Below are 143,369 nucleotides of genomic sequence, written 5' to 3' on the forward strand. Positions count from 1 at the left end.
AAGCGATGTAGAACTTAAGGCTGAGCCTGCCCAATGAGTGATACAAAATCAATCTCTGGGCTGTGATTTCTTTTGGGCCAAATAAAATATTTTTTAGGTTTACATATTTCTCAAATTATAAGCAGATTTTTTTTGTGTGCAAATATTCATCTCTCGAGCATATATAAAAGATAATTGGAATTTACAAGTCACTCAGTCAAGCTCGTCCGAACGTATGAAATATATCAAACCCTGAGTTCCATGCAATCGTTGTGTTATTGGCTTCTGCTGAGTGTAATTGGAAATGCAGTCACTGCTTTGGTTGTATAAATGTAAAGATTGTGCTTTACGTCTAACAGTGGTTTACAAAATAGTTATTCCCTTGTAATACTACGAGTGTTTTTACTGTATGTATTAGTAACCTAAAATAAAAGGAGGCAACTGTGAATTGCACGAAAAGTATTCTCAGAAATATTTGACACGCGCGTGTCACGCACTGGTTTTTACAATACGCGTTTAACATTTCGGACGAATACAACAAATAAAATGGCTAAAATAAATGCACATTGTTTAATTTTGGAAAGGGATGAAGACTTTGACAAATCATTGCGAATTAATGTCGCCTCTGACGTAAACGCCAAGTCTCACTTGCATCAACATCCCTGCCTGGGGGCCCTGCTTCCAGGAACAGAGAGCCAGCGTGCAGGAGCGAAACACACTTCCAAGTGCAAACGCACATTCATGTTCCTTGGCTTCCCACTCTTCTGTGAGTTATTAAGTTGCTGCTTCGGTGAACGTTCACGTAGAGTAACCGGTTAATTAAAATGATAAGAGCATTTGTTTTCAACGGTCAACTGACTGGCCTTTAGGAGTTATGTGGATCGTGTAACTGAATTATAATGAGTTAATTCATTGTAGATTTGAAGTTTTCGTGACTGTAGGGATCCATACTCTTTGGTTCTTTCGGTAAAGTCACGTAGGTATAAAATAAAATAAATAAAATCACGACGTTTCGATTGCAACACAAGCAATCATCATTGATGATTGATGCAGGAGCGATTGATGATTGCTTGTGTTGCAATCGAAACGTCGTGATAAAAAAACAAAGTATTAATTAATTGTGTTAAAAGCCATTTTAGGGGGTTTAACTGTTGGCCCAATGCGATTTTTAAAACGAGGGCTGTCAATGCAAACCGGCCCTTTGACTTCCTGCCTCCGTTCAAGTCCAGACACAAGACCTTCCATTTCCCCTCTCTACCTATGATTGCATCCTTCTATACAATAAATATTATCACTGTTTCTGTACAGCGTCTTGAGATTAAGTTGCCTTTAAACGCACCATAAATCCACATTGTAATGTATTAATGGACTGCATTTGTTCTACACGGCATCACATCCCATTGAGTCCATCACCTGACATTTTAGTGGGCATTGATCCACACACTCAGGGGCAGCAGTAATTCGCCACCGACGATACCAGAGAGAGACAGAGCGATGTTCGTCACATGGCAGTCAAACTGATATGTTTAATACTCAGAACCGGAACATATCCAAACGAAGAGCGAAGCCACGTTTAGTGTGAACGTTTATTGTGCAGTCATTGGTGACGAGGCTGGGACAATGATCTCACTACACTTGCAAACCCCGTTTAATAACATGCGGCTGCCTGGATTTCTAGCACGGGATCTGAACAGGGGCAGCTCAGCCCTCTGAGCCCACGTGCACCTCGGTTAAATGTGTCTTTACAGAAGGTGAATATAACATACACAGGCGGGCCGCGGTGAGTCGCAACGACTGGAGTAAGTTAAACTGTCACCTAGACTGTCCCATCTCCTGCGGTATTTTTGTACGCAATGATTTTAGACTAGAGGGAGCGGGGGGTGGGTCCTGTACATGCAGTGGCGTGTGTAACGAACGTTGTTGTTTTGGGGCCTTCGTTCTAGAATGTCACGTTATTCATATCAAGGCCGGCGTGACAGCTGTCCCTCGGGAGTTTAATGCACGACAGCTTTCCAAGCTTTGGATCAGTGTTAACGATGTATTAACATTTTAAACAGCGAGCAATGCCAGCCATGCACATACGACACGGTACAAATATACTGCAGCTATATACAAGAGATATTTGTGTACAACGCGCCGAGTCTCAAGACGCGAATTTCACGAGGGTCCTTCCTGCTCGCGATGTTCGGACACTTGTTGTTTCCGGGTATTTTTTGGGTGCGGGATGGACCCAGGCGTATCTGTTAAAAAAAACTAATCTGCGCACGAGCCCAGGCTGTACATTCTGTACAAAGAATGTAGGTCGGAGACCTACTCGCTACACTGTCTACACCAGGAGGAGGTACAACACTTAGGTGGCCACCATAACAGTGTAAGACAAAAAAAGTGTTCCTGGGTAGTAAGTGTTAATTCCTAATTGCTTATGCCTCAACAGTACAGAAAATGGCTGTTATTCCCCACAAACTTTGCTTTCGTGACGAGGACACAAAAAGAAAGTTGATAATCCACTCCATTAATAACACTGTGTAACACATTTATTTATTTTTTGTTCCTGGGTAGTGATATTTCCTAATTTCTTATGCCTCAAAAGTACAGAAAATGTCTATTATTCCCCCCCAAACTTTGCTTTTATGACCAGGACAGTGATATGTTAAAATTGACCTATGTTCAATGAGAAAACTTGTGCATTTGTGTCATTCCTTCACATAAAGTCCTGGTCACAAAAGCAAAGTTTGTGGGGATTAATAGCCATTTTGTATACTGTTTAGGCATACGCAATTAAAAAATAACACTCACTACCCAGGGACAAAAACCGTGTCACATCGTGTAATCAATTCACTGCTAGCTCCAGTTTAACACGTCGCCTTTCGCGACCAATATTATTCATAATCAAGGTTTTTGGGTTACATCGCGTAAGTATACATGTGTCGTAACCCTCCACCACCAGACACAGACAATTAGTAAGAGATGTCACGTAAACAAAACGCCAATTAGTTACTACTTCAGCCCACCGGTGTGCTGGAGAATACATCCACACATTTACAATTTAAGTAGTCCGACGTTTCGCTGGTAACTACCTCCAGCATCCAGCGCACATGGCACCGTGGTATTCATCCCCACCGACTCCCTGAAGCAGGTGACACATCTTAAGGGTTAAGAATAAAGGTAAGCTGCGGAAAAATGAACAGCTAACCATCTCGGGTGCATCATCAAGTGTTCCTGTTCACCACAGCCAAGCTCACGCCTCTTTATTATCGACGCCTGGGACATTTCACGAGCACCTTCCTGTCGCCGCTTTAAACAAAGGACGCAGCAAGCGTCGAATTGCAAAGTTCCAATGCCTCGCACGTCGACTCAATGGGTGACAAAGCGACGAGAACACTCCTGCTTCCAGCACACAAGAGCCATTACCGCGCGGAAGCACGATGTTTTAATATGCAAAGCAGCACCGCCGGTGAAAGGCGCGCCTCCAATCAACCCTCTTGAGCACTCGCTCGGGCTGGCCTCACAAAAGGCCCTCCCCTCCTCCTCCTCCCTTTGGCTTTCAAACTCGCGCGCAGACACAAAAGGTGGCAACACTCCCCAGTGTCGAACGCCACTCGCGCCCGCTCTCTGAATCGTAGCTTTAAATAGACGCCAGTGGCAGTGGGTTGGTTTTTTTGTTTAGAAAAAAAAACAACTTCATTTTGACTTCAAGTTGTGCTAAGGCTTACTTTTTTGCTCTTCCAGTTACAATACATTCAATTGAGGAAAGATTATATGGCATAAACTAATAACTTTGCGAGTATAATTAATTGTGCAACCCCCGCCACTCACATGACTTCATCCCATCTGCAAGCCAAATCCACTCGTAAGTTTTTCCTTATACAAACCACCACATTCACAACGCCTGGCTGCTCATGTTGTGGAAAAAAAATGTATGCCCGGCTAAATTAATTAACACGCAGATAAGACAGATGTGTCCGAGATTAAGAGTTGAGAAAGAACGCAAGAGGTATCGTCTGACAAAGACAGATGAACAATTTTGGACTAGGCTACTAGTCTCAAGACAAATTGCACTGACGATTACTTTCTTGTGAAGTCTTATATCCAACATTGTACCTGGAATATTTTTACACTTCTCATAGCCTATACTGCATGTTAAGCGTCTGTTGTAAGCACTTCTGGTGAAGAATGGTGACTAACATTTTACGGAAAGTGTCGACAAAGGAATGAGACAGAGGTGGCACTTTAATGTCCACTTTTGTGTCTGGCAATCATCCAAAGCCATCATAACCAAGCACCATATTTGAACAAAGTAACACATAAATACGTGAATAAATTCATTTGTAAAAAAACAACTGTGGTGTTTGATCGTTCCATTAAACTTGCTGTCAGTGCCAAGGTTTTCGTTAAACAGGGTCTCGTAAAACCCGTCAGAGTTGTCGAAACGAAAGTGACGTGCAACAATTTCAGAACGCGAAAATTTGCCCAACTTCGAGCAATCACAGCCTCTCTTATTGCAGTGTCGCGCATCCAGCGGGGCCCCGAACTCGCGCTTCATCAACGTACGGCGCTCTCGCGTCTCTCGTGCCGTCCCGCAATTATTTTTGCTTTCGTACGCCGCGGGTCTCTCACACGCAGGTTGCATAAAAGTACAGCAACCAGTCGGGTAAAAATAAATTGGGGTTACAGCTTTAATAAAACAAAACAATACGTTTGCATGTACAGTACATAACAATCCAGTCATATGAACCAACGCTCCTTTGCTTTGCTGTTTTTGGTGCATTTGAAATTTCAAAACAATCCTGGGACAGTGAAAAAAAAAAGGGCAGTAATTTGTTTTTCCCCATATTTTTTTCTTTGCCCCTGTAGGACCAAGCACACTTTTAGGGTTAATTATATATATTTTAACAAATGTGACTTAATGATATTTAATAAACTTAAAGACAGGATCAGACAAAATCAATCAATGACGCAGCGTGTTAGGGCAACCTTGGAGCTGCTGAAACATCCGAGTCACCATCCCAACTCAATCAAACGCAATGCACTCAAACGGGAGTCCAATTTTTCTGCTTATTTTGTAATATGTGGTTAAACATCACCCCACCCGCTCTAAACGTTAGTCCAAGCCGACATCTGCATCGGCAGCCAAGAATTGTGTGGAGAAAGCTGGCAGGAAGGGTGGGGAGAGGGAGAGGTGAAGGCAGGGGGGGGGACTGCCATTGCGGGCAGCACGAAAGGCTAGCGAGGAGCTCGGTGTTGGGAGGTGCAGGGGCAGGAGGGCGGGATGGAGAGAGTCCCTCCTGGTCAGTCGCCAGCACGAGGTGGACTCTGCTTCCCTTTCCCCCCCAAAAAGCCCTCTTGCAGACGTGCGTGCGTGCGGATGGGCGGGATGGCTGGCGGGCAGACGGGCGGGCGGGGGGTGGGGAGGGGGGGTGCGGGTGGTGAGGGGCTAGGGGCAGGCAGGCCCCGGCGTTCCCCCGACCCCGGTAGGTAACTGCATCGCTGAGCGTCACCGCCCCGTTTTCGCGTCGTTTGTCGCTCAGTTCTCCAGAAAGGAGACGTAGTCCGTTAGCCTCCCCAGCTGCTGGTCGCTGGGCACTGACGGGGCCGGCGGGGGCTCTATCAGAGGGGAGCACGCGCCAAGCATTGAACGGTTAGCTTTTATCCACATTTCTCAAAATAAACGATTGCCGCATAAGTGCAAAAGTAACCATTTATGTACTTTTAATCACAAATTCACCCTTTTCAGTATCAGTGTCCCACAAGGGTAACTCTAAACTTGTTCCAGGCAAGGTCACGGACAATGCAGCCACTGTGAATGAGCTGGTCAGGGATGGCCATCGAGGGAGAAATCCGGAGCTTCAAGCTTAATTTCAGCGGCAAAGTCCGACAATGGAGGAAACTACCACAGAAGCACTTCGGCACCACGGGGAACATCTGAGAGCAGCATCACTGCTCGTTCCGTTGTTTTGTTTTACATCGCTTTTACACTCCAGGGTGTGGCATCCACCAGTCCAGTTGGAAAAGTCACTCGCTGCCTCCGAGCGATTTGCCTTTCTTTAGGAAAAAAATGAATGTACATCACGGGAGTATGTTTGTTCGCGTAGCCGACAACAATTGTAACAAGACAGCGGAGAGCTGCTGCATCGAGATAAATCGCCACGGCACTCTGCCTTGTTCGCTCTGGGGCAAGGACACAGCCACTTCTCCTTACTGGGGAGCAATCACCCTGTATTATGTTTATGTTAAATATTACATTTCTTTTAGTAACAACTATGGACACAATTTTCAAAGTCATTTCACTGGAAGTGAAGGTTACAGAAATTATGCATTTCCATATATTTCTGAAGGCCAACTCCTGCGGGCATGGATTCTTTTTAACTGCCATCTGTATTTACATGCTCTGGCACACTATAAAATGAATTCGCACTGAAAGGCAGTGTACCTGCAGGTCTTGAAACAGCTGCGGGATAAATTTAAGACTCAACGGCAACACTACGTTGTCATAACCTCACTCCTTGCACGTGTCGGCTGAAATGGATGCGAAACGACTGACTGCAGCAGAGGCGTCTGCAACGGACGGTGCTTGGATTTTATGACCAATTGCTGAGGTAATTGTGCTGTACCCTTGAGCAGAATGCATGCAGATGACTGCCTGAAATCACATTGAGCCAATTTCCTATGGAGCAATGACAAGAAATCATAAAAAGAGCAAGCCCAAGCAATGAGGAAACCGTTTCACCCAAGAGGTAATAGAAATTATCTTTTGAGACAAAGCATCACACAAGATAACCATTTTTTTTTTTTACAAAAGCCCAATTAGGTATTGGCAACGGCAGGCCCTGCTGCAGCAGTCAAGGTGACCATAAACGTCATCACATGTTGTTAAAGAGTGCAGCGCTGTTTAATAACCGCAGACTTTCGCTCAATCGCTTCCACACCCCAAGGGGAAACGCTGCAGCGGCAGCGGGCGTGCAAAGTGGAGAAAGGCCGCCCCCACCTGGTTTCTTGGGCACTATCATCCTGGTGATGGAGTCTGCATTCCAGCCTTCTTCCGCTACCGCTGGAGAGGGCGACAATAACAAACTCATAAAGAGGTTAACACCAAGCAGCAGCGTCAAAACACAAACGACAACGAGCAACTACTGAGCAGATCCCCGATTCATGTTGGCGACTGTATCCTGCAGACCAGAGGTCAAATATAATTGTAATTTATATTCGAACTGAATTGCAACGTCAACATAATTGCAATGTCAGCTAACCGTGTGCTGTATTTATTATTATAAATAACCCCAGGTCTGGCGAGTGGTTCATTATCGATAGGTATGGAAGACTGCAAAAGTATACTCTTTGGTTCTTTTGGTAAAAAGTCACGTAGGTAGAAAAATAATAGATCACGACGTTTAGATCGCAACACAAGCAATCGTCATCAGGTGGGACAACCACAGCAAGAAAAAACTGCTAAAGTTTGCAGCAGTTTCTTCTTGCTGTCGTTGTCCCACCTGATGACGATTGCTTGCGTTGCCATCGAAACGTCGTGATCTATTATTTCTCTACCTACGTGACTTTTTACCAAAAGAACCAAGGAGTATGGATTCCTGCAGTCACGAAAGCTTCAAATCAACTACAAAAGTAGGCTACCAAACCGAGGATACAGCAGCTAACTGATTCTGGGACAAGAAAACCCTTACAATATACCCTTACTCTAAAGCTTCAAATCAAGATTGAATAGAACCGTATCCATGCGCGAAATGATTAATTTGCTAACTTTATGCAAAGCCTTCTTAAAGCAATATAATAATTGAATAAACATATTCCAGCACACACAATGTGCAGATGGCACATCCTCGTGTGCACCTCATGACTATGCGGGCAGGAGAGGCTGCTGGTTGGCTCAGTGGGATAATACCATTTAGAGCACTGAACCAATACTGCCAGGATCCTGGGTTTGAATCTGGGTAGCGACTTTGGTTCATCACAATCACAATCATCACAATCATCCATCATCAGCCATGCGAGGTGAGTTGATGGTCTCTCAGCCTGGTCTCCAATGACTTTGACGAAGCAAAAACACAACCTATTGTATTTGTTTTACTTAATTAAAATCTGAGGATTACTGATATGCGATAAACACTCTTTGCAGGAAATACGAAAAATACGTTCTGAGTGTGGATCAAAAAGCTGACTGAAGGGACTAATAATTCGGTGATATCTTCAGGGGCCATCCCGTAACATAGGGCGATTCACTGCTAAGAAGTTCTGATTGGCAACGTTTGTCTCGTAACAATGTGGCGGCATCAGCGCGAATGGAATTGCAGAATAAGGCAAACGAATACGAAAAACCATGCATATGCATGGATTCTACCATACTTTCCTACAAGCATGCATGCTCCGAAGTATTTAAATAGCGATAATACAATGCAAGCCACACAATGAGACAATCTATACGTTTCTATTCATATTGGTTTATCCTTACAATAATTATTGTGCCCTCCCCGCCCCCACCATAGATGATGGGCAGGGAAGGCACCACAGGGTAGCAGCATTCGGAACACGTGTACCTTTCACGGCGTCGGGCACCGCAAGCCCCACGAATGCCGCCAGGTCGTCAGCACTGATGGACGTGTACGCCTGCGCGACCAGCGAGAATGCCCTCTTCCTTGTCTCTTCTGTGAACGAGAGTTGGGGGGGGGGTTATGGATGTTGCCCGGCGTTAGCGCGTTTTTAGACGTTTCATGTTTTGAATCGAGCAGCCGATTTGGTGACGACCATAACAATACACGGTTGTCTGCTTCACAGTGGACATTAAAGATCACGTTACGTCATTCAAAAAAGTTGGCCACTGTGTGCCGGGGGTTTATAATCCAAATTAGAAAAATGACAAGAATAATACTCAAGGTGGATTACGCTTAGAAATCATCGCCCCCTTTCTCCTGCAAAACCTTGGCAGGACCTTCCTTAAAGAGAATCATGAGTCAGTGAAGCTTTCCTGGGGAGGAAAAAATTAATAAAAACAATTGAGTGCGAGCATTCCAAGAATGCATCTGGACAACAGGGTCCATCACAAAACCAACTGACTTGCCACTAGCGGTATTACAAATGTACAAATAGGTAACAATTCATCCCTTCCCCCTCCTTGTGTTTGTCACGATTCAGGGTAACCATTTAAAAACGAGAATCTACTTTCATTTCTTGTTTTATTGTCTCACAAATAAGTTCCATCTTTTAATGTTTTGATTATTCGACTGGAGTAATAGAAATAGTAAATGCAAGTCAAATATGATTACACTAGCAAGTTAATGTAAGTACTGTTAGCAGAACTATGTATTTTAATCAATCAGTGCCTGTCTATTTACTACAACAACAAAAAATATAAAAAAGTGGTTGGCTTAATTCACAATTGCTACATTCAAAAGTCAACATACAATGCATAAATAAGTTCATGTTCATTTGAATAGCTGGTCATTCAACATCAGCTGATGAGTTTAAACCTGGACACATTTGAAACAATCGTGCTGAATGTGGATGTTATGAGTAGCTGAGTCAGTAGTTGTATTTAAAGAGAAGACATGAATGTCACCCTTGTAAAATGCTCATAGGAATACACCAGCCCCAAGCTGTCAAAGTTTACATCCACAAAAAGGCAATTATCATACAAACACATACTTACACATATAAAAATTACATTTAATAGTTAGCGTATTTAAATATAAATCATTGTTGGACGATTTTTATTGATCAGTGTATATACAAACAGGCTCACCGTATTGCCAGTGACTCATTATCATTGAAGTGCTTCCAGTGTCACAATGTACAGTGGCATGAGTCATCCTTTGCTTGCTCATTTAAATGCCCAGTGAGACCAACAAATAAACCCATGCATTGTGAAAATCTGTGACTCAAACAGAACAAGCCATGAATCTTGACTTAAAGCTTTCGTGACTGCTGGAATGCATATTCTATGGGTCTTTCGGTAAAGCCACGTAGACAGAAAAATAATAAAATATCACGACGTTTCGATCACAACACAAGCAATTGTCTTCAGGTGAGAAGACGATTGCTTGTGTTGCGACCGAAACGTCGTGATTTTTTAAAGAATTTTTCAATCTACGTGGCTTTACCGAAAGACCAATAGAAAATCTTTCGGTAAAGTCACGTACATAGGTTCAAAGAAAATAACAAAAAACTACGACGTTTCGATCAGAACACAAGCAACTAACATCAGGATGTTAGTCATCAGGATGACGAACATTTTTGTTGCGATCGAAACGTCGTAGTTTTTTACTCTTTTCTTTGAACCTATCTATGTAACTTTACCGAAAGACCCAAAGAATAAGAACAAGCCATCTGAAAGTCACTGACTGAGGAGGCTATCTATGCCTTTATACAAAATTATATTTAGATTTACAGCCCTCTGTCAATCCACTGCCAGATGAGGGCCTACCCATTCCATGCCGGTCATGGGAGCGATTTGACCATATATCACCATGCTGATAAGTGAGGGTTAACAAAAGGCGAGGAAGGTCGACTTGAGAGCAGTGAAGTAGAGTACAACAGTTCAGTTTATTTTGAATTACCCTGTGAGCCAATAAGCTCTTAAAATCGGGTTTCGTAAACAAAAACAATGGCGTAGCCATGCATACTATAAAACCTGTTATGCGTGGTCACCAATTCCAGAATTACCCAGGTCCAAGCCTGCGTAGCTTCCAAGACCTGACAAGATCGGGTGCATTCCGCGTGATTTAGTCAAAAGCATTTTACAAAAAATAGAAATTAAATGTTATATTTCCATACAAATGAATGCCTTACTTGTAAATGTAAATTTAAATAATAAAAGTGTACCATTTTTGACATTAGTAACTTTAGGAAACAAAACTAAACTAAAAAACCCCAAATAAGGCTTTAAATTTGATTAAAAATATTTTTTAAAGCTATTAAAAGTGCTTACTTAGGTTCATTGTTTTTATGATGTACTACAACCGTCACATCTGGTACTTGGTGCTCATTTAAAACTTTATTTTTAAGCACACTGTTATGTTTCTTTCCTTAATAAAGTAAAGCTCTCCAAAAGCATTCCAACCTACCCTTATCTGCCTTGTTAATCATTTTCATCCAGATCCTAGGTATACATATTCTCAGTTGCATCCCTCCAATAGATATCTCCAACAAATAGTTGATTACTAAAAATAGTTGATATATTACACATACCAATGTAATGACAGTTATATATTTACCGACAGAACAGTTGATGTTACAAATTCAAACAATAAAATTAATCAGAACCAAAGTCACAAACAAAGCTGCATCAATTGCCAGCTGAAATAACACAAGGACTGGCTTTGCCATTATGTAACAGTAAGCAAAAAGATAGACAAGCACGCGTCCACAGATGCATTTGGGATTCCTGCAAACGCTACAGGAGATCACCGCTGCTCACCCCTGAGTGCGTGCAGGATTGGCTGGAGAGCCTCCGACCAGGTCTGTGCCCCGATGGAGCTGTAGACGCCTGGGAAATCGCGCTGCCACATCCGCTGCCCCACGCACCACACGGCCCCCAGCTCTGGGTTCGCCTGCTCACATCACGTCGCGTGCAGTCTGCATCACTTCCTTACAAACTACGGAATACCGGATGTTACACTTGTGAGTGCCAATCTACAATCAAAAATTCAAACTTCTATTCATGTTACATGTTGTCGGCAGAGGGCAATGCAGAAAAATCCGTTGTTGTGCTGTACTATGCTCCGAAGTCTACGTTTCCTGACTTCATAAACCCACAGTGATGAGCAAGGGGAAGTGGTCAAATTTCTATAATGTGCATGGTGTAGGCAGGCCTTCATCCAGCAGTGGATTGACAAAAAGGCTGTTCATTGCTATGATCTTGCTTCCTCCTCTCTCCCATGTGTCCCGGGCCTCACTCGTCTTCCTATTTCACCACCATTCTTAACGTTATGCCTCACTTAAAGCATCTTGCGGTTGCATTTAGAGGCTATATAAACACAAAGTGGCGTTAATGTGGCAAGAGATACCAGCTTCATTAGAGCTCAAATCGCATGCAATGGAAGACACAGACTTTGGAAACGTATTGCACAAGCTTCAACTTGGAATAAAACTGTGCATCCAAATGGTGCAATCACAAGGGGAAAGATAAACCAGGCATATGCTTAAAGCAGTGGACAGTCACAATAATCAGTCTAAAGTTGCATGCGCTGCTAACACACAAAATTGCAAGTCAATACAAGTAATTGCTCGTACTGTATACTGATAGTAACTTTGTTTAACTTTGTGCACTCCTGTCATGATAAACAAAACATATATTACAACTGTTGATTGTACTTACAGTTTTAATTGCCTGAGGGATTCTTTTCCACAGGTACCTTGCATTGTTCCTGAAGAAACAAACGATAATTTGGCAATAAAAAAAACGTCTTGCACATTGTACATCACTGCACATCAGAATGGGACGGCCTTTCATGGCTAGAGGCGACACAGTTATGGTCACAGTAACTTTAAGCAAGTGACCGATGTCTTATGTATTTTTGTTAATTTACTAACTTTGTCATGCTGGAGTGGACAGCCGAATGAGCGGGATTAATTGTAGGTCAAAACTTCAAACGATTCAAAACATTTCCGTCCATCATGAATTCATTTGGTGATTTATAAAACAAATACTTTGGCAAGACATTCAAGAACTGTCAAAGCACTTACACGTCGTTGTTTAAGAGATATAGTGCGAGCAGCTGTCCATACACCTGAGGAGAGGCCACGCCACCTGGAGACTGACGAAGCCAGACAACAACACCACCACCACGCACACAGTCAAAGGCTGCACACTCAGCTCGCGCAGACTGTTAAAGAGACTTAAACACATTTCAAGACACTCTTAGTTCTTTCGGTAAAGTCACGTAGGTAAAAAATTAAATTAAAATTAATAAAAAAGAAAAACAATTAAATCACGACGTTTCGGAGGCAACACAAGCCTCCGTCTTCAGGTGAAACTGTCACAGCAAAAAATCTGTATCACTTGATACAGATTTTTTGCTGTGACACCTGAAGACGCAGGCTTGTGTTGCCTCCGAAACGTCGTGATTTTATTGTTTTTATTTTTATTAATTTGTATTTCATTTTTTACCTACGTGACTTTACCGAAAGAACTAAGAGTATGAATCCTTGCAGTCACGAAAGCTTCAAATCTAGAACCTTTCAAGACCTGCAAGAACCACTTTGGGGTAGTGGGGCGAGCACCACGCCCAGACGATCTTTGTCTCCTTAGTTTACACATAGCACCAGAAACCAATTTACGCCCGAGTAGACCTAGGGAGGCCGCCTTGGCGAGTGTAAATATAAATTTCCACGAATGGTTTGCATGTCCAGAAATACACACGGGGAGCAAATATGCTCCCGATAGCCTTTAACAACAGACTTTCGGAAGAGTGAGGACATTAAGATCTGAACGGCGCCAAAGAACCACCAACAACCACGCTAAACCGCTGCTAACATCCGTGATAAGTGATATCAGAAATCGTCATGTGCCTTCCTTTGGCCGAGTCAGTCTTAACTGAACATGTGTGTTTGTACCAGTACAAACACACATGTTCACACACACGTCTTCTTTTGTATGTTGGAGTTGGGGTTAATTATATATGTTCGTGTCGATGTTAGGGAGCCCGTGGACGGATGCAAGAGAAGTCTGGTGAATTCATGAAATTTTGCCGGCGAATGATTTAAGCAGGCGGTATGTACTGTGGTCCACGGTTTGAGTTCCGTGAAAATATTCGCACCTGTGGGCTTGGTGTAGTATCGCCGCATCTATCATGCAACGTTGACACTGAGAGGCGGCTGGGTAACTAAAGCTTGCACCTATTAAGGCCGACACGGCGCACGAGGGGGGGGGGTGGATGTTTATACACCACACAATTCTAGATTTGAAGCTTTCGTGACTGCAAGGAATCATCTTCTTAGGTTTTTTAGGTAAAGTGACGTAGAAAGTAAAATAAAATAAAAACAAAAATCACGACGTTTCGGAGGCAACACAAGTCTCCCTGATAACGGAGACTTGTGTTGCCTCCGAAACGTCGTGATTTTTGTTTTTATTTTATTTTACTTTCTACACCACACAAGTTAACTCATTTTAGCACACGCTAGACACATAGGAGAGGCCTTTGATGTTGGTCATGTGCGAGAATCGAACTTGGACGGCCAGTTTGGTCGTGCAATCACGACCCCCCTCCCCCATCGTCGACATACCAACAAGCATTGCACACTCACTGCCACACTCCACCCGACACGCGAGCGAGCCCGTGAGAATGACTTGCTCCTCCCCATGCCCCTTCTCCCATTCAATCACCCGCGGCGCGTTCGACCGCACGCCACACCAACACATCGCACCCCCGCGCATCAACCCCCGTCTCTCCTCCATCCGCTAAGAAACTATCGACGTCTGCCCGCGATGCTCGCAGAACCATCCGCGTGCTGCAAAGGCAACGCCCGGGGTCGCGGCTCAGACCCGGGCCCCTCGGCTAGACCCCCCGGCGGAGTTCCGGCGCGACTCCACCCCGGCCAGTCGACTAGGAAAGACCGGTAACCTCGCCGCCTGAGGCCTCATCGGGCCTAGCCGTCAACTCCACCAAGCCCGGGTCGGCGCCGAGCGTCAGGCTCCGTCCGCTGCTGCCCTTCGACGACGACGACGGCGGCGAGGAGGAGGGCATCGCTCACCTCGAGCTCCTGGCTCTCGCACTGCTCCAGGAGTTTGTGGAAGCCGCCCGAGTTGCTCTCAGCCATCACGGCCACTGGCATGGCGGGCGAGGCTCCTCCTCTTCCGGTTCCGCTACAACGGCAAGTCTCGCGAGAGCTCGCGGAGAAGTCTTGCGAGAGTTCAAGGTGGCGGGATGGCGTGGGCGGGGTGGGTGCAAGCGGGGGGGGGGAGATGGTGGGGGGAGGCATCGGTGAGGGTCACGTGACGCCTGCGCGGCCGTGCGAGCACGTGCTCCTTGATGCGGTGGTTACAATCAAAGATTCGTTGCAGCAGCAGCTGGCCGGAGTTGAGCTCCGGAAAACACCCAACCCTGCCTTCCTCCCCGTTGTAGGGGAGGAGAATGGAGGAACTAAACTATAAAACGAAACAATTTTTTATTTTACGAGGTAAGGCCAACTGAGCTATAATAGCTCTTTTTTCAGAAGCGATCTGGCCACAAATGATAGCTCAACTAAGTGGCTTATCATGTGGAAATGTATAGCAGCTAAATAGTCTTAAGTGTACGTTGATAAATGTTAAGGGGAAAACCGGAGGACACGCGGCAACGGGGAGAACATGCATACCATAAGAGGGAGTTCACATCTCGCCACCGTGATCCCCCTACTACCAGAATTACCATCACAACTACCAACATTACCATCACCACCACCTCCACCACTACCATTGCATCCACTATCACCAATTAAGCATATAGACCTCCACTAGCAGCGCCATCACTACTTCCACTAGGAGGGTTATACCACGAAACATTTAAGCCCGCATACAATGATCACCAGCACGCATTATTTGGTGCTGCTGCTGCTGCGTTGGCAGTGGTACTACAGGAGCACAATAAAAACAAACTAAACACATTCCTCAATAAATGCTGCCTCCAAAGGATAATGTTAACAGTAATAGGCGCCGTTTCGAGCGATGTATATTCTTCATAGGACACATTCATGATATTAAAAAAAAGCTTCGTGGTGTGGCCGATCCACACCGCGCCTGCCCGTGAGCTCATCTCATCGCTCCATCTCCCCGGGGGACGTCTCAATCACGGACTGACTCCAATTGTATGAAGCCTACACGGTGCGTGCTTTACCATTTCACTCCTCCGTGTAGCACAGGTATGTAACGAGTTGATGAATTGTCTCTGTTGGATGGCTTCGATAGAAGAATCCGCACTTTTTGTGTTATTACTCGCGTTTGTATTCTCATTTATTCTGTTTCACTTGCCCCATGAGCTCAAGTGTAACATTTGAATGGTGACCATTTGCTTTTAAGGTGCATTTAATTTAACAATACTATACTTTTGTGATTAATGAGTCCTTAAGCATACCTGCAGTACTCCTACCTCTAACATTTGGTAACATAGCAACGTAATTCATGTTAAAGATTCAAGTTGATGTTGTTTAACCAGGTGATAACTCAAGAGAACAGGATAGTCTACGCGATATTCATATATATTATATTTACGTGATATAATAAACAAACAAAAAATGTTATTCAGTACAGCAATTTTGCTGTGGTGGTTCAACCTGAAGACGGAGGCTTGTGTTGCTTCCGAAACGTGATTTAATTGAGTTGCTTTCATTTTTATTTATTTTATTTTTTACCTAAGTGACTTTACCGAAAAAACCCCAAAAAGTATGGATCATTGCAGTCACAAAAACTTCTAATCTAGAAAGGCTAGTCTAATTTGTAGAAGTGACCTGGCTCACCAAAACGACCAAAGCAATAAAGTTAAAGCAAGCACAGCACATCAACAACAAAATAGAAATGAGATCAAATGTCGAAAAGTGCACAAATAAATATTCAACCAAATACGCGACGTCTAATAAAAGTTGGCTCAGATAAATTATTTCAAAAACCATTCATATTAGAATTACGTTATACAGACTTCAACATGTATTTACGATTATTATTGCACTAGTACGGAAACAGACGGGGATATATCAAATAAAATAACAAGTGAAGTTGTCATACAGAATTTACAGCGTAGCTGCGGAGGAGTAACCAAGATGTTTGAAGCAATGGAATGCGATTGTATGTGTCCGATGTGCAATGCACTACAATATTGTAGGGAATCTAAAATATCGAAAGTTTTGGTCGTAAATGAACACTTTGAATGGGTATGGGCTAAGTTATGTGTACGCATGTAAGATAAACTTGGCCTCGTGAGTCTCCCGCATAGTTGAGAGGGTAATAAGCCGTATTGAAGTAAAGATTAGTGATGAATGGAATAGTTTGGAAGATAAAGCACCTGGTGGAATGTAAGATAATATTTAATGAATCCAAATTAGTTTTTGAGGTTGTCAGCATAGTCTCGGATAAGCGTAAAATTTGGAGCTATCATATCTGTCCATACAGATGAGAAACAGGATTGATTTCAAAACAAAGTTTCCAACTTCATTCTTATTTTTTATTAAAAATTTCAATGGGGAAACATTTTCAAATGTTGAGCAGCGGAGAGGTCATAGACAAAGTGCAATGGCTTGGAGCTGTAGCAGAGTTGGGATTTATAAAAGTCACGATTTTGAATGTTGGCATTCAGGTGGAGTTTCAAAGCTATAAAGTGTATTTGTATTGGTTTTAAAGTAATCTTGAAAATATAATAGTACTGTGCATTGTCTATTGAAAATCCTGGGGTAAAAGATATGCATCTAACAGGCCTGACTGACAGGTTCGCTGAAGAAAATCCTGCTACGTGTTCCAGATTACGCATATGCCCAAGGCTTTTCAGCTGCGTGTCCAAAACCGCTACAAGGTTAATTTTCGCACTCGGCACACCACATTTAGTATACGACTAGAATTTCGGCGGCGTGCGACCATCCTGCGGGGGGTTTCTCCGTGCTTCGCCCCCACTGATGTTCTCTTCTTCCCCCTCTGCCCCCCATGTGTGCAGATACGCCTTACTCTATTGCATGTAGGGCGTGTAGGCATATATGCTTACAAAATAAATGTCTTTTTATAATTTAGTTGACGGACAAACGGAATGCCGGGCTTTTATAATCGAAGGCTATTGCTACTACTCATGTGCCTACTCGTCTATCAGCGACCCAAAAACTATTGATACATTTTGCTCTGCACAGGTTGATGTACTCAAAAAAGTGTTCCCCAAAAGTTTACCAAGATAGGAGTCTAAAGTTACGGTAATTCCATTGGTAGGCAATCGTTTTATTAATAATTTAGATGTGTTGCCATGCTGACATTTAAATAAATGCTTAATTTTGATTACAGTAATGTGTCGTTTTCATGCATAAAAATACAATTTTTTAAAAGTGTGCATCTATTTTAGCAATGCAACTTTTCGGTTCATGTATTTCATTTTTTTTGCGGAGAAACTGATCTATTTATTCCAGATTTGAAGCTTTCGTGACTGCAATGATTCATACTCTTAGTTTTTTCGGTAAAGGCACCTAGGTCAAAAATGAAATTAAAATTAATAAACATTTATTTATGATCTATGATCTAAAATTAATTCATGATCTATTTATGACCAATGAAAATGAGCAATGCGTTTATTTTAAGTGTAAGCTCTTGACGTTCAGGGCAACGATCCCTCTTTATCGCAGATGTCTCGTGTTCAGAGCATACATAAGGTTTATTGCCCCAAACAAAAAGAGTGATTTCCCGTTCAAACAAGAATCGAGGCGGTGATAATCTCATCTTTACAGCGCTGAGCCAGTTGGGTAAATTCCGCATTCCGATGGCGGGGGCGAATACATCGATAGGACACCCACTGTTGACTCCTCCGCAAAGTGGTACTTATTTAGTCGACCCCGTCGGGATGATGTGCTGAGTCAACCCCCGAATCAGAATTTGAATCTCGCAACCCTCCTCTTCCCTTTGATTGCGAGGTGCCCACCCCTGGCTCCGTGTGGCGTCGATTGCCAAAATCAGCGAGCTTCACTCATCCCGTGGGACCCCCCCCCACCACAAAAGCCATCAAAACGGGTTACAATTCAATAAATTAACAAACTCAAAAGGGCAATATATAAATTAATAAAATCACAATTTTGATTTCTCCTGGAGGAATCTGACGAGATGTAACGCTCGTTTTCACAGATGGTCCAGTAGATGTGATTTAGGAACGTAACAACGAAACAAAAACACGACAGGGGAGAGTGCAAAGTACGGGAAATAAAACCAAATCAACCCCCCCAAGAAAACATACCAATGAAACTAAAACCACCCTCATCCTTCGCAGGCAAAGTCCAGCGAGGTATTCAATAAAATACACACTGGTGTGCTGTTCTTGTAACAAATGTTCACGTTCTGTTTACGTGACAAACCTTACTAATTGGCTGTGTCGGGTGGTGGCGGTTTTAACGACATATTTACGCGATTTAACCCCAAAAAAAAGCCTGTATCATGGATATTGGTCGCGAAAGCCTTCTTACGTGTTAAACCAAAAACAAAATAACCCTCTGCTCAAAAAATAAATAACGAAGTGCGTTCATAACGGGACAAGCAAACAACAACACGCGGACGGGCGGGCGGGCAGCAGCAAGCAGCACCACCACCACGCGCCCGCATTTCCCACAGCGCATCAGCGGCGCCGCGCGCTCCCATTGGCCCACGCCGGGGGGAGGGGAGGGGGCGCCGGGGGAGGGGGCCCGGAGGCGCCGCCGCCGCTGCGGCAGGCGGAGTCCGCGCGACGCCTGCGGGGCGGGGGGGGAGGAGGCTCCTCCCCCCTGATTGGCGGGCGCCCTCCCCGGACTTGACCAATCGGCGGCCGCCGGCGCTTTCGCGTCCGCTGTGGGGAAGTTGTTGAAGCGGCGCGCGCGGCCGCTCCGCCATTGCCACCACCGCCCCCCCCTCCAATCCCCCCCCTCCAACCCCCCCACCACCAACCACCACCTCCTCCTCCTGCTGCGATCGTCGCTCTCCATGTCGCGGGAAAGATAAAAAAAAGGTAACAAAAAAAAGACGACTCGGCCGCGTGGTATCTTCTCTCGCTTCTCGTCAACCTTCAACCTCCCAGAATAGCGGCAGACGCGCGCCGATTTAGTTGGGGGTCGATTGGCCGAATCCCATCGTAGTTGTAGGGGGGAGGAGGGAGGGAGGGGGTGGTGGGGGGGGGCTTTGAGGGCTTCGTCCTGGCCCGGGGCTCGTGGCCTCTCGTCCGGCAGGGGGAACTAGCCGAGGCCGTGGTCTGACTAGGCCGCGTCAAGGTTCCTCGAACGATGTTCGCCCCGCGGCAGATTTGAGGCCCTGCGGCGTGTGCGTGCCGCTTGCGAGCTCGGTACGGCCTCGCTAAGCGCTGGGGGAGATGGGCAGACTGCCTCGGGTGGAGGTGGAGCGTGTGGAAGGAGCCTTGGACGTGGGAGATGAGGCACAATAGAGCGCTGTTGAAGCGTGCGCCTTCCCTTAATTAGCAGCAGACGGTACCACCGCTGCACACAATGCGTGGCCGTGGTAAAACAGTACACTGCAATACCACGGTGTTGTACCGCAATAGAATAACGCAGCATTAGTCTAGCATGCTCCAGTTGGAAAACAGCACCACGGCACAATAACATCGCAATGGGATGATGCCACAGTGCAAGACGACATCACAAAGCAAGAACTATCAATCGAAAATATCACGTTACTAAACCCGAACATATTAACGCCGTATTACCACGCTGCAATACCGCAGTACAATACAAAAAAAACACCCCAGTATATACAAAAAACACAGTACGGCATAAATTTTGTTTAACCTAAATTGTTGTTGAACACGAAGGGACATTGCAAATGATTCGTGTTAAGTGAGAGCGGATTAATCGCAATGGCGTGGGCAAGCCACCATCCAGCAGTGGATGAACAATGGCTAATTGCGGTACATCGTGGTGTGATGCATGCAAAGTCCTGGATGAATCGTTAGGGGTTGTTGGCCACGAAGGGTCCTGCTTCTTGGGGTATTTGTTCGAGTGGGAGCAGGAGAAATGTGTGGGATTGTAGTAATGATGGTCTCCGTATTGTTTACCGTGCAAAAATCCAGGGCCTGAGCAAGCGTAAGGATTTCAACGTCTAAATATAGGAAAACACGGTCTACGATATTGTGTGTACAATCGATATGAAAGTCGAGGAAATGTGTTAATTGAACAATTAATATTCAGCTGATTGTTGCAGATAGAAATGTGTAAACCTTATTATACGTACCTATTTAAAAAACACTAAAAACTTATCAGTGATATTTACACTTTGCGTTAAAACTCGCCGAACGTTCAAGCCGTCGACTGAGACAACCTCGTTTACTTACTATCAACTACACTACTTACTATCAACCACGCTACTATCAACCACACTACTATCGACCACGCTATTTGTCAGCGCGTACTGTACATCAACACGCGTGGTGCGTTTTGTGCTCGCGTTTGTTTACCACCTCCCCTCCCGCACAACGCTGGCAGCGGTGTTTCTCGTCCTTTCTCCACTCTAAATAAAGATTTATCCGATTGATTCGCGCACTGCCACGATACGCTTCGTCCCAAAGTTGCCTTTCCCCAAGTTCTCGTCCCTGAACCTGGCTTTGGTCTCCCACGAGTCCGTCCCAGTCTCGAGCACGTTGAGCGATGTCGCTTAATTGGAGATGCGGTAACAATGGCGACCTGCGTGGATCGATGCTCGCGATAGAAGAAGTCCTTTGTATGTAGTATTTACAATAACATTAATTGTGTTTTTTATTAAAACGTTACCATTGTTTTAGTAATATTCTTGCAAGGACACCGCTAAAGTTATTCATTTGTGCTGTATGATGGTAGATGTGCAACTTTAGCGTGTGTGTGTGATGTAGCTACTATTTGTGTGGTTGCGTTCGTTATAAGTAAATAGGATGTTTAAAACGCAGACTCGCGCAGTCATGTACACTTTCTGCAACATCCATTGGGCAGTAGATGCAACATGGTTATATGTATCCGTTGATTTCGTTTAAAGTGGGTAACATTGATTTCCAAAATGGTATTGATCTCTTTACGTGTCGTAGCTGATTATTTTTTTATTTAGGTAGCTTTTTTATAAACTTAATCGTACGGAATCCACCACGTCACTTGAACCTAGTCACTGCATATTAAATTAACTTATTTGTGAAAATATAAAGAACGCATATATGTGTATCCAATTAATAAATACGAAAGGTTTTTAGAACAATGCATAATGTTTATGCACTCTATACATTTTCCAAACCATTTACAATCAAATAGTACTTATGCAAACAAATACGTGGCTTGGAAACCTTTTCCCGTTCCGATGATCTACACGGAACCGGAAGAAAACCAGAGGTAAACTAAAATCAATAACTTTTTTCGGTAGCGAGGCTTCCACAAGGCCAATGCGGGAGGAAGTGTGGCACAGATTGGCGCCAGCTCCCATAGAGTGCGGTCGTGTCGCTACAGTTCTCTGCGTTGAGGACAATGTCTTTAAAAACAACGGCGCTATGCCTCTAGATAAAATTAACTCAACCTCTTGCACATTCCGAGATTCAGCAATGATGAACGGACCCACCCTGCAACTTGCAGACGTCTCTGAACGGAAAAGGGTTAAGTACGTACATCGCTATACAGGTAGTCTTCTACTTACAATGGAGATGCGTTACGACGACCCCATCATAAGTCGGAAATATCGTAAGTCGAAGATGGCCTAGCCTACCCAGGAGTCTTAAAGAATGGTGATAATTTAGCAAAACAGAGCAATTTACAATACCGTACTGTATAAACTATATACTGTATGTATTTATTCATTACAATACTGTATTGCACAGTAATATGTAAAGAAAAAAAAACCAAGGTCAATTCTTAGCCTACCTATATGAACTGCAATTTAATAGAAAGTTTTTTCAGGAAACAATCCTATCTGCTATAAAAAAAACTTTTAACATGCATTGAACGTATCGTATCTTGGTAACCTTAAAATGAAATCGCTAAAGCTACGTATCATACATGCATTGAACGTACCGTATCATATAGTACTGTACTCACCAAGATTCTGTCCGTCTGCATACTTGAACGATGTTAGGTTGTTGATGGCAATTTTGTCGTATCGCCATCGTAAGATCAAAATATCCTAAGTCAGACCATCGTCACTCGGAATACCTGTACCCTCCACACTTACCTCCCCAGCCATGGCAGACGACAAACGTGACTAACGAACTTGTGCTGTTGCAGGCGACACCGATGATGGCCGCCCTCACCACCGCCGTTGCAACCACCGCTGCCAGTCCTACGCAAAGCTGAATGAACCTGCGCCCTCCGCTACCTACCTACTACATACCTACCTCCTTTCTTCCCGCGTTACGAGACCGGGCCGCCAGCAAGCATGATGATGAGCAGTCCAGGCCAAGATCGCTACGTGCACGTGCTGTACAAGGCGGGCGATGGCAGTGGTGGTGCGGCTGCGGCGGCACACATGCACATGCACGGTCTGGGCGGTGCGGATGCCTGTGCGGGACCTGGGATGCAGGTTCCGGGTGGGGAGCGCATGCACATGTCGCTCACCCCTCGTCACAGGTGAGTGCTGCATCGTCTGGAGTGGCCGTAGTTAAACCATGGTCCTTGAAAAGGACCATGGACATTCAATACGACTGAATATAAATGGATCACCCTGTATGTGCTTGATCTGTTTTGAATATCAGAAGCTTAGTGGTATTAGGAGAGTCAAAGATTACCGGATGACCACATTTCTCTGAATGGTCAGATCTATAAGTTAGTACTTTGATGAGATAGTGACTGGTAATAGGAGGAGTTGTTGTAGGCTTGTGTGCTGCAAGGTATACGTTTGAACCGTGATGTAGGGTTTTCACCACCCACAATGCTTGCGATTTTCTTTGACTTGCAGGTTCGGCCGGATTGGCGGTGGCGGACCCTTTGCATTTGATGGCACCGAGGAGGATGACCACAATCCGACAGAGGACCTAACAGAGGGATGCCTCATTCTGCAGCACGAGCTCATGGTTCCAGATGACATGGTGCGAAGTGGGGAATGGGGACTACAGGGTCTTCTGGTAGCCTTATTAATGGTGGTGGTGGATCATGTAGAGGTGGATACATTGTATGACACGTCCACCTGCAGAGCAACAAGGTGTTGCCTGTAGGAGAGGGCACAGGAAGTCGGTTTCAGCATAACATGGTGATTGATGCAAGGGTTGGTGGATCATGCATATTGGTGAAATTTCCAACCCGCTAGGCTACAAGTTAGGCAGAAAATGGCAAAACAGTATTTTGGTTGCTGAACCCATTTGTGTACACCTTGGAGTGTTTTTACCTTTTTTGGTTTTTTTTTAATTGGGTACTGCAGTTTTTCATCGTTTATTCCAATTCACATTACGAGAATTGGTGTAATATCTCATACAGTACTCAACTGGAAAATGGTTTAAAGACTCAATGAGGCTTGCTTAGATAATGGTTATCATGACCCCATATGGTTGTGTGGATTTAGATTATTTTCCTGTATATATTTTCTCAGCACTCTACTTTTATCTCACACAGAAGTACTCAAAGCAGAAATTAGCAGAAGGTTAGAAAAATATATATTTTTTTGATATATGAGACATTCTTGAGTAGTTTACATGTGATGAGTGCAACGATTATGGATGTAAAACTGAAGTTTTCTTATAATCCCATTTGTGTCTAGGCACAGCACTCCATAGGTGACTTGAACATGTACAGCGACACAAGGGTGAAGGAGGAGAGGAAAAGGCAGGTTCCCAAGAAGAAGGCCAAACGGAAGCCACGAGCGTCGAAGGTGCTTGTTTTAAATTAAATATTTACTGTTTCATACATTTATTAGAGCGGGGTGGTTAGCGGAGTGGATAGCACACCGTGTTACGAACCCGACGACCTGAGTTCGATTGCCAGGCATGGCCAACCTTGGTGAATGAGTGATCTCTAAACAAGTCCTGGGCCCCATTTCTCACAGCATCCTGCGATAACCAGTGTGATTGATGTATGGTCAAAAATACAGTCACGACTTGCGTGGTGCATGAAAGATCCATCCGATACTGGATTGAAGAGGATTGTAAGAACTACTTTGTACAAATTTAACATTTCCTAATGATTCAGTTCATTGACTTGCTGAGGCTTAACTGGAAAATATTATAGTTACGGATTTTGACCGTGAATCACAGGAACAAATTTTTGAAGATCTCACCACTCTCATCATTATTGGTCCATGTGTTTTTTTTGCGCTCACGGTAATTGATGGTCAACAACTCTTTGTTTTCAGGGTTTGGCCGGAGAAGGAGGGGAGGATGAGATTGGAGTCCCAAAGGGCACGAAGAAGTTTGTGTGTGAGCGCTGTTGTGCCGCCTTTCGCACCAACTACCACCTGCAGCGTCATGTTCTCATTCACACGGGTAAGCCATCGGACTCAAAGAAAACTTTCAGGCTGACCTGGACACCCTATCTCGGGGTTTGGGAGCTTGCAAACGTGCAGTCTTGATGAAACCAGGTCTGTAGCTTTATTTCATACAGCTTGGGGACACATTCTGTCCTTCAACTTTGAAACTGGCCAAAAACAATATTTATAAAAGCATCGCTGCAAGCAACTTAGCTACATTAATCGAATACTAGAGGGGAATATCCTTTTTACTTGGCAACAACATTGTTTCAGTGTTTGTGTGCTCAATCAGTCACCACTGTCACTGCAAGAGCCTCTGGCAGTGGGGAAAGTAACTGAGGTGTGTGTTCATGTGTGGCCTGCATTAAGCATTTGAATTTATTCTTGGGCCCTCTGCAAAGAATTTTTTTTACAAGAATACCCTTATATCATGCTGGTCGTTTTTGGATGCACACTCGCTGTGAGTGGTAATTTGGGCGCTCTGTTTTCCTATGCAAAACAAAATACTCCTTAAATGGAATTGATCATATATATTTTTTTAAACATCCTGGAAAAAATCTTCACGCTCAAGATTTTTTGGATAAATAAAATACATGATTCTAAATGTAACAAGTTTGCGGTGTGGTATCAAATATGCCGCCCCTAGGAGTGAAGTATTTTTTTATGCTCGTGTGTAAACAATACCAAATTTGGACATGACCCAAGTGACTCGGTGCTGCAGACGATGCGGCTGTACTCTGCTAAGTGCTTCACTCGGGTCTTGATTGGTGCTGCTTTTAGGTACGAGTGGTACATAATACATTTTGCTGTCGTAATAATTATCCTCATTTCTAATTGCGTTTACATTTGGCTTTGTTTTTATTGTCACATGATGTACATTATGTAGGCAAAGATTAATGCCTCCCCAGAGAGCGACGTGATGAATTACTGTGCAACCTTGATCTAACATTCAGGGCACTGGAAAAAAAAAAACATTTGAGTCCAGGAATGCCATTTCCTGCCATAAAATCCATGCTGTCATTTTGTCTGGCTCTGCTTCTTTTTCTCACTCTCATTGCCTCTCCCATAATTCTCTCTTCAAAGCTTCTCTCCTCACTCTATACCTCTATTGCAGTGTCAGCTTGTCACTCCATATGTACTCTTTGGTTCTTTTGGTAAAGTCACGTAGGTATAAACGTTTCGGGCGCAACACAAGCATCCTTCATCAGGTGGGACAACCACAGAAAGAAACAATTCAGCAATTGTTTGTTGCTGTACTTTTTGGTTTTTTAAATTGCTGTGGTTGTCCCACCTGATGATGGACGTTTGTGTTGCGCCCGAAACGTTGTAATTTATTTTATTTTCTACCTACGTTACTTTACCGAAAGAACCAAAGAGTATGGATCCCTGCAGTCACGAAAACTTCAAATTCCAAATCACTCCATATGTCTTTGTGCCATGTCTCTCTCTGCTTCTCTTCATACATTTCCGTGCCATATCTTTCTCTTATCCATTTCACTCTGTCTCTGTGTGTCTGCTTTCTCTTCTTGCATACATTTCGTATATCTTCTCTTTCCAATACTCCACGCATTTCCTGTGCTGTGCCCATATTCGCCTTCACTCCCTACGTCCCTACAGTGTGCCTCCAGTTTTCTCTTCATGTGGCCCAGTGCTCACAAATGACGCCGCTACTCTTGACGCATCGTTAGCGAGTGTCGGGCCATGTGGGAGGGAGTTGGAGGCGATGAATTGTCACCTTCCAGTGAATTGTCACGATTCAGAGTTGGGATTTGTTTGAAGAATCGGTCCTTGTTTGTCCTCTTTTTACAATCATGTTTATAGTTTAAAAAATTCTGTACCTTGTGTACAGTTTAGTTCGTACCATTCGCCTACATGTAACAGCATATCAGTTGCATGTACATTTAATGAATGACAAACGCACATTTCAATGTGGTGTTGTAACAATTAATTTAAATAAATTATTTCTTGCCAAACGTGCGTATAGAACGTATCTTTGTTCATGGAATGTTTACCGCATCTCTCGGCGTTCTTTTTAAACTCCTCGCGGACAACTCGCTCGACTTTCATTCACTTTTATTTGTTAAACACCATCCGTCTCCTGTTGCACGTGTCCAGGTGAAAAAGCGTACCAGTGCAGCCAGTGCACCATGCGCTTCATTCAAAAGTACCTTCTGCAGAGACACGAGAAGATTCACAGTGGTAAGCCCTGCAACCCGTACCCCCATTGTTACTCCGAGCATTTGCCTTTAGCCCGTGCCCTTTGTGTTGCTGCATCAAAAAACATCCTGGCCTCCGAGCCGCTTCGGCCAGCTCTGCAAACCCAGAGAGGAGCCGCACCTACAACTCGGTGTTATAGTAGCGGTGTCGTAAATACGGAGGTAGTGGAATGAGTTTACGACCCTATTGCTCTTTGAAGCCAAACAACCAGGGGGTGGTGGCAGACTTGAGCAGGAAGAAGGGAGATTGCATGTGGGTACAACATTTTTTTGCAGTGCATGCCTGCGTCGTCGTAGCTTTACATGTTAGGCATTGGGCAGCACCATCCCATGAGCATCAATAAAGGTCACTGAAGGTCTGTACATTCGATAACCCTGCCTCAGTATATTTAGTGAGGTTATAGTTAAGTTTTAATACATTATAAACTGATTGGAGCATTTATGCAGTGATTGGCGCATTGCACTGTGAACCCAACGAGCTGAGTTTGATTACCGCTCACAGCTAACATCAGTCACAAATGATATCTGAATTGGTCCTGGCCCCGTGCCTTCCAACCCAGGCCGACCAGCAGGGTGAAGTATGGTCAAACAACCTCCATTGACCAACTCTTGTGTGGCAACGCCTTCATCTTGCGGGATTGATCAAAGGGCTGTTTGTTTATTTATTATCTAACTTAAACCCTAGAGTCGAGTGCACCAAAACAAAGCAACGGCTAAACTGAAGCGGAAATTCAATGCAAGTGAATGTAGCACGAAGGAGATGGGTCCCTAAATTTTGGCCCCCGTCCGTCGCGTGCAGGAGAGAAGCCGTTCACGTGCGAGCAGTGCGGGATGCGCTTCATCCAGAAGTACCACCTGGAGAGGCACAAGCGGACACACAGCGGAGAGAAGCCCTACGAGTGCGACTACTGCCACCAGGTACGCAAAAAACACTCGTGGGGTGGTATGGCGCAGAGGAGATGGGTTGGTAGTGGGTAGGTACGTTGCTTACCTGTTCGTACGGGATATTTAAATGTTTATCTGTTTGCATTTTCTCCAGTTTCCTTTCGTACGTCAGAATACAAAGGAATTGGCCAGGGTGAAGCGGTGACATTGCAATAAAAACCTGGTTACCTATTATGCCTATTTACCCGGGAGAACCCCACTGAGTTTCGTGACTTTTTCAGGAGAATCCTACCAATATTTCGCAATAGTTAGAGATGATTGCATATTCCAATTGAGTCAATTTGCAGGTCATTTTCAAATTTGGACCGTGACACCGGCACACAGTGGCTTACCATTGTGAGTGACGTTGCAGAATCTTTACAGGCCACCGAGAAGCAGACGACTTATATTTTCATTGTTAATACAACCGCAGTGTTAATTAGGACGGCACGCTGGATTCGAATCGTTAACCTCCGCAACAAGAGGGGAATCCGCTGCCGCTAGGCTCCGTTGCAGTGTCACTGGCCTGAGTTGGATTTCGAGCCATCGTTAGCATCTGTGGCAAGTGATGTCTGAACCAGTCCTTCACCTGTCCGCCCTGGCACCAGTCCTCACTGACCAGCATAGCAAAATGTTGAAATTACAACCCCCAACAGAAAGATGTGGGGAGGCCTTCATTCAGCAATTGATTAACAAATAGGTTTCAATTATAATTCAGGAATAGGCCAAATGAATCGATGCAGAATGCTGAGAATGGGTGATATGTTGCAGATAATTAAGGGGACTATCTGAATTGGTGAGGGACCAAAGATCTTCAAAATTTCAGATCAGGACTCACATTGGCTGGTATTTAATTGTGTTATCACGCTGCACTGTCTCACACCAGATAAAAAAAAAATCAAGTTATCTACATTATGATTACATGGGTATCAGATGGAGACGATCATGATGGCTGTCGTTTTTCTGTTACCGCTCTTGCGCAGTATTACTCTCGCACGGACCAGCTCGCCAAGCACAAGCGTATGTGCCACGAGGGGCCACTCGCTGGCAAGCATGACATGAATGCGGGAGACTTCACTGCCGGCATCAACGGCGGCATGGACGCATTGCAGGGGACCACCCAGGGCCCCCGGCGCTGGAAGAAGAGGGCGTCGGGCACCGTCGCGGCAGATGGTTCCGCCGGGCCACCGGCTTCGGGCCGTGGCAGCAAGAAGAAGAAGAACACCGCGGGTCTTCCCGGCGGTAGGTACACGGGCGAGAAGCGGCTCGTGAACGTGGAGTGCATCATCGAGATGGGCGGACAGCTGGAGGATGGCTCGCTGAACCTCGTCGACATTAGCGAGGATGCGCTGACGCCAAAGCTGGTGCCGAAGAAGGCGAATCGCGGGCGCCGGCGCCGGGCCTCTCCTGAGCTCAGCCGCACCGTGCCCATTGACGCGCTCGCGGTGATGCACCACGAGCAGCACAAGGGCGCGCTGCACGACGAGGATAAGCTGCTCGGAGACCCCGGTGCCATTGTCGCCACCGATGCCGATGGTGACAAGTCGTCGTCCGAGCCGGCGAACAAGCTGCAAGCACATGCTCAGCAACAGCAGCAGCAGCACGAGACGAGCGGAAACACCTATGGCGACGCGATGCAGTTCCTCAAGAAGCGGCGTTACCTGCAGGCGGCGAGCAACGGAAACTGCGGTGGCGGCGCGAGCGGCGTGAACGTCGGCGGCGTGAGCGTCCTTAGCATCAGCACTTCCCCGCGCGTCGCCCCCGAGCCCATCATGGTGGTGTCCAACCAGTCCATGATGGACGACGGCCACTTGCAGGTGGCCTCGATGGAGGTACCCAGCCTGATCTTGGACATCAAGGCAGACCCGGACAAGGTCGGCTCGGGTATTCCAGACGAGGTGCTGCAGACAATCCTCGACCACTACTCGGCCAAGGATGACTTCGGCATGGGCGACGGTCTCCACGAATCGGCGCACCGCGACGCGGCCGACGTCACGTCGCAGTCGGCGTCACCGGACAAGGCCGCGATGCTGCAGGAGTATTACAAGTACCTGCAGCAGGCTCTGGACCGCAGCAGTAAGAGCGACCATCAGGCGGCAACGACGGCCACCGCGTTGAGTTCCGGCGTCGGGGTTGGGGTCGGCGTGGGCATCCCGTTTGGGCAGCTCGTGTCGACGGGGCGGCACGCACACGGGGACGTGAGTGCCACCCCGGTGTACTTCAGTGCGCCGCATGAGCCCTTCATGTCGCACCACGTCCATCATCACCACCACCACCACAACTTTGGCTCCTCGCTATCGGGCGAACCGTCCTACCACACGGTGCCCGCCGCCAAGCTGCAGCCGTACGGCATGGGCGTAGGGCAGGGGTTCACGTTCGCCGAGTCGGCGCGCGACCTCACCACCCTCGCGCACGAGTTCCTTGAGCCGAGTGGCGATAAGAAGGGAGACGAGACCTCCGGGTACGGGCTGGAAGACCTGGAGCACGTGCTGCCATCGCCGTTCTCAGCAGTGCAGTCGAGCAAACAGACGTTTGGTCGCAAAACCAAACCTGCGAGCCCCACCATCCCGTTCTAGCGCAAGCCGCTTCAACCTGCTGGTCCCTTGCGACCTGGCCACATGGCACGAGACATGCCCAATCTGGTCGTGCGTTCAGAATTTGAAGTCGACACTTTGATGCCTTAACACTCAAAGCAGTTTTTATTACTTTAGCCGGTCTATTTTGCTGGTTCACACTACACCTGTGGGTTTACCGTATGCCACTGATGGGGAGCTCACAGATGTGCATTTTCTTGCCTTATTAACTGGGGGGGGGGGGGGATTACGTTTCTCCTGTTTGGAGTATAAGCAGCCTGTATTGCATCGGCAAGAGCGTCTTAGTTTTTGTACCCGATGGCTTTTGTAACTCATTTGAAGACACTGTAAATCGACATGAATGATATTTGAAGCATTCGGAACTGCAAAAATCGCCGTGCTGCAACGTATTGGAGAAGACTCAAGATATAGCAATATGGACATGTTTGTTTGTTATCATCACTTTATCATGTTTTAATACAACTGTGGTCTCCGGTTGCCACCTGTTCCCAGTGTTAGGCCCAAGATTTTTTTTATTTCCTGTGCGCGCTAATGTCCTGGGTTTGTGTCTGCTGCAGCAGACTATTTTACATGCTGCTCGTGTATAAATCAACGCAGTGGTCCAGATCACGCAGCCACCTGCTATTTCCTGATCAATGTGTCATCAAATTATAAACTAATCAGCCTGCTGTAAAGTGCATTTCATAGGCCCAGTGGCAACCCTGAGGGTAGCCGATTTTATACCAGTTATATAGCCTATATCCCAAATGTGAAAGCTTATACACAATAGGTGAAATTAATAGTAACCTCCCCTTGTATTATCACCTCTGTCTTTAGCAAAAATAGTTGCTTAATTCAGTCTCAGCTTGCTACATAAACGATAATTGGATTAATGCTTACTTATGATGTACATGTTTATATGGTCTGGCAGCATGCGCAGGGAGAAACAGAAAGTGGTCACGTGTTAGGGGCTTTAAGTGGCACAAAGGTGACAGCTTTAGAGTGACGAGTAGACTGGTCGAACATGATTAAACAAGGGTTGCTCACTTGCACAAATCCATCATTGTGGCGTGGGAAGTTGTCAACCTTTCCATATTGGTAGCTATCGGCCACTACCGATGGGGGGGAAACAATTTTTCGTACAATATAAAAAATATCATGCATCTTCGTACATTTAAACCATCGTGGCACCCGACAGGAAATTTTACATGGTTTGTTTGAATTTCATTAAGTATTCCCGTTGAGTTATATAAATAATCTACTTCAATATTCGTGTTTTATGCGCATATACTTTTGTTAATAATTTTACTACATAGCAGTGGAGCAGAGGATGAGTCGATGACACGGGGTGAAAATGGCGATGGGCGCCTTCTTGCCCTCTCTTTCCAAGCCCTTTGGGCAGCGCAACCCATCACGCGCGAGTCGCTGGAACCGATCTCGAAGCCTGGCAGTTGCTGCGTGTGGGAGGCACCAGCGGCACCGACGACCGAATACTGGACGCGTAGACCGACCTGCGTCTTGCCGCACGACCGTTGCCCAAGACCTAAATCTTGGGCCCTGTCGGGTTCAGGAGCGCTGGGATTCTGCACAGCTTTCCAGACGATCATTCTGAATATTCAGGGAACATGACGACGCCACAGGGGAGACGGGGTTGGTGAAAGAATGTTTGTTTTCTTTCCCCCCCTCTCCCTGCGGAGAGAAACCGTTTCGGAGTCGCCTCATCTGTCTGCTGTTCCCTCCCCCCAGTTACACAGTGCCTCTCTCGTCCTTTTGCAACTCGTATGCATAGCATTGGCTGGCAAAACTGGCCCATTCAGTGTTCCACAAATGAAGTTCTTAGCCGTCTGGAGTAATTCAAAAGTCAGAGTACTGTGATTATAAAACTGTCCTGGTTGGTGAACTTCCACAAGACAAACTTGCAGTGCCTTTGCGTTTCTGTTTGAGAAACTCGGCTGAATGTTTAACGCTATACGTAATCTTTTTTTTTTAATTTCTGTACTATTTTGCCCATTAATATTTTATAGTAATCTGCAACAGCTTCTGCAGAACTGTATCTGCGTGCGGAGACATTTTCAGAGTCTGTGAAAACGTCCCACAGAAGCTGTATTTGAGGAGTTGAGCGGGTGTGAGATGAGCGCGACGTGCGGCACGCACATTCAAAAGCCAAGCTGTGTTTGATGCGGCCATCTACCACAAGCGGCAGATGAATTGAAATGCTGTCCAGTGAGTGAAGCAAGCCACAAATTCATCGGTGTGGAGCCTTAAGTCGGGTCGCTGGCGTCCGTTTTCCCGTCGACATTGAACTAAACCGGCAGTTGCAAGGGACAAAGTGTGTAACGTGAAGTATTTTTCAGCGTGCGTACGGTCAGCAGCATTCAGGTTCCGGGGCGAATGTTTTTCTTAAACAAGGTAGTCGTAGACAGGATGTCGGATCAGCTGTGTAGTCATGTGCTCAATGTCTATGCAGTTCATTCAGTTGACCGTTGGCTGGTAGACTGTTAAATTGCAGTGTTTGAATAATGTTGTTCCTATGCAAGCTTATTATTTCGTTCTTATCTCATGGTACCTGATGACCGATGTAATGTATTACATTGTTAAATGTGGAGTCACTACACGCAGTTACACTATTGCTAGTGGGTCCGCGCTGTGTTTCGGTGAAGATAACTCGCGTGAGGAGAAGCAGATAAGTTATGGGCAGGTTTACTCAACGACGAGGACAGCCGGTGTTCGTCTTCACGGAGAGCTCGTGTGTGCGTTTTCGTTTTTATTTTAGTTTTGATATACAAAGTGGGGATGGGTAGCAATGGCTCGCGCACCTCCCTTCCAGTTCTCCTCCACAGCTCTGCTTGGCGCGTCTGAACAATTACCAGACGGCGGGTGCAATGCACATTTATCGAATTTGCCGAATCAGTTGACAAGTTGAGATCATATTTATGTTTCTGTTTATTTGTGGCAGGGAAACAAAAAAATCACTGAAGCAGCAGGATAACAGCCTCTGTCGTTTTTACTAATAATGTGTGGAAATCGTTTTTTCCCTCGCCATTCAAAATATGAATGAGTCCTGAATTTTGCAGGTAAATGGATGTAATTGGCAGATGCGCAAAGTTGAAAGGGTGCGAGTATCATCGGCAAGGGAGGAAGCAGCCACGGCTCCAAGCTATTTCATTTAACTGCGGCTGTTAAGGCTCAACCCCGGGTGTAAAAATAGCCCATGAGCAATGCGGTTATGTGGCATTCGCGTCTTGTGCGTAAAATGCTCCGCCTCTGAAACATCACCGTGGAAGGGGGGGGGTGGCCGATTTGGGTGGAGCGTCTGGTTTTATAAGTGACGAAGCCACGGTTTAAGTTGAAGCAAAGAAAAACAATCGACGTTTTGTGATTTTTTTTTTTCAAGTTACTCGGTAAATTTTTCCTCATTCAGCCAGTGTTTCATGTTCGTTGCTGCTAATTAATTTAATAAGCTCGCTGAGCGATTTGTTTTGTTTTGTTAGCGTGAGAAATCGGGTCTTCCATTTAGAGTTAAAAAAAATCGTGCCGCATTCTGTAGATTTGATCATGTCCATTTTGTCACATTTCCCACTGCGTGGTGTCATTTTGCAAGCATGAACAAAAGCAAATGTAATCGAAAAAATTGCGGGTGCGTTTTGTCATGCGCGTTCTTCATAGACTCATCACCATATCCACATTCCACCATTTTTGCACAGTCATTTTTACTTTTTTTGGTGAGGGGATGGGAGGGGGGACTTGTGTAAATGTATACCTTGTTGATGCTGATAAGAATGATCATTGAGGTAAGAAAAATAATCTCGGAAGAGTGGAGCCCAATGAACAGAACTGTGGATTCCAAGTCTTCCTCCGTGACCTTCCGTATGCCCATCAAATACTGTACATAGCAACACTGAACTCTATATGAAGCTATTTTATATGTTTGCAATTTGTATACAATGTTTTGAAGTAGATTTGTTTGACCTAATTCAGTCGGAACCTAAGTATTGTGAAATTAATCGTGTTATTTACTTTATTTTTACGTTTTATCTTCTCGTTAGTTTACCGTAGCGTTGTGTTTGTAAGTCATGCATTGCAGTATAAAATACGTCTCTTGCTTTAAGGCTCATTGTTCAGCAGACCAAAGTTATACGGAGATGTGAATAGACGTGGATGCATTACTGAAACGGTATGTGTACATTTAGTGAATTAAAATCGAAAACTTCAAGTGTTTTTGTGTTCATTTGTACGCATATGAATTGTATATGTGAACCTTTTTTTGTTGACACACTCAAACCATGTTCATAATTATTTCAGTTAATACTGCAGCAGCAATGTTCATAAGCAATCCAATGAAATTGAATGCACGAATTGGGTACATTTTGCTCGCTGCGGTCTACATAGAATAATGTAGGTAATCGAGAAGTAAGCATGTGCAGGGAGACAGGGATTTCAGTAATACTGCTGTGGTTGTCCCACCTGATGATGGACGCTTGTGTTGCGCCCGAAACGTCGTTATTTAATTTTTATTTTTTCACCGACGTGACTTTACCGAAAGAACCACAGAGTATGGATCCTTGCAGTCACGAAAACTTCAAATCTAGAACCTACTTATACGCTTCCGCTTATTACATTTTTAGTTCATTTAGTCAATGGATTATTAAAATGTTATGTATAATGTAATTACTTATATACCGAGTGCTGCTACTGTGTCTGTACAGAGATTTGAGATTTTACTTAATGAAAAGCCGCGACACAAGGGTGGTAATTATTATTTACACCGCAGAGGGTGGCTTGAAAGCACAAGTATTTTTAAGTTTATTTTGTTTAACAGGGTGAGAACTTGAGACGAGTCTCTCGTTTGCAAGCGTGACGTGGCTTACAAAAATGCCAAAAAGTACAATTTTTCTTTTTTTAAGTACAACCGTGGAGCGAATAGAAATCCGCGCGAAAGCAACCACGTGGCAAAAGCAATCGAGACTGAACACAGTAAGTCTAAAATAAATGTCCACTCACAAAAGTTAACTGACGTATTACTTTAAGAAATGATTTCTAATAAAGTAAAATTAGGTTGCAGAAACCCCAAAATAGGTGTTGACATTAAATGGTGATACTGCATTGGCAGTGGTGCCCAAGCACAGAATAACAACACTCTAACACTCGCCTGAAAAATAAAAAATATAACATTTGGCGACTGCTGGGAATGGCCCATATTGAAAGCGCAGGCCAGATGGTGGATAGAGGTTGCAGTCAGCACTTTATATACCATTGGGTCTGATAAGAATTAATACTATATAGTTTTTCCTGATGGACAGTTATTCATAATCTACATTGTGATGAAAACAATTGATGGTGATTATTGCGCGAATTACTATAGTATGTTGCATGTCAAATGCAACTTTCAAGTAAAGATATTGTAGGTAATCTACAACTTGGCAGAAACCGTGATTTAGATTGAAGATTAACAAAGGAGTGGATTGATTAAAGGATTTACATTGCAGTAAATTATAATAAAGACGAGCCGCTTACGTTTGGCATGGAGGAGAAGCACATCATCGCTACGTATCGCACGTTTGGGCCCTGCGACTGGAGTTGCATCGAGTCGCTGTGCACAGCGGTAGGGGGCAGTCTTTGGCCATCTGACCAAACCAACGCTGGGTCGCCTTCGATGGCAAAGACGAAAAATTAATTCCTCGGTCAGTACTTGGATGGATGGCCCACCAGTACACGCCGGATGTTGACCAGTAGATACTACAGCAATGGGTTCAGTCCACACATGGGTTCACTGGATTGGGTCTGTCTGGATCCTAGGATGGAATGGGCATTATAAATTCAGATGATTAAATTGTAATTTTTGCATAGAGTCTGTGCATTGACTCTATCTGAGCTTCGAGTGTCAACCCACTATCACAATGCCCCTTCACACAAAACCAAACACAGAAACACATTTTCCCAGACACTTCAATGACGAAGGACTCTCCAGAAAAAAATGCTTTTAGACTCCGTGATACATTCCTGAATCGTATATGAATTTTTTTTCATGTACATTCATATATTTTTTAAACCTCCCATCCACTGCTCGCTGGCTGGTGCGGCAGTGTGGAGGTGTCTACGCAGAGCCGCGTGGCTCGGGGCCGCGGGCTTCCGTGAGCCTCGCCCTTTCCGCTCCGTGAAAGTGGCCAAGATTTGTTTGGGGGAGGAAGGGATGGGGGCAGCACTGGGGTTGGGGATCACTCCACTACGCCACTCTCGCTCAGATGTCACCGACTCAACGCGGGTCAAGGCAGAGCTTAATGAAATAAAACATCCACCAGGCACAGACTTAGAACTGTCAGAAAAATAAATGCAATAAAATGTCAAAAGCTGTGTATTTTTCGTGTAAAGCGCCCTTTTGCATGTCAAGAAACATGAAAACCATAGTTTGGTCGAGAAGCAGGAAGCGAGCACGTGCCTGTCGGAATGTTGCATGAGGCCCTGGGTCAAGAAGCTAAGAGGTCACCACGACCAACGGGGTTGATGCCACTATGTCTTGATTAAAATTGATTGTTCATCTTTTATTCGGGTGTGGCGACGTGTGCGACTTGGTCGCGCAGTTGCTGCTCGAGTCAGCCTCCCTTTCCCCGATTCTCGCAGAGCACAACGGCAACCAACGACTTGGGAGTGGGCATGTAACACGATGGTGAATGTCACCAGTGCACGCCACTGTAGTGCTCCCCGATCGTGACTCGCTGATCAAGAGCCTCTTCCGCAGGGAAAATAGAGGCTCTGACCTGGATCATTTGGAACGGCGAAAACAATCACATGCCCCACTTGGCCCTCCGATACAATGGTGACAGCAAACGTTAGGTTGACCAGGCACTTATCACCAACATTTTAAATATAGAAAACATTTGAAACTTATAATTGCATTAAATTATCATATACTGTACAGCAAAAGTCCCACTCATAAAACTGGTCAACACTGGCATCGGTTTTTGTCCATCACATCAGGTTTTTGAGATATCAAATATTGCATTTTCAATAAAAACTGCAGAAGAAAAATATTAAATAAATGTGGATATCTACATAAAATGATATTATAAACACACTATCCTAAAAATACAGCGCCATATTTTAACACTAAAGCAGTCACTAACTCGCAACAACTTGCAATCATAAGTGACAGAGTTAATTTCGGGTAAAATCAATTAAAATGGGGTATGCCGATAGCATAAAATGAGATGTGATAGAGCAAATCTGAGATCAGATTTGGAATCAGCACCCTGAAATTAGTCTAAAACAGCTGCAAAAGTCCAGGCCAGAAATGTTTTTTTTTTTGTTGACCAGTGTAATTCGCCGTTTGCCTTTATGGTCTATACCAGGGGTCGGCAACCTGCGGCTCCGGAGCCGCATGCGGCTCTTTTGAACCTTGACCGCGGCTCCGGGGCGGATGCTAGCGAGGGGAGGAGGCGCACTGTGACACCTGCTCTGGCGTTGCCGCTGCTGACAGGTCGCCGCTCCGCTCCACACTGCCCGCCCGGTGACAGGCAATAACGTTGCCGTTGCTTTGTCACATGTTTGGAAGAAGTAAAAACCTTCCTGGGCAGCAAAGAGCTCACCTTTGCTGAGCTGGAACAGCCAGAGTGGCTGGAAAAATTACATTTTATGGTAGACATGACAGCACATCTAAACACGCTAAATACAACCCTTCAGGGGAAAGGAGGCACATCCCTGCACATGCTGGAGGAGGTTTTGGCATTCGAGCGCAAGTTGACAGTGTTTGTCAAAGATTTACAGAGAGGTACACTGTCTCACTTTCCCTCTTTGAGAGAGTTCAAACAAAGTCATGATACGATAAATTTGGAATATTTCAAGTCTGCAATCACCACAATGCAAAGTTCGTTTGGGAAACGATTCTGTGAGTTCAGAGAGGAAAAAACGACATTATCCTTCCCTGTCACTCCCCTGGCGATCGATCCATCCCTATTGAATATCAACCTGATCTTGAGATGGAACTGGCCGATATAGCCGACAAAGATATATGGGTGTCCAAGTTCAAATGCTTGACCGCTACTCTTGAGGATGTTGCCCGTCAGAAGGCCATTCTGGCTCAGAATCATAAATGGAGTGATATTGAAAACCTTCCCAAACAGGACAAACTTGTATTCGAAACATGGAATGCCATCCCCAACACTTATATAAACATGAAAAAGTATGCATTTGGAGTCCTGTCGATCTTCGGCTCCACATATGTATGTGAGCAGGTCTTCTCCAACATGAACTATATTAAAAACAAACATCGATCACGCCTCACAGATGACAGCTTGCAAGCCTGTGTGAAAATGAAGGTGACGTCTTACAGCCCTGATGTGCAGACACTGTGCACTGAGGTTCAGGAGCAAAAATCCCATTAACCAGGTAATTTAGCTATTAATTTGCAAAAATATATTTTACATTGTTAAGTGAAAAAGTCCTTTTTTTATTCAGATTGACAGCTGACTGCACGATCCTGTATATAGCAATAAGGTAAGAAACAATATATGCAGTGTTATATTTGTTTTAAATGTTGCAATGGTTTTGCGGCTCCCAGTTTATTTTTTCCTTCGGAAACGGGTCCAAGTGGCTCTTTATGTCTTAAAGGTTGCAGACCCCTGGTCTATACGGAGACCGGGTGGATCGTGAACGACTTAAGCAACGACTGGTGATAAAGTCACACACGCAGTTATACTCGAATAAAGTTGAAACATTTAAAATCGTGGTCTTGTGTACATTGTGTGACTGGTACCAACGAGGCCTCAGCAGTGGCTTTTAAGCAAAGCTGGGAAACCTTTTCATTATTCATGGCCGAACAGGACTTTCAAATACCTTTAACGGACAACCACACACTCGGTCACTTATGTCCCTGTAAGAGGCCCTTGCAGTGACAAGACTGACTGAGCTGCGCTAAAATTAGAAACGCATTGTTGCCAGATTGAACACATTAAATTAAGTTGGGGTTGCCACCTGCCTTGCTTATCTCAAGATCGTCCTATCTTTGAGGTAACTCAACTGGGAAATCTGTAATTCTTCCCGGAATATTAAAACCTCCCAGGTTGTTAGTTGCGTAATAATAATAATACTAATGATAATAATAATGCATGTGCGTGCTCTCTCTTCTTCTGGAAGTGTGATATATTCGTCTTATCAGAACCTATCCTGGGTTTTTGTTTACCTGAAAGGAAAACTCCAGTCATCCACGCTGCGGCTGTTGGCTAGCCATCGAACAAAGACGGTCACTGTATTCCGCGCTTTCAGATGCGCTTCTGCGGCCGTCTGGAACGCTCTTCACACCGATATTGGGAAGCCACTTGAGCTGTGCACGTTCAAATCTCGATAGACAAACCCACCTCGCACCTCTGATGAGCACGGTTGGCTACGTACGGTGCGCAAGAAGTTCAACGTACAGTACATACGGGCCATACGACCCCCCCACTGCTGCTTTACAGCGAGGTCAGGGGTCGTGTGGAGCAGGGTCGGGTCAACCGTGCGGGCAGCAGGGGGAGCGTGCAGGGAGAGAAAAAGGCGGTGCAGACTCAACTGGGGGCTGGCAAGAGGGGGGTTATGGGGGAGGGAGAACGGGAGGTGGAGGGGGGGTTTCACACGGGGTCATGTGCGTGACACGGGAAGCGTCCTGGCTGCTCTCCAGTCTCCGAGAACAGAGGCCCTCGTTCCATTTACCCCGAAGAATAGGCAGCGAGCCACGGCGAAATTAAACGGCAGAGTTAAATTTAGAGAGACAGCGAGAGCGATGTATCCTGGAGCCACAAGCCGATTACTGAATATACAGTGCGATGAGTTCGCCGTGCACATTGGCACTTGTGTGTGTACATTTTCACTCGAGCGATATGGCATTGGCAAAAGCGCTCCGGCCTGTTCTCATCCTCCTCTTGATTTCGCCCTTTTGATCTCGGTCCACCTTCAGGAGGTTGCCCGAGGTGTACTTGTTATGGAGTGTCGATAACGAAAATCAACATAGAGCAAAATGTCTGCAGAGGAACGCCTTTAGTCATTGTGTACTGCCCGCTGTGACGTACGTATCAGGGAAATGGACATCGACAACAGAAAAACATGGAATGAAAGCTGAACAATCGCACAAAATATACTTGGCGAGATTCGAGGTTGGAATTAAATTGCGGGACTGAGAGGGGAGCACGTGGCATCGAGAACACACGCAGGTTGAAGACATCGCGTGGACTTTGAAGAAAAGTAAAAGCGAGATTGGTCAGGACAGGTTGCTGGACGGGTTGGGCGATAATCACGGCTGAAAGTGCTGCCACAGGAGTGGAACATCCACCCTGGAGATGGAGCGATGAGCTCCAGCTTGTGAGCACGTGTTGGGCGGAACATCGATCACGACAGAACCGTGAGCGATGACCACGGGATTGGGGAGGTTTTCCATCCAGCAGTGGCTTGATCATGGCTGCTGATGATGATGATGACGACGATGATGATGTGGCTTTTCACAATAGCGCAATATAACTTCGGAAAAATGTACCTCAGCAAATCTTGGTAATCACGATGTATCTTAATATCGCAGTACGTATTATAATCACGGTAATCCTCAGTATGGGAGTAATGTTAGTTTCACGGTAAATCTCAGTCGAGTATGCAAGAGTTTCCCTCTAGGTAAAGCCCCACTGAGTCGTCGGTACTCTGTCGGGTTTAGAGCTCCCCTTGGGATGAGGGTAGCCACCCGTTCGCATTAAACCCGGGACAAGTCCTGGAGCTGGCATCTGTGGCAGGGTGTCTGATTTGTACCGAGATCTCCCACCAGGCATTGTGTTGAACTTTATCCCAGTCGACCGCACAGTTTTGATAACGGACGCCAGCGCCGCCGAATAAATATATCCTGGTTTTGGTCTACGGTGGGACGTCAATTCAAATTCCCGTGCCAATTAAATTGTTTTTGTTGAGCTGAAGCCGGTGGGGGGTTTACGGACAGTTTCTCAAAGTGTGGATTTACGTTGCTCACACGTCGGTGGCTGATTCACTTTTGTCTAATTAGACCCCTTTTCGTGTGATGTCTTTGTCTATTTACTTGCTCGAGGTGACCTGCTGGGCTCGTGCAGAATATCCATTAGTTTAAGTGAATGCCTTCCTGCCTAAAGATTCTCATTAGGTGAATGTGTCTTGCGTGTCATTTTAATGTAATTGATGTCTTATATAACTATACTGTATATATAAAATATAACAGGCTCGTGTGTTTGTGGATAGTGCCCTTTCTTTAGAGTGCAGAGAGAAAGAGAGAGCATAACGGTCGACTGACATAATTCTAGGTGACACTTTTCACCGTGATGCCGCGAAAACGTTAAAGAAACTTGACATGTGAACTGCTTTTGAATTGAGAATAGGGTTTCCCCTTTTTTTCTGGCAACAAAACAGGTGTTAAGATGTTAAAACACCAAACTGAAACCTTTTACAAGGAATCATGCCTGCATTAAAAAAGAAAAGGGGAAAACCTATTCTCATATTTTGGTACTGGCAAAGGAGGCCCCATGATGCTTTTGAATTTTCAAATCCACTGCTGGATGAGGGCCTCCTAACTTTTTCACGCCGATCAGTGCGGACTGGTATAGGCATTGAGCAATAGACGTGGGAGCTAGGAAGTACGGTGCTTGAATCTAATTTACAACGCTGCCTCCTGTTGCCAGCTTTGGAGCCCCGCAGACTGTAACAATCAGTTGTGTACGGCTGCGGTCGTTATCCAGGATTCAGCCCTTCTGAGCTTCTGAGATTTGCTGAGATCGAGTGCATTCTGTGTGATTTGATCACAGGCTTTGAATTGATGATGTATGAAGAGGATTTCCACGGACAGATGTTGAGTCACAAACAAACCCTTTCAGTGCAGTGAGTTTTGTGTTTTTGTTTATATTATGCTGATTCACAACTGCCAATGCAGTCCCTCCGTCCCTTACTTGAAGTGTAAAGTTCAATCTGGATTTGAAGCTTTCGTGACTGCAGGAATCCATAGTCTTTGGTTCTTTCGGTAAAGTCACGTAGGTATAAAACAAAATAAATCACGGCGTTTCGGGCGCAACACAAGCGTCCGTCATGAGGTTGGAAAGCATGGTCTGCTGCTGAGGCAGACTGTTTTAAAATGTTTGAAATGGGTGTAGCCCAAGGGTCATAAAGAAGTTCAACTCCACTGGAATCATCACGAGACACCTCACACATATTAACCAGCGTTGTGGGTCTTTAGTTATAAAAAAAAGACGTGTATACGGACGTATAAAAAAAACCCCGTCGAAATATTAATTGCAAACAGCTGGGCGATCAGCTGGTAGGGTAAAGCGTGGGTACTCCCACTTCTTCCAAGCGTATTCGCCGGCATGGAAGAGCAGGCCAACATTCTCTGCAGAGGAATCTCTCTTGCGGGTACTTTTCTGTCAGCAGTGATGTAACCCAAAAATTGCAGGGGTTGTACTTTTACCTATTAATTGACGTCGGCAGGAATCTAACTCAGACTGACTGTGCCATAGCCCCAGACTCTGACCACGACACATCTCAGGCCCACCCAAGGCTGGGCGTTGCCTGCTTGGGATCCGTGCTGCTTCTAGATTTGAAGCTTTCGTGACTGCAAGGATTCATATTCGTAGGTTTTTTCTGCTGCTGGCAATTCTTGTCTGCAGGTACCGCTGTGAAAATACGACATTTGCGGCGATGTTGAAAAGATAATCTGTGGATTTAATCTCCCGAGCAGTGGCCCGAGTTACGTTTGTTAAATAAATATCCTGCCGCTTTGTTAGCTCCAGAATCGGGCCCATTATACATGTGCAGAAGCTTTTCCTTCCTTTGTACAAGTCTCAGGCTCACCCTGGGGGGACGGCTCGGCCACTGCAGCAGCAGGGCCTGCGATTGTGAGATTTGGGAAGTCATCATCATCGTAACCGTCATCACCATCATCATGAAGCGGTGTGCCCGGTTGTGAATTCATTATCATCGCCATAATGATTGGCATCATCATCAGCAGCAGCAGCAGCAGCAAAAGCGTACAACAGGGCTTCGATTTGCGAGATTGTAAAATCATCATGATCAGCTATCATCACGATCATCATTAGTTCCTTCGATTGTGAATGAATCATCACAGTCCGTCGCGATTGTCGTCACCATCATAACAATCAACAGCAGCGACATTAGCTCCATCAGCATCGAGCAGGGCTTGCAGTTGTGAGATTGTGAATCCATCATCATCATCTTCACCAGCATCATCATCACCATTATCATCATCAAACATGGATTACATTTCTGAGATTGTGAATTCATCATCTATATTCTTTGGTTATTTCGGTAAAGTCATGTAGATAGAAAAATAAAGTGAATAAAACTATCACGACGTTTCGACCGCAACACAAGCCTCTAAAGGCAAACTGTTTATAAAGGTTTTTTAAAAAATATGTTTTTCTATCTACGTGACTTTACGGAAACAACCAAAGAATATGAATTCCTGCAGTCACGAAAGTTTAAAGTGAAAATTAATCATCTAATTCATTGCAAAATTATCCAATGTATTGCTGATGATCCCTGAGGTTAGAAACTATAGCCCAGCAATAGACATTTTTAATCTCTGCACATTGCATTCTTTTTTAATCTTGCAGAAATGAACGTTCTCCTCTCACGGTATCTTTTGTTACTCCACGGGCGGCTGTTTTAGGCGCGACCAAATTAACCCCACGTCCTGTGTCACGCTCCCTCTTCCTGCCTCGAGACTCAAAGAACATGCAGCCCTTCCCTGCAAGCGCAACCACTCCCCACTACACCACCACATCACGCACCACACACCACCACACTACACACCGCACCAACACACCACCACGCCACGCACCACACACCACCACTCTACACACCACCACACACCACACCACACACCACCACACTACACACCACCACACTACACACCGCACCACACACCACCACGCCACGCACCACACACCACCACGCCACACACCACACCACCACTCTAAACACCACCACACACCACCACACTACACACCACCACACACCACACCACCACACTACACACCACCACACTACACACCGCACCACACACCACCACGCCACGCACCACACACCACTATACCACGCACCACACACCACCACACCACACACCGCACAACCACGCCATGAACCACACACCACCACATTACACACCGCACCAGACACCGGCACACTACACTGTACCGCACATCACCACACTGCACACCACCGCAACGCACACCACCGCATCGAACCTCACCCCACACCACCACCACCACACTACCCCACACCTCCAATACACCACAACTCAATGCACCAGACGACATACCAACACGTACCACCACACGCCCCAATACACCACACCATACCTCAAAACTCCACGAAGTAACACTATACCAAACCACATACCAGCACACGCCACTATTCCCCGCTACATCCCACTACACCACACCACAGCCTCCACACCACACTACACCACACTACACGTGCTACGCCCTGCCAAACTACCACACAGCATTGCGTCACATCAAAGCACACTCGTGCGCGCCCACAATGCACCACAACTCACCGCACACTAAAACCACAGCAGCCACAGCACTGCACCGCACTCACCACGACACGCCGCATACCCATCACGACACCGTACCATCGAGCCAAACCCTTGCGCTACAGAGGCGGATCCAGACACTTCCATTTGGGGGGGGGGGGGTCCCGACTTTTAAAGCATGCTAAATAGGGCCCGACATTGATAGCAAAAAAATAAATCAATACCGGTACTTTATCTGGTAAATATCAATAAAATATACATGGATGCGCCACTGATCCACACGACGTGTGCGCCAGCTACACAGTGATCAGGGCGAGCACGTGAGGATGTGTGATGGTGATGGTGACATCAGGATGTGTGATGGTGATGGTGAGTGCAGGTTGTGTGATGGTGATGGTGAGTGCAGGTTGTGTGATGGTGATGGTGAGAGTAGGATGAGTGATGGTGATGGTGAGTGCAGGATGTGTGATGGTGATGGTGAGTGCAGGATGTGTGATGGTAATGGTGAGTGCAGGATGTGTGATGGTGATGGTGAGTGCAGGATGTGTGATGGTAATGGTGAGTGCAGGATGTGTGATGGTGATGGTGAGTGCAGGATGTGTGATGGTAATGGTGAGTGCAGGATGTGTGATGGTGATGGTGAGTGCAGGATGTGTGATGGTGATGGTGAGTGCAGGATGTGTGATGGTGATGGTGACAGCAGGTTGTGTGATGGTGATGGTGAGTGCAGGATGTGTGATGGTGATGGTGAGTGCAGGATGTGTTATGGTGAGTGCAGGATGTGTGATGCTGATGTTGACAGCAGGATGTGTGATGGTGATGGTGAGTGCAGGATGTGTGATGGTGATGGTGAGTGCAGGATGTGTGATGGTGATGGTGAGTGCAGGATGTGTGATGGTGATGGTGAGTGCAGGATGTGTGATGGTGATGGTGAGTGCAGGATGTGTGATGGTGATGGTGACAGCAGGTTGTGTGATGGTGATGGTAAGTGCAGGATGTGTGATGGTGATGGTGAGTGCAGGATGTGTGATGGTGAGTGCAGGATGTGTGATGCTGATGTTGACAGCAGGATGTGTGATGGTGATGGTGAGTGCAGGATGTGTGATGGTGATGGTGAGTGCAGGATGTGTGATGGTGATGTTGACAGTTTGATGTGTGATGGTGATGGTGAGTGCAGGATGAGTTATGGTGATGGTGAGTGCAGGATGTGTGATGGTGATGGTGAGTGCAGGATGTGTGATGGTGATGGTGAGTGCAGGATGTGTGATGGTGATGGTGAGTGCAGGATGTGTGATGGTGATGGTGAGTGCAGGTTGTGTTCTTAGGTACGCAACCAGTGGACTCGTCGCTTGCGAAAAGCTGAAGGATTTTTTTTTCCTTCTCACAAAAAATTATTTTTTTTTCTCACAAAATCTAACGTTGTTTTTTCTTCTATTGGCCTCCAATGGCCAGTTCGGTTGCAGGAAGAAGAAAAAAAATCCTTCGGCGACATTTCAGCTCGCACTCATTTACATTTCAAACCGACGGCCGTGATTGTATTCTTCGGATATGGCCATGTCGAGGCAGGGCTGGGACAGATCTAAAGTGCGTGGGGGGCCAGAGGGGGTGAGGGTGGTGGAGTGGGAGGGGGTGAGGGTGGTGGAGTGAGAGGGGGTGAGGGTGGTGGAGTGGGAGGGGGTGAGGGTGGTGGAGTGGGAGGGGGTGAGGGTGGTGGAGTGGGAGGGGGTGAGGGTGGTGGAGTGAGAGGGGGTGAGGGTGGTGGAGTGGGAGGGGGTGAGGGTGGTGGAGTGGGAGGGGGTGAGGGTGGTGGAGTGGGAGGGGGTGAGGGTGGTGGAGTGGGAGGGGGGTGCGGGCGGCATTCCGGCAGGCCTGGGCGGCAGTGTCCGTGGCGACGTGGAGGCCGGTTCCCAGGGTAAACTTGTCCGTGGTTACGCGGCCGGCTGGACACCAACCCTGGCAGCTGTCACCCCACCCCCACCCACCACGATTCATCACAGCCAGGGCAGCTGTCACTTATTCGCCAAATTCGTTCGCGCAAATCGAACTAAATTTGGCGTTTTTTTTCTTTCTTGAAGCCAGGAGGGCACCTATTGATTGAGACACGTTCTCTTTCGCAATGTTGAGAATAAGTGCAAGGCTGCCAACTGGGGTGGTTACAATGTATAAAGACGGTCAACTTTGCTGTGTTGTCGGTTCACAGAAAGCGAACGTACGGACGAGTTTCTTAAATCCCCTTTGGCCTCCGTCCACCCCAACGTGAACCCCGCGCGGCGTGTCGACCATCAGGTCGCGCGTATCTCGAGGTGAAAGTGCGTGGGTACTACCACCTAATTCCAAGACGTCTGGCCATCGTTAAAGAATCGACCTAAAGCACCCCTCTGAGACTGGAGGGGCTTTGGAGAGCTCCTTCGAGTGAAGACCCTTCCGCTGTTCGTGGCGTGAACAACCAATGCAGGGCTGCACCTTGACCACCTCATGATCATCGAGTGGCAGAGCCCATCACTCGGGGTTACGATGCCCGTTGCTCGGAGTAACGACGCCCATTACTCGGATTATGAACGGAAATCGACCGAGGCAAGAACAACGGTCTCTGGGAGACCCCTCAGACCAACCTCTGCACAGAGCTCCCTGGCACGCACCCCTTAACCCTGCCCCCTAGCCCACCCCGTCTCACGACGTGACACCAGAAAGCCCTTTAGCCCCTGACTCTGAGGCCGTTCCTCTTGGCACTCCATGAAGATGTCAGGGGTGTCCACTGAGGTGTGAATGCCGCTTTGCCCTGTGAGGAATTTTTGGCCTGTGTAAATGTATGCTTGGGTCTGTGTGTCTCTAAGGGTGTGGGTCTATGTGTCTTTGAGGGTGTGAGTCTGTGTGTCTCTGAGGATGTGGGTCTGTGTGTCTCTGAGAGTATATTTGTGGGCAAATCTATGTATTGGTGTCTGTGTTTCTGTGTTTGTATCTGTGTGTATGTCTTTGTGTCTTCTGAGAAGTTGAAATTCTGTACATGGGTTATTCAACTTTTGTAATTGTGCTAAAACTAAATTTAAACAAAACTTACATTTAAGAAATCTTTATTCGGTTTTATATCCCCTACTTGACCTTTACATTTACATAACCAACGTTGCTTTAAGTGATTCACAACTCTAAATAATTCAGAGCTGAGGAAACTGCGTTGAGATCTGAGATAGTTGCAAAGGCACAGGATCCATTACCACCATCATGATCATCATACGATTCCTAAGAATGATGTAACCAGTATTGTCCTTCTGCTGCTGTTTGAAATAACATGGTCACCAGTTTGACTCTTCTGAGTTGGTCGTCGAATTCAAGGCCCTCTGATGCATCATAGGCGCAGAATGGTGATTTCACGTGACATGCAATGCATCATGGGAGGACCGATCTTAATGGTCAAAATTACACATTTTGGTGTCAATAAACGTGAGCGTTTAGCCTTCTTTGCCCTTCTATGATTCCAACCTGCACGCAATTTTGCTTCTGATGAGTTCCTCATCGTTAATTTTACACAGTTTTCGAATTGGTCTAAAACAAACGTATTTTCAGCTTGCACAAACTCAGGCATAGCTTGACCCCACTCACACCTCCCCACAGATCGCAGTGCAAGTTGTGCGAACAACCTGGCCGAGCAATGAAACCTTCACGTGTTAATAGTTAGCTTTGTGGATGGGGTCTGGTTAGCAGTGGCAGCAGTAGCAGCCGCAGCAGCAGTAGTAACAGCAGTAGTAGCAGTAACAGCAGCAGTAGTAACAGCAGTAGTACCAGTAATAGCAGCAGTAGTAACAGCAGTAGTAGTAGCAGCAGCAGTAGTACCAGTAATAGCAGTAGTAGCAGTAACAGCAGTAGTAGCAGTAACAGCAGTAGTAGCAGCAGCAGTAGTAACAGCAGTAGTAGTAGCAGCAGCAGTAGCAGCTGCTGTCATGGGCAAACATTCTTCCGGAATTAACCCGCAGTAGTTAACCGTGCCTGATCGAGGGGGTGGAAACAACGCCCTTTGCTCAAGGTACGACGGAGTCGCAAAGGAGGACACGAGGCCAGGTGCCGGATGGTTTGTATCGCAGGTGGAGTTTGATTTCGACGTTTGGAGGGGGGGAGGGATGGGCAGGCGTTCGCTTTGTCCCTCACATTAGGAATCGCGGGTGCATACAAATTAGTGCATTTATTTCGATTTCCATCTTAATTGTAATCTACTGAAAATAATTTCAATTTTATTTGGGCGGGTCGTTGCCCCCCTCACGTGCCCCCCGTTGAACTTATTTCGCACCGTACGTCGCCAACCGTGCTAATCGGAGGTGTGCGGGGAGAGGGGGGGGGGTTACAACAAATTGAACACAAAAGAGCACGGATTTCTGTGCGTCGCGGGACCGTGAGAGGTGGTCAAGACAGCTTGGGGGGAGGCCGTCATCAGCCAGTGGATGAAGTCCTCCCACCCCCCCCATCCAAGACCACGCTCAAGGGCTCCCAGCTGGCGAGCTGCGAAGTTCTTCAAAGTAGCAGCGACTCGGTGCCACGTCTTGGTTGTCGCTGGCCCCGTGAGTATGGCCATAGCTTTGGGGGTGACTCTGAGTGAAACATTTAAACAAAAACCGTCTCTGATTTCTACTCTTAGTTATTTCGGTAAAGGCACGTGACAGTTTCACCTGAAGACGGAAGCTTGTGTTGCCTCCGAAACGTCGTGATTTTTATTGTTTTATTTTTATTAATTTTTATTTCATTTTTTTTTTACCTACGTGACTTTACCGAAAGAACTAAGAGTATGAATCATTGCAGTCACGAAAGCTTCAAATCTATAATTCGTCTCTGATTAAACGGTCAACCAAAACTAGGACGCATTGATCCGGATGACCAATGAGTCGATAGAGTAAAACGTTATATTATCTTTATTAACTAAACCTCTGAAATGATTGTGGGTGTTGCAAATATCTAGAATCGTCAAATCATATCAGCCATTCATCTCACGATACGCACACGTTGACTCATGCGGCGTGATTCAGGAATTCACATTTTCCCATTCTTATTTGTTTTACGCAACAGATCCACTGCGTGCACTAAAGAGGAGACAACGAGCTTGTACAGTGCAATTATTAGTAGTAATACGATTCTATTGTAATCACAAGATTGCCACTTCCTGTTGGAATGAAGCGAGTTCAAGAGCAGCGTTTGAATGCCGATGGAAGGCGACACGACACAATCTGCCCGCACGTGTCCTCTCGTCGATTGAACCTAATTATTGTATTTGGAGAGAGGGAGAAAGAGAGAAAGACATTCCACGCGAACGTTTGAGAAGCCACTCAACGCGTTATTTAATCAGGCTGCAGCTGCGGCCCTCACGGAGTAGCCACTTGATCTACTTCCCCACCCAGCCACCCCATCCCTCCCTTCAGCTGGAGTGGCTTACCGCAGAAGCAGCTTCTACAAGATGACGAACAGCAAACAAACCTCGCTACAGAAACAATACAAGTTGATTCAATTAAAAAAACACACTTATTGCTGTGTTTTGCTATAGCGTGCTGAACAACACGGGTGTACGCTCGTGCTAAAATGAGTGTCTATCCTGAGACTACGTGGACAACTTGGACTTGAAAAGCACATTTATGAATAAGAACGCGCAAGGGGCGATTCATCCGAGACACGTCGATGCCGAGTAGCAGCTCACCGGAGATGAAACACACCCGAGGGGTGGGTGGGGGGCACAAGGCAGACACTGTACACTCACCGGGAGCCCCCCCCCCCACCCGGCTTAAATATAGACCCCCGTTAGTCACAACACACGGGTGGTGCTGTCTTTAAAAATATCTACGCCTGCCACTCTGGACTAAGCGAGGGTGAATGCGATGGTAATGTCATGAGTTCACATGCCGGTTGATGGTCGTCAACTCGTTGGTAAATGAACCACGTGTGGAGTGAATTTCCACCTTTAGATTTGGAATGCATTTTGTTGCATAACCTGGAAACCCAGAAAGTGGCTGAGTGGCTCCGAGTTCAGAGTGTTGAGATCCCGGGTGCGCATCTATGGAATCTAGGCATCTGCCTGTGTTATGTCATAGTTTCACTGTGAGTGATATGGTCAGCATTCACGTCTTTAAGTTAAATGTTACATAAATACCAAAAACCCGATTGATGTGTGTGTTGGCAAACGTGTGCATTGGCAAATGTGGCATTTCCCAAACACCCATCCTGAATCGAGCAACTGAAGATACAGAGTGATGCGTTATTGTTGATTTAGCACTGTTCTTTCCATCTTCAATGTGCTGTATAAATGATTGGCTTCGTTTAAAACCAGCAATTCGAACTACACAAGATTTAATATGACAATATCTCAAGAGCACCAACAGGAAAATATACGACGTGTACTGAACACGTTTGAGAGAAGCTGTTTCTTCTCAAACAATTTTGCATCACTCTGCCCACAGCCTAGCTCATTCTGATGCATGTTCAGTACCCAAGATCAAGAGAGTACGGTAAATAATAAATGATAATTCTCAGCCCTGTGTTCATCCACTGCAAGGTGAAGGCCTCTGCACCCTGTGTTGGCCGTGACGACGGTTGCTTGAGCATATTTCACGAATCTTAGCCGTGGCTAAATCAGGTCACCGAATTCATAGCACGAACACAATCCACTGCTCTATCACTCCAACCCAAGAACATATCACGAGGTTTTTCAATAGTAATTGTTTTTATTTTCAATAGTAATTGTTTTTATTTTCAATAGTAATTGTTTTTTATTAAGTGTGGTTCATACACAGTGTGAGGTTGTGGCTCGGCTGTTTACGTCACGTGGTCGGCTCACAAACATAAACACGATAAGGGCGCTCGCAGGAAACCTGGGCCAGCCAGGACAGAGGAACGTTTCATTTTTATTTTTTGTCTTTCCCCAACTTTTATTCCGATGGTGCTCTAGTGCCACGACACGAAGTGCCCATTTGGACCTCTCGGAGCAGCCCTCGGAAGCACAGAGCTTCAAGTGACCTCTGGTCCACAAAGTATGGGACAATATTTCCCCACTGCAGGGATTCATCTTCTTGGTTATTTCGGTAAAGTCACGTAGAAGGTAAATAATAAAAAAATAAAACATAATAAAATAATTCTCACGACGTTTCGGCCACAACGCAAGCACCTGAGGACGGCTGCTTGCGTTGTGGCCGAAACGTCGTGAGAATTATTTTATTATGTTTTATTTTTATTATTTTATTACTTCCCTTCTACGTGACTTTACCGAAAGAACCAAGAAGATGAATACTTCCCCATTAAGCGTTCCCCCGCACTGCCGACTAGCACGGTTGGCTATGTACGGTGCGAAATAAGTTCAACATACATTTATATACATATCGTGTGACAGTCCAACCGATTTTTTTAAAAATTCTTAGTGCTGGAATGCATTCAAATTAAGTGTAGAACCAAATTTAATGCTACGGGTATATTTCGATTTAAATCTTTCGTGACTGCAGGGATTCATCTTCTTGCTGCTTGCGTTGTGGCCGAAACGTCGTGAGAATTATTTTTATTATGTTTTATTTTTATTATTTGCTACGGGTATATTTTATGCAATCAGCCTGGTGACCAGGCTGAGACCAACCACTCTCTACGCTCGGGAACCAAGTTTGATCGACCGGCAGCTGAGCCCTTTATTCGAACCCAGAATCTCAGAAGTGTCGGCCACAATTTCGCATCCCTTGCCATCTTTCATGGGCCGCCCACCAGAGCGGACGGCCGATATCACGGCAGCGTAGGGCACCGATGTGTGGGCAGCGCCGTGGCTTCTCCCTGTGCGACGAGGCACGTTGGCTGGCAGCCACGCTGGGTCTTTTGTCAAGGGCCAACTGTCACGAAGTTTAGCTCCACAATTCTAGATTTGAGGCTTTCGTGACTGCAAGGATTCATATACTTGGGTTTTTTCGGTAAAGTCACGTAGTTAAAAAATTAAAATTAACAAAAGTAAAATAAATTAAAAATCATGACGTTTCGGAGGCAACACAAGCGTCCGTCTTCAGGTGGAACCGTCACAGCACGCTTGCTGTATCAAGTAAATGAGAGATTCCAAGAGATACTACCCCGTATATATACTGGTTGAGGGGGGGGGATGGGCCAGGACAGGCCCCCTTTTTATTATTATATTTTAGCTCCACACTCTGGCTAAATCCTGCAGCCAGCCGGCCACCTGCTCTCCACAAGCGAGTTGCTCTCCCACCGCTGAGCCCTCGCTATCGTTCTGGGAGGCTCGCTTCTCTCGACAGCAATGGAAATTGGTCACCGAATACACGTCCAACTGTTCTTCATCAACGATCCGCTGTAAGCTATCCTTGGCTTGACGAAGGCCTCCCAAAGCCGTCGCGAATTCTCAGTCTTGCGAGGCAATACTCGATCTGTCGCCTGCACACGACACTGATTTCATCGCTCCATCTCTGCGGTGTGCATTCCCTCCTTTGTCCAATGTCCAACCCATTAGACCAGGCAAAACAAACATCATGAAAGAGACTAGAATATTGTCTTGACGAAGACCGGACCCGTAAAATGCTTTGTATGGGGTTTTAAAATCTTCTGATCAGTGAGATCTACAAACCACAAGCTGACTTTAGTTTTTCAAATAAACGCAACATCGGTCTACTTTTATGGCAGTTACTCTACGATGTACATAAGCCCGAATCCCTGACACAATTGAGCGCGGGTGCGAGCTGAGTTGTGACAGCAGCGTGAAGGATGGAGCCTGCGGGCGGCGTTGAAGCCTTCAGCCCCGCAGGCGAGAGCCAATAGCCGAGACAGCACGCGGCGCTTTACGATGGGGTCATCCTCCGCCTTCATGGTGGTGCGGCGTAATACATCGCCTCGTGGATGAAGAGGGAGAGAGAGCGGGCAAGGGGTGGCGTGAGAGCTCACACGAACAACAACACACACACAAAGTCACTGATCCTGTCCCAGGCCTCCAGGGCGTGTCTTTCCGACATACAATGAATCGCAAAGGGAAGCGTAAAAAGTTTTTTTTCTTTTAACAAACGTTATTTGTTAACGCTTTGTGCTCGAGAAACTTCGCTTGTGGGATGTTTGTCTCCAGCCGAGTTTGTTGTAGTCGGGTACATGTGTGTCTAACGAGGTCCACTTTTGCATTTCACGGCTTCTGTTAAGAGATGACACGATGCTTCCTTGCAGTGCTGAAAGTTGCGTTGCGGTTTGTGTGTTTGGGAAAAAATTCCGCTTACGCTTTTAAGTGCTCACCAGGGAGACATGAGAGAGTTGCAAGGGCGCTGTTGAGCTACAACTGCTCGCAAGCAGTCGTATTATTTTTGAAAGTGTAACGAATTTTACTTGTGCATTTTGTGCAGTAGTGACGCTTGTGCAAGAAGCAACAAGCCAAGCACAAGCGTATGCCCCAAGCAGCTGCAGGAGCCCTGGATTCATGTAAATAGAGGGATGCGTAAAATATCCAGCAGCTTGTACTCCCATTCCACATGGCAATCTCACACTTTAAACGTGTTTCATTGTAATAGGTATCTTCCCGAAATTGTTTCACTCGACTGAGATATAATTAAGCAACGTAGCTTGCCCAAGCGTAGAAGTTGTATCATCATGTGACGCACACAAAATTGACGCCTGCTTCGAGCCACCAACGAGTTGTCTGGCACCACCACAGATCTCGCGTTCCCACAGCACTGAGAACAATCGTGTATTTTAAAGTCCAGAGCTGTCATATGTTTCCTAAACTTTGAGGACAACAATGTAACATATGTGTAAATGTACATCCCTTTCGTCAATACACGGCTGGATAAGGGCCTCCCCACGCTGTACGCAAGGGTTGTGGGGTGGCAGTAATTTGGGCAAACTTCAACACCATGATCAGTGCGGGTTGCTGTGAAGGTAGGGCGCATAGACGGTGGATCATAGTACATTACAACATTGGAATTCGGTGCAGTGTCTTCGTGTAATGTATAGTAATACATCGTGTGCTTTACATAGGGGTGCAGCATTCACACGTGTCTCCTGTATACATCCAGACGTTGCATCGTCTGTGGTCCGCGTACTTGACTCCCGAGCAGAAGGTTGTATTTCAATTATGATTCAACTCCTGGACATTTGTTAAAAGAGCTTCACCGCTCAACGGATTCATCCAATTTAAATAAACATTCAGATTCAGAATTCTCAGTTGGGGAGGTCAACTGATCCTTGCAAGGTTAGGAAATTGCGTACCGTGGGAAGTCAACAGTGGGTGCTCAAATTGAAAAATGAATTTCTTGCCGTGGGAATGTGGAATTGCCAGGACCACGTACAGAGATGGTCATTGTCTCATTGCTTGATTTATCTTTGAAAATCACGGTTGCTGAGCACAGGCCCCAAGGTTCAAACCGCCAAGCGTCCAGTAACAAATAGCACTCTTGAGGGGTATCATCGATACAAGTTACCATGTTTTCCAGATTATAAAACGCACTTTTGTTTACCTCTGTATTTTGAAAGAAAAGTTGGGGTGCGTACAGTGCATTTGGTGTGCGTGACCAGATGCGTATATCTTTATTAACACCGATTCATACTTCATATTTGGGTGAGTCCACGACGTAATAATCATTGTGGCCTCGCCCACGAATCGGTTATTGGTTGTAAAATCCAACGCGTGAAGTTTCATGACATAGGCCCACAATACAAAGAGAAATCACGCATCCACACCTCTGGTGAACGCGGTATCATTAGTAAGGACGTTTTGCTTCGTGTTACTGTGTTTTGTCGCCGCAACGTGGCGCTGACGTTGGGAATTTCTCCTGCACGGTTTCCATGCCGCAGCCTGCGCGCCGCGCGTTGGTTTGACAACCGTTGCCCTGGGAAGACTTGGTAGGAAATTGCAGCGGTTCAAGGAGTGACCATGAATTTACACATTGCACGTTGCTTCTCTGCTCGGTAATTAATTGGCTCTGATTAAGAGGCCCAGTCGCCCCACAGATTCAAACGCACGCCTTTTAATTTCACACACCAACGAGCATTCAAAAAGCCTCTGCATGGAAATCAAAACCACGAATTCCTCCCGTGTTAAAAATTAGCGGTGGGTCACCACCGGAGGTCGGGCGTGTTTGTATGGACAACTACAATGTTGGAGGTTAGAACCGCCTTGCGGGTAATGGTTAGCGCACTTGACTTCAATCGCGAGATCGGCGTTTGATGCCAACTCCCAGCGCGGGGGTTGGAATATTGGGCGAGTTTCGTGGATCCCTCCACCTTTGTTCACTCAGCAGAGCACCACAGTGGCAGTCAATGTGCATGTCGTACGTGGTCGGGTGAGGCTTGGGTACTACCACCTCTTCAAAGACGTCTTGTCAGCGTGGAAGAGTAGGCCGCATAGCCTCGGTGTGAGGATCGCTAAGTTGAACTTATAACTTTTTTCGCACCGTACGTAGCCAACCGCGGCCCCTCTAGTGGATGCCCTTCTGCCAGCAGTGGCGTGAGAATGCAATTGCAGGGCTGCGCCTTCACCTGTTTTCTCCTCGTGCGATTCATTGCACAAACTACCGTATACAAATAATGCAGTCGTATGCCAATAATTCGCCTTTAATCATTGCAGAATCCCAGTCTTCAAGGCAGACATGTCTCTGCCTATCTAATGAAATGTCCTTTAATTAATCACAGATTTTGTTTATGAATGCCGCAGAATTAAAATGTATGAACATTAAACAACACGCATTGTGTGTGTGTGTGCCACAGTGGTACATATGCTGTCGAACATCCCTGTGACCTCTGGCAGATTCACGGTAATCCACACAAATTCGTGGTATGCAGGGAATCATTTAATGTGGGAGAGTGCAGAACGCTGTTCCGGGAATTATTTTGGCACTCCACATCCATCTCGCCTCATTTTGTCCTCATGACAGTGTGGTATGGCAGGATGATGGACATAATATTGTGTACCAGATAATACTGCATATGATTATGGATAGGCCTACCTTGTACTCTCGTGGTAGTGCCTTATGCCGATAATTCCATAACCAAAGCCTGCCGAGCAATCTTACAGAAAATATTATCGGAGCCATTAAGCCCTGGTGGTAAGTGGTATGTGAACCGGTCACGGGCCTCCCCTAGGTCGACTCAGCCTCAACTTAGTATCTGGTGCTGTGTGTAAACATCGCCACTAGGGAGACAAAGGTGACCGGGCGTGGTGCTGGCCACCCACCCCCTCGTGTGCCGTGCAGGCCTTCATACGGTGCACACAGACACACCTACACACACCACTTCAACGCCCTCTTTTATATTCTCGGCGCTTTTCCAACAACGACCTCATGCAATTGCAACTCTGGCACGATTTGGCAAGATTGCAGCTCACACACACACATGCATCGTCTCCGCCTGCATGCATACCTGCCTACGAGAATGTAGTGCTAGCAGTGAGTAAGCATCCATTCAGATCGGCAACAGCCACTTGATGTATGAGTGGCCATGCAACCACACACGCCACGCCTCGGCCGGCTTTGCCTGCCACGTGTCGATGTTGACTACCTCCGGTGAGATGCTGCATGACAAACACATAGCGGGGAGCGGTGGCGCAGTGGTTAGCGCGCTGCGTTATAAATCCCGAGGATCCATAGCGGTCATTGTTAACGGAACCTGCAGTGGGCTCCACCTCCCCCAACTGGCGTGACCTTGGGGATGCCTTCATCCGGCAGTGGATTTAAACAACAAAAAAAACTTGTACGGTATAAATGAGGCAAGTGCTGTTAGCAAGCATCTAGTTAGGCTTGTAGGGCGAGAATCACGCCGGGACGCCTTTGTCTTCCCACTGCTGATGTTTACACAGCGCATCGTGTACTCATTTAAGGCCGAGTCAACCTAGGGGAGACCCGAGGTCGATGTTAGCCTGCTGACCTACGAAGCACTCAATGGGTTAGCCTCTCAAGATTTACAACCAACTGCTCCATCCTTTGTCGAGTAACGAGTTCCCTGAGGTCTACGGATCACCTTCAAGGCTCGTTTCCCGGGGCGATGGGGGATGTTTGCCAGTGCAGCTCCTACTTTGGGACCCTTTGCGAGTAAGATAATCAGAATCGTCGGCTATGTTTAAGTCGATCTTGCAAACTCACCTCTTTAAACGGGCCTTTACCTCTGCCCGAGTTCTGGCTGTTTTCCCTGCAGGTTCTGTTCATTTCCTGGCTTTCCATACACGGAGCGCATTGGGATCTAGGGAAGAAATTCGCCTTACAAATGTAAATAATAATTTTCATGAACTCAGATCGCCGGGTTCGTAACGCAGTGCGCTAACCACTGCGCCACCGCTCCCCACCCACCCATCCATCCCAAGCACAGCGATTCGCAGTGATGGGTGTGCGTGCGTGTGTGCGTGATGCCGGGCTGTAATGATGGGTGACGTGATGATGATGATGGTGGTGGTGGGGAGGAGGAGGACGAGAGGGAGTAGGAGGAGGAGGAGCCACCAGGATTCCCTTCTCATCTCACTCGTGTGCCCTGCGCCGGCTGCGAAGGCACGGGATTATCGTCATCGGCAGCAGCAGCAGGAAGATTATCGGCAGCAGGAAAATCATCGGCAGCAGCAGCAGCAGCAAGATGATCGGCATTGTCGGCGTGCCAGCCCCGTCTCACCGCGCACTCGATGAAGGGAGGCGCTGTCGACTGCGCTCAGCGCGGATCTCCCGTGAATGATGTCACAGGTCGAAGGTGCGTTATTAACTCGGTTGAACAGTTCGCGTTCAATTGAATGAGTATTTATTTTGAGGCGTCGCGTATCGCGAAGACCGACATGTCTGCAATATTACGTTGATTTGTGATGTTTTCGTACGGACGGCGTTGATGTGGAGCGAGTGCATCAGATGGGACTGCTGCCGATGACGAATGCTGGCTGGGGGGAATATGCAGACCGATTGATCTATTTTGACATCGTGTTTACCCAGTCGCTATACGACACAAATGATGGAATGAACAACAACAACAACAGCAGCAACAATCCACAACAATAATAAAAGACGAAACCAACAACAACAAAGACAACAACACCATCAACAACAACAATAATAAAAGACGAAACCAACAACAACAAAGACAACAACACCATCAACAACAACAATAATACAAAGACGAAGGCAACAACAAAGACAACATCATCAACAACAACACCATCAACAACAACAACAACACCATCAACACCAACAACACCAACAACAAAACCATCAACAACAACACCATCATCAACAATATCATCAACAACAACAACAGCAGCTGAGCGACTCTTCGACAAGCCATTGATCACGTGTGCTTTTTTGTTGACACCGACTGAACCTCGCGTCGACAACAACCGCCGAGTTGACGCCAAAATCGATCGTCGGCTCTGGGAATGTTCGGGGGAAACCTTTAAAACGAGACACCTTTGACGTCGACCTAACGCTGGCTGACACGTGGCGGATTTGAAGTAGACGCCAACCAAAGTGGACAACAACAATAATCGGGCTGCGAGAGTCGCCGTTCGATTTGGGCAGCGGTTCGAGCCGTGAGCCCGGAGGGGGTCGAGGTGGAGCCGCGGTAGGAAAAGGGCTCGAACCGCCTCCGTTGTTCGAGTAGGAGTCGAGCACGGATTGACGAGCGCGTGCGTGCAGGTGGAGAGAGGTGTGCGTAGGCCGAGTTCACAAAGGGCGACAAAGTCAGCTGCTTGTGTGACGACGAAGGGCGTCGAGGTGGCCCTACATGCCGTGGTCGGGTTTCGCCGAGGTCACGACCTCCCCAGCCTCGTTGAGAAGTCGCTCGGCTCCACCAAAACCAATCCGGTGACCTCACCTGTACCCCCCCCCACCCCACTTTGTAATTTCCTCGACATCGGCCACTTTACCCTCATCTCCTGTCACCTGGCTCTATTGAAGAAATGTCGTCACTCTTTTTGAACGATTCTACTCGCTACTAGTGCCGTTTAGCGCTGTGTGCGTATTTTGACCTCTCTTGTCCATACCCATCGGTGCCGACTTCTGTCTATTACATTAAGAAGTGTCTGCGTCAGTACAGGTGTACAAGTCCACATTAGTACAGCTGTGTGTGTGTGTGTGTGGAGCTATTGTATTAGTCCCATCAGGTGCAATTGCTCGGGCAGGTGCACACGTTGATAAGAGACAGCTGCTTTTGTAGGCAGCACCTCGTGCTCGCACATCAGGCAGGAGAGGCATGTGACTGCAAGCTCGCTTCGGACAGGCGTGCGTGTCTGTCTTTGTGGAGGTGTATACACGTACAGCGAGGCTTTATTGGGGTGGACTGCACAACTTGGAGGCCAGATGGCTCTGCAAAACAAGCCGACTTTCCCAAGGATCCCCCTTCTCCTCGCATCCATCTCATGTCTCCTCGTGGCCCCAGGAGTTGTGAGTTCCGGCAATGGGACCTCTACCACCACCACCACCACCACCCCCCACAACACCTGGACAGGCAGCCAAGACCCAGGCAGTGAACAGCCCCTGTTGTTGTCCTCCTCAAGCTCGCCTTCCTTCTTTTCCTCGTCATCATCCTCCAATTCCACTTCCTTCACCGCGTCCACCGACGCCTCCTCCTCTACCGAGGACGGTCAGCTGCTGCTGAGTGCCGCTGGGACACGGGAAGAGACCCCTGGGACAACCAGGACAGAGCTGGAGGAACGAGGAACGCCATCCAGCACAGCAGGTACGGTTCACACCTCTCCACGCGAAAAGTCGAACAGTTTTCTCAAACCGTATTTATGTCTAAGGGGGCTGAGGTGAGCTAGCAGCAATGCTGAGATCCTGGTTGAGAATCCAGGTCTCAGAAGCTCAAACGTGGACGAATTTGATTCTCATGATTAGAAATGAATATAAATGTTATTCAGTCGAGTCATTGATGATTATTAACAAAAAAAAACTTAAATAAAATGCAATTTTTCACATGGATAATTCCAGCTCTGAGAATAAAAATGATCGGTTTGACTGTCATACCACAAACAACTACATTTTATCTCTATAACGTCTGGGATAGCGTCTCTTCTATGTGGATTAAAGAGGTCACTTTTAATCATATTTAGTTTTGAATAGTGTCGTTAATCGCGTGAATTTTATCTCACAATCGCTGAGGAACCACAGACAAGGTGCAGGGCAGGCAATGAATCGACGCCAACACATTCCCAAGCTCTGCATTCCTTTACATATTACGATGTTTTCAGGCAGTTACTGAGTGTTTATACTTGAAGGGCTCTCAGAAGTCGTTCTGTGACATTACCTTCAGCGGGCCGTTATCTCGCACTGCTCTGCGACGGTTACAACTGAACGCATCGTCCCGTGAGGAACACACCGGTAGCTCAGTGGAAATAACATCGGGAGTCTGGATCGATGTTGAACTTCCTTCGCACCGTACGTAGCTAACCGTGATAATCGGAGGTGCGGGGGAAGGACAACCAACAAAACACAAAATCAGTTCTAAAGAAATTAGATAAGAAAACGTATAATGTATATAACCATTATATTTATCCAGAAAAGCCTCATTTCGTTTCAAATGAAGACTCGTTTAGTTTGTTTGGCACGTGGAAAGAAACCCGAGGACCTGGAGAAAATCCACCATCACCCGACAATCCGTACAGATAGGCTCTATCGGATGGTCGAATCCATTTCCACGTGTTATATTTATTTGTATGTCTTTTATTAACTTTGCCTGCAATTATACATTACTATAGTGTGCGATCATAATTGGTTTGGTATGCTGATTGATCAACGCCATCTTTCCAGGACCACCTTGGAAGTGATTTGTGAATCTGAAGGCTTTAATCGGGTTACATAACGACAATGTGTGCTAAATGAATAGTAGCACTCCGTGGCGGTCATGGGGTGTGATTTACTACACTTCACCGTGACGGTCAGTGTGGGGTTCGTGAAGGGAAGGCCCATGATGGCTTCAAATGTCACTCGCCACTGATGTTGGCCGTGGCCAGGAATCAAATTCAGTTTCACTGTGCTCATCAGCGGATGAAGCTAACTACTGCGCCACCACTCCACCCTGGTTACACAGAGGAAACTAAGTATAAGTGTTAACTATGTTCAGATGTGGTACTGCACATGTGACTGTTTTCTACACAAGTGGGAAAATGTTATCTTGGTCTGATCTTGAGCCCCACATGGTCAGCTCAGCCAAAACAAAAATTTAGTTTCAAGCAAAATTTTTGTTTAACCAGATGCAGAGTCTCAAGACACTAGTAAAGTCTCCTTTGCAGGAGTGAATTGGGTCGCGACATTTCCAAAAGCAAAACAAACAATATAACGTGCAGCAATGAAGCAAACAGACATCGGCACAACAACTAAGAGATCTGTGTCCCATGAGAAACCAAAATCATTGCACAAATCAATGCCAAATACTAAACTCGATGCAGCGCAAGTTGGCTTTTTTATCCCTACATGGATCATAGTACAATTACAAACTAGGTTATAGAATTATCAAACAGAAACAGGGTTAGCATTGTACAAACAAACAAGGATATATAATTAATTTGAGAGGTTTTTGGGTTAGATCACCTAAATATAAATGTGTCGTAAACCCACCGCCACCCGACACAGCCAATTAGTAAGGTTTGTCACGTGGTTACTACGTCAACACGTCGGTGTGATGGCGAGTAAACCCACGAAATTTACAATTGAGTACGACGTTTAGCTGGTGATTACAAGGATATACACCAAATGCAACTGCAAGTAAAGTTATTAGGAAGACAGATGATGGGTCGGGGACGTGGGTGCAGCGTGAGTGTTGAGTAACATGTGGCCGAGCGTGCAGAATGTTGGCCTCAACACTCCCTTGTGCGCTGCCCTCAACAGGTGCTCGCTAACAGCGCTTGTCCCATTCGTCTACAAGGCTAAATTTGGGACCTCTGCGTGTACGTGTCCGTGTGTATATGAAAGTATTTGTGCGCGTGTGTGTATTTGAAAGCGCGTGTGCGTGTGTGTGTGTATAGCGTTGAGCACACTGCGCTCCGAACGGACAACAGCGGTGACGATTGTCTGAACCGGTCATGGGTCTCCCCGAGGTTGACTCGGCCTCAAATGAGTACCTGGTGCGATGTGTAAACATCACCGCTGGGGAGACGAAGGCGGCCGGGCGTGGTGTTGGCCCCCACCCCCTCGTCTGCCATGCTGGCCTTCATAGGTGCTTGCTAACAGCACTTTCCCCAACAGTCTGTTAAGGCTACACGGGGGTCTTTGTCTTTGTGTGTGCGTGCGCGGTGTAACGGTAGTGCAGTGGGTAGTGCACGCATTGGCCAAACATTCCAATGCGAATAAAATATATATACGTGCAAATTATTCAATTAGGATACACATCGCAACATCGCCCCTACTGTGAACACTTGGCAGGACTCCCCTGTAAGAGAATTGAGGCTTTCCTAGGTACACACGAATAATAACAATCATGACGTCAACAACAACAACAACATCCGGTTGGGCCGATTCTACACGAACTCTACGTAACAGATTCAGATGCGTCGACGATCAAAAACGATTAACTAGATGTCACCAATTCCAAAATTGTAATTCTTATTGACGCAATCGTGCACTGAAAGTCGGGGGAAAGGTTAGAAGAGCAAAAGTAAAACAGTGAATCGTGTCACCAAGACATGGCTACGTGAAGCTGATTTTTTGTAAAAAAATTATGAAGTCATAATGACCATTGATAGAGCCAGGAAGGCTGCACAAAGACTTCAGGCTTTTCTTTTGGGTGGTTCCCGCAATTGTGATGTCTTTGCCGATTCCTTCCCAACATCTTTACACGTGGGATGGAGCGTGGTGTGCCTGGAGACGGTCCACAACGCGGAGAGATGCCACTCCACGCTCGTCCACACAGCTAGGAGACGGACGCATATTTGGTGTCTCTGCCGTCTGCTCGGCCACCGTGCACCATCCTCGTCCTAGAAGGGAGACGTTGGGGAAGAAGCCAAGAGGGAGACGTTGGAAGATTCGGCTTGAACACTTGAAGGAAGCAAAGGGCCATTACAGTGAAATAAGGAGGAAAGATAGGAACTGGAGGGAGCTTGATGGAGGGATTTCGAGCCCAGGAGTTGCCATTGGGCAGAGGACTAAACAACAAGAATAACCTAATTAGTTGGGAATCTTTAAGCACCTGGTAGTCTCCGTGTGAACCACCAACCCCTGAGATGTAGACCCACACGTCACTGAGCCACGGCAGTCGGGGAGGATCCAGGCTGAAACTCCGTCGCGTTGGCGGAGCCAGCGCGTTCGTGTTTATCCAAAGTTTTCATTTCTAAAGGGCACTTGACCGCAAATCAAGTGCCACCTCATGTACAGGACCTTGAGAGAGGGAGAGAGAGAGTGGAGTACTTGTGCCCAGCAGCTGTCTCCCCGCCGAACTACGACCTGTACGATCAACTGGGTAGCGTTGTAGATTGCAATGGTAAGAGATTTGCATTCGTAAGGCGCTTGCTTAGATGCCTCGGCAAACCGAAGGCGTATCGCATGACATCTCATCTCGACGACTCCGACGACCTGCTGCGTCCCAGCCAATGGGAGCTGCAGTGGCGACCGTCCCTTCGCAGCACATCTATGTATGTATGTTGAAGTGTCGTGCCATGCGTAGCCAACCGTGCTAAGTGGAGATACGGGGGGAAGGACAACAAACTAAACACAAAAAGGAGTTCTAAAGTTTTCAATCGAGATTTAAAAGTGCATAGCTCCGGTAACTTCCTAATATCGGAAGGAAGAACGTTCCAGACGGCCGCAGAAGCGCATCTGAAAGCGCGCGATGCAGCGACCGTCTTTGTTCGATGGTTAGCTAAAACCTGCTGCAAGGATGACCCGAAGAAAAGCACTCGTTGCACGCAGTACAATTTGCAACATTCGTTAACGTGCAACGCTTCATCAATCCACTGCTGGATGAAGGCCTTCCCACGCCTTTCGGTCACAGGGTTGTTGACCGTACAGTACTTCGCCAAGCTGAGCAGTGCGGGTTGGTGACGGAGGATGCACACAGGCAACGCCGGTCGGTTCCAATGTCACTCGCCGCTCACGTTAGCTGTGGCCATAAAGTGAAGTGCGCTAACCACTGCACCGCCGCTCCCCTAAATCACAATGGGCACAATAATGATCATAAAAATTATATTATTAAGCAGAAAATAAATGAAAGTTGTGATGTTTCCCTCAAACATACTAAAACGTGGCAAATTATTATTCTTGATTTTTATTAGTTGAAAGTTAAAAACGTTAAACTTGTTGAGAAATCTCCCCTTTTGCACTCTTGGCTTAGTGCTCAATAAACAAATTGAGTAAAAAGGAGACATTCTTAGATTTGTGGGCAAGGCACGTGGCGTTTCGTGCAGATGTACACAGTTCTACGCTATCTTAACACCTGCATGTGTGCAGCTCATTACAGTGTGACGTTAGCACATTAAAAACAGGAGATTGTAAATGCGTGTTCGGCAATTCTACCAGATCGTCATCCTAATCAGCGATATTAAGGGGAACATTTTGTTACACGAAGCCACGTGACGCAGAAGTGCAAGATATTCCCTAAGTGTTTCTTGGCAACGGGATATATCGCTGAAAGTATTTTTTTAATACATAGCGAGCAGTTTTAAAAAGCCACCGTCTACAGCGCATCACGGCGAGAACAAAACATACGTTTAGCGAGGGTGGTGCGTCACGTTACATTGTCCCGATCAATTATTCACGTCCCTGGGCATCGGAGTGCAAAGTAAATCATGTTCCCTGTCCCCTCGGTGGCAGAGAGAATTGCACGATGTATGGCGGGGGACCCTGATCACTGCTGAGAATAAAAAAAAATGGGAATAATGTAGTTTGCCCCCCCCACCCTTCCCTCACCCCCCGAAGTCTGCGATGTCTCACTGGCCCTCTCCACGGTGGCATCACCAGTGCGTGACTCAATCCGGTGTCTCCACACTCAAATGTTTCTCCTGAGCCAATCGGCACTCGCTGGTCACGCATCGCGTGAAGTCCCTTGTGTTATGGGCGAGTGGGTCCCAGTCCTTGCTCGCCGAGTCGTTGCTGAGACTGAAAAAGGCAGGTGGCAACAGTAGCCACGGTACGTGTGTACGTTGAACTTCTTTCGCACCGTACGTAGCCAGCCGTGCCAATCGGAGGCACGAGAGAGGTATAATGGATTTGGTGTGCCGGATGCAGACATTGTCAAATTGCCAACCCCGGGACAATCCCCAGCTGAGATTAATCTCTGGCTTCATCTGCCTTTAGGTGCCACCCCGACCGTGAGCCCCACGGAACACGGCGCCACCACAGCCGCCACCGCCGCCCCCGGTGACATCGTGCCCCTCACCATCTCACCGCCACCCGGAGGAGGAGGAGGAGGCGACGACGCGTGGAACAGCACCCGAGCAACCGCCGGCGTCTCCAGCTCTGCTGGCGGCTGGACGTTGCCGACCGTCGCCAACCAGTCGGCCGAGGCGGCGCGAGTGCCTTCCCCCACGACTCCGTTCCACCGCACGCCAGAACCAGCGCACGCGGCGACCGCGGCGGCGGCGACGACGGCCATTGACTTCCCGACGGCGTCTGTCCGCCCCACGGCCGCGAACGGCTTCGACGCGACGGTGGCCACCTCTCTGACCGGCGAGGGTTCACCCACCGGGCCGGGTGGGACGGCGGCGGTCGCGACGGAATCTCCCACCACCGCCACCACCGCCGGCGCCGTGCCAACCGGAGGTCCGGAAAGCGTGGACGCTGCCGGCGCGGAGCTCCCGCCGTCTCTGCCCGTTCCGCTCGCCGTGACTCGCCCCATGCGGACGTCCACCGCCATGGACCACCAGGGCGTGCCGACGGTGCCCCGGCCCGGCAGCATGGGGCCCCCCACGACCGGGGAGTCGAGCCCGGAGTGCAACGGGACGACGCACGCCAGCGAGGAGCGGGACACCGCGACCCCCACAGGTGATGAACGGAAGAAGGGGATTTTAGTTTTATGTCACTGTTGTTGTTATGAAACTTTATAAAATAATGAGTGACGCTGCCAGGGTATGATGGGTGGCACACTCTGATTGGAATCCAAAGCTCGCCGATTAGTTCAATCTCCCGGCGCGGCAGCTGAAACAATGGGGACAGTTTCCAAAAGTTCCCTCCGTCTCTGCCGCCAGCAGTGTAAATGGGTTGCACCACAGTCAATGGGCAGGCCACGCGCGTGTGGTGGGGTAAAGTGTGGTGGGGTAAAGTGTGGGTACTCTAAAGTCTTTCAACATGTCCGGGTTAGTTTGGAAAAGTTGGTGAAATGCCCTCTGAACTCTGGAGGGCCTTCTAGAGAGCTCTGTGTGGTAGAGGTTGTTCTGCCAGCAGCGTTATAAGCAAGAAATTGCAAGGCTCCTCATTTTATTTTACCTTTTTTATTTTTGGTTATTGGATATTATCATGAAGTGTTTAGTAATAATAAGTTGCCCAGGAAAGCGTCACTGAGACTGGTGTGGTTAGTGGAGTGAGAGATATGGAGGGAGACCTTGGGAGAGAGCTTGGTGGCACGGGAGAGTAAGATAGTAGACTTGGGCAGGGCACGTCATGTCACTTTAGGGGGGGCGATGATGACCAGGAGGTTGAGGCTGACAATGGAGTGGAAGTTAATGGAGTGGAAGCCAAAGGAGGAGACGCCAGAGATGATGTACACAGCGGAGATGCACCGACGAGATCGGCTCATGTGCACAGATGGATTGTCGCATCACGAGACCGTGAGACATGGCGACGGCTTGGGGAGAGGCCTTCACACACCAGATCACGCTTTTTGATGACAATGATGATGATTCTGCATTAGAGCGCTTGTCCTGGTCAATCGTGTGGGAACATTAACTAAGTAATGTGCTCACCGTTCACTAAGGACTTAATTCTAAAAAGCTCCAGCCATGTGTACCTGCATCACTGTAAAAATGTGTCAAACTTGTATAATTACACGCGAACATAATGAAGAGGGTTAAGATATATAGTTAACATTTGGAGCAATGACCCATATCTCTGCTATAAGGGTCATTGCTTTAAACGTCGCCTATTATATACAGGGTGGCCCAAAAGTCAGGACACATCGGGATATTTGAATTATTTTAACAAATGTTCCAACCGACTTGCATTCACATTAATACATGATGCATGATTTTTTTTAAACGAGGTTAGGACTTAAAAAAAATTACAGCTGTTTAATTTTTGAACATTAATTATGCTTTATCTCAATAAATTCAGGGTTCTTCGTCGAGTTTGGTAAATTCCTCCACAGGAATACAAAAATATTAGTAATGATAAAAGAGAAAATTTTAACTTAAATAATAAACAATTAAAAATTTTAATGCCAGTGCTAAAATAAATGCAATAACCCTATGTGCCCTAACTTTTAGGCCATCCTGTACATACATACATACACATTATATATATTTCCTTTTTGGGCAGTGATATTGCCATCCTGCTGCACGTGCGATCGAGGAATGTGTCGCGTGTGCGTGCTCTCACGTTGTGTCGGCGTGCAGAGCCACCGGCGGGCGTGTGCCACCCCAACCCGTGCCCCGTCGGGCAGCGCTGTGTTCCCGAGCCGCAGGGCGAAGAGGGGAATTCCTCTAACCAAGGAAATTCCTCAGCTCTCTTCACCTGCCAGTGCCCTCCAGGGTGGCAGGGACTCAACTGCACTGACGGTTGGTGAACTACCGCAGGGACAATTGTTCATAAAAAAAGAAATGTGGTTACTCTTTTCTTCAATTACACTTCATTCGAACAATTTTTACTATTTGTTTTATTTTACCAGATAAGGCTTACTGAGCTATGTAGCTCTTTTTCAGATGCGACCTTGCCACAAACGATAACTCAACGAAGTGGCTGATCATGTGGAAATTTATAGCAGCCAAATACTCTAAACGCGTGACGTTGATTCTAACTGTGGAGGGAAAAACCGGAGGATCAGAAGAAAAAGCCACGCGACCACGGGGAGAGAGACACGCACACTCCACATGTACAGGCGTCAGGGTCGGGGATGAACCCACAACGGCCTGGAAAACCAGGCGAGGTAGTTAACATCTCGCCACCACAGTGCCGATGACCTGCATGGCATGGTGTGGTCTTAATCTAGCAGTGGATTGAAAACGTTCCGTGCATGTGCATCCCATTATCATGCTGTTGGAGTCCTACCACAAGACAAATACATTCCCGTTTGGAATTCTCGCAGCGAGCAGTTAATCTCCCCGTGTCGGTGAAGGGCCACAGAATGTAATGTCAAAGAACTACATCTGAAGTCACTTCCGCTTCAGATGTAGAATATAGCGTCTATATTCTGTGCAAAGATTGTTTGTTGTGTGTCATCCATAATAGAGTTTTTTTTGGGTTAGATCACGTAAATATATAAATGTGTCGTTAAAACCCGGCACCACCCGACACAGCCAACTAGTAAGGGTTGTCACGTAAACAGAACGTGGCCAATTCGTCACTAGTACAGCACACCGGTTTGTTGGAGAGCCAAGCCACAACATTTACAGTCTGAGTACGACGTTTCGCCAGTAATTACAACCAGCTTCATCAGGCGACAGCCAGATTTGTGGAGAAGTCAATCAACCTGGGCCTATGTCCAAAAATTCTTAACTTACACACCCTCAAGTTTTACCACCTTATCCACCCAATACCTATTCTACCTGCTCTTGTTTTACTGCAGCTGATGCATTATTAAACTGAATGTCGTGCATTAACAAAACGTCTACGAGGTGGGTGAATCATTGGGGTCGAGAGTAACGACGGATGGGCGGACAAGGGAGGGACCGACGGAGCTGTGAAACCAGCTCGCATGCACGAGCAAGGGGAATTGTCGCGTCGCAGCAGGGCGCGGAGGGATGGCGATCAGCTTGGGGACGCCTTCATCCAGCAGTGGATAGATCGTGGCTGATGACTGTGGGCGAGTTTTACTCCGCGGCTAATCTGTCGCCTTGGTCGCTCCCGCCCTGCCCGCTCGCGCAGACGTGGACGAATGCAGCGGCGACGGGACGAACCCGTGCCCCCCGTTCAGCGCTTGCCGGAATCGGCGAGGCGGCTTCGTGTGCGAGTGCCCCGTCGGCTTCTACCAGGACTACCCGCGCGGCTGCCTCGCAGGTGCTCCTGCTGCCTGCCTCCCTGGCCTCACCACTGCACCCCCACGCGTCTTGAGTGTGTCACGCGCTGGTTGGTTGGTTGGTTTGGTTGTTGTGTGTGAGGCTGGAGTACAGGACGAGCGGCAGGCCTTCCCTCAGGAGACCAACTACTTCAGGACTGTGCGAGTGATCGCTCCGTGGCGTAGCTGTCGAGCAAGCGTGCAGGCGGTGCAACTGCACTGGGCCCCAGGCGTGGAGCTATGACGGCGGAGGGTGGGGAATTTGAGAGGGGAGGGGCCCCCATTAAATTGCTTCACCAGGGCCCATGCTAACCACGCCGCGCCACTGTGTGTGCGTGTGTGTGCTGATGATGATCATGTACAACAGCTGAGTCTGGACTGGGGTAGGGAAGAATGGTGTCAGGACAATGACAAGGTTTCCCCACAAAAATGGCTAATTGATATTCCGTTTAATCAAAGGCGTGTTGTTTGTTTGTGTTTATTTTGTTGTTGTTGCAATTATTGTCCTTTTTTTGTTAAGTTTATTTGCTTTTGTGAGCCAGGTCTCACTTAAATAATAGAGTTGTAGCCTCATCAGGCAGTTCGCCGAACTCACAAATAAAGATTTCACTTCCTTGTGCCACCATCTCCCGTGTGATTTTCCACAGCCAAGACGTTCCTAGGAAACATCACTTTGAAGAATTCCGTGTTCACGGCTGAGATGGGAGACCCTGCTTCCAGCGTGTTCGTGGAGCTGCAGGACAACATTACGGGAGTGGTCAGAGATGGGCACACAGCACTCACCCCCGAACTTCAACCAAATCAGAGTCTTTATTTATACCGGAGGAATCCGATGTCCTGTAGGGGCGAGTCAGAAATTTACAACAACAACAACGATCAAAAAACAATATAGGAGTCGAAAGTGATGAAGGAAGCTTGTGTTGCCTTCGAATCGTCGTGATTTAATTTAGTTGTTTTCATTTATTTTATTTTATTGATTGTTTTACCTACGTGACTTTACCGAAAAAAACAAAGAGTATGAATCCTTGCAGTCACGAAAGCTTCAAATCTAGAAGTATAGGAAGGTTAAGCAAATCACAAAAAAATATGACTATTTTTATTTAACCAGGTAAAGCCCACTGAGCTAATAGCGTCTTCTTTTAGAAGTGACCTGGCCACAAATGATAGCTCAACGACCACGTGGAGAGAGACACGCAAACTGTAGTCACGGCCAACCAAACGACAACACGACAAGAACATAACAACATGACATCATCACAACAATGTCAGCGAGTCCATGGGAATGCAGAGCTATCACAAAAGTGGTCACCAGTTGATTCATAACGTGTGCCGCTTATCTCACTTGTGTTGTCTGTCTCGTATATTCTATCTTGTTTGTTGCGTCTTGTTGGCTTCATAAACCTATGGGTAGCATTGACGTATGAGATAATTAACATAATAGATTGAGAGCCCTTTGTGGATCTCACAGCAGTCGTTTGACCATACTTCACCACGCTGGTCAGTGCGGGTTGGGGCAGACAAGTACAGTAACGGTGCGTATATCACTCGCCACTGCTGTTAGCCGTGGCCCGGAATCAAACCGATGCACAACCACTGCCCCAATGACTGTATATTGCACATTTTTGGACCTTATATTCTTGATAAATGACTCTTCCCCCCCCCCCATAATATCAAGCCATCTAATAAACATTTGTTTAAGCAGCCACACACTGCTGATGAGCCTCGGTAAGTTGAAACCAGTCCACGGTTTACAAACAACACTACCGGGACACATGACATCTGGAAGATTCTTTCCGTCGGCAAAGTAAATGCTTTTGACTTTCTGCGAAGGAACACTCGGCCCGTGTGTGATTCCTTTGCTGCCCACCCCCCCCCCCTGTGATTGTTTTCTGTCTGCGACTCCACCCCAGTGACCCGTGCTCTCGTCTCGTTGTTGCAGATGAACGAGACGTTCAAGGGCAAGAACTTGTCCTACCAAGGCACCACTGTTCTCAGTGTCATGTGAGTTCGCGGGCAGCTGGGTGGCTACGAAATTAAACACTTACAGAATAATATCAACGTATGAACAATCACTCTGTGGTTAAACTCCAATAACGCGTTTAGATTTATCAGCACGCGGTATTTTAATGAATGGCATTATTTACATAGCCTTGAGAACGATTGGCACACACGCACAACAACAACAACGTCGCCATTCGCCACCAAGTGGCGGTGTACAGCCTTTAAGTTTCTCTGGCCAGAGGTCGTGGAACAGACCCAAAATTATCTACAGAGCTCTCCTGCACCACATCCACCCTTCTCTTCCTTCGCCCTTGTGTTTGGCCAAACAGGGGTTGGTTGGGCAAACACAAAACTCTTCCCAATAGTTTAGATGTTAAATGTGGTTATGTTTTTTTTTTTACACGGAGTAGTGATAGTAGTGATCTTCATCATCATCATCATCGCCATGATCACTACCACCACCATTTTATTTCAAATTATGTAGCAGCCAGATGAGAAAGCAAATAATTTTGTGTGAGACGTGAGTTTATCATGAAATAATATAAAGCAAGCAAAGGTTAATCGTATAAACATTAAGGGCATTATTCTAAATGTAAACACAACATTCAAATGGGGGATTATAAAAAAAAAAGGGGGGGTATGGAATATTTTCTGTAAATCAGCCTCAGACAGCTCCGGCTGAGTTGAAGCCGTACTCACAGTGGTACGTGGCAAAAGTTTGAGGGCAGATCAGCGCTCAGCCTATCCCGGAAGAGCACACTTGCACGAACTCTGTTGGCTGATCGGACCGACGTGTGCGCGCGTCCGTCGCCGGTGTCAGGAACGGGAGCGTCGTCGTCTCTGTGCTGCACCTCTTCGCTTCGTCGTCGGCGGCCACGAACCGCAGCGTGAACGACGCCATCCACAACTACACCGGGAGCTGCGCCAACACGAGCGCCTGCGAGTTCGCGCGCGGAACCAATTTCTCCTACAGCGGTGAGCGCGACAACGGCGCCCCCGTCCGTTCGGATTTGTGCCCCGTGGTCTTTGGTTTGTGCTCTCGCGTTTCACGTCTGCGTTACTCCGATTGCATTTAACTCACAAAAACACACCCGAGAGGGAATGAGCCAAATATCTCCGCAAGGGTTCCTCCCCACAATGGAGTTAAGGATCACCAAGGCGCACCCCTGAGTGAAGGACTTTTGATATCCCTATTCTAGTCGTCAGGGTCGGGATCGAACCCACGAACTCCTGTACACCAGGCGACGTAGTTAACATCTTCTAGCTAACATGATGATGATGAGAGATTGAGACACGCGAACTCCCAATACACAGCAGGCGTCAGGGTCGGGCTCGAACCCACGGCCTTCTGCGTACCAGGCGAGGTAGTTAACATCTCACAGCCACTGTGATGATGATGATGAGAGAGACACGCAAACTCCAAATACACAGCAGCAGGCGTCAGGGTCGGGCTCGAACTTATGACCTCCTGCGTACCAGGCGAAGTAGTTAGCATCTCCTAGCCACTGTGGCTTTCGCGTCCGGGATGGAACCCACGACCTCCTGTATACCAGGCGAGGTAGTCAACATCTCACAGCCGCCGTGCTGTCCGCGCTGTCGCCAGAGGGTGACGTGTGCAGCCTGGCGGTGTGCGACGAGAGGAGCTCGCGCTGCGTGCACGTCGACGGGGACGTGTCGTGCGAGTGCCGCGCCGGCTTCTTCAAGCACAGCGCCATGGACCACGTGTGCAGAGGTGAGCACCACGTGTGCAGAGGTGAGCAGCACGTGTGCAGAGGTGAGCACCACCTGTGCAGAGGTGAGCACCACCTGTGCAGAGGTGAGCACCACGTGTGCAGAGGTGAGCACCACGTGTGCAGAGGTGAGCACCACGTGTGCAGAGGTGAGCACCACGTGTGCAGAGGTGAGCACCACGTGTGCAGAGGTGAGCACCACGTGTGCAGAGGTGAGCACCACGTGTGCAGAGGTGAGCACCACGTGTGCAGAGGTGAGCACCACGTGTGCAGAGGTGAGCAGCACGTGTGCAGAGGTGAGCACCACGTGTGCAGAGGTGAGCACCACGTGTGCAGAGGTGAGCAGCACGTGTGCAGAGGTGAGCACCACGTGTGCAGAGGTGAGCACCACGTGTGCAGAGGTGAGCACCACGTGTGCAGAGGTGAGCACCACGTGTGCAGAGGTGAGCAGCACGTGTGCAGAGGTGAGCACCACGTGTGCAGAGGTGAGCAGCACGTGTGCAGAGGTGAGCAGCACGTGTGCAGAGGTGAGCAGCACGTGTGCAGAGGTGAGCAGCACGTGTGCAGAGGTGAGCAGCACGTGTGCAGAGGTGAGCACCACGTGTGCAGAGGTGAGCACCACGTGTGCAGAGGTGAGCACCACGTGTGCAGAGGTGAGCACCACGTGTGCAGAGGTGAGCACCACGTGTGCAGAGGTGAGCACCACGTGTGCAGAGGTGAGCACCACGTGTGCAGAGGTGAGCACCACGTGTGCAGAGGTGAGCACCACGTGTGCAGAGGTGAGCACCACGTGTGCAGAGGTCAGCACCACGTGTGCAGAGGTGAGCACCACGTGTGCAGAGGTGAGCACCACGTGTGCAGAGGTGAGCACCACGTGTGCAGAGGTGAGCACCACGTGTGCAGAGGTGAGCACCACGTGTGCAGAGGTGAGCACCACGTGTGCAGAGGTGAGCAGCACGGGCGAGCCGCCGTCGGCGGCATCGCCGTTAAGTATTCATGAAAGACCAAAAATGATCGTCGTCGAATAATTATGAAGTCATCATTGCCCAATCATCATTCATTATTCGTAAAAAAAACATCATCAACAGGCGTTAGTAAATGATGATCATCAGCATAGTCTTGTAATTAAAGATTAATTTACAATCATGATAATACAATTATTCATATTCGGATGTCATCTTTAATCAATTACTGTCACCGTCGTTATCGTCAAATAATCAATTTTAAATAATCTAAATTAAATAATTAGTTTTCCTCTTCATCATTATTATCATGTCATCATCACCATCTGCGCCATCATCCATCATCAATACGATCAGGTATTGGCCCTGACGATAAGGACTTTACTCGTTGTGATGAATGCTTATGAACACAAGAAATGTCGTCTTAACCATTAAATCATCGCTATAAGTATCGTGATCAGCATCACCTTAATTAAATCATCGCTATCATGATCATCAGCAGTAAGCAGCAGCACTGTTAGCAGGTCCTACTTAAAATAATCATCGATTGTAGACGTTCATTGGAGGCCTCGTTAATTCTCGGTGGTGCGATCACGCGTGGGAGATCTGATGATAATTAACGATGCTTTCATGATGATAATTTAAACATGACTGTGATTAATCATTTCTGGAAGAGGGAACGTCTTTGAATCGCACAGAAATCTGCCAAAGAGCAATGAACCCGTCCCTGTTTTCACAGCTTGTGAAAACGGCTACAAGCTGCATAACAACGCATGTGTCAAGTAAGTTTCATTCAAACTCAGCTGGGTTTAATTTTGATTATTATTTAAAGTTACTCATTCATATGAGGCGCACGGGTGGCTCAGAGATCTGAGCACTGGGCAATAAACTTCTGGAGTTTATGGTTCAAAATTGGGTTTCAGCCACCCTACTTAACCTGGCTAAAAATTCCAGCTATGGGAATTTGAAATATCAGTTTTCACTTGCATGCGATGGACATTACCCTCGTATGCTGACTTACTGGGAAAGTGCTGCCCCTTGTTGTGTGTGGAGTAGAAGCCTCTTGACACGATCTCAGAGGTAGCTCTGTGAAAGCCGCTTCCTTGCGCCGTTCTCTATCCTGAAACAGAAGATTAGTGCCGCATAGAATTGCATTTGCCAATGAGATTTCTAACTTTCATCCTTACCCATGTGTCGATAGTTTTAATATACACATTTATTGAGGGACTGTGTGTTGTCTTGGTGTGGTCCGGGACTGTTTTTGCTGTTCTTTTGCCGCCTTTCCCAAGCTTAGGAATTGGTGTACTTATGCAATTTGAACTTATATACTTTATCAATTTTTTTTAAAGATGTTGTTGTTGTTGTGATTGTGGCTCACCTGCTCCGCCAATGAGTGCCCTGCCTGTGTGCCTCTCCCACAGGTGCCCGTTTGGCTACTACGGCCACCAGTGTGAGGAGCGTGAGTCTCGCCCACAACGATTGCCTCCTCCTCCCTGACTCACACACACAACGCGTTGGGTTTGGAGGTTTTTCAATCACCTCCTTGCCAAATCACTCGGACTTCACCCGATCTCGTCCGACCTCGGATGTTAGCTAAGGGGCCGTCCATAAATGACGTCACGCACCTAGGGGTGGGGGGGGGGTGAGACATTTCTGACGATGTGTGACGAGGGGGGGGGGGGTAAAAAATCGTCCAAAATCGCGTGACGTCATTTATGGACGGCCCCTAAGCAGGCTTTGACCCTGGACGGTGCTCGGATCGATGGGTGGCTTCCGTGCAGAAAAGAGGCGTAAAATACAAACAGCTCGAGTCGTTTGCATGCCTCTGCGGGGCTGTGTTGTGGGCAGCAGAGGGCAGTGCAGCCCACTCCATATTGTCATCAGTCCTGCGTGCCCCCCACCTGCACCCCACAGCGACCGGCGCGGTGAAGTTTGGACAAATAACCCCTTTGATCGACTCGGCATTGGGAGGCCCTTATCCAGCAGTGGAATATCAACAGGACTGTACATGCGGGCATGCACAGATGTACCTGTGTGCACGTCTACTTGCGCGCACACAGATTTAACAACACGCAGAGATCCGCAGTGCACGAGCAAAAACTCTCGTCCCAACGCACAGACCGCCAGCTCCAAAGGGGCCGTCCATAAATGACGTCACGCACCTTGGTGGGGGGGGGTTGGTCAGACATTTGTGACGATGTGTGACGAGGGGGGGGGGGTTGAAAAATGTGACGTCACATCAAAATGCGCAACTTTAAATAATATAGACAACACGTTCTACGTAATTAAATTGACTTTCTAATAAATGGTTTCTCCTACAACATCAGAATGCAGCGCCACATTACATACGCACTAAAATGACAATAGTTTAAAGCGATTTGAAGCATGTTTCATTTTGGGGGGGGGGCAGAGCTTTGTGACGTCATATTTGAGGGGGGGGGATCTGACTTTTTGTGACGCCGTGTGACGAAGGGGGGGGGGGGGTCAAAAATCGTCCAAAATCGCGTGACGTCATTTATGGACGGCCCCAAAGAGCTGCATGTGTGACAGGCGCGTGCGTCAGCTGCCCGGGCTGCCGCCTGAATCTGTGTTGCTGTTGTTGTTGCTGTTGTTGTTGTTGCTGTTGTTGTTGTTGCTGTTGTTGTTGCTGCTGCTGCTGCTGTTGTTGTTGTTGCTGCTGCTGCTGTTGTTGTTGCTGCTGTTGTTGTTATTGTTGTTTCTGTTGTTGTTGTGGCTGTTGTTGTTGTTGTGCTGCAACAATGGCTGAGCCCCCGTGTGGTTGCGCTGCCCGTGCAGGTTACCTCCTCGTCGCTGTGGTCCTGGGGGCAATGGGCGGGGGGCTCCTCGTCAACCTCGCCATCGCTCTCTCCATCACCTGCTACAGGTGTGGGTCTCTCTGTGTGTGTGTGTGTCTGTGTGTGTGTGTGTCTGTGTGTGTGTGTGTCTCTCTGTGTGTGTGTGTCTCTGTGTGTGTGTGTCTCTGTGTGTGAGTCTCTGTGTGTGTGTGTCTCTCTGTGTGTGTGTCTCTCTGTGTGTGTGTCTCTGTGTGTGTGTGTCTCTGTGTGTGTGTGTCTCTGTGTGTGTCTCTGTGTGTGGGTGTTGAGCTTCTTTTGCACTGCACGGAGCCAACAGTGCTAATCGGAGGTCGGGCGAGGGACAACAAACTCAAAATAACATCGAGACAAATAACGTCGAAAACGAAAATTTAAAACACACAACCATTGCGTGCGCGTTCTCCGACGCTGCTGTTGCGTTCGTTTTTGTTTTCTCTCCCCGCGCAGAAAGCGCCGCCTGGAGGCCCAGCGAGCCCGCTACAAGGACGAGGGCTTCCAGCTGTCCCCCTACGCGGAGCTGCCCCGGATCCCCCGTGCTCAGACGGCGTGGGGGCGCGAGACGTACGAAATGCAGGACAGCGGCAGCACGCGCAACCTGCTGCACCCCGACGAGAGCTACATCGCGGTACGGCGCACGCGAAGACGCCCACCCCCCACCCCGTAGAGCCTTGGCACCATGGGTGGAAAAAACCCGATTTTTCCAGCGGCAGGCACCGGGTTTTTTCTTTAATACAATTAAACCCGATATCGGGGAATTAAAACCTGGTTTAATGAATACGAAACTCTGATCCAAGGCTTAGGCTGCTTCCTCGTCGGTGCTGCTATCGTACTCGGGGGGCCGTCGGGCACGGGGTTGTCGTAGAATGCGGCGGGCAGGTTGGTCTTGATGAACACGAGCTTCTCCACAATCGTGGGCGCCGCCAGTGAGTTCCTTCGCTTGGAATGGATGAAGCCCATCGTTGAGAAGTTGGCGAAGTGCGGTTCTGCAATTAGAACCAATTAAACCGGATTTCTCCCAATCTCAGATGATCGGGTTTCATATAAAAAGACAATTAAACCCGATTGTCAAAAACCTGACTGTGCCACCCTTGCTTGGCACACTGCTGGGGACAAGGTGCCGTTCGCGACTAGCACCATGTCTATGCAGGGCTGGCACTGTGGCACACGAGGGGCGATGTTTACACACAGCACCAGGTACTCATTTGAGGCTGAGTCGACCTAGGGGAGGCCCAGGACCGGTTCAGATCATCGTCACCGGTGGTTGGCCGTGAGCGGGAATCGAATTCGGGTGGCCGGGTCCGTAGCGCGGCGCGCTACCCACTACACTACATGCACGCGCACGCACGTGCACGTGTGCATGCACACGCATGTGCACACGTGTACACACATGGGGGTGGGGAACCTTTCCTTGCCCGAGGAGGACTTTCAAATGCTTTTGGCGGGCAACCGTGCATCAACACCCGCACCTTCTCTTTCCGTGTCCAATAACATCGCGCAATATCATTAGGGCTCACCACCACCACACTCGTTTATCACGTAAACTGAGCACTGCCCATCATAACACGCTTGCACAGGAGGTACGGACGCTATGCGTGTAGCAACGCTTGGTGCCATCGTATGAATTCCAAGACCAAATCTGCAGTCATCATGTTTGGTCTTCTAGTGCGATACGAGAGAGAGATTCTCCAGGGGACCTAACATAAATTTTTTAAGTGGATCTCGTATTCAAAAAAAGCTTTAAATGTGTGGTGATCCCTGCAGGAACAACGAAGTTGAGTAAAATTATCGAGGAACATTCTGATGTAGGGCAGATATTCTTCAACATTGTACTTACGTCTATGCTTCGTAAAATTAGAATCGTAAATAATAAATACATGTTTTAAACAACCCTTTGGCTGAACTTTTATATAACACGCTGCTATGGGAGGAACGCGGAGTCATGTGACTGAGAGATGACATCACCTTTGAGCTACCTGACTGTTGCTATCAGCTGGATATGAGCAGCATGCGCTCACTGGTCTTGCTGTGGGTCAAAAGTCAACAGTGGATGTCCTCTGGAGATAATCACGCCCACTTAAAAAATGGGGAATTTCAACCTCTGACACAGGGCTGTTAAACACGGGGCGAAACTCCACCACACTCTCTTCTGAGCAATAAATTACTTTGACCTTAATTGTATTTATTTTTAAGGTCAAGCCACGTTAGTTGCTTGTGACCAAATAAACAGGAATTCAGCCGATCTCATCAGACCTCAGAAGCTAAGCAGAGACAAAACACAGACTCTCTCTCTGTGCGTCTGTGTTGTCTCTTTCTCTCTCTGCTTTTGTTTCTGTCTGTGTGTCTGTGTTTTGTCTCTCTCTCAAATTTAGTTCTACCTGATGACGGTTGCTTGTGTTGCACTCGAAACGTCGTATTCTATTATTTAATTTATTTTCTATTTATACGTGACTTTACCGAAAGAACCAAAGAGAAAACTACAATGTTGTGCTGCACTGTTCCCTGACGTTTACGCTCTACGCCTTCACTAACACGCTACTAACCAGCGTGGTGAAGTATGGTCAAATAATAAATAATAAAAATAATAGAAAAATAATAATAGAAATAATAATATTATTATTTATATTATTCTTTTATATTATTATTTCTACCTACGTGACTTTACCGAAAAAACCTAAGAGTATGAATCCTTGCAGTCACGAAAGCTTCACATCTAGAAGTGTGGTCAAATAACCTCCATGACCAACACGGCATGGGGAGGTCATAACCTAGCAAGGGATTTCTCGACACAGAGCTTAATGTCAGCCTGGCTTGTCCAGGTTACCAAGATAAAAAATACATGAGGCAGCTGACACATCACACCCAATACACCTCGTGTCACGCCTGTGGCTACCAGCCACGTGCCAACTCTCGTCTGCAAGCGACGCAGAAATTACCCAGTGAGTAATGAGGCCCTGGCTCTACGTCTACGCCGATCCAGTTTTACCACAGTCGGTTGTCCACCACCTCCGATTAGCACGGCTGGCTACGTACGCTGCGAAAGAAGTTCAAAATACATACACACATGAGGACAATCTTGTGCAATTGCTCGTTAGCAATTAAAGAATGGCGGAGGTGGAAGGGCAGGTGGCGTCTGGCGCCCTCCACAGCTGCCCTGCAGCTTCGCTGAATGCTGCTGTCCTCCCGGGTGGTGCTGTTACAACCTCCTTGCTGTACTGCCCATGACCCCCCAACCCTCCCCCTCCCTGCCTGCAGCCGGCGTACCGGAGCTCGGTGAAGATGGGCGAGTCGGGGCAGCCCTACTCCGTGCTGCCCCCAGGACAGTACATGTACGGAGGGCAGCACAATCCGTCCTATGTCCACGATGACACTCGCCGGAGAGATTACTTCTGAACGGCGACTTGGTTTTAAAATCTTTTTGTTTTACAACCTTCCTACGACGTGCACGACCCGCATGTGTGTTTGTTTTTCACTCGCCAACATTTCAGCGAAGCCGCTGTCTAATTAATGTTGCCAGTCGTGAGCCGAATATTTATTTTCGTTTCTTTTCTCTTCACCTACTTACTGAAAGACGTCTTCCTCCGTGGGTATGAGGCAGTGTAATGAGCAACTGTGAAAATGAAAAAAATTCTAGAGAAGTGAACGCGTCTGTTTCTGCTTTTAATTGTGTGAGCTTTCTCGCCTCTTGTTATCGAGGTGAAGTGTAAGTCCTGGTGTCCGCATGAATTGGTCTGGGCCAGTGGAATCTTGTTCTGGTTCAGACAGGAATGTTCACTTGCTGATCCCCACTCTGGTTTTTTTTTTAAAAAATAGAGAAAAAACATCTTTTTTTCCCCGACAAGTGCAAGTTTTGGCGCTCAAAATAGTATTTGTATTGTTGATTTACAAGGATAGACACGTTGTGTTTTTTCCCGGTGGATCCTAACGCGCTTGCTTTCATGTTGCACTGCGTCAAGCGAGATCAACTTAAGTGTTCAAAGTTTCAAATGTTTAAGATTTTTGTTGTTGTTTTATTTGTGCCACAGTATTAGCAGAATTGTTGACAAAATCTTGAAACAAAGTATTTAAAAAAAATATGAAAATAATTTAAACATCTCACCAACAAAGATTAGCCAAATTGTCAGAGAAGATCAATCGGATCAACTTTTTATCGGATTTGCTTACGTTTTTTTATGATGTTGCCAAACTTCAGCAGAAACCACTGGTCAATGTTTGTGGTTGCTGCCAGACTCTTTGAAACGGTCTGGTGATGAGTGGTTTATGTTTTCACTCCGCATCAGCTCATTCGCTGTCCAGACATTCACGCGAAATGTCTAGATAGCATGTCCGGGTCCTGGTATTACGATAATCACCCTGTAAATATTTCCTGCCTTGGACGTTACAGCTATTGCTACCAATGAAGTATTTATGATTGATTGTATTCCTGTACGCACGCACCGCCGTGAGGGGGCGGGGGGGGGGCATTGTTAGGATTTCATGAGAAGACATTCTCCAGTTTTGGGTCATGTATCAGGAAAAGTGTTGGATCAAAGTAAACAAGAGAAGTCGCTCGCCCCCATCATCAAAACTGATCAATCCACTCCTGGACGAAGGCCCCTCCTAGCCCCCATCACCTCTCACGAACTGCAAATGGAACGATCCACCCGGTGCCTGCACGTGAACTAATTTCATCGCTCCATCTCCTTTGTGCACACCCTCTTGGTTCGGAGCGAAGTGCGGTGGCTCAAAATCGGCGTCCGTCACTGATTGATGACCACTTCCGAGCTTCAAAGGGAACGTGGTGATGTGAAATCTTGGTGGCTGTCCGACAGCGCATCCTGAGCTTTTGGTGGACATACTTCATGCCACGCCATGCCCCCACCGCAAGGACAGTAGCACATGGTGAGGTGCAAGAAGCAAGCTGGGGCAACAAGCCTCTTTGAGAAGCGAGCCTCCCATTACTTTGAAAAGTAACGTGGGATTGCCGTTTTTTGCTGAAGACAATGCAGGACTTGTCCTTGGAAGAAAAAAATAATTGAAAACGTGACTTGCTGTTGTATATAAACGAATAGCAGTGCCGACGATTTCACGCAATGAAATTAATTCTGCAAGGTATTTTATCATTGTTATTTCGCGGAGTTTCATTTTGCTGACTTTCATTGCACGTGTGCTATGAAACTCCTAGCGCCAACCACTATGTTACCGCTCCCCATGCACATATTCATACAGATTTACACATGTAATATCCTAAGAGCAAAGACAAAGATTCCCCGGATAGCCTGAACAGACTGCTGGGGCAAGTGCTGTTAGCGAGCACCTATGAAAGCCGGCGCAGCACACGAGGGGGTGGGCAACCACGCACGGCCGCCTTTGTATCCCCAGTGGCGATATTTACACACCAGGTACTCATTTGAGGCCGAGTCGACCTAAGGGAGGCCCAGGACCGGTTCAGATAATCGTCACACTGGTGTTGGCCGTGAGCGGGAATCGAACTTGGGACACCGGATTCGTAGCGCAGCGCGCTAACTGCTGCACTATCCTAAGCGCACACACACACACGAGCGAGTTATACTGGTCAGTTTTCTTGAGTAGCCGCTGAAGAAGGCTTACCTGTTAAGTAAAGAGAAAATAAATTGCTATGAAAACGTGTAAGTATTATATTTTCCTAACCACTTTTCGCTCTCTGGTGCCGTTTATAATTCTTCATGAATCGTGTCTGTATTGTTGGCATAAATGTTGGCTTGTGCATCCTACTGCTTGTGTCTTCTTGCTTTGTGTTGGTAAGCTATACCGACTGACAGTCCATTATCAATCTACTGCTGAATGAATGTCTCTTCACACCATGTTGGTCATGAGGCTTGTTTGACCATACTTGACGCTGGTCAGCGTGGCATGGTGAAGGGAGGGAGCCCTGAACTGGGTCCAGATATCACTCAACAATGATTTCAGCTGGGCACTGAACTCAGGTCACTGGGTTCAGTTGTATAGTGCGCCAATAGTTTTGCTAATGAGCTTTATTTAGCCTTGGCTACGACTTACACCAAGCTTGTTACGAGGAATTATGTTGTATCGCTTTCTTCAGACCCTGTGTAAAACGCACAGATGTCCGACTGAGTCCTACATCTTATAACTGTTTGACACAAAACACAATTTCACTTGTTCATAGTACATACTGAATACGTTAATTTTATTTAAAAGATACCCTGGACAAATGAAATATGTGACGTCTCATTTGTTAGGATGTTCGGCCGTAATAGAGAAAGTAATTGAGTTTCTTCATTATTATTATTTTGCTATCGCCACCCCCGAAAGCCTTGCGATGCAACAATCTATCTCCTACGCACGTGTCGATCTCATTGCTCTGCCTCTGGGCAAGTCCCTTCCTTTGGCTGCTACTACTACATCGTTCGTCTCGACCACCAGTCATCATCGTAATGTTCCCGTTAGCCAAATGCCCTTCTGAACGAAAGTTTTCCAGCAGCATTTGTGTTTTGCAATCCCTGGACCGGTTTCAACTGTTGGAGCCTCATCAGCAGATTCAGGCGTGTTAGACAACATTGCGTGTTAATTATTGACGGCTCCAAAGGTAAGTCTAAACATAGCCCCTAACTTTTATTGCACTCTCACATAACGTAGCCCTAACTCAGGTCTACAAACGGGGCAGTATTAGCCAGATACTATTTTATATTTACTGCATGGAGCCCCCCACATGTCACAAGATGAGAGCGATGGAGACGACACGGAGAGATCCGAAAGCAGAAAAGAGAGATGCAGGCAAGATAGAGCTGAACGGATGACTCAATTGGGATCATCCACATCAAACATCACCCTCCACTCGTGGACTCATTTTATGTTTGCAGACGAGGTCACCTTGTGTCCACAGTGGCAGCTGCAACTGGGAGTGCCCTTTAGAATGTGTTGAAATTAGATAGAAAGCATTCTGAGACGCCCTGGCATATTGGAGGGTGCTGTTTTCTATATAAAAAAACATTTATTGAAAATATGCAGGCAAACTATAGAGGTATGCAATCGTGAGGTGATGGGGATGTAAAATTGACATGGAGTGATAGCGAGCGAGATAACGTGAACATTTAAGTTGTTGGACGTGGCATGAGGTAAGAGGAGAGATGTCTGGAGATGTCAGAAAGATTATGGGAGACATAGTCAAACGTTTATTGATGTCAATGCAGTGATATCATCACGCGCTTAACTGCAACTTGAGAAAATACAGTGTTCTTATGAACTGACATTAAAGCCGACGTGGCAAAGCCAGGGACACAAAGTCCAGGTGGTTATCGACAAGATAAAACAAACTTGTGTTTATTTGGGTTGACGTTTTGCTTTATATGCACACAGAAAAACCACGTGCAGATTTTACCGTCACTGGTGACACATCGCGCTGGACAATGTGCCGCATAATACTGGTAGGAACCTCCTGGTTACACCAGCCCACAGGGGATTATTGTGTCCGTCGTGCAGGGAGGGGCTGGGTGGGGAGGGAGGGAGGGGCGGGGCTGGGTGGGGACGGTGGGGCTGGGTTGGGAGGGGAGGGTGGGGAGGGGCTGGGTGGGGAGGGTGGGGCTGGGTGGGGGGTGGGAGGGGTGAGACTGGGTGGGGTGGGGCTGGTCACCCCGTGGTGCCCTTATAAAACTCAACGTTTAACCTACTCACGCCGGCTTGTGCCCGCCCTCACAGTCGGGCATATTTGCGGAATACACCACGCCGCCGTTGACCCTGGCCATTGACCGAGCAACCCAACGTTCCTACCAGCTGCCTCCGCAGGAATGTGTTAATCAGAGGTGGGAAGGCCACACCATGAGACAGTGCCCACAATTGGCCTTGATACGTTTAAGATGCTTACATAGAGGAGACAACCGGAGCATCTGGAGACAACCCACGCATTCGAGGGGGGAAACACGAACTGCTCAACCAGAGCTATGAGTACTTTGAGACCTGCATTGCCTTTGTATAGTTCGCGTTTTGGTGTTCTCTAGTCTGACAATCCGTGTCCAAGACAGTGCGTGTATCATCAGAGCGCAGCCCTTAGAAGCAGTTGCATTTGGAGGCGTGCCCCCTCTTTTCTCTCCGCCTGATGAAGGCCACTTGTGTTGCGATCGAAACGTCGTGGGTTTTTTGCTTTTATTTTTAACTTAATTACATTTTTATTTTCCATCTACGTGACTTTCACGAAAGAACCAAGAATATTATCAGAGCACGTTTGTTGGCATGTTGTGCCACAAGTACGTGTGGCTAATGCAGTCTTGATGTCTTGCAACAGGAGGGATCTGTTTGGTGTTTGAACATCTCATCACCTCGTGTTTTATTGCCAGAAAGGGTGAAGCCGATTCTTATTTGTCCATCCCTCCATCCCATGTAGAAGGGAAGGGATTTTTAAAATACACGTGTGCTCCATCAACCCTCGGTGCCTCTCCAGTGCCCCATTACAGGCCATGTCCATAGCCTCCACCGCCCGGCTCAATCGTGTGATTACCACGTGGTAATCACAGGCACATATCTGTCAACCCCTTGTCAGTGCCTACCTTAGTACAAACCAAGTCAGACCTTATTGGTCACCCCGTGCCCCTTAAAAATCTCAACGTGCATCCTACAAAGTCCCATCACAAAGGGAGAAACGCAATCAAATAGACATGGATTTTGTTTCGATTTATTGAAACGGCTGTACGTCGTATGGACCTGAAAACTCAATTTCCTTGGACAAGAATACGGAGAAACCGTATGGGTTGACAGGTATGCATGCATGCCATGGTGTTTCAAAATATGCGCAGTTATAAAACATTGCAATACCTATACTGTACACACTTTTTGTTATCAATCACACCCGAATTCATTTCTCACGTTACATTTTCCGCAACGCTGCCAGGAGTGGTTTGGAGTAAGGATAATTATCGGCGTAAGGCACTACCGCTAGAGTCGACTATTGCACCCTATATTCCAATGATCCCATGGGCAGGTTTAGGACAAATTAAGGCGAGATGGATGTGGCTTGGCTAAAATATAACTGCTGGAACGGCGTTCGGGACTGTAACAGCTGCACATCAATATGTACACAGACTCATCAGCATGCTGTTGCCATCTATACAAACGTGAAACCCATGTAACGACACAGTAAGTACAGTGTTGTATATTCAAATAAATTATTCCTGTACGTACAGGAATGGGTCGATCATGCCTGGTGATTGTGGCTTAGTGGAACCTAATCCCATTATTGTGCTATTAAGTGAATAATCACGTCTTAAAATCCGCATGTGGGAGGGAGCGGTGGTGCAGTGGTTAGCACGCTGCACATTGACCATCAGTGGCGAGTGATATCCGAACCGCACTGACCATCGTGGTGAAGTATGGTCAAACCACCATCACGTTTACATTGCACGAGACGGCCTTCAGCCAGCAATGGTTGGTCAAATGTGTGTGAATTGTAACGACTAATTGCCCTACAGTATATTATGTTGCCATATGGACGTATACACAACGCCACCTCAAGCCAGAACGTGACGCAACGCCAAGGAGGAGGCCGACAGCATCCTGGCCGTCGAGAAGCGCGCAGACCACGCCGCGGGGCGAGCCCAACGTCAGTCGTCGTGAACGCAAATTAATCGCGTTCATCGTCGTGAGCGGTGATTACCCTGATTGTGGAAATGTGCTGTGTAAGGCGGCGGGGGCGGGGCGGCGGTGGGGGGGCATGAGAGGGGGGGGGGGGGCATGAGGGGGGGGGCATGAGAGGGGGGGGGCATGAGAGGGGGGGGGCATGAGAGGGGGGGGGCATGAGAGGGGGGGGGCATGAGAGGGGGGAGGGCATGAGGGGGGGGGCATGAGAGGGGGGGCATGAGAGGGGGGGGGGCATGAGACAGGGGGGGGGGCATGAGACAGGGGGGGGGGGCATGAGAGGGGGGGGCATGAGGGGGGGCATGAGGGGGGGCATGAGGGGGGGCATGAGGGGGGGGGCATGAGAGGGGGGGCATGAGAGGGGGGCATGAGGGGGGGCATGAGAGGGGGGGCATGAGAGGGGGGGGCATGAGACAGGGGGGGGCATGAGGGGGAGGCATGAGGGGGGGGGCATGAGAGGGGGGCATGAGAGGGGGGCATGAGGGGGGGGCATGAGAGGGGGGGCATGAGAGGGGGGGGCATGAGAGGGGGGGGCATGAGACAGGGGGGGGCATGAGAGGAGGGGGCATGAGGGGGGGCATGAGGGGGGGGCATGAGAGGGGGGGCATGAGGGGGGGCATGAGAGGGGGGGCATGAGAGGGGGGGGGCATGAGACAGGGGGGGGCATGAGGGGGGGCATGAGGGGGAGGCATGAGGGGGGGGGCATGAGAGGGGGGGGCATGAGAGGGGGGGCATGAGAGGGGGGGCATGAGAGGGGGGGGCATGAGAGGGGGGGGCATGAGACAGAGGGGGGGCATGAGGGGGGGCATGAGGGGGGGGCATGAGACAGGGGGGGGGCATGAGGGGGGGCATGAGGGGGGGGCATGAGACAGGGGGGGGCATGAGGGGGGGCATGAGGGGGGGCATGAGGGGGGGGGCATGAGAGGGGGGGCATGAGAGGGAGGGCATGAGGGGGGGGCATGAGAGGGGGGGCATGAGGGGGGGGCATGAGAGGGGGGGCATGAGAGGGGGGGGCATGAGACAGGGGGGGGGCATGAGAGGAGGGGGCATGAGGGGGGGCATGAGGGGGGGGCATGAGAGGGGGGGCATGAGGGGGGGCATGAGAGGGGGGGGGCATGAGAGGGGGGGCATGAGAGGGGGGGCATGAGAGGGGGGGCATGAGGGGGGGGCATGAGAGGGGGGGGGAGGGGCATGAGAAGGGGGGGGCACGAGGGGGGGGGGCACGAGGGGCGGGCGGGCGGCGGCGGCGATGGGGGGTCTCGAGGGGGTGCTGCGACGGACGACCCACGTGGTGGTGGGGGGTGGTGGGGGTGGTGAGGGGGGTGCCGCCTTCCCACAGCTCCCCCCGCCCCACCTCGCCGAACGGAGTCGGCGCTTCGCTCTCGCGTCGTCGGCGAACCGTGAACGAAATCCGCATCGAATTAATTTGGCGACAATTTTAAAGAGGACAATTTTAAAGAGGACGCGCGCTCCCTCCTCGGACACAGCAAAGGCGTCGCTCTGGCGAGGCCGCCGCCTCCTCCTCCTCCCCTCTGTTTTTGCTCAACGAGACGAGAGGCGGAGTTTTAACGCGCGGCGGAATTGAGCAGCAGCAGCGGCGGCGGCATCATCAGCGGCATGCCGAGCGCTCGTCAGGAGGTATGATGATGGCCCCTTGCTTGACGTTGCAGTGTGTGAGTGTGCGAGGTGAGTGAGTGAGTGTCTTCCTGTGGCTCCGTCTTCAAGTCGACTCGACAGCAGCCCTCGTTGTTTGCGAGGCGGATCGCGGGTTGGGGAAGGCGGCGGTGGTGGTGCTGGGCGGCCTAGCTCCAGTCGCCGTGTCGTCCTGCCACTCGATTCGCTCGACCTAGAGTCCTAGACGCCCTCACATCGCTGCCGAGCTCCACGAATCCCGCGGAGCGCTGTGCCCAGCGGCCAGGGCGGCACGACCAGAGGATTCGTGTGTGGGGAGCGGTGGCGCAGTGGTTAGCGACACTGCGCTACCCACAGCGGGAGTTTTATTCATTGGCGGTCGCGGCGAACACCGCTGGCGAGCGATGTAAGAACTGCTCCAGTTCTGTTCTTGCTTTCAGCAATCCGCACTGACCAGCGTGGTGAAGTATGGTCAAGCCCCCCCCCTATGCCCCCCCCCCCCCACCATGAGCAACAGCATGGGAAGGTTTGGATTCGCAAGGGGATGCTGTTCTATGTTATCTTATTTATGTTACTATTATATACACCACCACAACGCCTGTGCACATACTCTAGACTGGAGTGGTATGAGATGTGTGTTTTGCATTTTGTATGCGTAAAATAATAATAACGTGAATCTCTTGTCAAACCACTCCCGGATGATTGCCTCCCCACGCCGTTCTGGGCATGGGGGTCTCTGACTATACTTCACCACGCTGGCCAATGCGGATTGATGAAGAACACGCCACGTTTGGGTTCGGTTATGACTCGCCACTGATGTTAGGCATCGCCTGGAATCGAACTCTGGTGGCCGGGTCCATAGCGCAGTGCGCTAACCACTGCACCACCGCTCCCAACCTGCACGTGCACGGTGCTCTGTATGGACTCTACATTCCTAGAATTAAATATTTCATTTAAAATCAGGCGAGAGGTCATAGATACTAAAAAAAAAATTGAGACCTGGTAAATTATAACGTAAATTATTCTTAAAGTAAAACAGGGGTATACATGACCGCTATTCAATTGCGGCAATTATAAACCATAGAATACAATTATCGTGATATTACACATTCGCCTCTGCCAAATATCACCCGGAATGCCTCTGGAGCTCTCTCACGCTCTCGAAAGCTAAGCAGGGGTTGAGCCTGCTCAGCCCATTCAGGAATTTCCTGACGACCAAAGCCACTCCGGATGAGTCCGATGGGGTCAGATTCCCCCAACCCGCCACGACCAACCTGAGGAAGCATCTCCCCATCACCCCAAAGACTCATGCATTGTGGGGGAGGCCTTCACCCAGCAGTTGGATTGAGACGGAAGGGTTTTACATATTAAACACTCTGTGTGTGTGTGTGTGTCACTATGTACCCCGCGCGAGCAGTGTGTACACGTGTGCTGCATGCACAGTAGTGAGTGGGGTGTTCGCACACGGCTGAGCTGTGTGGAATGAGAGTGGGTGAGTGTGGTGGGACCGCATTGCAGACACGGCCGCGACGCACGAGGTTTAGACGCACGCGGATTTAATTACAATCAAGACAACTGTCAATCCACTGCTGGATGATGGCCTGCCCCCCCCCATGTCGCTTTGGTCGTGGGATTTGTTTGAACGCATTTCACCACGCGGTTCGATGCGGCTCGGTGCGTTTGGGATTCCCAGGAATTTTGGATGCCCAGAACAATTTCCACCGTGGCCTGGGAGTCGAACTTGGGTTGCACGGTGAATAGGGCAGTGTGGCAAACCACCGTTGACATCGCTTCACGCCACACGAAACTATTTAAATTCCCTTGCATTGTTTCTCATCCCAGGTTCTTATAAGCTATTCAAGAAGCCTATGAATTCCTGTCGATTACAACTGTAATTCGTGATATTGGTTGCTGGTCGTTTCAGACATTTGGGTCTGTGCTCAGCAACAGTGGTTTAAAAAGAACACAGTAAAATACAGTAATATTATGGCACTATTAGAACACACTAGCACACGGAAGGTAAAACAAAGCGTCCAATAACCGCATACATTTAAGTGCACATTTTAGCATGCCTGGTGTACTTGCAGATGGCCGTAAAGGAATGCAGTAATTGCTGTGTGTTCACTGCTGGGAGTATGGGAGATGCAAATGCGTAGTGTTAGGCAGAGCACTTGGGTTAAAAATAATCGGGTGCTCTTGTGCATTACTTCAGGGCTACAGTGACGGCCTGGTTTTAGTTGATTAGGCAAATGTGTTTTTTTATTTGGTGTTGCAAGCCAGCCAGAAACTGGTGTAATGCCCCCTCGCTTGGATTTGTGCCAGTGGATTCTAGCGCCGAAGCTAGGCCTCAGGTTTATTTGTCAAAACAAGCTGAGAACCCGAGATATCCGGATATTGTCACGTTCAAGAGTAGCCAGGGTCAAGAGCAAACTCACTACTACATCTACGTTTGGTTCAGGTTGTGTCCGGGTGAGGTTAGAACTCCCAGAAGTTCGTCATGCAGAGATAAATGTGCCGTGCTAATGTTGGTCGAGTTTTTGCTGTTGCATTTGTAAGGAAAGTGACTGAGCTTGGGCCGAACACGTCACTAGTATTGATGATGACCTGTGGGCGAGTCTAATGACAGAGTGGCAGTCAAAGGAGGCAACATTCCCTCGAGCACCACTCTCGAGCTTGGGGAGTCCATCATCCAGCAGTGCATAGAGATCATGGCTCCGTATGATGAAATATACGCATTCAATAGATATGCGGGTGTTTTTTAAAAACATTTATTTGTCAATAACATTCCAATCGCACTATCGTCAGCCATATAATGATTTGAATACATTTCCATTTGTAACTCGGTGAGCAGCGTCAAAGAACATCCCATGAAGGCGATGTAACAACTTTAATTTGCGTCTTTATCCACTGTAGAGTCACACCTTTTATATAATTATATAACCTGAAAAGAGTGTTTCCTTTAAGACTGAAATGTTTCATTCTGAAAGCTGGAGTAGACCAAATTAAGTAAAAACAAACCGATGGTTTTCTTTTTTTGGGCAGCCATTTGTGTCCAGCTGAGACAATTCATTGGCCACTCTTGAGAACCTGGGTTCATCAGGGGTAGCTTAAGTGAGTTGAACCCAGCATCTCAGCAGTATCGGCCTCAGTGCTCTGGCACAGTATGAAACCCTCTTGAGTCACCCAGCCACGTGTTAATCTGCTTCTTTAGTATGGCAGAGCATTAAACCCTCAGCGTTCCTCCGTTCATGTTGAGGTTGGTGCGTAAGGCAGTGGACGGCCTCAGGAGTGAGCCTAATGAATGTGAAATGCTGCCAGAGAATGATGGAAGCGAGCAGTGGTGTTACCATGCGCTCCACTCTTTGAGATTGGTGACCGCAGTGGCATTTTTTCGTAATTTTTTTGTATTTCCATTTGGCCCATGAGCTGTTCACCTATCTCCTGATTTATGAATATCATATCTCTTCGCTGATTGGGCCCCTTTAACTACAAGTCCTACCACTGTTAATATCAAATAATAAAAACAGCTGATGATGTTCAGCTCTGACTTGGCGGATGGATGACGACCTCCCCCCACATTGTGCAGCTCATGGGGGCTCTGTGGCTGTATTTCACCACTCCGCTCAGTGCGTGTTGGTAAAGGCAGGCAGCGTAGATGTAGGAGTGAAGTACATTCCGAGATATTTTCCCATCCTGCTCACTGCTGCCCACAGAGTAGCCCTGCGAATGCCTACAGCACCCATCCAAGCAGTATACATTCTCAACCCTGCTTAGATTCTGCATACTGTATCACAATTTTGGGTGCATTTTGGGGGAATTTAGTTGGCACTAGGTCTGACTTGCTGGGGGGGATGATGCGGGGTGGGGGTGACCTGCTACCAATGATGGCTTTCAATAAAAAAAAATCGATTAAAAAATGTGGAACAAAAACCCATGGTCGTTACCGACTTTTACTTTATGTTGTACTCTCCACGTAATACAAAACAGTAAAGCACGTGTTGTCCCGACCAGCAGCCAGGCGGGGGGGAGCATGTTGTGTTTCGGCTACGCGGACGTTGTCTCGGGTTCCTGGAGAGACGAGCGAATGTGTCGGTGAAATTGAAGCCGGGGCGTGGTGGCATTGGTGCTGCTGCTGCTGCTGCCGCTGGCTACCATTTGGGGTTTGCACGTTGCCCAACAAACGAGGGCTTTTTGAGGCAACGTTGTCTGGCCAGGGTCAGAGTGGAAGTGACCGTGTTTGTTATTATTATTGTTGTTATTCCAGAATGGTCACGTTTGTAACCAGCAGCGCCTTGCTGTGACCAGCTCAACGCCTGTCATGAAGCGTGGACCATGTGATTGTTTTTGCAGCGGCGCTTTCTGTTTTGTAAACGCGGGCGAAACGATGTGTCTGTTCGCAAGCGGGAACTTGTCCAGCAGAATAAGCTTGAACATTCCGTTTTGATGTGGCTGAAACTTGAAGCTTTAATTTTTTTTTAATCAAATCTGACGTTTAGTTCCACCTGATTTTGTTGGATTTGGTCCAAGTAAAGGTGTGAATTTGTTGTCTAACACTAAAAGCCACGAGACGTTCTCACGTGAAGTTTTATGAGAGTCGTTCATAGTTAACCCCCTCTTCGAGTTGTCGTAAATGTGAAAGTGATATTAATCTTGCCAAGTTTTTCAAAGTGTTGTCCCATCGATGTTGTAACATATTGATGCCTAAAGTTCCATAATTTTTTAGGACGGGTACACAGCCATTTGTGCTTTGAGTGTAAAACCTTTTAAACGATTTGCGAGCACTCAAACACAGTTCTGCATTTCAGGCACATGCCCTCCCTTTAGTTTCAAATTTTGGAAAATTTTCCTTCACCAGAAACCTCATTACACACAGCATGTGTCGCCACTGTTCGATGCCATCTTGGAATTACCCAGACTGCTTTGCGCAGCTGTAATATCACTTGACTCAGGCGTTCAGAAGTTGTCACGACTGCAAGATGCCTGAGCAGTGTGGAAGAGTAGGCCAAGTATCCCCTAGAGGTAGGCTCTAGAGAAACCCCCTCGAGTGGAGGCCCTTTTGCCAATTGTGTCATGAGGACACAATTGCAGGGCTGCACCTTTACCTTATGTGTGTGTGCGTGTATAGGGGGGAGCGGTGGTGGAGTGGTTAGCGCGCTGCGCTACAAACCCGGCAACCCGGGTTCGATTCCCGCTCACGACCAACACCATTGACGATTATCTGAACCGGTCCTGGACCTCCCCTAGGTCGACTCGGCCACAATTGAGTACCTGGTATGATGTGTAAATATCATCACTGGGGAGACAAAGGCGGCCAGGCGTGGTGCTGTCTACCCACCCCCTCGTGTGCTGTGCCGGCCTTCATAGGTGCTCACTAACAGCACTTGCTCCTACAATCTGTTAAGGCTATACGGGGGATCTTTGTCTTTTGTGCGTGTATATAATTATATATACAAAATGTGAACATGGTTATTTAAAGGCATTGTCCCAAAATACAGAGGGCAGCTGGCTCTGCACCCGACTGCCAGCTGACAGGGGGATTGGCGAGCCCATGGGTTTGGAAATTTGCCGTGAGCGGGCGTAACGGGGCAAAGGCCGTTCCTCCATACCGCGTTCACCATTGACGCCTCATTGCCGTCCAATTAGAACGTTATTCCTGCCGTGTTTTATACGCCAGAGCCTTATTGACATTGTGTTGGCCAGATAGAGCCTCTTTGCCTGGTCTATTAATTTGTGCATATCCGTTAAACATTTTAGATTTTTGAAGGGCAATTTTGTATCTTTTGGATCGTTAACATTTTGCAATAATTTATTGTGCTTTCCTGCTTACAAAAGTGACCTCCGTTCCACTTTTCATGGATAAGAATCTCTAATGCAAATGATGCCACTCCCTGCAACGTGATACTTTCAGATCAATTGGGAACAAAAGTGTTATTTTTTCGGAATCTTTGTATCTAGGTCCGATTATTTTCATTTTCCAGATTAATCCGAAAATTAGGAACACATATCCCTAATTCGTGTCGCACGGATGGTTCATCTTCCAGTCGTCCGAGTCCATTAACCCATAACACCTCTCTGTGTCGCAGTGGACATTAAAGACCAGGCGTTATTCATCAGAAAAGAGGCCATTGCGTGCTGCCGTCAAAGGGTTCAAATTTGGCAAATTCGAAAGTTACAAAATTGAGATCATACATAGCAATCATCGCCCCCTTCTTGCAGGCTCATGCCCCAGGTGACTCTTGCAAATGGCACTACCCTGGTCGAGTTTTCACCCGATTTAACTCATCAACTTGAAACGAGATTGTGACTCCCCAATAAAATGAGTAACTGGTGCGGTGTGTGAGAACACCATCTCTGCTGGCTTTAATAGGTGTTCGCTAACAACACTTGTTGCAACACTTGCTTTAGGCTGCACGGGGCACCTTTGTCTTTGTATGCACGTGCATGTAAGAGGATCTGTCACATGCCTGATGAGTTCGGTAAAAAAAACATCTATTTTGCAAACAGTTGGGCACAACACGTGTTTGACATTGTAAAGAGGTCACGTGAATGGTGGTGACTGCACTCATAGCCAAGTTTTCGTGCAAAGTCGAGCCTGTTAAGTTTATGATTTCCATCATCAATGGAATGGAAATTAGAAACCTCATCCTGTTTGATGTAAAAACGTGACCTTCACTGCCGCAGGAAAAAGGAAGAGCCGCTGTTTGAAACCCCGGTCGCGTGGGTGGAAAACAGCCGCCTCCGTCGCTACCGCGCAAACAAAGTCTCCCCACCACCACAAACAACACCAACGCCACCCACCCACCCCATGGCGCTGCCGCAAAACTTCACGGCGACGCTCCTGCACGCTCCGCCGTCGTCGCCGACGCCGCAGTGGCCATTCCCAACTGATCCCAACGCCACCGACGATTACGGCGGCTCCGAGGGGTATCCGGGCGGCGTGCCGCCCAGCGTGGCGGTGGACCGCCTCTTCCCGGCACTGCTCGAGTGCTTCGGCACGGTGCTATGCGGCTACGCCGCCGGGCGCTCGGGCCTGGTGCCGCCGTCTGGCGCGCGGGGCCTCGGCGGGTTCGTGTCGTCGTTCGCGCTTCCCGCGCTTCTCTTCCGCAACATGGTGGTGCTGGACTTTGCGGCGGTGAGCTGGGGCTTCCTGCTGGCCGTGCTGGCCACCAAGGTGGCCGTGTTCGTGCTCGTGTGCGCCGTCACGCTCCTCACGGCCGCGCCAGCCTCGCGCTTCGCCAAGGCCGGACTCTTCCCCATCTTTGCGACGCAGAGCAACGACTTTGCGCTTGGGTACCCCATCGGTGAGCCGGCCAAAGTCCGTCGTTGCTGCCTGTTGGTTGTGGTTGTTTGGTGTCGTAGGTCTACGGCAGAGGTCGTAACCGGGTACCCGATACCCGTACCCTACCCGATACCCGGCTACCCGTACCCGGCCAGGTACGGGTACGGGTAGGCCGTGAGTCACTGGTGAGTAGCCGTTTGTCACTCATTTCGGGTAGGGTACGGGTACGGGTAGGGAACGTCTACCCGTAACCGGCCGGGTACGGGTACCCATTTGCGACCCTGGTGCGGCCGGGTACGGGTAAGGAATCAAAACCCGTTTGCGACCTCTGGTCTACGGAGTGGCCGTTCCCCTCACCGTGACAAATTGATAAAGTGTAGCCCTGCAGTTGCTTGCTCGCGTAACTGCCGGTGGAAGGGCCTCCAATAGATGGCGCTCTCCGGTACCACTGCCACCTAGCGATTTTAAAATTCCCATGAAGCAAAGGTAAAAATGGCATCGCACAAGATCAGGACACCGATCGATAGAAAAACACGTGAAGACAAAACTATAAGTAACAGTTGATTATTATAACTTCAGCAGAATTGTGGATACGACAAAGTCGGTCACCGCGTGTACTGTCCGATTTGTCGTTTTGCCGGCCGCGTGGTGTCGCAGTGCAAGCCCTGTACCAGGCCACCAACCCGGAGTACGTGCAGTACATCTACCTGGTGGCGCCCATCTCGCTGGTGCTGCTCAACCCCGTGGGCTTCGTCTTCTGCGAGCTGCAGCGCATGCGCAATGTGGAGGTGGAGGGGCCCCGGGGAGGAGGAGGAGGAGGTTGGGGGGGGGGAGACGACGATGACGGCGCCGCCGCGGACGCTCTCGGGCTGCTCCCGCGCTCTGTCCTCGCTTCGAACTTGCGCCGGCGCCATCCTGGGCGCCCTCGTCAACCCCGTGGTGCTTTCCTCCCTCGTCGGCCTGGCCGGTGAGCCGCCCTCGAAACGACGTTCTTTTCAAGACGACCGATAACGTCTTGTAAACCGGAACGTACAATAATAATAATGACCGACGATCGCAGGGCACGACTTGTGCAAGGCTTGCTTGAGAAGTACAAACTATCGGTCGGGGTTTGGGTAGAGCGAGGATTCGGAGCAGGTATAGAAGGGGAACATCGGTCCGCTTTTACAACGTATAACGACGCAATTCCCGATCCACAAATACGACGAGCACTTCACGCCGATACGCTCCGCTGCCGCTGACGCGGTTGTCTGGCGTGACCACGTGAATGTGAAATTGTAGTTGTTGCTCTGAATCTGCACGAGCCCTACGGAAGAAGAAGGTGCGCTTGTTCTACGGGTGGCGTTTTGGTGCTGGTGGTGTGGCAGGTAACTTCCTGCTGGCGCGCAAGGTTCCCGAGCTGGTGTCGCGGTTCCTGGACAGCCTGGGCGCCGCTTTCGGGGCATCGGCGCAGTTCTACCTGGGCCTCTCCATGGTGGGGAAGATGCAGAGCCACACGCGCGGCACCGTCGTGTCCATCATCCTGCTCATCACCGCCAAAGTGTACGCCGGGGACCGCGAACACGGGGCGGGACACACCCTGACCCTCGAACCATGACCCCCCAGCTCACGATGTCTGCTGACGGTTGCGTCGGTTGCCGTGCGTCCGGTGTCCTTTTCCCTGTCTAACGTTTACTTGTCTGTTTGGACGTTTGGCTATCCACCAATTTTCTGTATGTCAGTCAGTCTGCCTGCCTGTCTATTTGTCTGGCTTGTGGACTGTGTGTATTTTAGTCTGTCTGAATACCAGTCTGCCGTTCTGTGTGTCCGCGCGTCTTTCCATCTGTCCGACTTCTCAGGTGTTGAAGTTCAATTCAGACCGATTAGCACCGTTCGATTCCCCTTGAAAATCAACTTGTCCCCGGATGCTACCTTACGCACGTACCCGTGCGTACGTGCCTGCAGGCTGGTGTTCCCGCTGCTGTGCCGTGAGATGGTGGAGCTGTTGGAGACCAGGGGAGAGAAGAACCACACGAGCCTGCGCGACTTCGGCTTCCTCTACGGCGTCTTCCCCACGGCGCCCAGCGTCATCATCTACGCAAGCCGCTACGCCATGGAGATCGAGACGGTGCGCGAGGCCCTTGCAGGACTCTCGGCCTCTCTGTGTGTTGTCTGTGGGTGTCAGTTTTTGTTTGTGCGGCCGGTATGTGTCTGTGTGTGTGCACATAGGTGGGGAGCGGTGGCGTAAAGGTTGGAGCATTGCGTTATGAACCCGGAAATCCGAGTTCAGTTCCCGCTCACGGCAATCACCAGTGACAATTATCTCAACCGGTCCTGGGCCTGCGCTAGGTCGACTCGGCCTCAAATGAGTATCTGGTGTGGTTGTAAACATCGCGACTAGGGAGACAAAGGCAGCTCGGTGTGGTGCTGGCCACCCACCCCCTCGTATGCCATGCCAGCCTTCATAGGTGCTCGCTAACAGCACTTGCCACAACATTCTCTTACGGCTATGTCACAGATGTGTGTCTTGTCTGTGTGTTTGTGTGTTCATGTGCGTGTGCCCACATGTTTTGGTCATGGGCGTTGTTTGACCATACTTTACACTGGTCAATCCTCGTTGGGGAGGAGTGGTCCAGGACCAGTTCAGATTTCACTGGCCACTGATGTTAGCCGTGGCCCGGAATCAAGTTGAGGTGGCCAAGTTCATAGCGAAGCGCTACAACACTGCTCCACACATACAGACAGATGCTCACACGTGTACCGTATACAAAGTTTTTGTGGTCAGCATCTGCGATGGGCAGGGGCACTGACAGAACGGCATTTGTGTTATTCAATGAATCACCTCCATGTGTGCTGCAACATCACTGCACTGATCCACACCGGACTTGTGCATTCACAAACGATAACGGGATTGTCTCCCTCCCCTACCTCCATACCTCTCTCTCTGTCTCCCTGCCCGTGTGCGTTGCCGTGTGCGCGTGCGGGGCAGCTGTCGACGGGCATGGTGGTGTGCACGTTCCTGTCGGCGCCGCTCATGTACGTCTCGTCGTGGCTGCTCGCCATGCCCAAGCTCGACGATCGCGTGACGCGAGCCGTCCTGGACAGCGTGAGCTTCGACATCAGCATCGTCGGCCTCATCTTCCTGGTGGGCGTCGATCGCGACGCCGGTCCCCCTCCCGTGAAATCGATCTCGTCCGTTTAAACCACAAACCGCATTGCCCTGTCCTCGCTTCCCGTTTGTTTGGTCCTCTGGTGCAGCGCCGGAGAGATGGGGGCGGTGCAGGTGGGGCCATTTCAGGCAGAACTCAAATCAGAGGGGGGGTTCAGAGGGGGACTCAGAGGGGGGCTCAGAGGGGAGCCTCATCTGGCAGTTTTGCCCCTGGCCTCTAAAAGACTTTTGGTGGCCCAGCTGCAATGGTATTTCACAAATTAAGTGGAAATGCTAACGTAATGTTGTGGTTTTTTTTGTATATAAATTGGTAACTGATCTAAGGCCATGAAATGGGTGCAATTAATAACCTGGTTTGTTGATGATGATGATGTCACATATGTCATTTATAGTTCCCGGAAAACCTTGTTGCTTCTCAAGATGTATTTTTCTGGATGATTCTGCACAAAGATATTTTGGGCACTTGCCCTCTAGAGGAGTGTTTTGCATTTGGTGGGGGGAAACCAAAGCATTCGGAGCAAATCCACTTTGAAAATTATTCGCGCGCGAAGCTCCAAAACAACAGCTTCACCACTCGCTGCACTGCCGTCTTCAGCCACCTCGCAGCTTCAGCGGCTTTGTGAGTTTCACAAATCTTCGTGATCCTCCAACCCTTGTCTCCAAGAGCACTGGTGGTGGATTTCCGGATTCAAACCACGGATCTTGGCTTTGTAGATGCATTGCTCATGGGGTCACTCGACCTCTCATCATCCACACCCCCTCGCTGTTTGATGTCCCCGTGTGGCGCTGCGTCTCTGTTTGATGTCCCAGGTGTGGGTGCTGGGTCTGGCGGTGCTGAGTCGCCGCTATCGTCAGCTCCCGCACTTCTTCTCCATCAATCTGTTCGCCGCCCAGGTGAGACGCTGGAAACCGGCACTTCATTTCTCACCCAATATTTTCTGGGTCGCTCATTGGCTGTAGTAGGTGGCATGTGACCGGTAGTAGCCACGGCCACAATGAGAGGAATCCTGGGTGCATTGTGCCATGTGCGGACGTATTTTCCGGATCGCGGACCCGGACAAACCCGGCTGAAATGTGTCCCCGTTTGCGAACGTTTTTGCCCACGTACGTTACATCTCGATGGTTTAGCCGTTTTGGTTTTCATTGCCTTTCCATCGTGTCGGGTATTTCTTCATTTTCGTTGCATATTTTCGGCGTCCTGTTAATTGTATTCCGGTGTCACTCTATCAATCGCGTCCTCCCCTGTCCCCGTGCGCGTGGTATGCATCTCCACGTGTGCCTGCTGTGCGTGTGGCCGCGCGCGTGTGCATGCCACGTGTGCGTGCTGTGCGTTTGACTGCGTGCGTGTGTGTGTGCGCGCGCTCGCCATGTGTGCCGTACCTATCGTGCAGCTGCTGACGTGTGTGGGTATGGTGTGCTGGCACGTGCTGGGCACGGGCGCCGGGACGCTGGCCCGGGTGCTCGCCTTCATTCTGCTCTACGCCCCCATGTGCAGCTCGTACCTCTGGACCGGTGGGTGCCGCCGTGCCGGCCTTACTAGCTGCTTGCTAACAGGGATGAGCTTTGGGTTTCTGGTTTTTAGACGTGAGTTTTTTGGACTTTAAGACCCAAGTTTGGATTTTTTTCATGTTCATGTACTGAATGTAACAATTTTTTTTTATTGTGCTAATGAATACATATTTTTTTACACAGTTCCATCGATTAAACTGCATTCACTATAACCATTTTAGCCATTAATAATTATTTAAGCGAAAGTGATGTCGTGACGGGAAAAGCGTGGTAGCAATACCACGTGAGTGAAGTTACTTATTGTGATGTTATACAGTCCGAAACAACAACAACAACATTCGGTCGGATCATCCGAAACTTGGCATCTATTGCAGAGCAGTAGCGTATTGGTTAGCACACTGAACAACACACCTGTGACCTCCAGTTTGATTCCCGTTCGGGGCTAAAATTATTGACTAATATTTGAACTATTCCTGGGCTTTCCCTAAGTCGACTCGGCCTTAAATAGGTACCTGCTAAGATGTGTAAACATCCGGACTGGATAATCAGCTTGTTCCTCCTGAATATACACGTGTATTGGGCAGTCATCGGTGATGTACGCCTGATGGATTGCACCTCATCGCTCATCTACCCGGGTGCCATAGAATTGCTAAAGAAAAAAATACAATTGTAGCCGGTTGCTTTTTTGAAATGCCATATGAAAGAAGCAGAAGCACTGGGGAGGCGAGGGCAGCCGATCGTGGTCCCGGCCACACCATCTCCTTGTGTGCCGTTTACGATTATCTCCGCGATTATCATAATTTATGCATATACGTATATATTAGCATAATTTATGCGAATTACGCATTTTTTAAAATGTTATTAATGTTTATTATTTGTATCAAAATTTCATAACCCGACATATACAACACCGGCCACACCATCTCCTTGTGCGTCGTATCGGCCTTAGTTGTAACACTTGTCCCGAAAGATTGTTTTGGCTCTACGGGGGATCTTTGTTTCCGTGTGGCCTACCGCGCGTGTGACACGCGTCGTGCGCTGCTGCTGCTGCTGCTGCTGCTGTTGCTGCTGCTGCTGCGGCTGCTGCTGCTGCTGTTGCTGCTGCTGCTGTTGCTACTGCTGCTGCTGCTGCGGCAGGCATGACGGCGTTCTCGCTGCTGGTGCTGCAGGTGGCCGGGGAGAAGAGGACTCGCTCCTTCAAGGGCATGATGACAGTGGTGGCCTGGGGGTGAGCCACTCTCCCCCTTGAGTCCCCAATTAAACACCCCATCGACACTGACGCTTCAACAAGTTCGGGAAAAACGATACGTATGCATGCCGGAAGCCGAAGGATTAGCAGTCGGGGCGTTCTCCTCGGCTGCCCCCGAGTCTGGAAGTTGCTTCTCCCCCCAGCCGTCTGTGCTGCCGACTCCCTGCCCCTGTTCAAGTCCAGACTAGAGATCTCTTACGTCTGTGACCAACCGCCTCTCTCTACAAAATAACTAAACCCGCTGTTTACGTGCAGCGTCTTGATCTGCGGTCACATTTCGATGGTACAGTACTGAGGTATAGGTGACACCACCGTACACAAATACTGCACTCGGTGTAGGCGGATGATTCGCTCGGGTGGATATGGGACGGTCAGATATGTGACGTACTGTATATAAATTTGCACGTGTTTATATTTTTGGATCTCTCTCCAGCCTGCCGGCATTTGCCGTGGGGATCCTGGTGGCGTTGAGTGGCGACATGCGCAAGTACGAGATCGACCCGGCGTTCTTCTGGGGACGCAGTCAGGTGTGTCGTCACGGCCTCCGCCGTAACCGCACGGGTCGTGCCGAGGCTCGGTTGCAGTAGCGAGGTTAATTTTGAGGTCGGCATAAGTTAATCGGACCCTTTTTAATGAATGAGTGGAGATGCGTTGGCTTCTGTGTGTGTGTGTGTGTGGTGCATGTCGCATGTGTGGGTGTGGTGCATGTCGTGTTTGTGTTACACGTGAGCTCTGCGTAGAATGCCGTATGTATGTTAGTATTTGCAGTGGCTCCCCCCGCTCTGTAAGCAACATTAATTCAGGGTCCTCTCGTTAATGTATGTATGTATGTCGAACTTCTTTCGCACCGTACGTAGCCAACCGCGATAATCGGAGGTGCGGGGGAAGGACAACAAACTAAACCCAAAAAGCAGTTTAAAAATAACGAGTTTTCAATTGAGAGATTGTTAACCTGCAACTCTGTCGATAACGTGGCGCTGTCTGACTGATTTTACTTCATTGTCTTAGTGGGTTCCTCCCATAATGCCCCGCAAGCCCTAATTGTTGTACTTGCACGGCGGTGGTTGTGGGGGGGTGGGGGAGCAGGTGGTGATGACAGTGGTGATCTTGGCTGTGAGCATTCTGCTCGGAGCCACCTCGCTCGCCGTTCTCGGGCGGCGTGGCCGCGTCCAGCGTCCGTACGAGGCCCTGAGCAAGGAGGGGCCGGAGAGCACGCGGGTGCCGGATGACACCCCCTCTCCGCCTGCTGAGCCGCCCCCCAACGGCACCTTGGAGACGCACGGTAGGCACGCATATATATACACGCACACATATATATATATATACACGCACACAAAGACGAAGATCCCCCTCCCCAGACTGCGATATAAAGCCCCGGTAACCTCAGTTGATTCCCGGCCACGCCTAGTATCAGTGTTGGGGCGATTCTTATGACCGACAACGTGGAGAGAAAAGTGGCGGAACTGAATGTTGCGTGGACCTGTCCTCTGCCCCCCGCTGCCCTCTGCCGTCTGCCCCCTTCAGCGCCGTGCGAGGGCGAGTGCCCGTGCTCGGGGTCGGAATACTGTGCGAGCACGCGGTCCCTCCCGGCCGTGGCGGCCGCCAGCGACCCCGCCGACCCGGCCGCCGGTAAACGTCTCCGGAATGCGGGGACCACGGTGCCACGCGGCACCGTTCTTTACTACTCATTCGCACGCACGCAAGCTCACTCGTATATGCCGACGCAAAAACAACAAATCACTGCCTGCCACTATGTGGTGCTCATGCCAGGCGAGGTGCACTTCGAGGTCGCGTTATGGGTTTACGTGACCGAGATGACACTCGCACGCCCCCGCATACACACTTGCATACATACGAACGCGGGCAGTTGCACGCGTGCACAACTGTGTTGTCAAGCGATTTCGTGGCCAACATTGGCAGCAGGGAGGTGGACACACGGGCATGCATCGTACCAGATGCACCGCCTCTCCTTGCAACGCGACACATGCGCTGCTCATGACAGGCACTCGCTAACCCTCCCTCGCCCCTTGTTTCTCGCGGGACCGCCCCGTGCAGTGGCGCGCTGCCTGGGCCCGTGCGGGCCGGGCGACTGTGCGCTGGCCGACGAGGAGCGGGCCAGGGTCCTGGAGCGCGAAGACCCCCAGGCTGGACGCCACGTCCTCCTCTGCCTCCTCCTCCTCATCACCATGTTCCTGGTGGGGATGGATACCTCCTCTCGTGCCCTGCGTGGTGTTTAAATCTCAGCTGTGGGTATCGTTCAGAGAGCCAAGCAATAGTCGTGGTGGTAATACCATATACGCCTTTGATCCTGTGCCTTGGAGGCAAGGGTTGGTGGATCACACTCAAATCCGCTCGGCTAGAAAATGTCAGGACGCTGGATGGTCAAAAGTTTTTTGGAGGCTTCATGGAAAATTCCAGATGAGGCCCCCTCTAAAGCTCCCTGGGATCTGAGATCCAGGACAAACTGCCCCACCTCTTCTGCATCTATGCAACCGTGGCGCAGAGCAAGTTCATTCTGTGAACCCATCTGTGCGGACCTTTTGAGTCTAATTCCCCCCCATCCCCCCCCCACTACATCGGAGTATTCCGATGTAGCAGGACTCTTGCAAAATTAGCTTTGAAACTAGTTGAGGCTATCTTGGATAAATGATGGACATGGGATTATCACATTCGAGTTTGCCTTCAGTACTAGATGTACACACTCTGACGTGTTTTGCAGTTGTCTCCCTACAATAAACGCATCGGTTAGCGAACTTGTCGTACGTGACTCATGCTCTACCCGTACCTATCTTGAGCCCTCCCCCACCCCCCTTTGGCAGCCTTCTTCTCGGTTGAGTTCCAACTGCTGGCCACCGGTACTGACGCCGCCACCGCCTGCTGCCTCTCTCCCCCCCCCCCCCCCGTCCCGGTCTCGCGTGCGTAGAGCATGTGCACGGGACTGTGGTGGCTTCTAAGCTCGACGATCGGCGGCCCCTACCTCGAGTTCAAATTCACCTGCGCCGTCTGCAACTTTGGCCAGGTGAGGCGCCGCGAGTCCACCCGTTTAATGTCCTCGTCGTCGTCGTCCTCGCCAACGTTTCATATGTCGGGTGGGGAATGCTCTTCCTTCAGGAGGGTCCAACAAGACTTTGTCGCCCAACTTTGTCGGCAAACCACAAGCAGACGCTCACCCCCAGTGATTCGGAAATGATGCGAAACGTACAACGAGGCCTCGCCTTTACCCACACTCAAATTGTTGTACTCAAATTCTTGTTGTTGTCGTCTGTCCTCTGTAGTGTTGTGTTCACCTCTGTGCCCTCGTATTTGTTGTCTCTCTGTGGCATTCTCAACCCTATTTCTGCCAAATAATGTGGTCCGCAATGTACAGTGTTTTAAGATGCAGTTTTCATTTAATGACGCTGCATAAAATAAAATTATGATTATTATTAATAGAGAACATGATGATGTCACTGGTTGCGGCAAATTACTTTGAAATACGCCCAAGTTTTGGGGAGGAATGTGGTCGGGGAAAAAAGACGAATAGATTCATTAGCATCGACTCTCACGCTCGCGATGCACCGATCCAATCGACAGGAGTAAGAATGCATGTTTTTTCCCATCCGTATATATTGTATGTAATCGGGTTTGTGCCATCGCTGCAGCCGCTAGAGGTGCTATCGATCAGCACAACTTTTACAAGTAATCGGCAATTTTTTTTACTTGAATTGGCGGCTTTGAATCGTGACAATTCATGGAATTGCCAGAGTGAGGGTGATAGTGCCTAGGAGTGCAAGTTGTGAATTGCCAATTCGTTTTGTTTTTGTTTTGGATTCTACTCAGGGTTTCTTGTCGTTTGTTCTCTTCGGACTGGACAAACACCTCATCATCATCCCCTTCAAAAGGAGGTGCGGTTCCCATCACAGCATTCCCTCGTGCGTTGTACATGACCTGCAGAAGGCACTCTAACAACGGTGAAACAAAGATCATGTTCTTAAACCGTTCGCCCTTGCACAAGAAGCAACAATTATTCATGAGTGCTAATGGGTTTCTTAATCTCCTGCTTAAGCAAAGAATACAACAAGCAGATCATCTACGTGCAGAATTATTATTTTAATTTTACTTTTTTATTTTAGCTTTTTTCTCTCCGTTCTAATTGTGCCATTGATGCCATCTTACGGGACAAATACATCATCCATTTGGAACTCTTTGCGAAGAAGCTGGTGCCCGTCCAGCGTAGGCGTTGTCACAGAACTGTTGTCATCGTCGTTGTCGTCGTTGTTGTGCGATGCCGACGGGGCAGGCTGCAGAGGCTGTGGGGCAGCGCGGCGCTGAGCCCGTCCCCTCGCGGCCCCACTTCGGGGTCCCTGCGGGGACCCGACAAAGAGGTGGCCATGACGTGCCGGCAATTCCTGCACTTCCACCGCGAGCGCTGCTGCGGTGACATCGTGCACGAGCGCAGGTACGCACGTGCCGTTCGGCAACAAGTCCGACGTTTCGCTCCGCACTCTTGGGAGCTTCTTAAAAAATTTGTAGTTGAGTAGCTTCGAGTATCCCTCGATTTATACCCAAACACATCGCGAGGGCCAAATGGTAATCCGCTGGACTGCTGCAGTACAAATTTGAATCCGTGCGGCGTTTCAATATCGCCGCATCTCAAGACAAAGTACGCGAGGGAGAGGTGTCATGTGACAATTAAAGCATGTGGCATGTGGCAATGAAAATCACGTGGCATTGGGAGAGCAGAGGAAGTATTTATATATTCCCATAAATTTTTCAAACATGAGAGAGAATGTTATGGTGTTGGAGTAGAGAAAAGTGAGACATATGCAGAGGAGAGGAACGGCTGAAGCCCAATACGGGAACAGGGCGAGCGCGAGCTGGCACCGTGGACGGCCGAGAGGGGGCAGCAGGGAACTTGCTCTTTAACGAGCTCTTGACGACGGATGATTAACGTCCTTGATGGCGAGCAGTGATTTCTTCAGGTCTGTCTGCGGGAACTTACCTGTCTCTTTCTCTTTGTCTGCCTTTGTTTTTTTTTTTCTTCTCTTGGCGGTGGTGGTTTCTCTTTTCTTGTGCTGTTCCTTTACTTGTGTTTCTCTTCATTGCATTTTCCTTACTGGCCGCGCCGCTCCAGTTTGTGCACCAACGCTGCGGCGGTCGGAATTCGCGAATGCTCTTTGTGACTTTAACGTTTGGAAGGGGAGCGAAAGTAAAAAAACACATTTAGCGTTTTGAGAGGTAGAAACAAATTATGTTATCAGTTTCATTTCTCAAATCTTGACAACCACGCGGGAGAAGTGGCGTTAGGAGGGGGGTGGGGGGGTGAGGGGGGGTGGCTTTTGAATGTCGCCCTGTGGGGTTATTGAGATTTGGTTTGGGGCGCCGCCGACACAAAACCAGCCTTGCCTTGGCGCGCTCTCTCGCTTGAGCTGCTGCTGCTGCCCTGAGCGTGGCGGCGTAAACGGATACGAACATTCCTCAAAACGAAGCCATCAAGCGACAGACTCAATGACATTATACGGAACGTTTGCACAAAGCAGGCAGGTGTACCGCCTTAGTTGCGTTCGAAACTTCGGTCTACGTTAACGATGCTTTGGTTGGCAATTTTTCGTCTAATATTTCGGTGATATAAATATTAATATACACGTATAACATAACCAGGCGGTGAAGTGTTAACAGTAATGTCACTTATCAAAACTTGAAATAATTCTACGCGTGCCGTTAGCCGTTCCGCTTGAAAAGCGATTCGCATTTTAATCGAGTGAATGTTTTTTGGCAAAACGCGCTCGCAGAGTTGGCGGAGAGAGGCGCGTCGAGTGGCCCCACATGGACCGCTCGCTCCGTCTTTTTATTGAGCTAGGTGGATGGCTTCCGCCGACCAGAACCAGCGTCCGAGCATCTTGATGTATTCGACTCGGAAGCGCGTCGTTTTATTCGGAGACGGGCGACCGCCAAATCGAGAATTGAGGGAACCGTTTTGTTCAGGAAGCCGTCCCGTAAGGAATTAGGTGACTTCTTGAATAGCATTAGGAAGACGGTAGGGTAGGGCATCATCTCCGAGCGGTTTGAGGTCAGTCGGCCTTGCAGCCACGTCGTACAACTTTACCAAGTGCGGTCTGCTGAGTTAGGCTTCTTCTCTCGCATTTCTTCTCTCCAGCTTTCGCCACGCACGACTGCGGGAAGCTTCGGCAGCTGAAGCTTCAGCAGCCGAAGCTTCCCGCAGAGAGAAGAAAAGCGAGAGAGGAAATGCTCATCACGCTGCCGAACCTAGATAGGCCATTTAACAGAAATAAAGCGACACTGCTGCCTCGCAGCAGTAGTGCGCGGCAAAAGCTTGCGAGCGGAAATGTTCAACACGAGGTTTAACCCAGAAGACTGCACTAGGATTACGAGTGGCTGCAAAAGCCTCCGTGCTAGACTGGTGCAACTTTGTTCTTTGCCAGAGTTGATGTGGACATTCCATGCCCGACACTGCCAAATGTCATCCTCGGATTGTTTTAGAAACGTGACGATTCTTAACACACAAGATGTTGGCTTTCAGTTTTACAGCATTTGAAAAGCGGTAGATGTTCATAAGTAGGAATTTTACTCTTTTTAAAAACACAAGTAGTTCTTCCGTTACTGTGCAAGCTTTTGGACATTCATACTCGAGGTTTGTAATGAGTCATGCAGCAAAGTTCACAACCGTAAAATTAATTCCTGAAGTTATTGAGGCTGGCGTGTGTACCTTTTTGTAAAGAGACTGCTGGCTGCGAGCCTCTGTACGCAGTGCGTGTCGTGGGGGTTACTTGACCATACTTCACCACGCTAGCCAGTGGTGGCGGGTTAATGAAGGCGCAGATGGTGCGTGGATGTGGGATCACATAAGCTAGAGTACAAAGCAGTGTGTGGATCGTTGTTATCTAGTAAAGATACCGGTAGCGCCAATGATGATACATTCATAGCAGCAACAACGATGACGATGATGGGAAGTAGCGATGATGATGATGATGCTAAAGAGAGAGCGCCGCCATAAAACGGGTTGAACCGGAGCTCTGGGCCGACCGGCGGTGGGGGGCCGCGGCTTGGCCGACACCACAGGTGTGGCCGGCGCCGTGTGCGTGTCTGCCTGGGCTCGGAGCTCGTCGGCTGGCTGGTGGCGGCGGGCCTGAGCGAGGATCGCGACGGAGCGACGCGCTACGCCGAGCGCCTGCTGTGCGGCGGCGTCATCGCGCGCCTCGCCGAGGCCGGCGGACGACGAGGAGACGGCGGCAGCGGTGGCGGTGGAGGAGCCAAGGACGACTTCAGCGCCGCGGCGGCGCTCGATTTCCTCGACGCTCCCCTTTACTACCGCGTGGCGCCGCCACCGGTTGAAGACTGGTGATGGGACGATCGTCGCCGGTGAACAGTGGTTGGCAGTGCTCGTCGCCTGGGAACGACGTTCAGCTGCCAATGGGAAGCGACTGGACTGGTGACTGAAGATCATTGCTTGTGTACAATGCTCGCCCGTCATTGTTGAATGATGCACGCTACTTGGGGAACAATGCTCGTCCATTGCTGGCGACCGACGCCTGTCGTTGTTGAACCACGCTCGCGGTTGGTGAACGTCGCTCATTGTCCTGCTGAACAAGGCTGGTTACCGATGATCGACTTCACGCTGGTGAACAACTCGTGGCTCGTGAGCGACGCCGTTGATCGGGGGGAGCAACGCGCATCATAGATCAATGATTCGTATCTCTCACCGACGAGCGATGCAGGGAAACCCATCGTACTCCAGTAAAACAAGCGAGGATTATGAACAGAGCAGGCAAGCCCGACGTGCGATGCCATTACCAAATGCACGAGCGCAACAATTCCTTGGCATCTTTTGCACACCCCGCGTGCACTCAACTTGTACAAATTAATGCACGCATTAATTTATATGTTGCATTCTTGGCTGTGCAAGTGCAGTGTTCGTTATGAATCTCGTCACATTGTCATCGCCGATGTCCCGCGTTGCTTTCCGCAGCATGTGCAAGGGCGGCTCGATTTTCTTCCGCGAAACTCCCAGTATTTAAACGCTCCTATTAAAACGATACCCTTTTTGTGTTTTAAGAACTAGAAAAACACCCAACAACTTCTCGTCGCAGTAAAAGTAAAGTCGTGAAAATGAACGTAGAGTATGTTTACCACCTGAACACTCGAATGCAAATTTGTGTTCCATTATACTACCAGTACCACAGTTCCGTGTGTGCGCGCGAGATAATTTGTACGCTCATGACAGTATTTATGCAGCAATTACAGTATTTTTTTAATTGTCCACGGAATGCAAATGCTGATACCCCTGCCACCTTTCTGATTAGCTGCACTGGGGTGGGGTCGGGAGTTTTACTTTGTCTAGGTACTGGAAAACTTGGGCTGGAATGCACTTTTATTGCACCCAGAGTGGATTGCGGATTCTAGGAGGAGTATTTATATATTCTTTCTCAGGACTTTAAAACGGTGGCGTCAGGCGGAGCAGTGGGAATGGATAATCGGGACTGCGATTGCGTAAGACGAGTGAGAACAAGCCTGGGCCAGTTCCATACAAGAAGCGAGCCTTCACAATGCAAACAATACATAGGTACCAAGTTTCATAGGCAACGGTGGATTGCTTGGGGTGTACTAATGCACCGATGAAATTTATTTAAAATCAATCCATATTCTCGTAACACGTACATCAAGTTGTATGAGAGCAAAGTAAATTTAACGGATGTGTTTCATATTTACGAGTACATCCTATGACCCCAAGTAGCCATTCAAGTCTCCGTCAATGTGCCACGTTTAAATAATTGACTCGCGATCCCAAATCAGAACGGGAATCTCAAAACAGGGCCTGCCTGGCACGTCCGAAACTTTGCAGACCCAGCTTGTGCCGGATGAAAAATGTAACAATTGGCGCCATTTAAAAATAAAAGTCAAAAACATTAATTCCTAATGACTGCTTGGATTCAGCAGTTTTGTAAAGGTCACTGGTTAACGCAAAGGTAATAGTTGGAACGGCTTGTGATGAAATAGAATACATGTGCTTACTGTACAATATGTAAATGGTGAGGCAAAGCTAAAATGAACGCGTTTTTGCATGGAAATAAAATACTTGGGTTTCCAATTGTGATTGCGAGGCATTGCTAATTAATCAAAGTGGAATTGTTCATTGATGGGCTTCAGCGGCGCGCGTTTGTGAAATTTGCTTCTCTTGGGGAGCTGTAGGATTTTAACAGCCACAGATTTTCATCTCCAGTCCTGAAGGCTCGACATCATCCCATGTTCACCAATCTTTCTTTTCGGCGAAATACCACGCACATACCGATTTTAGTACAGGAACGTTTGTGTGTGTGTGTGCTGCAAAATGATGTAGAACGTTGCACCATGATAGGTGGCATCTATTGCAACCGCTGGAGAGAATTAAAATTACTGAAACGTTTCTTTAAAAACACAAAGGGAAAGCCACCAATTAGGCGAACAGTTTTTATTTCCTGTTCTGAACTTTAAAAGAGCGTTTACACCATACCCAAGTATGATATTGCACTCCAGACATTTAAACGTTCACCAAGCTGTGTAATCGCGGAGTCTCGAGTTTGTACGTCGCACTAAAAAAAGAAACGTGCGAGGAAGTGTCGGCGCGATCTTCGATTGCGGCTTTATTCAAGGTGCTTGAGCTGCACAAGGGAAGAGCAGCAACTCGCAGACACTCCCAGAAGCCGCGAGGAGGGGCACACAAACTCAACTTGTGCAAAGAAACGTAGAGCACGCGGCGATCGGCTTCACCCGCCGTGAGAGTGCTTTTTATTGACCTGTGTGTCCGACTCGGACTAAATGGCAACCATTACTATGCTTGAGCCCTAAAGCCATGAGGAACTAGGGTCATTTTACGGCAACCGTTTGGTTGGCAATGTCACCAGCAACGCATTTACTGTGAGCGGACGTTGGCAACTTGGCAAGGTGCTGGCATGGTGACGATGAAAAAAAAGTTTGAAAAGTGTGTTTTAGATGAGCAATGATTGATCTGCACAGCACACAACCTCGGGCAATCATGTGACCTGTGTCCGTGATTGGAATGGACATTGCCATTCCAGTTCACCACGAACGGAAGCGGTGAAGAAAACTGTTGATATTTTGGAAACAAAATTATTGCGAACAATCTTTGCCAGTAACAATCTCTGACGATGATAGCTCAACTTAATTTAGTGCGTCATGCCCTTTGGGACTACTCAAGGAGATGAGAGGAAATGTATGTAAATCTATTATGCAGCCTCAACCTCAACTATTCAACTGGTTGAATTAGTCTAGTACACCATCCATAATCCAATAAAATGTATTAAATTCGACTAACAGTCCAAACCATTGCACTGTCTGAAACTGTCAACTCTTTCAGTATTCCTTATGTAACCATTCTAACAGTTTTTAAGCATGAGCGCAGATCAACTAACAGTCCTAAACGCGAGGCATGCAACCAACCACCACATCCCCCAACCCCGGCGATTTGAAACTTAGAATATTCATGGTTGCGAGTATCGGGATTTTTTTTTTCTAATTTTGTCCGTAACGATTCTCTAATTTGTCTCGGCATGATATTGTTCACCACATTCGCATATAATTTATACAAGTTGGAAATAATCATTTTCATGCAAGTTTCGATGCTCAGATCGTGATCGTAAGAATCAATTTCAATCAAATCGGTACGTTGTTGCATGCGCCCTACTGAAGACACAACGGCATTTCTTCAAATGAAAGTTACATTCCACGATGCCGACACGCTCGTGTTGCACACCGCGCACGCCTCCTGGTGGCGCGGCATGCGTGTACGTGCGCGTCGTTCACTTGTAGAACTTCATTTCCGTGTCGACGCAGTCGTAAAAGAGGTCGACCATCTCGGACGCCACAAACGCACGACGTCCAGACGCCACGTCCTCCATGGCGGCGATGCCCTGGCGCTCCAGCCCCATCATCGTCTCCAGCAGTCGCACGCCGCGCTCCTACGCCGCCGTTTACAAGACGCGCGGGCACACGCAATGAGTGCACTCTACAAGGATGCACACGTGGTGCGTACACAACGCGGGTATGCGTGCCGTGTACATGGCACGGGCGCACCCTGCCAGGACAAAACCAACTTCGTCTTTAGCAACAATTTCTGCACACGCATTTTACTTGCGTGATACGACCCTAAAAAAATCTATTTCGAATCTTTATATTGGTCGCGAAAGCCTTCGTGTTAAATGTACACCCTCACTTTACCTTCATGCTAACTCGGGTCAGCAACCAATTTAATGCCACTTTTTTCGAATTCGGTTAACTAAATAGTTCAAGAGCCACAATGCACTGTGGTGAAAACGAGGCAGTCATTAATAAAGAAGGTCACGAAGCCGCAGTCCTTAAAGGGCCGCATGCGGCTCCAGACACGCAGGTTGCCGACGTTTGTGCTAACTGAACAAACAAGACAGGAGAAGAAACCAGATGGATAATATCAAAAAGTAATCCGAATCGAATTGTGACCATTTGCGGGAGGGAGTGGTGAACGGTTCGAGCCCCCCGAAGTGAGCACGTGCCGCTCACCGTGCCGCTGTCGCCGGCTTGTTCCCACGCCTGCTGGTGCGCGCGGTACAGCTCGTGCCGCCGGTCCGGTTTGCTGCGGAAGCGCGGCACCACCCTCGCCGGGTCGTCGGCGCCCAGGTCCGGCGAAACCACCTTGCCGACGGGCTTCACCCCCTCGACGAACACAAACGGCTTGAAGATCGACCTGCGGGGGACGTAGGCCGGAGGCATCGAATACCCTCGAGTGGAATTCCCCCCAGGCCGAGTGAGATCAGACACGAAGGGAACTTTAAACGTAATCTAGGGTTTTGCGGTATCTTTCCCCAGGTTTATCTCGATTGCGCTTTCGCCCTCATGTTATGAGATGAATGATCCAACTGGACCTCTTGCAGAGCGGGTGCAACTGCAGCTGGGCTATCCGATTTATTTATGTAATTCATTTCCGGTTATCTGTTAAACTTCTGATAATCGAATATCACGAAAATATTTGGGGGGAAAAAGCCTTTCCTCTGTTCCCACGTACGTGGCTGGACGGGAGGTTATGGGTGGGGCTTGTAGGGGGTTTCCCATCTTTAGGCAGGATTTGGGGCGGTCGTTATTTTTAAAGGTGTCCAAGTAATTGTTCTCCAAGATTTAAAGATTGGGCTTCTGAAGTGAATGTCACAGAACTACCTCCTATGACCACAAATATTTTCTTAATGTTTTTTTCCCCTCTCGATGGGTACTCTGGTGTGGTGGCACACTCCTCTGATCCAGCGCTTCAAAAGGCAAAGGTTGGTGGATCGCACGGCTATTTGTCAAACATATGGGCTGCAAGGCGGCCGTGAGGTGGTAGTGCAGCAAGTGGGTTGAAGGACGCTTCTGTATGGACCGTTGTGTGTTATTCCTTTGTACACGTGTATGTGTGTGTGGCGTAGCAGTTAGCGCGCTGCGATACGAACCCGGCCACCTGAGTTCGTTTCCCGCTCATGGACAACACGATTATCTGAACCGGTTCTGGGCATCTCCCAGATTGACTCAGCCTCAAATGAGTACCTGGTGCAGTGTGCAAATATCGCCACTGGCAGCAAAGGCCGCTGAGTGTGGTGCTAGTTACCAACCACCTCGTGTGCGGTGCGCCGGCCTTCGTACGTGCTCGCTAACAGCACTTTCCCCAAAAGTCTGTTCAGGCTATAGGGGGGATCTTTGTCTTTGTGTTCTCCAGCAACCTGGAACTCCCCTCCCACACGAAGGGTAACACTTCTTAAAATGGAATCTCAAGTGACCTCACCGTGCTTTGAGCCGAGTTAGCAGAGCTTGGCTGGCTCACACGAGCGCATCGCATATTAAAAAGCGATTGAGAGAAGAATATGCGGTAAGATTTGCACAAAACAGCACTAAACTATTACATCCATATTAAATACGAATGATGGTGCATCTTAATCTAATCATCGTGGCAGCGACTTCACCTGAGGATGACACCTCTACCATGTGTTTACACTTTCCAACGCGGGATGAAATTCCACCTGGAGCGGTGGGAGTGGCGGTGTGGGAAATAACTCTCGTGGAGATGATGCAACATAAACTTTCAAATAAAGTTGGGCGACTATTGGGGACTTGCCCTTTGGAAAATTGGCGACGCAAGCCTCTGTTAAAAGACCTTGGGGTCCCAGCCCTGCTGGCCGAGGCGTGCCCCTCCTGGGCAGAGCCCAGTGGTCTCATCGCGGCCTACAAACAATGCTTCCTGCGCACACGGAGATTATGATCGCTGATTAAAAGACGTCGGTGGGGGGGTTTGAAAAACTAATGCTGGAAAACTGCACACATTCAATGCGTACGCACGATTATTATTTTTTATATGTATCCGTCTTAATTTCTTTGTGTGGCAGAACGGACCTGGAAGGGTCGGGAGTGGCGGTCAGGAAGTGGATGCAGGGCAGGGCGGGGCTCTGCGGGAGGATGGACACCATGCTGCCCGTCGTGAGGAACGCGCCCTGCGCACAGATCCCACTCTCCTTGTCACGCAGGATCGACATCATGTCCTGTGCCGACAGGGACCCTTGTGATTGATGGAGGTGGGGAAAGTAGGGGGGGGGGGGGTTAGAGGGGAAGAGGTTGAGCAGCGGAAAGGACATCGCACCACCGGGAGGCAATGTTGCAAATCGCTGGTTAAGCTGCCGAGCGTGCCTGGATTAGCAACGCCCGCACCGCCGTCCGCACCGCGGCCCGTACCCGCGTGCTTGGCGAGCAGGCGCTTGCCGGCCGAGAAGCGCCCTCCGCCGCTGCCGCCGCCCTCCTCGTAGGTCCCCGCGAAGCCGAAGCTCGAGCGGCCGTCCCACCAGCCGGCGTCGCGCGCGTGGGAACGCAGCTTGGGGTGCTCCAGCGATACGCGCGAGCCGATGCTCAGCCCGTTGGAGATGTTGCGCGTGCCCTCTGTGCCCCGCGCGGCACGCGGAACAAACAAACGAATTTAACTGCTTGCTTCACGATTAGGGGTAAGAGTAGAGTTACAGATAAGGATATGGGCAGGGTATAGGTGTGTAGTTAGGGCAGGGGTCGGCAAACTTGTGGTTCCGGAGCCGCGTGCGGCTCTTTAAGGGCTGCTTCGTGACGTAATGTTTGTATGAACGTAATCACGTGCATTGCGGCTCTTGGAATAGAGATTTCCACCGAATTCTACAAAAAAATGGCACTTCTTGGAATTTTGGTTGCCGACCCTTGAGTTGGGGTAATTTCCGGGCTCACTGCATGTAAGTTGAACTTCCTTCGCACCGTACGTAGCCAACCGTGCTCATCGTACGTGCTCTGTGCCGCACCTGTGACTTGCTCGGCCGCCCAGTACTCGCCGGCCGTTTCCAGCACCCAGGCCTCGGAGCGGTCGGCGATGAGGAAGCTGTTGTGGTACGTGAAGCTGCTCGTGCTCTCCATGCAGTTCCCGCCCTGGCCATAGCGCGCGAGCAGCGACGTGATCACGTCGAGCGCCTCGCGCGCCGTGCCGCCCCGCTCCAGCGCCAGCCTGGAGTCGCCCGGCACGCGAGCGTCACACAATGACGTAGCCACACCATTGTGCCGTCACGCCACCGTACCGCAGTCATGTCACCGCCATCACTCAGCAGTCACGTGCCCCATCGTCGTGTGATCGCCCATCCGAGCGTTTTCCAGGTTCCACTCCGAAGCTAAGCTTTCGACGTCGGGCGCAATCGGATTGTTTGGTCACACGCACACACAATAACCTCACGCAGCATACGCACTGCACGACACCCTCCGATTAGCACGGTTGGCTGCGTGCGGTGCCAAAGCAGTTCAACACACGCACAATATAAGACTTGCTCACAACACTCGTGCGTGTGCATGCACTAATCCGCACAGCACACGCGCACCGCACACGCGCACAGCACACGCGCACAGCACACGCGCACCGCACACGCGCACCGCACACACGCACCGCACACACGCACCGCACTAAGTCCATGCCCAGGAGTGCCTCCTTGTCGTCGATGGGCTCGTTGGTCCACACGGCCTCGTTGCCCACGCACACCCCGCGGTCGTTGGCGCCCATCTCGGCGCCCCACATCCACGCCGGCTTGCTCAGCACCACGGGGAGCGTGCGCTCCGCCTGCTCGATCTCGATGTAGGTGCACTACCGCGACACGGGCACGCACACAACCGCCGCCCTCGTCACAACAGGCCAGCTTGTACGTTTACACTCGGAATGCGTTCCCGACTTTGGAATGTGAAGCATAAGCAACAGGCAACCTCTACAGGGTAGGTGAATGCTACGACTCCGATGTTGCTGCTGCAGGCTATAGGTTAAAAGGTCAAGGTGCAGCTCTGCACTCGAGGGGCAGCTCTAGAGAGCCCCACTGGAGGGTATTTGGCCAGATGTCTTAAATGTGGAAATACACACAGTTTACCCCACCATATGCGACCTATCACATGTGCTGTACCCATTCATTCATACTGCCCAGTGGACAGAGGAGGGCGGGGGGGGGTTTCAGTTTCATTTATTTGGTATAGCCCTGTGAGCCATTCGGCTCTTGAATCGGGTTATTTAGAAACTTTTTTTAACTTTAACGAACCATCGGGGTGGGTGGGGGGGGGTCTCTGGATTGTCCAGTGTGCTCACAGTCACACGGCGGCTGCCCAAGCCGACATCCCTCGCTTATTCATGCCCTGGCTTCTGCTCGGGAGGGTGCGGGAGGTCGCGATCTCCGGGCCGTGCCTGCAGCTTGGTGCCCGGCGGGTGAGCGGCTCCGGGCAGCTCCACCACTTCCTGCACCTCGTCGCTCGGCCGGTCAGAGTTCTTGCCGAAGACCACGTGGCCGCCTGCCGTCGCTGGCGGCAAAGCCACGAAGGTGTCACATGACCTGGGAGGGCTGCCCGGGCTGCCCGTTCGGGACGACATCGTCGTTTCCTTGCTGGACGACACAAGACGACACAAGTGGGATGAGAAAACAGACATTTGCGGGGAGGATACGGACTGAAATGCGTGTAAATCTTACAGCACTTGGTATATACAGCCCCGTATCAATCCACTGCTAGACTATAGCCCCCCCCCCTCCCCATGCCGCGTTGGTTATGGGGGTTGTTTGATCATACTTCATCACGCTGGTCACTGCGGGTCAGGAATTTTGGTGAGCAAGAGACGTGGGAGTGTAGCAAGCGCATCCATCCATCATGCTGCTACACTGCCCTCTGCTGCCCAGACGAGTATCCACACCCTACAGGCTGCCTCCTGCTTGGCTTGCGACGTCTAAACTTAGCGCGGCTAATTTTACAACCCCGAGCCCACCCGTGGAGACGCCACATTGCAGTCCAATCTGGCCGCCCGTCATCCGTCCTCGATCCACTGCTGGATGAAGGCCTAACATCCGCAGCAGCCATTATTGACGATCCACGTGCAGCACCACCTGCACCACCAGCCGATCTCACCGCTCCATCTCCTTGCGGACACGTTACGCGCGGCGTGCGCTCTCGAAGACGCGGTGCGTCACGAAGCCTCCCCCCCCTCTTATCTAGAAGCATTGAGAGCAGACACGATGGGGGGAGGGCGCTGTTGTTCGCGGGTGCCTCTTGCCACGGCGTCCGGCCTAGCGTGCTCAGAGCTGGACGAGGCCCTTGGAGTGCTCGCTCGAGTGGGGGGGGGGGCTCTAGGCGAGGGAGGCGATCGCCAGACGCTGCTGCTGCGCTCTGCGGAGTCGAAGGTGGCGCACGCCTGTCAACACGCACGCGGCTGTGTGTGTAAAATATATATAAATGTAGCACAGCCTACAGAGCTTGCTCGTTAGAGCAGGCGTAAAGATGAGGCTGGTGTGAGTGTAGAGGAGTGTGTGAGTGTAGAGGAGTGTGTAATTGTAGAGGAGTGTGTGAGTGTAGAGGAGTGTGTAATTGTAGTGGAGTGTTGTTATCGCTGTTAGCGAGCGCACGCGGTGGGTTGGGTAAGGTACCTGGAGACGGCGCGTCACGTGACCCCGCCCCCTCCCCTATCCCCCCCTTTAAAAATAAATGAAACGAATTTTTTTTTGTCACAACAACAAAAATTATCCACTTCGCCGCATTATGTTTAAGTTATGCGCGTGACGGTCACTCGCTGCATTAGAATTTTAAAAAATGTTTTTGTTTTATTTAATCGTAAAATAAAAACGCGTGGCCGTGACGGACGTGACGTCATCGTCTCGCGCGAAGGGTCAAAGTTGAAGGCTTCTCTCGCTTGTGGTCGCGATGTTTTGTTGATTTTTGTAGTTTCTCATTTGTTTTTTTTATCTCTCTCGTTCTTTTTCCTCGGGCTAAATTACGTTTTCGCCATGGGGAAGTCGTTCGCTAACTTCATGTGTAAAAAGGATTTCCATCCTGCGTCGAAGGAAAACATCAAACGGGTGAGATGGAGAGGCGGGTCCCAGCGGCTAGGACAGGCCTGTGTTGGACCAGGCCTCGCCGCGCCAGCCTTGTTAAATATAACGACAACGATTGTAATTATTGTAATTACATTTAAAAACGCGGTTACACAACTGGGTATGTCTTATCAGGTCAATGTTTTCTTCACCTCCGTGTGGTGAAACGACGAGTCTATTCCGAGCTTTGGCATAGCAGTGCGACCCTTCGATGTTTGAGAAAGATCCGTGGAAGTGGAAACCACAGAGCTACGATTGGTCTTCAAATGACTTTGAGGTGCACACGCAGAAGAGGGCAGCACTTTCCCACCCTCCCCGTTACAGAGAGTAATGTTCATCGCATGACAACCAGATACTTCAACTCCTGAAGAGCTGATATTCAGCCAAATGTAATGGCATGGTTTATTTGTGGAGTGATTGGTGACTGGACTGAGACTGTGAACTCACTACACTTAAGACCACGGTTTAATAACAGACAGCTGCGTGGATTCAAACTCAATATCTCAGGTTTGCCAGTATCCTATATGTACCCAGGGTGCTTCAATAATTTTTTTGTAAAAAAAGAACGGAAATACACTGTAACATGGTAACAAATGTATGTTAATAGCTTCAAAAAGTCAAAGATTCTCTACTTCGCCATCATTGTCAAAACGTGCCTGGAATCTTCTCCAGGTGGTTCTCCAGAGCCCGGAGGATCATTTCTTGTGGTATTATTGCAAATTCTGAGAAGTGTTAAAAAAAATTTTAAGCACCCTGTTTAGTTTATATCCGGTCAGATCCGAATAACGAAAAGGCCAGATCCAGATTAAAACCAGGTATCGGTTTACCTAATTTATTGAGATATACAAAGGGGATTTGAAAAAGAGTTGTGTGTTGTGGGTGTGAATCCGCTGTTGGCCTAATGTATGAAAGGCTGGACCAGCGATTGATCGTTTGGTTTGTTTGTAGGTATGGATGGCAGAGCAAAAGGTCGCGTTCGAGAAGAAGAAACAAGACGAGCTGCTTTCGCAATACACCAAAGAACAGGAGATTTATAATAACCGGTGAATATTCCACCACTTCTAACATGTAGCAGCTGTTACACCCTCAATACAGTATTAAATTTATGTACTTCATGTAATGCTCACTTGTTCACTTTGGTTATTTAGAGTTCATCTGTAGTTATTTTATTTTGGAGAATATTCTTTGCGAAGCAGTTTCAAAGTGACTTTTAGCCTCAGGATAATTGAGTATTTTCTATGAGTGTACAAACCATGCACCAGGGGTGGGTGGCTAAACTCTAATGTACTCTTAAATACATATGATCATTTCTGAAATGTTCTATTTTTCCCAGTTTGTCTTACATTTGAGCTCTCAATGTCACGCCATGAGACAAAATTGTGTAACTGTTAAAGAGCACTGTACATTGCCTTGTCAGAACAGCCGACACACCATGTGAAGATAACGTCACAACTACTATCACAAATCTCGATTCAGTTCATGTTGGCCTTTTAATCAGAATATAAGCACACCTTTTATATGCCATGAAAGTAATTTTCATTGCATGTTAAACCTGAATGTTTATTTTCAGTTGCTCAAATTTAATGGTTTTTTTTTTTTGCAGTCATTGGTGAGACCATCATCTCACTAGTACATGATAATAAAGTTTAGTCACAGTTTACTGAAACGTTGATTCTAAGCTAATGTCTCATCAGCGCTGGCTCTGTTCTGAAGGCATTGCCAACACTGCAGTTCAAGTGATAAAAGTTGATAAAAGCTTTTTCTCAGAGATTCAATACTTCAATCAAGCTCTTTCTGATGGTGCAATTAAATCCACTAACATTCACCAATCGTACATTCTGTACTGTTAGTGAATGTGTGATCATGCATCCCCATGTGTTAACCAACAAGTCCACCTAGTATAGGCAGCTCATCACACGTTTCACTGACTACTCATCAACCAATCAACTGTCACATGTACGGGTGGGTTATGGAATGCATGGAGACACTAAACAGACCTGGCGTCAGTTGCAATAGTAATTGTGTAAATCGTAATGAATTAATTTACATTTATCATAATTTTAGTTCATCATATGTAACCGCAGGTCTGAGAAGGTATTTTTTTCTTCACAAGTAAACCTGAACAAACAAATGAACACTGGCAGCAGGAGAGTCTACTGCAGGGTTGTGATGATGGTTTGCTGGGTTTTGCAGGTTACTTATGGGAGATGAACGTGTGAAGAATGGACTAAACTTCATGTATGAGGCGCCACCAGGCACCTACAAAGGTAAGAAATGGTACTCCCTTGTGTTGAGTTAAATATCCTATCTTAGAAGTTTACCCGTAGGAATTTTGGCAAACATTTGAGGCTTCAGTCGAAATAATAATAAGTGTGAGAACCCATACGTTTATTAGAAAAAAGCTTTCGCATACAGTAATTCATTTTTTCTGTCCACAAATAACTCTATACCCATCTAATATGGTATTGATGAGTGAAATATCTAATCTCAGCCCATGGCAAAGGTAATTGAAGCAATGCACCACAAAATGTTCCTGGCACGGAAGAACCCAGCTTAAGGATCGAGAGACTCCAAAATGTTAACATTCAGTTGTTGCAAATTCAGTTATATTACAAAGTATATTAAAGATTAAAGAAGGCTTTTTGTCACGGAGTGGAAAAGATGTCTAGTTTTGGCTGAATGCCCTTGTTCACTTGCTCTGTTTATTATTAAGGAGCATCTTTTGTGTTTATGTATTCAGCTAAACTAAGTTGTCAAGCTTGTTTATTGTTCGCATTTGTATAACGCGATCCTGAAAGCCCTTGCGATTCATAAATAATAAACCACTACACGTATAAATCAACATAGCGAAATTATTATTTTATGATCTGCGGGTGCACTGATGCATCTTACTTTAAGCAGTGTTTTGGTGCAATAAAAAAATGCACGGATATGACATTTCGCCATAAATATGTCAGTTTGGTATTTGGTTGCTTTAAATTACAAGTACGTTCAACATTATTATAATTACACATTTTCCAAGGTGAGTTACATCATGCAAAATTGAGCAGAGTTGAGCAGAGATAATAAACAAATATGTTTTTGTGATGCCCCCATGCTAGGTCTTGCCTTGGTGGTTTTTTGTAATTAGCTTTAATTTTTATAAAGCCATTATTTGCAATATGTATTTTTCTATACAACAAACTAACATGTGTTTCACACTTCTGTCTGTTCTGACATATCCCTGCAGAAGAGGAAGTAAGTGCTATTTTCAAGCCTTCATTCACTTTTTTTATTTGACGTTGCGTGGTTACATGTTGCTACGTGTACTTCAACTACGCTCCAAATACCCTTGTTTATGAAGAGCAAAACTTCCAAGTTATTCAATTTAACCCACCGTTCCACGGAAATATTTTTCCCAACTTAATTATCCTGCATTGAGCTCCTGGCACTGGAGCAGGTGGGATTGTTTTTTGTCATTGTATATGCTATTGACACGGACAACTAAACGTTTATTTAAATGACTACATTATACCATATTCAATGACGTAAATACTTTTGTTTTCCCTGTGCATGACCTCATGGTTCACATATGTGGTTCTCTCAACAGAAGGAGACAGGAGGAGAAAAGGAGTACAAGTTTGAGTGGCAGAAGGGGGCTCCGAGAGAAAAGTAAGCTCCCAGATGTTCGGTGAAAGTATGCGATCTTTGCGCAAATTGCATCTTGCATTCTGGTGTGGTGGCCTTTGGTGACCAGCTGTGTTTCTGTCGCAGGTACGCAAAGGACGATGACAATATTCGCGACCAGCCTTTCGGAATTCAGGTGATGGATAACTAATGCACACACACAGACAAAGATTCCCATGTAGCCCACAGAGATTGATGGGGCAAGTATTGTTAGGGAGCAGCAAGGAAGCCTGGTTTGGTGCATGAAGGGGGTGGTGTGGCTGAGACCGAGCTCGGCCATCTTTTTCTCCCCAGTTCTGATGTTTTCACACCATCCCAAGTTACTCATTTAAGGCTTTGTCAATGTAGGGGAGGCCTAAGACTAGTTTCAGTTATAATTTGCCACTGATGGTAGCCGTGAAGAGGAATCAAACCCAGGTCGCTGGGTTTACAGTGATGTGCGCTAACTGCTACGAGCACACACGGGGAAAATTCGCATTTATTTATCTCCATCGGTTGTGGTGGAGCCAGCACACAGCCCCCAATGGCAGTGGCAGGGGTTGCAGAGATCAGTGCACCGCAGACGCTGAACAGTGCTTAATTTCTCACTGAACAATTTCTGCATCATTTGCAGAGGGGAGTAGTTGGCACATAACTATTAACCACAGTGATAACAAGAAATATATATTCGTGTGTCAGTTGCAAAAATATTTTTCAAGTCACTGACCCAGACATTGTGGATGCGGTGCGCAGGTGCGGAACGTTCGCTGCATCAAGTGCCACAAGTGGGGTCACGTGAATACGGACCGCGAGTGCCCTCTCTACGGCCTCTCCGGCATCAATGCCACATCCGCCACTACTGATGAGCCAGGTGCGCACGAGTTTCCCTTTCTAGATCACACCACGTCAATACGGCACCGGTAACCAAACCAGCATGGCACTGATTGGCATATTTTAGTGATAATGAAGTGAAGGGCAATTTCGACAAAAGCTAGTCTCGTGGTGGAGACCTGTGCAGAAAAGGCAATCAAATGCACGGTAAAATAGTATTGGTCTGTGCAAGAAGACCAAAATATTATGAGCATATTTAGACGAATTCAGTGCAGATAACAAAATGTGAAAACCATGCAGTAATCTAATGTGCAAGACGAACAGTAACATGAACAATGAATTATGGGGCATAAGCAAGTTAGAGATGTAATATTGACTTTTAAAGGAAAGTAAGTGGGCTTTGGCAAAAGCACAGCATGAAAAGTGATGATGGATGGCGATTGAGACGAACGATGGACAGGCAGCCAACGGATGTGACACTCCTGAGATGCTGTCCACTCTGGAGACAGCGTTGAGATCAGCTCGTGTGCTTTAGCTTGATGAATTGTTGCATTGTGTGACCATGACAGCTGGCAACGGCTCGGGGAGGCTTTCATGCGGTAGTATACTGATTGATGGCTGATGATAATGAATGTGCAAGACGTTGGCGTGATGCCAGTGAGTAGTACAGCACAGCACAACACCATTGCATCGCTGTGCTATGCCACAAACATTTAATACAGCTGAATGAATTCCGAACAATTGCCTCGGTGAGTGTAGTTTGATTTTCTATATTAGAAGCAGAAAGCCTCACGATGGAGGCACACAGGCGTGCTCCCCCATCTAATGAGCCGGGCAAATGTTGCTGCTTGCCCCTTGGGCATCGCGTGACGTCACGTCGGTTTGTGTCGCCCACAGAGCCGGCCATGCACCCATCTGACCTCATGGTGGAGATGAGGAGCAGCGGATTTGCGCTCAAGCAGTGTGTGCTGGGCAGGAAGGGTGACGCGGCAGACCCCTCACAGGTAACGCCGGCACACGAGAGACCAACATCCCCCATGTAGAACTCTTGTAGAGGCTTGTTCGCAAGCCTCGACAAATGCTTTTACACGGCGCATTAGAGGGTTGGGCTGGCCAGCAACAATCTTTCGTCTCTCCATTGCCAATGTTTACACTGCACAATCATCGCTGAGTTGACTTAGGGGAGGCCCAGGACTGGTTCAAATAATGGCTGGGAATGGTAATCTGGTCGCAGGGTTTGTGTGCAGTACACTAACCATACAGTATGTTATTGCGGCATACGCACGCACGCACAGATAATTCACCACATTGATGGCAAGTGCTGTTAGTGAGTGCCTATGAAGGGCGATACGGTACACGAGGGGGTAATGGGGCCAGAATCTCGCACTTTGGGGAAACTCTGTCTCCCCGGGGATGATGCTGACCACACCACTACATGAGGTTTTCATTTTAAGCCAAATCAGCCCAGCCCAGGCTTAGTTCAGGTTGCAGTTGTCACTGATATGTTCACTTCACCTCACACACATCGCTAAACATTCATTACCTCATCCTTGTTTTTAGTGCAGTCTTCCTGTTTTAGGTGCACTATGCTTGTGTAGATTGTCAATTGTATTGTTTTTGTTCATTACGCGCTATTTTTTCCAGCACCTCTTGACGCATTCTGTTCCGTTGTTGTCTGTTCTTCTGTCTGGTTCACTTTCATGTTGTTGTTCTGTACTGATGCACCACGGATCTCTTTTGCACCTTAGCTGGCTAACTGGCTCAATGGGACTTTCGCAAATTAACGTCGGTTGAAATTGGTCGTGACCTGGGAGCGAACTCGGCTCGCCAGGAACCAGCGGCACCACTTTCCACACGCAAAACGCGTTTTGTTGTTTGCAGCAATTGATCGAAAGTGAGGAGGATGAAGACCCAGAAGTGGAGTTTTTGAAGTCGCTGACGACGAAGCAGAAACGCAAGCTGCTGAGGTGAGTGTCGCGATCGCCACCCTCCTTACCCAGCAACACCGTCAACGGCGACGCCGCCTGCCTGTTCGTCTGCGATTGTGATGGTTTGTTTTTTTATTTATGATGTGTTTCGCTACTAACGTCGTTCATTCTGGTTGATAGGAACGTAACGTTGCAACAATGCATTACAACTGATTATGTCACGCGTGATATGTTAAATGACGCATGCATGTTGATTATTTTGGATTTTTATACGATACGTTGAATGCCATTTGTTTTTTTTTAACCCTGCACCTACCAAATTGCTACAAAGAATTGATTCTTGAAATAAATGGTCGCCGCTACAATTGAATGGCGAGTGGGGAGAATCGCCACGTGCCTTGCGGTGTAGCGCAAGTGCCGCTTGAGGCGTCGCCTTGTTTACGTGCGGCTTCTGTCCCTGCCTTTTGCAGGAAACTCGACCGCCTTGAAAAGAAAACCAAAAAGGACAAGAAGAGGAGGAAGAACAAACAGAAGAAGAAGAGCAAGGGGAAGAAGAATAAACGCAGAGCAGAGTCGAGCTCCGACGACACCGAGAGCTCAGACTCCCAGTCCGACACCAAAAAGAAGAGGTGCAAGCATCAGAAACATAAGAAGAGCAAGTTGCCATCCAACGACGGCAGCAGCACCTCGTCGTCGTCATCGTCGTCATCTTCAAGCTCCGGGTCGGACAGCGACGCGGAAGAGGAGAGCGCTCGCAAGAAGCGGAAGGGAGAAGCGGAGTCACGAAGCGCGGAACCACCGCAAAGCGCCGACGGCAGGCGGAGTGACGGCGCGATGGAGCAGCCTGCTGGGTCGTCGCGGCACGAGCAGGGAGGCGCGAGCGGCAGCCGCTGGCCGAGGTTCCAGGAGCCTGCGGTGGGTGGCGGAAAATGGGGCGAAGGAGCAGGAAGCCATCGTAGGATTGAAGATGGGCGCAGGCACGGCGAAGGTGGAGGTGGTGGTGGTGGTGAGGAGAAAGAAGGGAGACACGTGGGTGAGGGGAGAGACAGGGGAGACCAGAGGGACAGTCAACGCAGGGGTGAGGAGAGATGGGGGAGAAGCAGGGGTGAGGATAGAGAGAGCAAACACAGGGGTGAGGATAGAGAGGGGAGAGACAGGGGTGAGGATAGAGAGAGTAAACACAGGGGTGAACAGAGAGAGTGGAGAGACAGGGGTGAGGATAGAGAGGGCAAACACAGGGGTGAGGATAGAGAGAGTAAACACAGGGGTGAACAGAGAGAGTGGAGAGACAGGGGTGAGGATAGAGAGGGCAAACACAGGGGTGAGGATAGAGAGTGGAGAGACAGGGGTGAGGATAGAGAGAGTAAACACAGGGGTGAACAGAGAGAGTGGAGAGACAGGGGTGAGGATAGAGAGAGTAAACACAGGGGTGAGGATAGAGAGACGAGAGACAGAGGTGAGGATAGAGAGAGTAAACACAGAGGTGAGGATCGAGAGGATAAACACAGGAGTGAGTATAAAGAGGGGAGAGATGGGAGAGAGCGGAGACACAGGGGTGAGGAGAGAGAGGTGAGAGACAAGGGAGAGCAGAGAGATAATAACCACAAAGGTGATGTTGGAGAGCGGAAGAGAAGCAGAGAGTGAGAGGAGCAGGCATGGTGCGGAGTATCGGGGGCGACAGCGGAGACAGCGGGGAGAGGCGGGCGATGTCGAGCCTCGGGGCGACTCGGCTGCGAGCAAGGATAGGTTTTGAGAGAGGAGGCCTCGTGTACGTCTGTACGTTGAACTTCTTTCGCACCGTACGTAACCAACCGTGCTAATCGGAGGTGCGGGGGAAGGACAACAAACTAAACTGGTGGCGGCAAACACGAGCTGCAGGAGTCGTGATAAGGCGGGAGCCGACAACAGCAATAAAATAATTGCCGGATTAACATCCTTGGCGTTTGTCTAATTAGTGACCTCTGTACCGCGTGGGTTGCCACGGTTGTGCTCGGAATATTTTTCATGTCCTGCTGGGTCATACCGCTTGTAGTTTGGCATTATGGCCGCCGTCTTGCTCCGTGTCCTGGAAGCTTCTTCAGGTCACACCCTCCTGAGAGCTTTTTCTTGTCACAGGGTTTTCTCAAGCGATTCCTCTCAATGTGTTCTTTCACAGCATCGGCTCCACAAATATGACCCGTCTTCACGTGCAATGGCACGCGCATTAGATTAACAGGCGAGATTGACCATATGAAGCTGGGTTGTTGAGTAAGATGGCAACGGTCAAGTCCTGGCCTGACTTAAGAATACGTTGGTTGTTTGCTGTCAATCTCCTTGTGTGATCCGTAGAGTGAATGGATTGTGCCCTTTCCTGCAGTGTACTCTGTGTTGGTGCTTATAGGTTTGTATTCGTTTGTGTTGTGAGGACATGGAATGGCACCCCGTAGGAACATGCGGATTATACAATGTAGTGTAAAGTCTTGAGTTGGATGTAAGGAAGGTCATACATTATATGATGGCTTTACTGACAGCTCTGTTTATCCTAACACAACCAGGGTTTTCGGTGTTTTCGTTTTAATTTCTATTAAAGTTGTACAAAAAGTTAATATTTGTACAGATTTAGTGAGTAATCTTTGTGTAAATGTACAACATTTTTGGGGAATTCATACCTCTAGTAGAACGTGAATTAAAATTTAACCTCTGCATATTCTTTGGGTCTTTCGGTAAAGTCACGTAGATATGTTCAATGAAAAAAAAATCCACATTTTATTTGAACCTATCTACGTGGCTTTACCGAAAGATCCAAAGAATATTAATTCCTGCAGTCACGAAAGCTTTAAGTCAAGATTTGTACCTCTGTAACTAAAATGTGGAGTTGTCAATGGTCGTAGCGTGTAGTACAGTAGTTTGTGGTCGTGGCAATATCAAAAGCACTATCTTTGTAAATAAAAACTTTCCCCCAGAAGTCGACGAACGGTATACATTCATTTCCTGGAATATCGCAATGGACCTCCATTGGTCCATTCCAGGTGTTTTTCAGCCTTGTTCTCGTGGGCCCTATGTGATCAGTCTTTATATAGCGTTCTCTCGGGGTGCTCCAGGTTCTACAAGTACAGCCCTCTGTCAATCCACTGCTGGATGAAGGCTTCCCTATGCCGTGCAGGTCATGGGGGGCGGTGGGGGGGGTTGACTATCGTTCATTGTGCTGGTCCGTGCCGGCTGGTGCAGGCGGGGAGCGTATAAGTACAGCCTGTACCACCTGTTGTGCATGGTGGTCGCCGATTCAAACCACTGCAATCTCTTTACCGTTTCCGCTTAGCTTCCAAATATCTGAAGAGACGGAGGGTGCATTCTGTCTCGTGTGCTCAGACTGGGTTAATCGCACTCCAAAATGCAATTTAAAAACCTATATTTATCAAGCAACATAACTTTGCTGGAAACGTATTTACTCTACGTTTATTAGGCTTACCAACTTTTGATAGCCAAAAAGCCCTGGATATTGCATGGTAACAATAATCACAAAAGTAGAAGGGGGGGGGGGGAGTGCTTGTGTACGAATTGTCTTGCGTGGTATTATTATTCACTTTATTAAAACAAAACGTGTCTGTTAATCTCTCAAGAAAGTTTACCGGTTTCCAATGGCAGCTACTTTAAAAAGAGGGCGATCCTGGGAAAACCAGGACATCGTATCTTACAATCCCCTTGAAATGCATGAAACACCGCTGCGTCTTTGTGCAACTGACACGAGTTGTATCTGCAGGGGGACTGCGGGTTCGAAGGGACGAATCCACGTCGCAGATTACGTTCTGACCAAACAGGTTTATACGTGTCCCTTCTCTGCACGAGATGCAGTCATTCAAATCGCCTCTTGTTGCCCACGTACAGGTAAATATCAGTGATCGATGGGAGAGTAAATCGCGTGTTTTGCTACCTCCGGCATTTGCAGTCCAGCTGTAGATTGGAGCGTAGCGAGTTTGGGGTCTGTAGCCATGGATCGACACGAGCAGTGAAGTTTGTGGACTCTGAAACAAGCGTTTTACAACAGCGCAATTACACCACCCATGGCGAAAGTCGCTGCTTGGCAGCGTCCTACTTTTACAAGACTCGGGCGCCCTTTGAAGATGCGGCGATGCAGGTAATCTCAAGCATTTTGTAGCTCAAGCGGGAGAGTTGTGCGCATGCAATTTGATGTGTGTGGCGGTGATGCAATGTGTGTTCTGAACGATAGTCGTGTTTCGGGCTGAATCCACCTAGGCGAGACCCAGATCACGTTGCCTCTTGTGATGAACATCATGACGAGGGAGGTGGTCTATGTGGCCGCTAAGGCAACATGAAATGAAGTGTTTTGACCGACACCTCGCTCTCGTTCGTTCGTGTCTCAATCCGCTTGTCCTGGTGAGGGTCGCGGCGGCAGCGTGTTGAGTCGGGCGGTCTAGAACCTCCCTTTACCTGGCCACAGACTCCAGCACTGCTACACGAAACACTACTACACTACACTATATACTACTATACACTAATATACACTATACACTACACTATATACTACTACACTATATACTACTATACACTAATATACACTATACACTACAGCAGCGTGGTGAGTAGTGGCGGTCTAGAACCTCCCTTTGCCTGGCCACAGACTCCAGCACTACTACACGAAACACTACACTATACACTACTGTATAGTGTCCTGGGCCGGCCCCGGGCTCTCGCTCAAATTGTTTTACATTTGCCCGAAACGTCGATTGTATATTTGTTGTTATTCTCAGGCAGTGTTGTTGACGAGTGTTTTTAATTTAGCTTGGGGCGCTATTCTGTTCTAGCGCGCTAGGAGGCGACACGAGGCCTGTACGCTGTGTTTACAGCTCAATACTTAACAAAAGAACTCCATCGGTACGTCTCCACATCCACATACAATGTTCGGTCCAGCAGCCTCTTGGATGTCCAGACCAGTGTCATCAAGCGGCATTTGTTTAAGCAGGCGAACTCTGGACTATTGGGAGGGACACCCCCCCCCCCCAATATTCAAATATGCTCAAAATATCCCCCCCCAATATATTGCTATCAAAAATATTTTAAAATATGCATTGCTATGTTATGTAAATAAAAACAACAATTTGCTAAACCTTGGCCACAATATCTGGACTTGTCTTCATTTCTGTTCATATTATTGTGGTTATGGTAGTACTTTATTAATCCCTAATCTCTGCCATTGCATACAATGAAACAATAAAAGGTAAAAAAGAAAAACAGAGCAATGTAATACAATACACTATTAGACATTATTGTAAAAAATAAGTCCATCCCATGTATTAGTGATTTTTTAAAATATTTTAGGCAGAAAATTAGTTTTCAAATTTATTTAAATTCTGGGGGGGGGGACCCCCAGACCCCCTGGAATATTTGGTCCCCCCCAATGTTGACTCCATGGCTACGGCCTTGAATTTTATATATATGTGCATGCGACCCCGTTCATAGTTGTGGTACTACAGATTTTACAGATTTTAAAATCGGCTCAGCTTTCCCCCCATTATCTCGTCATCATCATCGGTCATGATCTATCCACTGCTGGAGGAAGTCCTTCCCAAGCCGTCGCCATCCTGCACGGTCCTGAGATAACAACCATCCAACTTCGCCTCCTGCAACTTAACCAACTCGCGTTGCAGCCAACACGCACACAGGCCCCGCGCTCTCCCGGCAGTGCGAGCTGATGCTCATGGGATGTTATCATCATCTCTAGCCCGCGGTGAGTTGATAAAGATAAGTATGTGGACTCCAACACCTGAACTCATTTCTTTAGAACCCCTTTTTGTGTTCAATGTTCAGTGTCCTCCACTCGCACCTCTGATTAGCGCGGTGGCAAACCGGTATCTGGAGGCAGGTCTGAGCCCCCACCCTAAGGTGTTGTTGATGCGTTGCCGTCTCTAAACTTCAACAACAGAGGCAAAGTTGGGCCAGATATTGTCCACAATATAATGGCCACTCCAACCAGCGGTCTTAACCTTAATAGGCGCTCGCTAACTGCACTTGCCCGGACACGTCTCGGGTTTTTTTTTGTGTTCGATATTGACACGTGCAGGGAGTGAGTGAGTGTGAGTTTAGTTTGTATGGGACATGAATTAGGTAATGATGGGAACACGAGTTGAATTCCGTTTGTAAAGGGACCTGTGTGCGCGCGTTTGTGTGCTAGAATGTGCGCTGCGGGTGTAATGCGTGCCGGCCTTCAAATGTGCTACTCGCTAACAGCACTTGCCCCAACAGTCTGTGAAGGCTACACGGGGCGTCTTTGTCTTTGTCCATGTGTGCGAGTGTCTGCGTGAGCGGGGAGCGGTGGCGCAGTGGTTAGCGCACTGCGCCGTGAACCCGGCGACCCGAGTTCCATTCCCGCTCACCGGTCAATGTCGGTGACGATTATCTGAAGCAGCCCTGGGCTTCCCCGAGATAAACTCAGCCTCAAATGAGGGCCTGGTATGGTGTGTAAACAGCGCCACTGGGGAGACAAAGGCGACCGGTCGTGGTGCTGGCCACCCCCTCGTGTGCCTTGCAGTCCTTCATAGGAGCTCGCTTGCCCCAACAGTCTGTTTAGGCTATACGGGGGATCTTTGTATTTGTGCATGTACTTGTGTATGTATGTATGTACGTGTGTTTATGTAAGTGTGTGCCTGTATGTAAGTGTGTATGTCTGTACGTACGTGTGTCTGTCTATTTACGTACGTGTGTCTGTATGTAAATGTGTCTATGCCTGTATGTAAGTGTGTCTGTATGTACGTGTGTCTGTATGTAAATGTGTCTCTGCGTGTATGTAAGTGTGTCTGTATGTAAGTGTGTCTGTATGTAAGTATGTACGTCCGTGTGTCTGTATGTAAATGTGTCTATCTGTATGTAAGTGTATCTGTAGGTAAGTGTGTATGTACGTGTGTCTGTATGTAAATGTGTCTATCTGTATGTAAGTGTATCTGTATGTAAGTGTGTATGTACGTGTGTCTGTATGTAAATGTGTCTCTGCCTGTATGTAAGTGTGTCTGTATGTCTGTATGTAAGTGTGTCTGTATGTAAGTGTGTCTGTAAGTTTGTACGTACGTGTGTCTGTATGTAAGTGTGTCTGTATGTAAGTGTGTCTGTATGTGAATGTGTCTCTGCGTGTATGTAAGTGTGTCTGTATGTCTGTATGTAAGTGTGTCTGTATGTGAATGTGTCTCTGCGTGTATGTAAGTGTGTCTGTATGTCTGTATGTAAGTGTGTCTGTATGTAAATGTGTCTCTGCGTGTATGTAAGTGTGTCTGTATGTCTGTATGTAAGTGTGTCTGTATGTGAATGTGTCTCTGCGTGTATGTAAGTGTGTCTGTATGTCTGTATGTAAGTGTGTCTGTATGTAAGTGTGTCTGTAAGTTTGTACGTACGTGTGTCTGTATGTAAGTGTGTCTGTATGTAAGTGTGTCTGTATGTAAATGTGTCTCTGCCTGTATGTAAGTGTGTCTGTATGTCTGTATGTAAGTGTGTCTGTATGTAAATGTGTCTCTGCCTGTATGTAAGTGTGTCTGTATGTCTGTATGTAAGTGTGTCTGTATGTAAGTGTGTCTGTAAGTTTGTACGTACGTGTGTCTGTATGTAAGTGTGTCTGTATGTAAATGTGTCTCTGCCTGTATGTAAGTGTGTCTGTATGTCTGTATGTAAGTGTGTCTGTATGTAAATGTGTCTCTGCGTGTATGTAAGTGTGTCTGTATGTCTGTATGTAAGTGTGTCTGTATGTAAGTGTGTCTGTAAGTTTGTATGTAAGTGTGTCTGTATGTAAGTGTGTATGTAAGTGTGTCTGTATGTAAGTGTGTATGTACGTGTGTCTGTATGTGCGTGCGTCTGCATCTCTGCAGGAGCCACTGGGCAATTTGTTCTGCCCCATTCAGAGTGCGACCCTCGCTGCTGCGGGGGGTCATTTTGCCTTTGACAAAGCGAGACATCGCCCCGCAGGGAAGATGGTACCCCCCCTCCACCACCGCCGCCGTGTGTGTGTGTGTGACCCCGTGCGGTGTGAGTCTCGCGACAGTGAGTTGACAAAAGGCTGTGGACAACGCACGGTGTGTGACCTCCGCCAGGGTTTAATTTCTCACTCGGTTTTTGTCGGGAAAAGTCTTGGAGTAGTGATTATCGGCGTAAGGCACTACCACTAAAGTTCATGGCACGCCTATGCATAATGATCATATAATGTGGCTATAATGCTATGAACATGATTTTTTAAAATATTTATTAGATGCGTTGCCTCGCTGTTATTGTCGTCGGGGTGTTCCGGACTGTTCCGGGTGACATTTAGCCCCCCAACTCCACCCAACCGTTGCCTTTATGAGGATAATCATTTACAGCTCAATCCACTCCGCGATGAAGGCTTCACCACGCCGTATCGGTCATGGGGGTTGTTTGACCATACTTCACCACGCTGGTCATTTCGGTTTTAGTGAAGCGGGCAGAGCCAGCAACCAGTTCAGATTTCACTCTCCACTCACGTTGCTACCCGTGGCCGCGAATCGAACTCTGGTGTTTGAAACCAATTTTTGGCCGTTAGACCCTTGGGTGGATTGATACATCGCAGGATCGTGAGAGGTGACGGTGGCTTGGCGAGGCCGCCTTCATCCAGCGGCGGATCCATTATGGCTGATGAGGATGACGACGATGAGACCTTAGGCACAGCAAAGCAGCGGTGATGTTCAGTAACAGGGTCTGGCTTGTGTCGAGAAGAGTTCATTGAGGGTATCGTGGAGGCCGCTTGTGAATTCCTTTGAAAGAGACTAAAATACGACCCCTTCACCTCCACCCATCGCCTCTCAATCACCCCCCCCACCCCCCTTCAAACTAAACAATTTCTATGAATGGGTGGAGCGGTGGTGCAGTGGTTAGCGCACAATGCGCCCGGCGACCCGAGTTCGATTCCCGCTCACGGCCACCAACATCAACGACGAATATCTTCAACCATTCCTCGGCCTCGCCTAGGTCGACTCGGCCTCAAATGAGTACCTGGTGCGCTGTGTAGTAAGCATCGCCACTGGGGAGACAAAGGCGTTCGGGCGTAGTGCTTGCCACCCACTCCCGTGTGTGCCGTGCCGGCCTTCATAGATGCTACTCGCTAGCAGCACTCGCCCCAACAGTTCGTTGTCTTGGGTCGTAGACAAGAGCTGAGAGCAGTGCGCGTGCAGTGAGCGTGCGGCGCGGCTGCATTGAGAGCGGCGAGTTGGGGGAATGGGACCAGTGGCGTCTCGAGGCTGCCATGGGCTCCTCCGGCCCGAGACCCCCGGTGCAGTTGCACCGCCTGCGCACCGGGTAGCGTCGCCGCCGAGTGAAAGACGACGGATGGCGAAAGGCAAGGAGAGACGGAGGAGGGGGGAGGGAGACACACGTGAAGGGAGAGGAAAAGAGAGGGGGAGGAAGAGATAGAGGCAAGGGGAGAGTGAGCGAGATGCACGTGGAGAGAGAGAAACAACAATAGATGCGGGGAGATATACAAGTGGAGAGGCAGACATAGATGCGGATGGAGAGAGATGCTGGGTTTCAGAGAGATGTAGGGAAAGAATGGTGTGAGAGGCACAGATGGCGATGGAGGAGGCCGTGTGCTCGGTGGCAGATGACGGGGAGCTCTGCATGCTGATATGAGCTACCCGTCGGAGGCCGTCGGACTGCGAGAAGGGCTGCGTGCAGAACGAGAGAGAGCGAGAGGTGGGAGTTTACATAAAGCAAAGTTATTATTTTAAAAAAATTACGAAATGATGAACGAAGCAAAATGCCGACTACACCGAGCATCTTCTTGTTTCCACTGATCGTAAAAAAAGAGAGGCAATAAGCCGGGGAGGGAGATGCACGGGGAGAGAGACAGGAGAGAGGCGATGAGAGGGGCAACGAGAGAGACACGGGGGGAGAGAGAGAGAAACAGAGCGAGAGAGACGGGGAGAAACGGGGGTCTCTGTGAAAAGCATCTCCCTCTGTGTGGCAGGCAAGCCGTGGTCATTCAGCCTCGCTCCCGCCCACCGAGGCTCGAGAGAGTGGGCTGAAAAGAGGCGACTTATATGAAGAAGAATGCGAATAAAGGCGAGGAGGAGGGTTGGGGGGGGAGGAGATAAAACACGGCGATTGTTTCTCTTCAAGGGCCCTTCTGTGCGCGCGCGCATACACTTAGTGGAGTGTGCGGGGAGCCCACAGAACCCAGAGCGTCACCACCTCTCCCCCAACTCCTCTCCCCCCACCACTAATCCGACCCCAAATAACACAATCTTTATGTACAAGTCTAACATTTATCTTACGGGGGGAGGAGGGGGAAAGCCAATCTAAAGAGTAGTGTTTAGAGTCCATCAGCCACGTGGGCGTCAACCACCCAGCGACGTCGGGCAGCAGCTGGCTGTGGGCAAGGCGACTCTGCACGGTTGGCTACGTACGGCGCGAAAGAAGTTCAACATACATACATACATGCATTCTGGGGAGCAGCAGCAGCAGCAGCGGCAGGAGCAATTGATCCAGGCCAGTGGTTAGCGCATTGCTCGATGAACCGGAGCTATGAAGCTGGATTGGGGTTCCTGGTCACGGCGAACGTGAGTGGCGCGTGATGCCTGAACCCGTCCTGGGAGATCCCCACTCACCCCCCTCCCTCCCTCCCCCCCATCATTCACAAACTCGCGCTCACCAGCGTGGGTAAGTATGGCCAAACATTCCCCCATTCACCAACGCGGCGTGGGGAGGCCGTCGTGAAGCAATAGAGTGACCAAGATGGTTCACAAGTTGGAGGTGCGTCTTATAATCCGGTAGCATTACGTGCGCGTGCGTGCGTGGCATTATTTGCATCGCTTTATTGAGATAATATCACAAAGTTTGAGGTGCGTCTTACTTTCGGGTGTATTTCTTATAGTCCGCATGATACGGTGTACACAGTACTATTAATATTATTAAATCGTATCTTGGTCCGTGTGGCTATGTTATTTGCAAGCTTCTAACGGAGTCGAAATGAGCATTCGTTGACACATGATGCGGTCCTCGTGGTACGAGAGGAGACAGTCGGCGACAAAGAGAGCGCTTGACCGGTGATTCTGGTCCACGGGTCGGGAACCAAAACACCAACCAGAGAAATGTTTTGTTCGAATTCGGTAAAAAAAAAGAAACCCCCTAAATATGTCAAGAGCCGAATTGCGCTGTGGTGAATACGAGACGTTGTCCCTGAATCGATAACGACATGAAGCAGCAGTGCTGGAAGAGCCGCAGCTTGGCCGACCCCTGGCTGGCCTGGCGGCACCCGCGGACTTGCGAGCGCATTCGAGTCCACACGGATCCAAGCTGTGTCCCACCGCCTTCACCTGCGCCTCCGATGGCACCCCATGGGGCAGAGGTCGCAAACGGGTTTTGATTCCTTACCCGTACCCGTACCCGGCCGCACCAGGGTCGCAAACGGGTACCCATACCCGTACCCGGCCGGGTACGGGTAGCCGGGTATCGGGTAGGGTACGGGTATCGGGTACCCGGTTGCGACCTCTGCCGTGGGGTGATCATCATGAACGTCGTGACCGCATTCACCCACGGGTTGAACCTCAACACTACCTCTGAGGCTAACGCGAACCCAAATCAAAAACTAACAACGTTGCATTCAATGTATTATGATTATATTTAAATTAGAATTGTTTTGTGTTTTACTCAACTAAATTTCACGTTTGTTGGGTGGTGGTGGTGTACGAGATGGTGGTGGTGCTGGGAGCGGTGGTGCAGTGGTTGGCGCGCTGCGCTATGAACCCGGCGACCCGAGTTCGGTGCCCACTAACGACAAATAGCAGTGACGATTATCTGAACCGGTCCTGGGCCTCCCCTAGATCGACTCAGCCTCAAATGAGAACCTGGTGCAGAACGTAAACATCAACATTAGGGAGACAAAGGCAGCCAGCGTGGTGCTGGCCACCCCACCCCCTCGTGTGCCGTACCGGCCTTCATATGGTGCTTGATGGTGCTTGCCACATCAGTCTGTAAAAGCTATAGGGGGATCTTTGTCTTTGTCGGGTGGAGAGGGTAAAGGTTGCGTAAGGGTGGTGGTGTGCGTGGTTGTGTTTGGTGTTTGGTGACGGTATCGGAGGGCCTAAGGCGGTGAATGTAGGAGGTGGTTGTGGGTGGTTGTGTGTAGTGGTTGTGTGTGGTTTTGGATGATTGTGTGGTTGTGGGTGGTGGTGGTCTGTTTTTACGTGTGCCACCGTGTGCTCGAGTAGCAGTGTCAGTGTGTGAGTGTGTTCTCGTGTCAATGCGTCTTGCAGTGTCAAGTGTGTTAGAGGAGGCTACACTCTGAAGTCTATCTAAGTGTGCAGTATATCTGTCTATATATACAAACACGTCTATATATACAACTCTCTATATAGATATTGTGGAAGTTCGTGTATGAGTGGTTACATCTATGAGTGCCGTTCGTATGTTAAAGCGGTAATGTGTAATATCCAGAGTGGGCTGTTTTGAGTGCGGTCGATTTTTCTCGCTAGAAGCGTCGATTGGGCAACGTTCGTGCCGAATTTGAGCTATCTAGCACTTCAAAGACACCATTATAGTTTACATCGGCAACTTCTTAGTTCACTCAGCTGTCTGTACATTACAGCTGTCTATAATTACACAAGCACGTGTTGTATGCTCCATATCGTCCGGATTATAAGACGCACAATTTACCCTTTAAATTAAAGCAAAAGTTGGGGGTGCGTCTTCTAATCCGGTAGCTGCGTGTTGGTGTATGCGTGACTCTACTATTATATGTTTAACTTTATTGACACCGGGCACATAGTTCTGGGCGCGTCTTATTTTCCGGAGCGTCTTATTAACCAGATAAGAGGGTCCATGCATTGACAGTATCACAATACTCTAATATGTAATTGCCATGAATTGACATATGACACGATTGCATCAACACACACACACACAAAGCAATTGCAAAATACACATTGGACCTTAAGAAAAAAAAGTAGATTTTAATCCAGCCAGATTTGCCGAAACACATGCGATAACGGTCATAGATAATATATATTAAACTAAATCAGAGAAACAGTCCCTATTGAATCCTTTATATATAAGTTCATATACTGCATTTATATAGTACAAGATAGCGGGGCGGGTTCAAACCATGATATAGTATACATAATACATAGCAAAGTGCATTACTATAATGAACACCACTCTATATTACAGCGCTCCTGTACATAGTCGATGCTGTGTAATTGGGATGAGTTTCAGATTGTTAAAAATTCGTTGTTTCTTTTTACAAAAATGTCAGATAATTTACAGTTTGTAAATCATTTAAGGTATCTTCGACGCTAACAAAAGTGATGTCACCCGATGCCAAGTGGAATATTACGTGATGCCCATTTCCCGTGACGTCGTCCTTTCGGATACATCCGATAGGGAAAAGTGTTTTTCGGATCATCTGAAATTTCGTACCAAGGCCTGATTTTCGGATCGATGGGAAAATCGCGGACACATTTCTACAGTTTATAGACATCCATAATATGTTTAAAAAACAGCACTCGAGCCGTATAGAATTAATAACTGCATGTATAGACTGTATCATAATATATTAGAAAAAAAAGTTTTGCTGGCTGACTTTCTGGATTCCTGCCTGCCTGGCTGGCACGCACGTGCGCGAGTAATGGCGTCACTGGGCACACTTGCGTGCTGACGTCACACCCTGCTTCCCTGCACCCTGCCGTGTATCCCGCGCAAATGCGATCGAGGAGGGAGATGGAGGAGGGGAGGTTCTATTCTATTCTTGCGTATGATGGCAATATGTTCAGCAGCTAAATGCCAATGTCGAGGGCTGCTCGCCACGACTTGGGGGCTTTGTGAGAGAGTTCACGTCTTGTTGCTGTTCCTCCTGCGTTCAATGAGCGCAGACTGCAGTGGTACGTAGGTCAGGTTTCTGGCCACGATTATAACCCATAGATATATTTCAGTGGGGTCACAGCGAACTGGCTAACCACGGAACGAAGCCCCGCGCGCTATGAGATGGGAGGTGGGGGAGGGAGATAGCGGGGGGAGGAAGAGATGGAGGGGCTGGGAGAGACTTAAAAGGGCGTCAGAATGAGAGGAATGATCGAGAGCAAAACGGAAAGAGGAGAGCGAGGAGGGAACGCAACGAACAGTGGGAGGGGGGGGAGGAGTAGGGAGAGGCGAGAGAGATTGCGACGGGAAAAGGGAGAGGTGGGAACAAGGAGAGCGACTGTGGGAGGTGAGAGAGAGTTAGAGACAGGGAGAGAGACGGGGCGGGGAGGGAAGTGGGTGAAATACATGGGAGGGAGGAGAGAAATATTGCGGTGGAGAGAGGTTGAAGAGCGGACAGAGGAATAGAGAGACAGAGACAAATCGAGAACTCGACATATATTGCGATGTACAGTACAGAGAAGGCAAGAGAAAGGTGGAAACAGGTGGCTCTGTTTAAGGTTACAAGTTTTGCTGGCTGGGAGGAACGAACGGTCACGTCCAAAGGACGTGCGTTTTGCTCGTGTATAAAACAGCGCGTGTATCAATAACACGGAGATAAATATTACACCTCAAATGCAACTCAATAATTTCAGAGCAAAATTTTGACTTAAAACTTTCGTGACTGCAGGAATTCATATTATTTGTTTTTTTCGGTAAAGTCACGTAGATAAAACAAAACAAAGTCAATAAAAATAATAAAATACAAACCACAACGTTTCTTTCGCAACATAAGCGGTCGTCATCCTGATGTTTTTATTGTTTTTTTAATTATTTTTCTTCTATCTACGTCACTTTACCGAAAGAACCAAAGAGGACGAATTTCAGAGGTTTTGTCAACCCACTGCTGGAGGATTGTTTGATTGTACTTCGCCACGCTAGTCAGTGGTGGGTTAGTGGAGTTGGGGGCTCTGGAGCGGTTCAGATTCCACTCGCCACTGACGTTCCCCGTGGCCAGGAATCAAACTCAGGTGGCCTGGGTTAACAGTGACTAACACGCAATGAAAACCCGGTTCGCTGAAGGTACAAGCTTTGATGTTGTGTCGATGAGAAGGCGGTAAAAGCCATCGACGCACTGGTTAGACATCAACTACAAGTTTTGCTTTTACAGACCCTGTTTTCATGAAGATTATTTTCAAAAAAGTACCTCCCAATGCTGCTTGATCTCGTCTTATTGTAAATAATTCAATAATGTCGTTGAACAAGGATTATGTCGATGATGTTAGGTTAACGAAGAAGATCGTCAGCCGAAACGTCTAATTATCTTTACATCTTAGTGACAGAAAAAAAGATGCGTTCTATCTGTTGCAGATGGTCAATTCATGGCACGTGGGTTTATTTTAATATTTCGTTGCGTTCAATCCCAATTTCCACCGGCGATTCTCAGCGCGTGTTGACCAGAGACGTCCCAGTATCCATAGCAACGTTGGACCAACATTGGCACGTGGTTCCATCCATTGGCCCGACGCGGCCCCAACACTCCATGTTTACCGGGTTGGCTTTTGTGGCCTCGGTAACTTCAGTTGCCTGCTTGGGAGGGGGGAGGGGGAGGACAGGGTGGTTGGTGGGGGGGCTATAGAGTTGCCAACTCTGACTGAAGCTAATCCGAAATATACATTCATGTCTTTTTTCTTAAAATATCCCGTTCAAATGCCACGGTTTGCTTTCAATGGTCACCGGGTGACATCGATGCCAATTCCGGTAGAACCTCAGGGTGCAGGTCACCTCACTAAGTGGGTTCCGAACCACTGCTTCGAGCGTTGTCTTGCGGCCACAAGAGTGTGCACGCACGCGTGCACTTGGCGACGAAGACGGCGACGTGACGGCGGCAAGCGAGGGGAGCGCTGCCGAGCAGGAGGCCCCGGGGCCGGCCCAGGACCTAGATGCTGCTGGCGGGACTCTGCCGCTCGGCTGGCCTGGGAACGCGTGTTTAGTAGTGTAGTTTATAGTGTATAGTAGTGTAGTTTATAGTGTAGTGTATAGTAGTTTATAGTGTAGTGTATAGTAGTGTAGTTTATAGTGTAGTGTATAGTAGTGTATAGGAGTGTAGTTTATAGTGTAGTATATAGTAGTGTAGTTTATAGTGTAGTGTATATTAGTGTATAGTAGTTGAGTGTATTGTGTGGTGTTTAGTAGTGGAGTTTATAGTGTATAGTAGTGGAGTTTATAGTGTAGTGTATAGTAGTGTAGTTTATAGTGTAGTGTATAGTAGTGGAGTGTATAGTGTAGTGTATAGTAGTGTAGTGGAAAGTGTATCGTCGTGTATAGTGTAGTGTATAGTGTAGTGTATAGTAGTGTATAGTAGTGGAGTGTATAGTGTAGTGTATAGTAGTGGAGTGTATAGTGTAGTGTATAATAGTTTAGAGTGTAGTGTATAGTGTAGTGTAGTGTATAGCAGAGGTGTGGACTCGAGTCATGTGACTTGGACTCGAGTCAGACTCGAGTCATGAATTTGATGACTTGCGACTCGACTTGGACTTGCATAACAATGACTTTGTCCCACCTATGAGATGTGGACTCGAGTCATGTGACTTGGACTCGAGTCAGACTCGAGTCATGAATTTGATGACTTGCGACTCGACTTGGACTTGCATAACAATGACTTTGTCCCACCTCTGGTGTATAGTGTAGTATATAGTGTGGTGTATAGTGTAGTCGTGCTGAAGTCTGTGGCCAGGGGACAGGGAGCTTTTGTACCGCCACGACTCAACACGCCGCCGCTGCCGCATCTCTCAGCAGGACGAGCGGACTGGGAAACGAACCAAGTCGAAGCGAGCAGCGAGCACACGAGATGAATGGAAACGGATTCACGTTGATCGGTGGCTGCTGCTGCTGCCTTGAGGCTAATTGGAAGCGCTGCGGATGGCTTTGGGCGGGGGCGGCGGGTGGCAGTGGGAAGCGACTTTGTCTGCGGCAACTCAAATCGACGGTCGTGTTGAGATAATGCGAGAGCTGAATTACCGAGCGAGGACTTCTGAACTCGCCAAACTACACGAGACGGGGACGCGTTATACGGCTACTTACAGGAATGCAAATTTCGGAACAGTATACACATTACAGTATACAGTATATACACACACCATAACAACGTTGTCTGCACGTGCGATCATTGCTACAGTTGTACTCGAATGTTCATATAAACGATGGCGACTATGGTGATGATGATAACCCTAATTAATAGTATGTCTGTACGCACGTAAAACATATTGATGAGGATAATGAAATATCATTACGTTCATCAAGTCGTCACGGAATCATTGTAATTTCACTTAGAAATTGCGATTATTTTAATGGTGAATTATTACTTGAAACACGTGTATAATTTACCTATCACAAACGATGATGTGAGAATGGCGATCATCATTAAACACAATCGTCACCGCCGTTTATAACAAACAAAAAAACCCCGAATACATGAGCAATGCCCCAC

The 143,369-nt window shown here is 48.3% G+C and overlaps 6 protein-coding genes across 11 annotated transcripts; 4 read left to right on the forward strand and 2 right to left on the reverse strand.

The window, feature by feature from the left end:
- Positions 1-4,631: 4,631 nt before the first annotated feature.
- COPS8 (COP9 signalosome subunit 8) lies at positions 4,632-14,820 on the reverse strand. The gene is made up of 7 exons (XM_078870821.1): positions 14,677-14,820; positions 12,670-12,740; positions 12,302-12,350; positions 11,402-11,534; positions 8,526-8,633; positions 6,965-7,027; positions 4,632-5,583 (listed from the first exon to the last, which is right to left on the reverse strand). Exons 1-7 carry the CDS (start codon positions 14,755-14,757, stop codon positions 5,504-5,506), a joined length of 585 nt encoding a protein of 194 aa, XP_078726947.1. The 5' UTR covers positions 14,758-14,820; the 3' UTR covers positions 4,632-5,503.
- Positions 14,821-19,536: 4,716 nt separating this feature from the next.
- Positions 19,537-34,941, forward strand: LOC144943423 (zinc finger protein 148-like). 2 transcript variants are annotated; one of them, XM_078870822.1, is made up of 8 exons: positions 19,537-19,613; positions 22,846-23,187; positions 23,516-23,645; positions 24,311-24,421; positions 24,902-25,031; positions 27,131-27,214; positions 28,031-28,149; positions 29,139-34,941. In XM_078870822.1, exons 2-8 carry the CDS (start codon positions 22,997-22,999, stop codon positions 30,729-30,731), a joined length of 2,358 nt encoding a protein of 785 aa, XP_078726948.1. In that variant the 5' UTR covers positions 19,537-19,613; positions 22,846-22,996; the 3' UTR covers positions 30,732-34,941. The 2 variants fall into 2 exon arrangements, with proteins under 2 accessions (XP_078726948.1, XP_078726949.1); XM_078870823.1 differs by having other exon boundaries at positions 29,160-34,941.
- A 23,718-nt stretch (positions 34,942-58,659) lies between these two features.
- Positions 58,660-83,531, forward strand: LOC144943424 (protein HEG homolog 1-like). The gene is made up of 13 exons (XM_078870824.1): positions 58,660-60,879; positions 66,426-67,112; positions 68,678-68,839; positions 70,146-70,277; positions 70,923-71,032; positions 72,215-72,276; positions 73,097-73,251; positions 73,880-74,008; positions 75,708-75,750; positions 76,390-76,427; positions 77,765-77,852; positions 78,250-78,427; positions 81,055-83,531. The coding sequence occupies exons 1-13, from the start codon at positions 60,501-60,503 to the stop codon at positions 81,190-81,192; spliced, it is 2,301 nt and encodes a 766-aa protein (XP_078726950.1). The 5' UTR covers positions 58,660-60,500; the 3' UTR covers positions 81,193-83,531.
- Positions 83,532-88,731: 5,200 nt separating this feature from the next.
- Positions 88,732-111,304, forward strand: GPR155 (G protein-coupled receptor 155). The gene is given in 18 exon segments (XM_078870825.1): positions 88,732-89,040; positions 95,716-96,335; positions 96,971-97,107; positions 97,109-97,280; positions 97,681-97,855; positions 98,258-98,420; positions 99,282-99,437; positions 100,272-100,355; positions 100,853-100,973; positions 102,108-102,198; positions 102,653-102,746; positions 103,306-103,501; positions 103,744-103,848; positions 104,275-104,414; positions 105,143-105,238; positions 106,039-106,103; positions 106,499-106,657; positions 109,279-111,304. Coding segments are annotated over 17 exon segments (2,733 nt in total). The 5' UTR covers positions 88,732-89,040; positions 95,716-95,839; the 3' UTR covers positions 109,562-111,304.
- Positions 111,305-111,815: 511 nt separating this feature from the next.
- On the reverse strand, positions 111,816-119,182 carry SCRN3 (secernin 3). 5 transcript variants are annotated; one of them, XM_078870829.1, is made up of 8 exons: positions 119,154-119,182; positions 117,929-118,124; positions 117,165-117,346; positions 116,523-116,722; positions 115,939-116,139; positions 115,603-115,765; positions 113,749-113,932; positions 111,816-113,171 (listed from the first exon to the last, which is right to left on the reverse strand). In XM_078870829.1, exons 2-8 carry the CDS (start codon positions 118,109-118,111, stop codon positions 113,013-113,015), a joined length of 1,272 nt encoding a protein of 423 aa, XP_078726955.1. In that variant the 5' UTR covers positions 118,112-118,124; positions 119,154-119,182; the 3' UTR covers positions 111,816-113,012. The 5 variants fall into 5 exon arrangements, with proteins under 5 accessions (XP_078726955.1, XP_078726957.1, XP_078726956.1 ...); XM_078870831.1 differs by lacking the exon at positions 119,154-119,182 and adding an exon at positions 119,133-119,149; XM_078870830.1 differs by lacking the exon at positions 119,154-119,182 and adding an exon at positions 118,784-119,015.
- A 2,615-nt stretch (positions 119,183-121,797) lies between these two features.
- Positions 121,798-129,103, forward strand: CIRSR (corepressor of RBPJ and splicing regulator). Its single transcript, XM_078870744.1, has 8 exons — positions 121,798-121,864; positions 122,827-122,834; positions 123,187-123,248; positions 123,351-123,399; positions 123,996-124,113; positions 124,971-125,077; positions 125,955-126,040; positions 126,472-129,103. The coding sequence occupies exons 1-8, from the start codon at positions 121,798-121,800 to the stop codon at positions 127,643-127,645; spliced, it is 1,671 nt and encodes a 556-aa protein (XP_078726870.1). The 3' UTR covers positions 127,646-129,103.
- The last annotated feature ends 14,266 nt before the right edge of the window (positions 129,104-143,369 follow it).

The sequence above is a fragment of the Lampetra fluviatilis genome, chromosome 31 (assembly GCF_964198595.1).
Source record: "Lampetra fluviatilis chromosome 31, kcLamFluv1.1, whole genome shotgun sequence".
In the NCBI taxonomy this organism is placed as follows: domain Eukaryota; kingdom Metazoa; phylum Chordata; class Hyperoartia; order Petromyzontiformes; family Petromyzontidae; genus Lampetra; species Lampetra fluviatilis.

Coding starts and splice junctions, on each gene's coding strand:
- CIRSR (XM_078870744.1), top strand. CDS start 121,798: ATGGGAGATGAACGTGTGAAGAATGGACTAAACTTCATGTATGAGGCG. Junction 125,078..125,954: donor ACGCGGCAGACCCCTCACAG/GTAACGCCGGCA, acceptor TGTTGTTTGCAG/CAATTGATCGAAAGTGAGGA. Junction 126,041..126,471: donor CAGAAACGCAAGCTGCTGAG/GTGAGTGTCGCG, acceptor TGCCTTTTGCAG/GAAACTCGACCGCCTTGAAA.
- LOC144943423 (XM_078870822.1), top strand. CDS start 22,997: ATGATGATGAGCAGTCCAGGCCAAGATCGCTACGTGCACGTGCTGTAC. Junction 23,188..23,515: donor TCGCTCACCCCTCGTCACAG/GTGAGTGCTGCA, acceptor TTTGACTTGCAG/GTTCGGCCGGATTGGCGGTG. Junction 28,150..29,138: donor AGTGCGACTACTGCCACCAG/GTACGCAAAAAA, acceptor GCTCTTGCGCAG/TATTACTCTCGCACGGACCA.
- LOC144943424 (XM_078870824.1), top strand. CDS start 60,501: ATGGCTCTGCAAAACAAGCCGACTTTCCCAAGGATCCCCCTTCTCCTC. Junction 70,278..70,922: donor CCCGCGCGGCTGCCTCGCAG/GTGCTCCTGCTG, acceptor GATTTTCCACAG/CCAAGACGTTCCTAGGAAAC. Junction 76,428..77,764: donor CGGCCACCAGTGTGAGGAGC/GTGAGTCTCGCC, acceptor CTGCCCGTGCAG/GTTACCTCCTCGTCGCTGTG.
- SCRN3 (XM_078870827.1), bottom strand. Junction 116,140..116,522: donor GGCGGCCGAGCAAGTCACAG/GTGCGGCACAGA, acceptor CGCGGGGCACAG/AGGGCACGCGCAACATCTCC. Junction 113,933..115,602: donor GCCACTCCCGACCCTTCCAG/GTCCGTTCTGCC, acceptor CGTCCCCCGCAG/GTCGATCTTCAAGCCGTTTG.
- COPS8 (XM_078870821.1), bottom strand. CDS start 14,757: ATGCCAGTGGCCGTGATGGCTGAGAGCAACTCGGGCGGCTTCCACAAA. Junction 12,741..14,676: donor GCGAGAGCCAGGAGCTCGAG/GTGAGCGATGCC, acceptor TGGCTTCGTCAG/TCTCCAGGTGGCGTGGCCTC. Junction 7,028..8,525: donor GGTGCCCGACGCCGTGAAAG/GTACACGTGTTC, acceptor CGCCCTCTCCAG/CGGTAGCGGAAGAAGGCTGG.